Raw genomic sequence first — 136,845 nt, forward strand, 5'->3', positions numbered from 1 at the left:
ATATCATGCTCAAAATCACGGCTGTAGAGAATTGAAAATAGTAATGACTCAAAGAACAAAGGTTGGTCTGGTATCATCAGTTCCTGGAGGTTTTCTCTCCTCTCACCTTTGTACCTGGACCATATATCATCAGCCAGATCTTACCACTTAACTAGAGGACAACCAGGATGAGGCAGCTGCAAACACGCCCAAGCAAAGACGTTGAGCTAAGGTCCGGATCAAGGTCCCCAACAACTCAGAAAGAGACAGGAGAAATTTACTGAGCACTTATTACCAACCACATATACTTCAAAATGGATCACTTGTATGAATTCATGGACTCCTCCCAGGAACCCTATGAGATCCATACTGGTACTACCAACCACATTTGACAAATGAGGAAACTGAGACACCTGATGAGTGGCAGAGAAGAGATTCCATTCACCAATCTAATCACTCTGCCCTACCGTCTCCTGTAATAATGTGTTTCCCCCTCTAAAGCAAATAAAACTAGTAATCTGGGATTTCTTGGTATGACATGGACATCCATGGAAATGGAGGGGATCTGGACAGGATGAGAACCAGGCTTGGGCCTGGAAATAGAAAACCTGAGTTCAACCTTGGCCCTGACAATTCTCCTTGTGCCATCACGGATGAGGGTCTCTCTTGTTCTTGTTGTTGTTACTAACATATGACTGATACATCTTAGAGTGCACAGTTCAGTAATCTTCAGTATATTCACAAAGTTATGCAACCAGCACCATTATTAGCATTATTAGCATTATTCACCCCAAACAGAAACACTATACCTATTAGTACTCACTCCCCAGTCCCCTTCCCTGCAGGCAACTGCTAATCTACTTTCTGTCTCTATGGATTTGCCTATTCTGGACATTTCATATGAATAAAATCATACAACATGTGGCCTTTTGTTTCTGGCTTCTTCCACTTAACATCACGTTTTTGAGATTCATGCATATTATAGCATGTGTCTTTTTTCTTTTTTCCCAGTCACCCCAGCATGTGTCTTTTTTATAGCAGAATAATATTCCATTGTATGAATGGACCACATTTGATTTATCTGATCATCAGTTGATGGACATTTTGGGGTGTTTCTACTTTCTGGCTATTATGAACAAATTTGTTATGAACATTTGTGTGTAAGTTTTTGTGTGGACAATTCTCTGAGGTATATAACTAGAAATGGAATTGCTGGGTCATACAGTAACTCTATGTAAACATTTTAAGAACCTGCCAGACTGTTTTCCATAGCAGCTGCACTGTTTTACTTTGCCACCATCAATGCATGAGTGTTCCAATTTCTCCACATCCTTGCCAACACCTGGTATTATATGTCTTTTTTATGATAGCCATCCTCATGGGTGTAAAGTAGCATTCCATTGAGATATAATTCACATAGCATGAATTCACCCTTTTAAAGTGTACAATTTAGCATTTTGGAGATATTCACAAAGTTGTGCAACTATCACCACGATAGTTCTGAAATTCCAGAACATTTGCTTCACCCCCAAAAGAAACCCCATAGAAGTCACTCTCCATTTCCCTCTCCTGAAACTACTAGCCTACCTTCAAAGGGATAAATCTCTTAACCTCACCATCCATACAGGAAGGTAGATAATACCACATGCTTTTTGGACAGTAGTAAGGATAAGATGAGGTCATGTGTATGCGTAGAAACCTATAGTACAGAGACTGACATGTGTATGCTTTCAGATCTAATCTAGATACTGGGCTGATAGACTTCCCTCGTCTCTACTCGCCATCCTTAGGGCTGTGTCAAGAGAGATTCCAGCTCCAAAAAGACAAAACTCAGCAATGCAGGATATTGGTCGGCACTTTTGAATGAATAATCCTCACAATGAATGATCCTCCTGAGAAAAATTTTGTGGAGGTATACAAACCCTGCTTGATGAGTTCTAGACCACACACCCAGCAAAGCACTTAGATATGATCATTTCAAACTGGCCTGATCACAGTATTCCCTTTCTTAAGAACTTTCACCGTCTCCCCATTGCCCAAAGGTGAAAATGCATGAGTGACTCTCTCCATAATCTGGCCTCAAACTATCTCCTACAGTGATTGCTAAGTGTTGAAGAGATTCCAGTTAACTCTGGAGAAGTTCCTTTGAACTCAGACGTACCCGGTTCCTCCTCTTGCTGGCTGCAACCTTGAAAAATGACTACCGCTCTGAGCCTAAAGATCTTCATCTTTAAAGTAGGGGCAATAACGGCTCTCTTGCAGGGTCACTGTAATTACGGAACAGAAATATAACTAAAGAGCACTTAGGACCAACTTCTGGCATACACTAGACCAGGGATCCCCTATTTTTTTTAAGGGCCAAATAGTAAATACTTCAGGTCTGGGGGGCCATATGGCCTCTGTCATGATTACTCAAGGCTGCAGTCATAATGTCAAAGCAACCATACATCATATGTAAAAGAATGGGATTACACTGTTGGTGGGAATGCAAGCTGCTGCAGCCAATTTGGAAAACAGAGTGGAGATTCCTCAAAAAATGAAAAACACAGCTACCCTGTGACTCTCCAATTGCACTACTGGGTGTTTACCCCAAAGATACAGATGCAGTGAAAAAAAGAGCCATATGTACTCCAATGTTCATAGCAGCCATGTCCACAATGTCCACAATAGCCAAATTGTAGAAAGAGCCAAGAGACCCTTCAACAGACGAATAGATAAAGAAGATGTGGTCCATATATACAATGGAATATTATTCAGCCATCAGAAAGGATGATTACCCAACTTTTGTATCAACATGGACAGGACTGGAGATTATGCTGAGTGAACTAAGTCAAGCAGAGAAAGTTAATTATATGGTTTCACTTACTTGTGGAACATAAGGAATAACATGGAGGACATTAGGAGAAGGAAAGAAATAGTGAATTGGATCCGAGGGTGAGATGAACCATCCAAGGGGGAGATGAACCAGAGAGACTGTGGACTCTGAGAAATAAACTGAGGGTTTTAGAGGGGAGGGGAGTGGGGGGAGGATGGGTGAGCCTCGTGGTGGGTATTCAGGAGGGCACGGATTGCATGGAGCACTGGGTGTCGTACATAAACAGTGAATTTTGGAACACTGAAAAAATAAATAAATAAATACATACATAAATAGAAAGGGAGTGGCTGTGTTCCATAAAACTTTATATACAAAAGCAGGTGGTGGGCAAGTTTTGGCCCAAGGGCTGTAGTTTACCAATCCCTACACTCGTCAATAAAGATCTCTCACTTGCCTGTGATGTCTTATTCCTGAGCCACACCAGACTCTTCACAGATCCCTGCACAAATCCCTGCACCCCCCTCCATGCCTCCACTCAAACTAGGCTACCACCCCAAAATGTGCAGTCTGAACTTTACCACTTTTGTGGAGACTGTCCTGGATTCCCTATGCTCTGCTCTGCAGGCTCCCAAAGTCCAAACCCTTATCAACACATGGCCACATCATCTCATGGTGTGTAATTTACAATACTTTCTTCCAAACTGGACAGAGAACCCCTGTAGTCCTCATAACCTCAGGGCCTACCACAACACATCACAGGCAATGAGTAAACATTTATGGAAAAAAATCAGCAGTAATCATCACACACAACACAATGAAGAAATCTCACAGATATGATGCTGAGTGAAAGACGCCGGACACAGAAGAGCTCCTACTTCACGATTTCAGTTACACAAAGTTCAAGAATAGGCAAAACACACCAATGCTGGTAGAAATCAGAGCAGATGGTTAGCTCAGGTGGAGAAAGAGGTTATAATCTGGGAAGGGGCCCAAGGGAAACTTCTGGGTGCTCAATAGGTTCTGTATCCACATCTCAGTGGTGATCACATGGGTATATTCATTTGTTACGCTTCCATAACAAAGGACCAGGAAGTGGGGGGGCCTAATGTAATAGAAATTTGCTGTTCCACAGTTCTGGAGGCCAGAAGTCTGAGATATGGATGTGTCAGCATGGCCATGCTCTCTGATGGCTCTAGGAGAGAAATCCTTCCCGGCATCTCCCAGCTTCTGGTGGCGGGCAGCAATCCTTGCCTTCCTCAGTTTGTAGAGGCATCATTTCAATCTGTGCCTTCACCTTCACGTGGCCTTCTCACTGTGTGTGTGTCCATGTCCAAAGTTCCCTCTTCCTATAAAGACACCTGTGAGGAGTGCCAGGGTGGCTCAGTTTGTTAAGTGTCTGCCTTTGGCTCAGGTCCTGATCCCAGGGTTCTGGGATTGAGCCCCACATCGGACTCCCCGCTTGGTGGGGAGTCTGCTTCTCTCTCTACCCCTGCTAATGTGCATGCCTCTCAAATAGATTTTTAAAAATTTTAATTAAAAAAAAGACACCTGTCGTATTGGACTAAGAGCCCACCCCAATCCAGCATGATCTCACTCTAACTAATTACATCTGCAACAACCCTGTTTCCAAATCAAGTCACATTCTGTGGTCCTGGGGATCAAGACCTTCCACATATCTTTTGTGAGGACACAACTGAACCACAACAAAGGGTGTATAGGTATGTAAAAAATCATCAAATTGCAAATTTAAGATGAGCATGATCTCATTTTAACTAATTACATCTGCAACAACCCTGTTTCCAAACAAGTCACATTCTGAGGTCCTGGGGATCAAGACCTTCCACATATCTTTTGTGAGGAAACAACTGAACCACAACAAAGGGTGTATAGGTGTGTAAAAAATCATCAAATTGCAAATTTAAGATGAGTACACTTTTATGTATAAATATTGTGTCTCAATAAAACAAAATGGAAGGAAAACAACAAATAAGCAATAACCAACAAACCCCACCTCTCTGTCAGCATCTGAAACATAAAGCTGATAATGATACCCCCACTTCTGGAGAAGATGTTTTACTTTTTCCTCTCACTTGTGGCATTAGATATGCTCTCTCCCCATCAAATCTGCTCAGGCCCCTGGGATCTGCCTCTTCCAGAGGTCAGAGAGAGACTGATGGTGAAGCAACCATCATTTTCAGTGTAAAGCCTCCTCAAAATTAGCAGGACCAGCCAGCTGCTCACTTTCCACCCTCACGTGCCGCCCTTGGCAGACAAGAAGGAATTTTTAAAGACTGATTACACATTCTTTTTTATTGGTGCCATGTTTGTAGTATTTGCTGTCCCCAGCTGGTGCCACAGTAGGTGATATAAAAAGATGTATGAATAATGTATACAACAGCTCCAGAGTCATCAGAGAACCTCACTGCCAAAACAGGCAAGGGACATCGGGTCGAGAAAATGAATTTGAAGGGGAAGAAAAAGAAATGCATATTCCTGCTCAGTTGTCCCTGAAAACTGTGGGCTATGATCGGCTTGAAGATAAGCAAACAAGATCCACATCCAGGCCTGAAGAAAGCTTCCAACAGGAACATACAGGGTATTTGAACACAGCAACCTCACATCCCAAAATAAAATCATGGATGTACAAATATTTACGGACAAGCATGTTTGTTTCAGCATTGTCCTATGTGTGAGGAAAATAACTAAAGCTACTGATTTGAGAGGGTTGTCTGTCCATAGGTAGAGATCCCTCTACAGTTCCTTCTTTCTCTCTTGCCTCTGTCTACGGAGGTCAAACAAGAGATGCTTGCTTTCCCACCCTCCCTTGCGGCTAGGGTGGCCATGTGACCCAGTCTTGACCAAGGAGATGTAAAAGGAAGGTTTCCTAGGAAAGACATCTCCTCCTTCATAAGAAAACCTGTCTCTCTCCCCGCCATCACACACACACACACACACACACACACACACACACACACATGCACACAAGCACACAAGCACACGCACACACGCACACACACACATAACCCTGGCCATCCCCAGCACTCCCTCCCTCACATATATTTCACACCTTCGGATGGAGCTATGTAAAGATTTCCTGCTTGGCTCACAGAAGCCATCTTGTAACCAAGAGAGAAAACCCAAGAGAATTGCAGAAAACCAGCTCAGAGCCCTGATATCATAAAGCTGCTGAACCATGCCCAGAAAGACCAACCTCCGGGCTCCTTGTGGACCTTCGCATTCACCTGCTGAGACTTGCTTGCTGGTGAATAGTCCCTCCCTAACTGCTCCATACCTCGCCTGTGAGTGCCTGCTGCCACAATAACACCCATTCAGCCTCAGAAAAGCCCCAGCCTTTTGCCTAGGGCAACTGCAAGTATACCAGGACACTCACTGTAGCGAGTTAAATACTTTCCCTCTCCACCCCCAAATCCTGTCTATGCCAAGCCTTAGAATATGACCATATTTGGAAATAGGGTCTTTGCAAATATAATTAAGGTAAGACGAGGTCATTAGGGCAGGTCCTAATCTGATGAGAGTGTCCCTATAAGAGACAGAAAAAGACACACAGATATTCAGGAGAGAAGGCCATGTGAAGACAGAGGCAGAGACCGGGGGAAATGCAGTCACAAACCAAAGAACACCAGGAGCCACAAGAAGCTGGAAGAGGCAAGGAAGGATACCCCCCTCGAGCCTTAGCAGGAAGTGTGACACTGCCAGCACCTTGATTTCAGACTTCTGGCTGCCAGAACTGTGAAAGGAAAGAAGTTTCTGTTGTTCTAAGCCACCAAGGTTGAGGTGATTTGTTGTGGAAGCCTTAGGAAACCACAGCATTTGCTGAGTCTGTTCTGTGTTCTCCAAAGACCCACTGGTGAAACCACTGTGTCTCTCTGACCAGATGGCCTGACTCACACTCTTTGCGGGGTCTCTCAGGCTGTGAGGATGACCACCCCTTCCCCACCCCATGGCCAGCAAACTAAACTCCTTACTGCCTGGCCCAGAGACCCCTTCTTGCCTCCCCATTAGGTATGGAAGTGGCAGGAGGTAGCCATGAAGCATACTTTTGTTTTATTCAAGTCTGGGGGAGGGGGAGTTTCATTTAATTCCACAGTTACAACTAGAAAATGTGTCTTTACCTAGATTAAATATAGCTGAAATGCCCATCAATAGAAGACAGGAGAAATACACTATGGAATATTTGTCAATGGAATATTATACAGTAGTTAAAAAGGATTGTGGTCTACTGAGAAATTTATAAATGCAGTGATATAATGTTCGGGATTTTCTTCAAAATAATGTGGGAAGGGGAGGAACTGGATGGGGTCAATCAGATGAAATATGTTTAGCTAGAAGTTGATAATTGTTAAGGTGGGTGAAGGGGATTCATTTTATTATTCTCACAACTTTTGTATATGTTTGAAAGTTTCTATCAATCAATTTTTAAATGAGTCAGTCTTCAACAATTTTAATCTCACATTGTGTGTCAATTATACTTTGATAAGAAATTTTTTAAAATGAAGCAGCCCTTATGTACAGTCTTGGAAAGGGGTCCATGATATATTCTAAAGTAAAAAAACAGCTAGTTGGTGAATAATCCCACTTATGATATGAAGTTAAGTATGGAGAATAATCTATAATTTTTACTATAAATAATAATTACAAGATCTATAATGTTTTAATTATAAAATCTACAAATCCTATAATAATCAATACAACAAACCCAACAATGGTTTTAAAATTTGGCCTGCTGTTATTTTCTCTCATATCACTATTTCTTTTCCATAATATGCTTCCTCATGTTTGTCTTTACACGTTCACAGGCCTCCATGCATTAATCACTCCTTGGATATTTGTTGGGTGAGTGTTTGACTTCACTTCCTCACACCTGTGGAGCCTGAGAATTCAATGAATTCACCAAAAGAACAAGTAAGAGACTGGACCTAAGGAGGCTCTGGAAGTTATTACTATTCCAGAGCAGTTTATTATTTATTCTTTTAAAAATAGAAATTCTACTCTTGTCAGAATAGCCTGTAGGCTTCAAGTGCAAAATTATAACATGAAGGCAGACCTTGGGAACAACCCGGGCAGCTGCAAACAAGATCATAGGCTTGAAATTGATCAACACAAAAACGCTGGAAGGGTTTCCCACCAGGAAAAGTCTGTTTTGAAAGAAGCATTTCATTGGGACCCAGGGGTCGGCTCATGGGGGGACGTGGGGGGGCCTACTTAGGCCAGGGGCTGCGAGGATTGGGGAGCACTCCACAAGAAAGGATCTGTCTTGGCTGAAGTTCACTCTGCCAAGTTTAGTTCAAGTCCCTATCAAAAGGCTAGTACACAAGTTAGCCGGGCCTGAGGTGGGCACACTGGCTCAACAAGGAGTAGGGCAGCCACACCTGAGGTCAGATTCTCACCTTCTCAACCCATACTGTAAATTTAAAGAGAAGTACCATGATCCCCCTCTCAGCTAGGAGTGGGAAGCATGGCAAGAACAGATTGGAAGCCCAATCCAACAAGTGCCACACGCTACCCCCCAGTTACCCACAAGCTCCACAGTACAAAGTGCAGGCTCAGAACTGAACACTGGTGCCAGCAGACCTGGGCTCCAGTCCTGGCTCAGCTCCTAAGCTTGGCCAAGTGGCTTCCATTCTCCAAGCCTCATTTTCTTCACCTGTAAAATGGGGCTGATCATGGTTCCTACCAGGCAAGGATGGGGCAAAGATTAAATAAGATAATATGCTTAAGGCAGTCTAAGCACATGATGTCCCAGAAGCAGACCCCTTGAGATAAGGGTCTGGGTACAAATAGCTGATTTGGGAGGTGATCCTAAAAGACGCCCTGATAGGGGAGTGGGGACATAAGATACTGACAGGAAGAAGCCAATACTAGAAGTGTGATAAGCAGGCCCTGCTGTGGGCAAGTGGAGCTCAGTTGCACTGGGCAATTCAGGGAAACTATATACAGCATGTCTCTGAACCCTGTCTCCCGAAGGGGAAGGAAGCTGGAAGGCTGACAATGAACCCCTGCCGGTGGTTGGCTAAGGACTGCTCCTGGCACGGTAACTTCAGGTAATCTGCTCTATCCCAAGCACTGGCTGAGCAAGCAGGACACAGGTGCTTTAGAAAGAACCTCTGCATACAAAGGAATGTGAGTGCTGAACAAGTGGCAGGGCCCCCAGCAGTGTCTGTTACACAAGCCACAGTGAGTAAGACCACAGACTTTGAAGGCAGGCTGCCTGGGCTTGCATCCCGACTCCACTACCTAGCAGCTGTAGGACCTTGGGAGAGTAGAGGAGGCAAGAGTCCCCAGAGGATAACCAGGGCTGTTGATGGAACATGAGGAAATGAAGGTGAGCAGTGAATGTCACAACACTGGGCCACAGTGATCATTTAAAAACTCAGACCAGTAATCCCTGAGAAACACAAATACTTTGTAATATAAAATATATCACAAAGCAAGACAACCACCCAAAGATAAGTGGAAAGACCCAGCTGACATGCAGAAAGAACCTTCTAAGTCTCATCTTTGGCAGCGATTCTCCATATTCTTGTGCATCATGGTCACTGGCGTAGGTTGATAAAAAGGTAGATTCCTGGGCTCCAGTGCCAGGGAGTCTAATACAGCAGGTCCCTGGTAGGACCCGGGATTCTACATATTAGTGAGCTCTTCAGGTGATTAGACAAAGACAGGCAAAGGACCACATTTTGAGGAACGTGGTGCTCACAGAACCCAGGGCACTGGTTTTTCAGATCTCCTGGCAATACCAAGTGGATAAGAGACACCTCCAGGAAGAAGTCACTATTCAGCATTTCAAATGGGTTAGCCCAGTGATGGGTATTAAGGAGGGCACGCATTGCAATGAACACTGAGTGTTAATATGAAAACAATGAATCATGGAACACTACATCAAAAACCAACAAAGTACTGTGTGGTGACTAACATAATATAATATAAATAAATTACTTTTAAAAAATTTTTAAATGAGTGCATGCACATCAACACTCACACAATACACATGAATGCATATATCAACAATACAACAAATAGGGTTTGGAATACCAACTATATTTACTCAACAAAATAAATGACTCTGCTCCCCCAACATATTTCAGGAATTATCAAAGAATAATTCATAAGCTCTGTGACCATCACCACCATCACCCCCCACCCCCTACCCCCAAAACCTCTTGAGAACGAGAGCCAAGGTTAATGAGGCTGGTGGTTATCTGCTGAGTAAGTGCTGGCCATGCAAGTTAAACTGCCTGAAGGTGGATTCAATTTATGGGTCCAATTCTTCCAAGAGTACAAAGAAAAATGTTTGCATGGGAAAAGAGGCCATATGCTCCAGGCCTGGGTGAGACAGAGACAACAGGGTTCCAACAGGCCAAACTTGAAATTTGGTCCAGGGAAGGCAGCAGGCTCTCCAAATTCCTTTGTTTCCTCACTTTCAGACTTGCTCTTTTACCACTCCATCCACTGAGCCAAAGGCAGCACGAGGAACCTCCCCAAAACCTTTCTTTCTGGCACCTTGAGCAATGTTCCCTACTCCGTGCTTCCAAAAGGTGAAGGTACCCGTGGTTCCCACCTCTCCTCCTTAGGTCCCCATCCATCCCCAGATAGTGGGGAGATAGGCTAGGGACAGTGAGTGTCACAGCTGGGGAACTTCTCTTCTGATGTGTACAGTGGTAGCACAGGTCCTTGAAAACTTCATTGCTCAAAGTGAGGTTCTCAAACCAGTCGGCATTGACATTGGCACCAACTCAGCAGCTTGTCAGAAATGCCCAACCTCAGCCCCCCTCCCCAGATCTGCTGAATCAGAACGAGCATTTTATTAAGATCCCTAGGGGCACCCAGATGGCTTAGTTGGTTAGGCGTCTGACTCTTGGTTTTGACTCAGGTCATGATCTCACGGGTTGTGGGATCGACCCCTGTGTCAGGATCCATGCTGAGTGCAGAGTCCGCTTAAAGATTCTCTCTCCACCCCTCGCCCCACAAATAAATAAATAAATCTTTAAAAAAGAAAAAAGATCCCTATGTGACTTGTACATACAAATTAAAGTCTGAAGTCCCCAGTGTCTTCTGAATAGGGCCTCAAGTCCTCTCTATGTGTAGGGACATGGACCTTAGAAAGTTTGGGAGAAGGACAATTACAAACCTCAGCTGTCTCTGAGACAGTCATTCTAGGTCTCCTCAGACAACACTCAAAGTCTTTCTTCAGTGTATTTTTTCAATATTAATGGGAAGTTGGTCATTTTTATACTGTCCCTAAAAAAAATAATTGTGTGTGACTACGTGGATGATTTCTCATATTTTAAACTTCTCCCATGAGGCCTCAGACAGTTAGAACACTGTCCAAATCAGGGCTGCAGACCTGTTTAGGTTTGCCTGCACGGCATTTTTAAATTTTTATTGATTAGTTGCCAATATTCAAAAGTGAGGACTTTCTGCATTTTTTTTTAAAATCTCCTTTCTAGGGGCACCTGGGTTGTATAGTTGGTTAAGCATCCACTTTTGGGTTCAGCTCAGGTAGTGATCTCAGTGTTAAGAGATTAAGCCCCACATCAGGCTCTGTGCTCAGAATGGGGTCTACTTGAGATTCTCTCCTTCTGCCTCTGGCCCTCCCCCACCCCAACACTCTCAATCTCTCTTTCTCTCTCTCTCTCTCTCTAAAATAAATAAAATAAATCTTATAAAAGGCCGTTTCAAGGAATGGGGTATAATTTGGGAAAAAATAAGGGCCTTTTATGGGTGGTCAGGGGGCGGGGTAAGGCTTGGGTTGAGATTGAAAGAAGAGTAGGAATGGGGCAGGGCCAGGAGGAAGAATGCTAAAAAAGCATCCAGCAGGGGTGCCTGGTGGCTCAATGGGTTAAGCCTCTGCCTTCAGCTCAGGTCATGATCCCAGGGTCCTGGGATCAAGCCCTGCGTCAGGCTCCCCGCTGAGCAGGGAGCCTGCTTCATCCTCTCCCTCTACTTGCCACTCCCCCTGCTTGCGCTCTCTCTCTCTCTAATAAATAAATTCTTGAAAAAAAAAAAAAAGCATCAGGCAATGGCAAGGGGGGCAGAGTAGAATTTCTGAGGGTAGGGTATAGGCAGTTGGAATGGGCAGGGATTAAAAGGGGAGCTAGAAGTGAGTGGAGTTAACCACATGGTGTCCCCTTAAAAAGATACGCCCCAGGGACGCCTGGGTGGCTCAGTTGGTTAATCAGCTGCCTTCGGCTCAGGTTATGATCCCAGTGTCCTGGGATCGAGTCCCACATCAGGCTCCTTGCTCAGCAGGGAGCCTGCTTTGCCCTCAGCCTCTGCCTGCCACTCTGCCTGCCACTCTGCCTGCCACTCTGCCTGCCTGTGCTCGCTAGCTCTCTCTCTGACAAATAAATAAATAACATCTTAAAAAAAAAAAAAAAGATACGCCCCAGCCCCACCCCCACTCTCCCATCCTATCCCCCCCAACCCTCAGCTGTGAATGTGACCTTATTTGGAAATGGGATCTTTGTAGATGCCATTAGGTTAAGATTAGGTCATACTGGATTGGGTGAGGGGAGAGTTAATCCAATGGCTTGTGTCTTCACAAGAAAAAGAAGAGGAAGATTCAGACACAGAGACATGAAGGAGGCATGGGAGAAGACCATGTGTGATGGAGGCAGCTGGAGGGGTGCAGCTATACGCTGAGGGGGACACCAGAAGCTGGGAGAGAGGCAGGAGGGAGGCTTCTCTAGTGCCTTCCAAAGGAGCAGTGCCCTGCCGACACCTTCATTTTGGACTTCTGTCTCCAGAACTGTTGAGAGAATAAATTTCTGTGGTCTTAAGCCACCTGGTTTGTGGTACTTTGTTACAGCAGCCATGGGGGAAAGCAAACACAGAAAGGTAGAAAATGTGGGAGGGGCATACCTGCTCCTTCAATATCCACGCCCCCCCCCCAGGAGGAAAGCTACATAAACACTAGAATTACCGTGACAACTGGGGTTGTTGAATCAGTTGCCCAAGGGACTAGATGGGGACAAGGGCAAACTGAGTCCCCATGTAGAGAACAGGCAGCCCTCAGCTTTGGCTGACTGTGAAACATATTCTGAGCTTTCAGTAGAAGTTAGAAATCTGAATTTTTTTTAAAGATTTTACTTATTTATTTGAGAGAGAGAGAGTGAGAGAGAGCATGAGAGAGTGAGGAAAGGTCAGAGGGAGAAGCAGACTCCCCGTGGAGCTGGTAGCCTCATGTGGGACTCGATCCCAGGACTCCAGGATTATGACCTGAGCCGAAGGCAGTCACCCAACCAGCTGAGCCACCCAGGTGCCCCAAAATCAGAATTTTTTAAATACTTATTTATTTTAGAGAGAGACAGAGAACGAGGGGAAGGGACAGGGAGAGAAAGAATCCTCAAGCAGACTCCTCTCAGAACATAAAGTCCGACACAGGGCTCCATCTCCCATCCCTGAAATCACGACCAGAGCCAAAATGAGCTTAACCAACTAAGCCACCCAGCCACCGCCCCACTTGAAACTGCCTTTTAAAGCATCCCTCTTACCACTGTAGGTAAACTCCAAGGGAAACAACTCTGTCTATTTGCCCACCTTTGTAACTCTAGTACCTGGTGCTGTGTGGATATGTGGTAAGGACTCAAATATTTGTTGAATGAATGAATGAGCAACAATGAATGAAATAGAAAGAGTAGGGAGGAAGGGAAGGAGACAACAGCATACATCACACCCCAGATTTACAAGGATGTATGCTATGGCAAGAGATACTTTAAACAAAATGCAGTCATTGCCTGAGATTGTCAAGAACTACTTGGCGCATTTTATTTCCTCTCTTAATCAATACTGCCCAATCTCAGTGCTTGCTCCTGTCTCATTAACATTTATCAACAATGCTCAATGATATGCGGTCTTTTGCAATTGTTTTTCAACTCTGAATTTTAGTTCATCTTACAGGCAGCCCATTTAGCATCAGGCGAGGACAAAGGCTTCTTCTAATCTGTATCCCACTGAGCATCACCAGCTTTATCAATGTCATTCCAAACCCAGGCTGGCTGAGGCTCCCCCTCCCCCTTTGGAATTATATCAATTCTAAGAATCCTTCATAATCCAAACTGACACTCCATCTTACTCTATCATGCCACCTTTTTTGTTGACAGAGGAGGGTCCTTCTCCATCTTGCTTGGCAGTGATGTACAAGCAAGCAATTTCCATCCGTTTTGTAGGGCAGATGTTGACAAGTACTAAGAGCAATTTCAAAGTGCAGACAGAGCTGGATTTGCAGAGGGAGTGAAGGGGGCTCTCGGGCCAGCTCAACACCTCCCTGGGTATTCATTTGCTCTCCTGCAGTCCCATTAGGGAAACTGTGGGCATCTGTCGCAGGCCTTCTGAACGAGGTCTCAGAATGACCCTTTCAGCTCGCTCCCAGGGAGTGATCCTGCCACGCTCAAGGCTTTGCCAAGGGGAACTTAAAGACCTCAGGGTTAGTGGCTTTTTGTTTCTAGCTGACCTTGACTTGTATTTTGCTTGTTATCAAGTGTGCCCCATGGCCCCATGAGCAAAAAGAGACTATTTTCCTGCACAGGTGGCTGGCAGTTTGGTTCTCGGCACATCACATCAGCTCCTGCAGGCCTCCTTCTGCAGAACTGAGACAGCATTTGTTTTATTTCAAAGAGCCTCTGACATCTGGCAGATTTTGAAAAAACATCACCACTTAAAATTCGTTTTCTCTCTAGTTTTTTTTTTTTTTTTTCCACTTGAGGTTTGTTTTCCTTTGCCTTCAGTCTGCAAAGCCACTGGGAAGATGTCCTATGGGAATTTCTCTGTCCTGACTCCACCTATTGCTCACCTACATCTCTGACCACGGCACCTGGTGATTCTACCTCATAGCTGAAGGGTCTCAGGTTGGGAGCGGGCGATCTGGGAGAGTACAGGCCGCGCGTGGGGAGGAAAGAAGAAAAATCTAAACAACCTGGTCTTAACCTTGGTCTTGGCTTAGGAAGGCACAGCCTCAACAGAAGCAAAAATGGACAAAGTTTTACACACTTCCTCCTGGCCTCCACCATCTGAACTCAACATCAGGCTCTCTGGACCTCTGAATGTGATCCTCTGTGATAATTCCCCCTCCAACACCTGTTCTTCATAGAGGAAGGTAAGTGTGGTAGGCAAAACTCTAAGATGGTCCCAAGATCCCCATTCCCTGCTGTCCATGTGCTCTATAACCCCCCATCCTTGAGTGTGAACAGTGTTTGAGTTACATGGGATTACATGTAACATGAGTTACATGACTGTGATTGAGTTACACGGGAAAGGCAAAAAAGGCAAAGAGGTTTTCAAGTGTGATTAAGGTCCTTAATCAGTTGACCTGGAGTTAATCAAAAAGGAGATCATTCTGGGTGGGCATAACCTAACCATGTGAGCCCTTTAAAGAAGGTGAAGTTTCAGAGAGATTCATTTTCTGGCCTTCAAGAAGAAGCAACCATGCTATGAGTTGTCTGTGGAGAGGGGCAGCATCTAGGAGCTGAGGTCCTCAGCCCAACACCCACAAGAAACTGAATTCAGCCAACAAACTGGAAAAGCTTGGATGAAGACCCCAAGCCTCTGATGAGACTCCAACCCCATGTGACACCTTTGTTGCAGCCTTGTGAGACCCTGACCAGACTCATGACCCATGGAAAACACGGAATAATAAACTGGTGGTGTTTTAAGCCAGTAATAATTTGTTATAAAGCAATAGAAAATTAATATAGAAGTAAGCCACCACTTTTGATCACTGAGGGACGTTTCCATTCTCTTACATAATAATCTTTATCACACCTGAAAATTTGATGCTATTAATCCCATTTGCTACAGATGAGGTTGAAGCCCACAGAAACGATAGAATTTAGTGAAGTCAGTGAACAGAAATGATAGAACTTAGCAAAGGTGCACAAGCTAGAACTCAGCCCCAGGTGCATACAACTGAAATCCACAATCTAAAACACCCTTTAATTTTGCCCCCTCCCCCAGCCTTGCTCTTCAGAAATCACTTCCTTCAATGATGGATCTCAACCAAATAATCAAAGTTATTGAACTCCTGGTTTTGAGAAAATTTAGTATATACCTACCAAAATTAATAATAATAAATACTATTTTTGAACCCACATGTTTAAAATACTGAGCTTTCCCCATAGGGATAGATTATATCGATATTTTTAATAAAAAATATAATAATAATATCGTAATTATTTTAATTATTTCCTCCATTTTATTGATGAGGAAGCAGAAGCATGAAAAAGTAAAAAAAGCTGCCAGAGATCACACAGCCAAGAAGCAGTAGAAACAGCACCTGATAAATAAGTAAAACCTTAAAAAAAGAGAGAGAGAAGAGAAGAGAAGAAAAGAAATGGCACCTGATCGTATGCAAACCAGCATCAGAGGCCTGCATTTAACCATCACATCATACGGTCCTCTAACAAGAGTCTTAAGTCTGACATCCTGAAACCAAACAGTACCGAATAATAGCTTGGAAACGAACATATCTTCTGAAGGCTAATGGATTTCAATTTCAGGGCAATCACAAATAAGTACACTTAAATGAGGTCTTCTGTGTAACTGATGGGAGTAGTCAACAAGGCTGTTCACAGTTATTTGGTTCATGTTTCAGGCACACGGAAGTTAGGCATGACCATGTGATCTATTTTGTGCAGTGAAACATGAGAAGAAGTAACTTATGTCACCGCCAGGTGGAAGAATTAAGAGACTCTGATTCACACATTCCCTTCCCCCTACAACGGTTGTCAAGCAGACATATACAGATGGAGCTTTCCTCGGCCTAGATCCCTAAGCGACTAGAACAGAGAGACCACCCCACAGTCAGACACACATTGGACATGTGCGTGACCAAGAATAAACCTTGTTGCCCTGCACAGCTGAGATTTAGGGATTGTTGTTACAACAGCATAACCCAAACCATCCTGACTAATACACTTCCCTAACTAGGGCTTTTTACTGAAAGCAAAAGCATTTTTTAAGTTAATGACATTATAAATAAAAGAGCAAATACCAACATAATCTGCACTCTGTCAGGCAAACAGACCCAAAAAAGCCAACAGCCGTAAGTTAAAAGAAACAAATCATTAGGTTGAAAACAGAACTGTCAAAAGAGGCACAACTGACTAATTTAGTGATTGGTGATGAACATCAGGCAAGACACAGATGTTGTCCCATCATCATTCATTGTATGCCTAATTGCACACAAAATGTCTGACTAAGAAAAGCACGAAGTGTTCAAGCTTATTGTGTGTAGTTCAAAGAAGTAACTCTCTGTTTACTTAACTTTTCAAAATGGATTTATTTATTGAGCAGCCCTCATGTGTTGGGCACTGTGCTGGGGGCTGGCATCCAATGATGAAGAAGTTAGGCATGGTCCTGACCTTGAGGAACTCATGGGCTAGTGGGGAGATATAATAATAATAATAATAATAATAATAATAATAATAATAATAAAATATATATATATAATGAAAAATATGAAAATCCACAAAGGGAGAAGCAAGAGGCTGAGGTGGGAGAGTAACAGGAAGTCCACTTCGTAAAGGGGGTCAGAAAAGACCTCTCTGTGGAGACAACATTTAAGCTAAGACATAAAGGACAAGAGGTTAGTTCGGGGAGAAGCTGAGGGAAATCATTCCCAGAGAAGAACAGGTCCTAAGATGGGAAGGGGCTCACTGGGTTCAAAGACTGAAAGGAGGCTAGGGTGACAGGAGAAGAGGAAGCAAAGGGGAGGAAGGCAGGAAGGAGGTACAGAAGTGGGCAGGAGCCCACTGACTGACTCAATTGACTCAAGGACTCAATTTTATTCTCCACCCAATGAGAAGCCAAAGCAGGAGTCCTAGGATCACTTCAGCTCCTGCCAGGTGGGAAATGGATTGCTGAAGGCTGTGGCAAGAGCAGGAAGACCAGTTAGGAGCTGCCATAACCCAGCTGAGATATGGTGCTTTCCTGAGCTAAGATAGGAACCGTAAAGATGGAGAGAATAGACAACCTGAGATAAAGTTTAGAATCACAGGACTTAATGATGGGGGTAAAGGGCAAAGGAGGACAATGCCGAGCTTACTGCTTTGAACAGCTAGGTAGGGGCACCTGGGTGGCTCAGTGGGTTGGGCCTCTGTCTTCGGCTCAGGTTATGATTTCGGGGTCCTGGAATCGAGCCCCGCATCAGGCTCTCTGCTCACACAGAGCCTGGTGCCCGCCCCCACCTGCATCTCTGCCTACTTTTGATCTCTGTCTGTCGAATAAATAAATAAAATATTTTTTAAATCTTTTTAAAAAAATAAACAGTTGGGTAGATGGTGGTGCCACTTAAAGAATGGGAGAGGCTTGGGTTGGGGACAAGGAGGGAAGAGGATGAAAAGCAAGAGTTTGGCTTTGGTGGCTTTGAATGTGTTAAATGTGACATGTCAATTTTGTTGACAAGTGTAAAAAACAAGAAAAAGTACTGGATGTGTAAGTCTGGTGTTCAAAAGAGAAGTCTGAGCCCGAGACAGACATTCAGGATTCATCGACCCAGAAATGTCAGCTAAAGCTATGGGGATAGATGGGCTCACCTAGCGAGCAAGTCTAGAGAGAGCAGAGAAGTGTGTCAGGACTAGGTTATGAGAACAGCCAACATTTAAAAGGTAATATTGCTGGACAAGTGAAGACCTGATTGAATGACATCCTCCACTTCCCAATCCTTCCATGATGCTAAGAGGGGGTTCAGCTTCTGTGTACCTCCAAGGAACACCTATGTGTCTCTCTTTCTTCTGAGACCTTTTCCAAAATCCTCCTTCCATATTTAGTGAAAGGGGAAACTCAACATACTTGCTTCTTCTTCTCCCATCCAGCCTAAGCAAAAACTTTTGACTATAAGAGGAATAAAGAAGCCTTTAGTATCTGTTCTGCACTGCTAATTCCATCAAAGATTTCTCATTATTCATGCCTGGCAGTCTAATTTTCTTCTTTCGCCTCTCCCAACACGGTCATAGCCTTAATTATTGACCTTTTCACTCTCCTAACACCACCTCTTCTCCTCCTCTCCGTTCCCAGGGAGTTCTGCTCACAAGATTATCTTCTGGATCCTCGTATGGGCATAGAAGGTGTTTTCTGTGGACTAGTCTCCCCTTTAAATCTTTATCAGAAAAGTCAGAGATCTCTGTGCATCAAATGTTAAATTCAAGCTGGACAGATCATTCTTCCAGTTTCTTTCCTTCCACCTTGTGGATTAACAGTTTTACAACCTTCACTGAGAAGGTCACCATATGTTCACGAGGTTGGAGTTCCCAAGTTCTCTTTGTCCTGCTCAGAATGAGGCATGAGAGAGTATTACATTATAGCATTTGCAGAATGATGCATCTTGTTCTAGGGGCCATATTTTAAGAGACATGGACAAACTAACAGGCATTCAGGAAACAGTTACTACAATAGGGAAGAAAATCAAAGCCACACCAAGTAAACAATGGTGAAAAGATTTAGAGATGTTCAGGTTAAAGAGAATGGTGCAGGGGTCAGGGAACTATGGCTTGTGGGCCAAATCCAACTTGATGTGTGTTTTTGTAAATGAAGTTTTATTGGAACTCACCTACATCCATTTATTTATGTACTGTCTGGCTGTTTTTCATGTTTTTTATGCTAGTGGCAGAGTTAAATAGTTGTGACAGAGATGGTAAGGCCTGCAAGGTCTAAAATACTTATTCTCTGGCTCATTACAGAAAAAGTATGCCAACCCAGGTCTGGAAAATGAAGGGAGTGATAGAGGGAGGGAGAAAGGGAGAAAAGAGAATAAGTAGAAATACGGCCACATTCAAACACCGGCTACAAGAAATAGGAATTCAACTCGCTCAGTGTGGCGCACGGTGTCAAACAAGGGGCAGGAGACTGAAGGTACAGGATAAGGGATCGACTGAGTATAAGAACAAATTCTCCAACAGGCATAGAATTCACACCAGAATACCTGCCTGGAGTAGTGAAGATGATGTTGGTGGATGTCCATATGTGGTAAGTGGACAGTGCCCCCCAGGGGTATGCAGGTTTAGATGGAGATTTTGTTAAAGGAAGCATACAAGCTGAAGGTGTTTTGAAAGGCAGAATGAGGCTGGAGAAAGGGCTAGTGGCTAAGAGAGTGGAGAGGAGAAGTTATGGGGAGGAAGGAGAAAGTTATGTGGCCCTATAGCAAGGAGCTTTACAAAAGTTCAGTTCTTCAGTACAATCTTCAATTAAAGTAGTATTTCGTCAATGCTTCTGGGATTGTGTTTGTGGAGATTTATAGGAGATTTATGGAGATTTATAGGATTTATAGGAGGTAGCATTGTCTTAAAGAAATAGTACATAAGCCTCCAGAGACGAGGGTCCACTCCAGTTGAACCAACCCCTCCAGGTATGTCACAGATGTTAGGAGGCCATTCTGAAACCTGCTAATCCCAAGACCATGTGAGTCTTCGAGAACATGATCTAGAATAACACTAGCACTTATTTCAACACCTGATGTGAATCTTGCTGAAGTAAAGCCACAAGAATACGCTTGTAAAATTTTTCTTTTATGTCAGAGCCTTCTTAGGAATTCATAAGTCTCAAGCACATGGCGAGGGGCAAAATAATTTCTGAGCTTTGAGATTTCCCTGAGATGGTCCAAATCTGTGAAAATTTCATGGAAGTTGTCTAAACCCACAGAATGTACAACACCAAGGGTGACCTATAATATAAACTATGAACTTTGGGTGACTATGATGTGTTCATCAATTGTAACAAATATCCCACTCTGGTGGGGGATGTTGATTGGGGGGAGGCTGTGCATGTGTAGGGGCAGGGAATGTGTGGGAAATCTCTATACCTTCCTCTCAATTTTGCTGTGAATCTGAAACCACTCTAAAAATTTAAGTCTCTAAAAATTTTTCATAGAAGTTTCAAACAAGAGGACATTAAGGAAATAAGTCAGCTCTGGACTGAATTCTGTGAACTTATGGGTCTTCAGCAGATGGGAAATGCAGACCCCACAGGCTCACACCCTCGTGGGCTAGTCCTACTGCACCCAAAACTAAGTAGCTTTAAACCACATCAATTTATTATTTCTCATGAATCTGTGAGTTGGCTGGTCATTTCCTCTGCTGGTTTTACCTGGGCTCACTGCTGTGGCTGCCTGCACCTGGAGGCCCAGCTGCGCTAGAAGGTTGACAATGGCCTCACACACATGCCTGGCAAATGATGCTGGCTATTGGTTAGGGAACTTAGTTTTCCTCTACATGGCCTCTTTTCCTCCAGAGGCCCTTTCCACACGGCCTCTTGAGCAAGAGAGCCAGGGCTTCCAAGAGAGCAAAATCAAGGGAAGCTACAGGGACTTTCAAGGCCTAGAACCAAAAGTCAGAGACGATCACCTCAGCCACATTCTACTGGTCAAAGCAAGTTACAGGCCAGCCCAGGTTCAGGAGGAAGGAAATGACTGCACTTCTTAATGGAATGGTTCCCAATCACACTGCAAAAGAGCATTTGTGGGATGTTGCATTCATCTTTGGAAACCACCTACCACACACACATACACAAACATACACACACCCTTTTTTATGCAACCCTCCTTTGAGGTGCATAACTGCCAGCCAGACCTAAGCAATGGAAGAAAGAAATTAGAATTCCTACATGCCAATTCTCTTCTTACTTAACTTCGGCCCATCATAAGCAGTCCCTACTAGAGTTTACATCACTTGAGAATTCATTGATCTTTGGATCCCTCAATAAGGATTTGAATCCATAGCAACAACCTGTGCACAGGAAGTGTTTAGTTCATACAGGTTTTTCCTTTCTGCTGAGTCAACCTGAAAGAACTAAAAGGAAACTTTATATTTAAAAAGTTTCTTTAAGTCCCAATAATTACTAGGATGTATTCTAGATCCTTACATCCCAGACATCAGTTGTTTTCTCAGCCTACCACCCCTCCCTTCTACTGACTCTTGTACCTCTTCCTACTCCAGCCATGTGGCTCTAGTGAAGACTTCTGTGAGCTTCTATGACCCTGCCCTCTGGTCACAGTTGATTGGTCCAGAGATCTAAAAAGGCCAATCAGAGTTCTTTCCCTGGATTAATTTTCCTACCTGGAACCGGAAAATATAGTCATTCTTTGTGATGACAGGAACTCTGGAATGAGGAAAAACAGGAGCTTTTGTGGTCACGGTCCTCACCTTATGGAGAAAACCAGTCCCAAGTGAAAGAAATTTAAGGTGATATGCAAACAAAGGTAGACACAGAAATAGAGAGATCTGGTGGTATGTGAGTCCCTGCTTGAGGAACCCGGCTGCATCCCTGCCTTTCTGCAGAATGATTTCAGCAACATGGGAAATCATGCCCTAAAAACCCTGTAGCAGATGCCATGTCCATAGCCCATAGTACTCATCATTCTAGCACTCCATACACTCAAGACTGAAACATCCGTGTTGGCCTCCTTTCCTTCCTTGAATCACTTCCCCACCCCCCTATTGGTGCTCCCTGGGATCACCTCCCAATAAACTACCTGACCCCCATCCTTGTTTCAGGGTCTGCTTCAGGGCAAAACCAGTCTAAAACATGGTCCCTCTTTTTACCCAGACTAATAAGAAATGGCTTTTTGTCACTAGCAACCAAGAGTTCTACCTATTACCTCATTCTGAGATGATTCGCAAAATCTATTTGGAATTCTTCATCTCCACTCCAGTGACTATGTCTTAAATATACAGATTTCTCTAAAAAATTTAATGGTATTCTTTTCTTTTTTTTTTTTTTTAAGAGAGGGAGGAGGAAGGGACAGAGGAAGAGGAAGAGAATCTTAAGCAAGCTCCACACCCAGCAGGGAGCTCAACATGGGGCTCCATCTCACAAGTGCGAGACCACGACCTTAGCCAAAATCAAGAGTCAGATGATTAACCAACTGAGCCACCCAGGCACCCCAAAAAGTTTAATGGCATTCTTGAAAATTAACAAAGTTTAATAGTATCTTTAAGTTTGACACAACACACTGCAATTCTATAACAGTTCCCATAACTAATATATGAACCACACAAAAGAAGGTAAGAACCAGAGATGGGTGGGGGCACCTGGCTGGCTCAGTTGGTTAAACGACTGTCTTCACCTCAGGTCATGATCCTGGAGTCTTAGGATCGAGTCCCGCATCAGGCTCCCTGCTCATCGGGGAGCCTGCTTCTCCCTCTGACCTTTCCCCTCTCATGCTCTCTCTCTCATTCTCTCTCTCTCTCTCAAATAAATAAATAAAACTTTAAGAACCAGAGATGGCTGCACTTGCAAGAAAAAATGACAGTCAGGATGGCATGGCTGGAAGATGCTTATGGAACTGAGACATTCAAGCTTCATGTCCCACAGCTGAGTACTAGACAGCTTGAAAACACAGTGGCCGAAAGAGATTTAGTCTCTCCTCCATATTTCATCCTCCACTCCATCCAAAGTGCTCAATAAATATTTGATAAACAAATGATGGATTTATGCTTTCCAAACCAAAACTTAACAAAAAGAAACCAAGGCACACTACAATGCTGTGACCATAAGCATCACAGTGACCATAATGAGAATTTTCTGTAGCCAACCACCTCCACCAAATTCTGCTGACTACACCAAATATGGCACTTCAGGGATGTTTCAGTGGATGTGGCGTCAGACTGTTTGTTGCATGACTGCTAACTATTTTTTTCTGTGTTTCCAAAATATAGAGATATGTATAGATTGTCCCAAAAAGAGCCTACCTGATTATAATTACACAATTGTATATAATTCCCAAAGGGCCAAATCACTTAGTACAAGTATTCTAGTCACCTTGGAGAATCTATACACCAGGGACTCAAGATTCTCTCCTTGGGCAGTCCCAGTTCTGGGATCAACAGCAACTCTGCTCCAGGTCTGGCCTTCTCAAGGGTAGTATACATTGTTCATAGCCACCAAGGGTATGCAAGGACACAAACTATAGATAATAATGCCTTATTGCCCCTCAATTATCCATCCCTCCCACAAGGTGGAATGCCAAGAAGTCAAATTTGTCCAAGCACAAAATAGTACCATTGGCATCATCAGATCAAATAACAAAACTTTCAGGGGCAATTTATCATCACACTACAAGCAACCAACAACTGTTAAGCACTTATACTGCTAGGGACCAACGTAAATACTTTACCTGCTGCTTTAGCCAGGATAGACTGGGTTATGCCACAGTAACAAATGAACCCTAAAATCCAAATGGCTCAGCAACAAAGGTTGATTTCCAACACTCCACTCTACCATGGATTGGCTAAAGATTGTGCTCCATATGGTCACTCAGAGACCCAGAATGATGGAAAGCCTATCATCTTAACACAAGACTTCCAGTTAATGGGGTGGCAGGGGATGACAGAGTGAAATGGTTAGGTACCATCCCTAGACAGATGTAGGCTGAAAGTGATGCATGTGGCTTCCACTTACAGCACATAGGCTGTAGTTACAAGGGGGCTGGGAAATTAGGGGAGAACATGGATATCCCATTAGCAGTAAACATTCCTACCAATCAGTGTACAATATCTCATCGAAGTTTTACAACCTTAGGAAATATATCATTATTCCTTTTTACAGCAGAGAAAACAGAGACACAGAGGTTAAGGGACTTACGCCAAAGTGTCATAGATAATAAGTGGCAGAATCAAGATGTGAACCCAAGCTTCAAAACATGCTCAACCTGGAAAACTTCAAAACACACTCAACCACAATGCTGCATACTCATCACAAAATTCTATGCAAATCACTCAAATAGCAAAACATATGCTAATTAATAGGAGAAGCCAAGGTACACAGATAAAAAATAGAGCTCCCCTGACATACCACTTCTTCACCCCAAAGATTCAACCTAAGCAAAAACCTGGAACAGAATTCCAGGCAATTTCAGCAAGGGGGAAATAGGTTATCCACCTGGGTCTGATATCCAGCCTTCAGTACACCTACGTCAAGACAAAAATCTTCCAAAAACTTCCCCTGAATACCTAAGCAGACCTTCAACTCCTGTCCATTGATGACATCTTTATACAAGGCACAGATCTTTCTAAAAGTGCAAAGGTAAATGTCATCCATGTATCTGCAGGAAGAGGCCAGAGGCAGATGTTGTCATGTCCAGATCAGTGGCTGAGTGACAGTGCTTCCGAAAGGTTAATTCCTCCCAGCCTACAAAACTCAAGTCTAGCACCACCTCCTCCAAAAAACCCTCCCCTATCCAGCTTCTCCAGGTTGGGACCCTCTACCTCTGCTCCCACATCACTTCCCATGCACATCTCTAGCAGGGCCCTTCTAGTACATGTAACACTGACTTGTCTGCCTGTCCCCTGGACTCTGAGCCACCCAAAGGCAACCTCTTCACTTATATTTCTCCATCTCTTACACCTAGGACATAGTATGTGCTCAAAAAATGTGGGGTGAATGGGCAGATGCTTAAGAGTATTCAAAGCAATTTGTGTCTTTGGGGAATTTAACACACCCCTCCCATGCCCAGCAACCATGTGGCCAAGTGTAAAAACTACAGTTCTAGCTTCACATCTGCTCTGTGAACTTGAAGTGGTTCCATAGCCTCTCTGAGCTGTTTACTTAGCTACTAAGTAAACACCACCTCATAGATATGTTGCAAAGGTTAAGTGGAAAGCAGAGGGTATTCAAACAAATATTCATAGCAGCACTATTCACAACAGGCAAAAGACGGGAAAAAAATATATTGATCAGCTGGTGAATGGATATATGAAATGTGGCATATCCACCAGGTAGAATATTAACAAGCCATGAAAAGAATGAAAGGTTGATGTATACAACACGGATAAACCTTGAAAACATTATGCTCGGTGAAAGAGGCCAAACACAAAAGACTACATACTTTATGATTCCATGTATATGAAATGTCCAGAGGAGGTAAATCCAAGCAGACAAAAAGCATATTAGTTGTTACCAGAGACTAGGTAAGGGAGGGATGAGGAAGGACTGTTAACTGGTTATAGGGCTTCCTTTTGATGGGATGAAAAAGTTCTGGAACTAGATAGAGGTAAAAATTGCACAACATTGTAATGCACTAAATGTCACTGAATTTGTACACATCTGAAAGGTTAAGATGGTAATCTTATCTTATGTGCATCTAACCACAGTAACTATTTAAAATTCTTATGGAAAATTTCCAACCAATAACCTACCTTAGATTTTTTTAAAAATTAAATGGAATAGATAATGTGTATATAGTTCCTCGCCCTCCCAGGTCCTCAATCCATGGTGGCTGCTTTCAGAGTCATAATGAAAACAATAATTTGTTCTCCCCACAAAAACAGAATATACCGAGCAAAGGAAAACACCAGTCTTTTTCCTCAAATCTTCACAATAGTGGAATTGACATAAAAGTCCAAAGTATTTCACCTGGTTTGATTTCTATTACCATGGTGAAATATGCACAACATAAAATTTACCATTTTTACCATTTTACAGTGTATAGTTCAGGGGCATTAAAGGCATTCACAATGTTGTGCAGCCATCACCACCATCCATTTCTAGAACTTTTCATCACGTAAAACATGACATCTTGTTACACTCCAGGTGTTTTAATCCACAACAGAGCTCAGGCACAATTATCAATTTGGACTTTGTTCAACCACAGATAAAAAAGGGAGAAAATGGGAGCATGCCCATGAACTCTGTGATGTGTGGTGCTCGCGGCATGACAGGGCTTGGGGTCCTCACACTGCTGCTGTCTGTCCTGCTGGGCTGGGCCAGCTGCCACCCTGTCCCCGGGAGGAAGAACTTCAACAAGCTGCTGCTGATCTCCTTCGATGGCTTCCGCTGGAACTATGACCAGGATGTGGACACCCCCAACATGGACCGTCTGGCCCGGGAGGGCGTGAAGGCCAAGTACCTCACGCCACCCTTTGTGACAATGACCTCCCCATCCCACTTCACCACCATCTCTGGTAAGTTTCGATCTGTAGCCAGTCCACCAATGCTGGTGGAAGCCCCAGTATCTGTCATTCCCTGAAACAGAGCCCAATCTCAGTCAGCCCTTGGGAGACCGAGGCAATTCATGCAACTGGAAGAAGCACTAGCCTAGAATATTGTGGTTTCTAAAACCCTGCTGGCTACAGAGCACCAGCTTGCAGAGAGAATCAGGACCATAGCTGCAGCCTCTCCAGTCCCCGTTCCCTGCTCCCCAGGCCCACCCACCCTCCATCCACGGTGGCAAATGTTTTTTCCCAAAACTAAATCATTAAAAGAACTTTATAAAAATAATAAGAAATTAAACTTTAGAGAACTAGATTAGATTAAATGACTCCCCGGCTTATTATTGAAGAGTTGGAGCAACACCAGTGTTCTATGGGCCTTTTCTGGGGATTTGTTTGTTTGTTTTTGTTTTTGTTTTTTTTAAGATTTTATTTATTTATTTATTTGACAGAGAGAGATCACAAGTAGGCAGAAAGGCAGGCAGAGAGAGGGGGAAGCAGGCTCCCCGCTGAGCAGAGAGCCCGATGCAGGGCTCCATCCTAGGACCCTGGGATCATGACCTGAGCTGAAGGCAGAGGATTCAACCCACTGAGCCACCCAGGCATCCCTTTGTTTTTGTTTTTAAAGAATATATTTCTTTATTTGAGAGAGAGAGGGATGCATGCGTGGGATGGAGGGGCAGAGAAAAAGGGAGTGCAGACTCCCTGCTCAGCAGGGAGCCTGACATGGGACTTGATCTTAGGACCCCAGGATCATGACCTGAGCTAAAGGTAGACACAACCAACTGAGCCACCCAGGTGCCCCATCAATGTGATCTTTGAAGAGAATTCAAAATTATCTTTCTGTGGCCCAGAAAGTCCCATGACCTGGCCCCTGACCCACTCTCCTTTGGCCGCTCTCATCTCTCTTCCCTTCACTCGGTTCTCTCCAGAGCACAAAGGTAATTTGCCTATGTCTCCACCCAGCCCCCAACTGCCTCAGGGCCTCTGCCCTCACCAGTCTCCACAGAGCATGTAGTCCAAATGGGGGAGATAGACATTAGACAAGAAAATACACTAACAGATCTCATTACAACTAGGAGAGGCATTGAGAAGGGAGAGGAGAGTTTCTTCAGAAGGGAAAGGGAAACTGACTTGAAATTCGAGGCAGGAAAAGGCTGAGAAGGAACAGTTTGAACTGAGAACTGAAAGAGACCTCAGGAGACAAAGAGAAAGGAAAGGTTTTCCAGGCAGAGAGAAGGGCATGTTCAAGGTCTCTGTGAGAGGAAGGACTGTGGTTGTTCCAGAATCCCAGTTGCCAAAATGCAAAGGATTTCACTAAAGTAAGAATAGGAATAGTTTCTGTTCCTCCAACATGGGCCTGAAGCTGGGCTTGTGCTAGGTGCTTTGGCTTCTGTATCTCCAGTACAAAAGTACTGCAAAGCAAGTGTTGTCCCCATTCCACAGATGAGAAAACTAAAGCTCAGGCCGAAAAACTCATCAGTCACTTGGCCAAGAAGTGGGCAAGAGGGAAGCCAGGTCTGGAACGAGTGTGTCCCTAGCCACCCAGAACTAAGTTCTGTCCAGCTATGAGCCTGGGATCCACATGGATACTACCTCTCATGGGGAAGGGAATGGTGCCTGGCAGCATGAGCCTCATCCCTACCCAAAGAACCACTCCCTTGGGGTCCACGGGATCTCCAGGAGCCTCTGAAATGAGACAAAACTGCTGGTATGTTTTTCAGAAGAGGGTTTTATCACTTCCATCAGACTCTCAAAGGGGCCCTTGAATCAGAAACTTAAAAAATAAAGCTGAACAACCACTCAGAGGGATATTTGCTGAGAGAGATTTTCCTATATGTAAACTCTTTGAGAGGCAAGTCATTTGGGAACTATTAGTGCCAGGAAACAGGAACTAAATAGCCCTTTTCTGGAGAAAGTGAGTGCTACTTCCCAGTGGCATTAACTTCATAATACTTAAAAGATCTCCCATGGGCAGATTCTGGGTCCCTGAACACTGAGAATATGATGGGCACAAAATATTATAAGGCATGCCCACCTTTTATTTATTCCCAGAAGGTTTTCAATGAGAAGATATAAACAGTAGGAGCAAATTTTAAAAATTATAAAATCACTATAACTCCTCTCCTACACTCATTGCCAGTGGGGAATGGAAATGGGTACAGTTGCAATGCAGGGTAATTTGGCAACAACCAATACAATCAGGAACATACAAATTTTCTTATTTGGCAATTTCACTTGTAGGACTTTATCCTATAGATATGTATCTGCTGGGTAGAAAACGATGTACAGTGTACATACGGAGTTATTCATTGCATTGGCATTCGTAACCGCAGCAAAAATAGAAACAAGCTAACTAGCCACCCATCAGCGAATGGTTAAATAAAATACCAGACATCCATGGAATGGCAAAATCTGTTACCTTTAAAAGGGAAAATGAGGTAGTTCTTTGTGCCCTGATAGGAAGCTATCTCCAAAATGGATTAAGTGACAAAAGCAGGAGGCAAAGAATGTGTGTGTTTATATGTGTTCATATAATATAAATGTACACATATGTGCATATAATTACTTATAGATGTATAGGACCTCTGGATATACTGGTTCCTCCAGGAAGGGCAGGGGGTGGGAGACTTTGAACTGTAACCCCTGTGTACTTTTTAGATCTTGGACCATGTGAAATGTATTACCTACAAATAACAAAATGCTATACACCAAACAACCTTTTTAATTCGCCCAATGTGGAAAGAACATGTTCTCTTGAACCCTCTATTTATAAGCAGACTTGCCATTTATTGAGCAGGTGAACATTCACTCTGCTTCAACTTTAGAAAAGGTTTTTCAACCCCAGCACTATTGACATTTGGGACCAGATTTTTCTCTCGTGGGGTAGGGGGAACATCATGTGCACTGTGGAATGCCAAGCTCATCACTGGCCTGTAAACCCACTAGATAGATGCCAGGAGCACCCCCTCTTCCCAATGTGACAACCAAAAATGTCTCCAGACATCGCCCAATGTCTGCTCAGGGAGCAAACTGGCCTCCAGCTGAAAACCCCTGCCTTGAATGGTGGAACCTAATACCTGGCTTATGAAAATGCTAAGCAGGTACCATCATCACCAAATCCTTCAATTCTTATAATCGTGATTTGAAGTCAGGACAGTTACACTGAGGTTCAAAGACATACAAATCTTTTCTGGGACAGAGGTAAGATTCTTACCAACCTCTGGATGGTTACAGACACTGATTTCTCAATCGCTGCCCTCCAGCATGACTATGACTTTGATTCTAGTCACTGATTCCAGCGTCTTTGATTCTAATTATGTAATCATTCCAAACCCCTCTGAATATTGCCCATCCTCACAGCTTCCAGGAAAACAAGTATATATCTTGAGTATGTTGTTAATGAAACAAGAGGCCACCCCAGGCCCAATAAAATCCCCAGCATTTGTCTTCATGAGCTGGGCTCAAGCAGACCTTTGTATGACTCCAGCGTGGGAAAGAATCATCCATAATAGAAAAAAAAAAATGGATAAAACTCATGCTGTCAGCACCCAAAGACCTCATCAGATTCCGTGGTATAGGCCTGACACAAAATATGATAAAGGGGGCTCTCTTAGCTCAACAACTAATTAATTGGTATTCTTACGAACGCCTCCAGGCAGTTTAACAGGAAAGAGAGGTGATGAGGAGGAACCTGCCACACTGCTTCACATCTCAGCTGCAATACGACACACAGCTCCAACACAGACTCAGGTCCGAGAAGCCATGTGGCCACTCCTCTGAGCTTCCTAGACAGAGATCAAGGGGCAAGGGCCAGGTGGTCTCAGGCAAGGATCAAGGCCAGGAAAAGACAGGTCCTAGGCACAAGGACCCATGAGCAAGCCTCCCTAAGACAACTGACTTGGCTGCCCAGGGTCCGAACTCTGGGCCTCCTACAGCGTCTGCTGCCTTCATCTGGGCAGCAGGACTTCCTCATGGCTGGGTGCTGTCAGGTGTGTGGATATCTCAGCCCCCAGCCCAGAGCCAAGGTCACATGGCCCTCATCAGTTTTCCCTGATGCTGGTAAAGAAAGTCTTCCTGGAGAGTTTTTTTTTAAGGGTTTCCAACATATTCATTCCTTCATTCAACAATTATTGTTTGAGCATCCCCTTTGGGACTATAAGCTGGTACAGGGGCCAACTACACTTAAGTGTTTCCAAGGTCTTGCCACTTAACAGGGCTTGGCCCACGACACAGGCTCATGTCCCCTATGTTCCCAGATCCAACAGATCCCACAGATCTTTTGGGGGTTTTTTTCCTTTTCTCTGTGGCTCTGCCAGGGAGAAAGATGAAGAGCCCTTTCTTGTGGATCCTTCTGCCTTTTTGTTTCCTTTCTCTGGCAGTTCAGGGAATCCGACAGGCAAATGTGTTCTCACTCAGCTGTGTCCCCCAAAAAACTTTTTCTGCACCCCAGCTCCTCTATGGGACAGAGCTTAGGAGAAATACCCACAGTCCATGTTTTCTTCCATGGCATTCTCTCCTTTAAGCAGAGAGGACAAAAGTCCGAAGCAAAAAACTCAGGGAGGGAGGATTTCTTTAAAACTGGCTATTTATTCAAAATTCCTACCTTATCAACTCTCCACGTGGGACAATCTTTGCATCCTTACAAAGAATGTGCATTTTTCCTCCAAGTATCAGCCCTCGCAGCACCACCTGCAAGAGGTAGAAGTGCGGCACCCACCTAGGATCAAAGCTCCCAAGTGCAAAGCAAGCCCTGGCTCTGGGGGAAACATTTTCCCTCCAGCTCCTCCCCTACACTGGGCACTGGGCAGGCCTGCATGTTAATCAACTTCGTTCCCTCCCCCACGAAATGAGTCATTATAAGATAAGATAAGATGTTTTCTTCTCCCACCTGGCTTCATTACCCCCACCCCCAACACACACACACACACACACACACACACACACACACACACACACACGGGCTTGGCCACAGCTCCTGGAAGTTTCTTAAAATAGAATGATGTATTAGTTTTATATGGTTGCAGAACCAATTACCACAAACTTAACAGCTTAGAACAACACCCATGTATTATCCCTCAGTTTCCTCAGCCTGATGGGGCTTTTGATGTAGGGATGAGGGTGTTCAGTCCAGCAGTCCAGTACTCAGTCCCAACAAATCACACCTTCACCTGTGGGGTGGCTCATAGGGCACGGGCTCCCTGTGGATTCAGTAACCACACGTGCAAACAGCCACCTCCCAGCATGCCCCCCCTACTCTCCCTGAACTGTCCCAATTTCCTTCAGATCTCACCAAAGTGAAAAGCCATTCTCTGAGGGTTAGCGGCTCATTCTGCTAGTTTAAATTACCAGATTCCTTCTCCCTCTCCAGAAGCCTGTACTTACTGCTCCATCACTGGTAATGACAGTGAACATTTCTGCAATCTCAGTTTTTATTGCAAAGTGATTGAGGACCAGTGAGAATAACTTATGCTGCTGAAACTAAGGAAATCCCGCCAAGCAAGTAGTGGGTGGATAGGAAGTCTTATGGCAGCAGCATATATTTTTCTCCCCCAAGGAACCTACTGACAATAAGAAGCTATCACCACCATGATTCAGACAAAGGCTATGGAAAATGTAAGCTGTGATATTATAATTTGACAATCTTAAATCTAGTCAAATAGATATAGATCAGAGGTGAAAAGGGGACTCTGGTAATTGGAGGGTGGTTGAGAATAATAAAAGTGAGGTCCTCTCTGCTCAACATTTTCTCCTTTCTTGAAAGGGTACTCAATGATAGGATCATTTTCCCTACCAGGCAGAAATTAAGTCTCTCCTAATTCTAGAACCCCACCAGGGCAACCCCAAAACTAGAGCCATCATTTTGTAACTCTATAGACTGCGTACAGCACAATTCTAGGGAAGTTATTTTCATGAATGCTATGTGGGTGGTATCCCCTGGGGGTGCACAAGGCACAATTTACACAAATGATAAGTTGCTTACATTCTATCCCAAAATCAATTTGTAAGAGGTAAAAATTCCTCTTAGATGTTAAAACCCATCATGAATCCATGACTCTCCTTCCACCTGAGACAGGAGCAAAGGAAGCATGGCCAAATGTACTTAGATGATCTTTAAGACTAGGGTAGGGTTCTCAATGTCTCACCACTGACACTTTGGGCCAAATCATTCTTTGTCTTATGGGGGCTGTCCTATGCTTTACAGAATGTTTAGCAGCATTCTTGGCCTTTGCTCACTAGATGCCAGCAGCATCCCTTCCTCGGTTGTGACAACCAGGTGTCTCCAGACATAGCCAAATGTTCCTTGGGGGGCAAAATCACCCCCTAGTTGAGAAACCTTGGACTAGATATATAATATACAAATCACATGTTACAATCAGAGAGCCAAAGGTCACCCACATGACCAGTAAAAAAACACAGAGTTTGAAAAAGGTAAAAGAGGTAGGTAAAGGAAATTAAATTCCTGCCACTGGTAACAACACAAGCCCAGTAGATGTTGTTGGAAACCTAGTTAGAAGATGCTATAAACCTTAATCAGCTCCCATCCTGCTTCCCCAGAAATAACTCTCCACTGAAAAATTCCTGTGAGTCCCAAAACAGTTCCCCCCAAAACACAGATGAACAAAGCAAAGAAACTCACAGATGGAGACAGAAAAGATGTGCTTCCAACATCAGTCATTTCCACAAGAAGGGAAAAATGGAAGTCATGAAAATAATTGAAAAAAAGGAAGGCTGGAAAACTAGGATTATTTCCTAACTTGTCATGATGCTAATTTCCAACATGTAGAAAAATCAGATGCTGATGTTTCAGGACAATGAGAGACAGGACAGTTTCAGGACAAAGGAGAAAGTGTCAGCCCAAACACCACAGCAACTGAGAAAAAAATCGTGCCTGCTCCAAATCCCAAGGCCTTGAGTAAGAGAAGTTGGAAACACTTGAAACTGACAGCATGGGTATATTAGTTTCCCATTGCTGCTGTAACGAAGTACAATAAGCTGGGTGGCTTAAAACAACAGAAAGTCCAGAGGCTAGAAGGTCAAAATCAAGGTATCAGTGGGCCATGCTTCCTCCAGAGGTTCTAGGGGAGAATCTTTCCTTGCCTCTTCGGCCTCTGGTAGCTGCCAGCATTCCCTGATATGTGGCCACACTATTCCAGTATCTGCCTCCATTGTCACGCTGCTTCCTCCTTTTCTCTCTGTGTCCTCTCCTCTTCTGCCTCTTATAAAGGGGGTTTAGAGCCAACATGGATAATCTCTTCATGTAATGATTTTCAGGATGATCTCTTCATGTCAAGATCCTTAACTACATCCATGAAGACCTAGTTTCCAAATAAAGCAACATTCACAGATTCTGGGAATAAGAATATGGACATTTAATTTGGTTGGGGGGGGGGGTATCATTCAGCCCACTATAGTGGTAAGAGGAGAAAATGAAGTGAGGAAAAAAATGCAGGGGACAGATTCCATTTCTGTGACAGTGGTCAGTAAGGCAGGACAAGGGTAGAACTGTGTGTTAAAAGAGTTCCCAGTGGAACTTAAGCGCAGCCCGTGGATTCCAGCTACTCCAAGAGATAAAGATTCTGTTTTTGACAGCAGATTAAAGGAAGAGGTGGAGAGTGTGAAAGCCCACTCTCTGTTGGCCTAGTTCCTATAGAATCATGCCTCTGCCTTAGGGCCATTCTCAAGTCTTGTTCAAGGATAAAATGATTTATGGATAGGCATAATTAAAAAGCAATGTCAAAAAGAAGCAACAACAGCATTTTTTATTTGCACTTACACATGAGCAAGAGCAGTTTAGTAAAATGGGCATGCTAGGGTTTAATATTCTCTGTCCAAAAAAGGGCTGCCATCATGAGTGCTAGTGTTGGAGACAAGCCAATTCTATAGCAGGAATTGATAAGGTTTTAAATTTTGATTGGCTCACCTGTCCTCATTTCAAGTACTTTTGTTATTGGGTCCAGTGGATTATCAATGGGTGGCACTCTGGGTGTGTAAACTTGAGTAAGTGTGGTTTTGAGCATCAGTGAGGGCTGTTTCCCATTAGTGTCTTGGCTGTGGTTCTCAATGAGCTTGTCAGCTCAAGAATGAAACATTAGGATGTGGAGAAAGGGGAACCCTCTTACACTGTTGGTGGGAATGCAAACTGGTGCAGCCACTTTGGAGAACAGTGTGGAGATTCCTCAGGAAATTAAAAATAGATCTTCCCTATGACCCTGCAATTGCACTGCTGGGTATTTACCCCAAAGATACAGATGTAGTGAAAAGAAGGGCCATCTGTACCCCAATGTTTATAGCAGCAATGGCCACGGTCGCCAAACTGTGGAAAGAACCAAGATGCCCTTCAACGGATGAATGGATAAGGAAGATGTGGTCCATATACACTATGGAGTATTATGCCTCCATCAGAAAGGACGAATACCCAACTTTTGTAGCAACATGGACAGGACTGGAAGAGATTATGCTGAGTGAAATAAGTCAAACAGAGAAAGTCAAGTATCATATGGTTTCACTTATTGGTGGAGCATAACAAATAATATAGAGGACAAGGGTAGATGGAGAGGAGAAGGGAGTTGAGGGAAATTGGAAGGGGAGGTGAACCATGAGAGACTATGGACTCTGAAAAACAACCTGAGGGTTTTGAAGGGGCGGGGTGGGAGGGTAGGGGAACCAGGTGGTGGGTATTAGGGAGGGCACAGATTGCATGGAGCACTGGGTGTGGTGAAAAAACAATGAATACTGTTACGCTGAAAATAAATAAAAAATTAAAAAAAAAAAAAAGAATGAAACATTGGGTTGATTTAAGGTGGTTGGTTGACTTGATTTGGCAACTGTTCTTCCTCACTGATTTCATACTAGCTGGTTAACAAGCTATTTTCTTCTTTGGTTTTGGGAATGTGAAATTAATGAATTACAAATCAGAAGGAAAATGAAGATATGCTTATAGTTTATACGGTAGATTAATTTAAAGGAATTAGTGAATAACACATAGCAGTTCCTCAAATTATTGTTAAATAAATAGATGCATTAAAGTATATCTATACCCAAGTGGACAACCTGTAAATATACACTGTTACATCTGAAAATTAGGAACAGAGCAAATGTTTGGAAGAGAGGGGGAGGAATGCCCTTATTAAGTTATTAAGTTATGGCATGGTTTCTTTTAATCCCACTAAAATATCTTTTTTCCCAAAAATGACTTCGGACTAAATCAGGTTCTATCTCCTACTTGCTCAGATCATACCTAAACTGGGGCAGAGGTAAGAGGAAGTTTGTTCAATTAAATTCAACAAACATTTGTTGAATGCCTAGTAAGGGTAAATCCCTATGCTTTGTGCCAGGGAGATACCAGAATAAATGAGCCATAACCTTACTCTTAGGAAGCTTGTAAACTAATGGAAAAAACATATTTGTAGGCAATCATCTGAAATTCAAGAGGAAATGAGATGGATGCGAAGTGGAAAGTATAAGCAGGATGGAATGGCATGAGTGCCATGTGTGCCCAATTCCAATGACACTCCCTGACAGCCCACGTCAATGCTGCACAGGCACCCATTTCTCATACGATCTGAATGCCCATGAAGGTTTGCATCTAGACAGGTCTAATCTAGGTCTAGAGTGTAAGTCAGGTCAGTCCTAACCTTAGGATAAGGGAATAAAAGGAGTGGTTTTCATCTATCACAAGCCAAGGAATAGCCCAGAACAGTGGCAAAAACTGAAAACTTTGCAAGTTCTAGAGCAGGGCTTCTGGGCCAAGAATCCAGGACTGAGATGATGAGAAAAAGCAAGTCATGCACCATCTCAGCCATTTTTTTCATCATCATAATAAAAAAAGGAAAGACCTTCAGCAGTCTTATTGGGTAGATGCCAAACCCTATTTTAGTTCAAACTCTGGAACTAGCTCTCAAACCATCTAACAATGGCCAAACTGGTCATTTGTCCACAACAACATAACTGAACAATATTGTTCACTTATTTCCAAGTGTGTATCACAGGAGAAGTTTCGGTCATTAACAAAAAAGTACTAAGCAATCTCAGGCTACATAATCCTTTCAGCAGTGTAACTGACAATGGATACAACCAGGGTATTATAAAACAACCTCTATCTACTTCTACCCAAGCAGTGAACTGCTTAGTTTTAATAGTTAAAAATCATGGCAGATACAGGTGACATTTGAACAATATGGGGGTTAGTGGTGGTAACACAGTCGAATCCATGTATAACTTTTGACTCCCCAAAATTTAACTACTGATAGCCTACCATTGACCAGAAGCCTTACTGATAACACGGACGATTTTAACACATATTTTATATATTATATTCTATATTCTTACAATAAAGTAAGCTAGATGAAAGAAAATGTTATTAAGAAAATCGTAAGTAGGGGACGCCTGGGTGGCTCAGTTGGTTAAGCGGCTGCCTTCGGCTCAGGTCATGATCCCAGCGTCCTGGGATCGAGTCCCACATCGGGCTCCTTGCTCAGCAGGGAGCCTGCTTCTCCCTCTGCCTCTGCCTGCCTCTCTGTCTGCCTGTGCTCACTCTCTCTGACAAATAAATAAATAAAATCTTTAAAAAAAAAAAAAATCGTAAGTAGGGGGGAGGGGGGACGGGAGAGGGTGGTAGGGAAATGGACATTGGGGAGGGTATGTGCTATGATGAGTGCTGTGAAATGTGTAAACCTGGCAATTCACAGACCTGTACCCCTGGGGATAAAAATACATTATATGTTTATTAAAATAAAAAAATTTAAAAAAAATAAAATAAAACAGCTTTTATTGACATATAAAAAAAAAGAAAATCATAAGTAAGAGAAAATACACTAACAGCACTGTAGTGTATTTATCAAAAACAATCTGTTGTATAAGTGCACCCACACAATTCAAGCCCATGTTGTTCAAGGTTGGACTACATTTGCACTTGCCTTCTACGAGGCTCCAGTGTCACCTCCTCTGTGAAGCCTTCCCTGATCCCCTCTTTTCTGTGTTCTCACTGCACTTTATTCAGCATTGGAGCACTCATCACCAGCTATGTCAGGGAATAACAGCCATAAAACACAGAAATCCTTTCACACTAGCTCAAGGGAAAGGACTGTCCTGTAAGGCTCTACCAGGCAAAGTCAAGCAAGGGAACTAAATGAGAGACAATGGCAAATGTAGTTAGAGTTATGGAGTTAGAGAAACCAGACCTTATGTTTCTGGCTCTCGAAAGCCCAGTGTCCTTCCAGTCAGCCCCAGGAACTCTCCTTTCTCTGTTTCACTAGCTCGCAATCAGCTTTCTCTTTCTGCTCATGGCCCATCATGGTAGGCTTCTCAGAGCTCACCACCAGACGACTAGTCACTTCATCTCTTGGTTTGAGTCTTGAGAGAGAGAATTGGGTTTCTCGCCAACCAACTGAATGTAGGGAGGAGATGCCACATGGTACAAATACGGTGCCTAGACCTGCCTCTCAGCAAGGCCTATAAGTAGGGGAATCCTAAGAGAAGGTGCCTGTTAGTATTGCAGGCACTCCAGAACATGCTCTCTCCTTTTTTAACTCTCTCTCCCCTCTCCCCTAGGCTGTAAATGCCCTGGGACATCAAGGATAATACTTGGCTCAAATGTTTGAGAAAGAGGATTTGGATCCAACACTACACTTGTTGGTTTCCTAAATTCACCCCTGCAAGTATTTGGGAAATAAATAAATGTCAGTTTCTGAGAATCAAGAAAAGGGAGTCAAATCTAGCTGGGTTGGTTCCCACACCTGAAAGGCTCAGTTGGGTGAATTTACCCACACTTTGCCATGAATGGCATGGTGTGGGAGTAGCCATTGTACCCTGATTAAAGCATAATTAGCAAGCAGCAGGAATCACGTTCTCTAGGAGAGCTTAACCTACTTCCTTTTTAACTTCCACATCGCAGACATTGAAATGACATGGATGACAGACTCTCAGAATGGATAAAGCCAGAAAGGCCCTTGGAAATCATTAACTCTCTCATTTTACAGGGGGAAAACTAAGTCCTAGGGAGAGAGCAAGTGCTTACAAGAGCCAAAACCAAACCCAGATGTCCCGCCTCTGAGAGCAGTCCCCCTTCTGTAGCACTGTACTGTAGTAAGGACTATGTCATCTGACCCAAGTGAAACCAGTTCCTTTGCAGCTTCTGTAACCCCAGGCATGGCCAACAGTGTTGCCTTCACGCAGCTTTCCAGCCTGGTAACTGACTGTCTTCAGAGTTGAAAATGCAATTTTAGTAAAACTGATTGCCACTTCCTGCAGCTGTTCGTTTCTTAGCTTTTCCCCTCTTCTGTCTTATTCTACCCACATTCCAGAACTGGTCCTTAACCAGGATAAACAGCCTAGAGCAACAGGAAGGAGGAACCAAAGGGGCAGTGGAAATTTCTGCTGGGCCATTAGTGGTCCCCAGATGCTGGCTGGATTTAGAACATGCCTTTAAGTGTCAGGGTGAAAATAACCCAAACACCATGGAGACAGTTTCCTTTGTGCAATTACTGGGACTAACCATGCCACAGAATAGAAGGGTCATGCTCCCTGAACTCATTTTGGGTTAGGTATTTGAAACTTGGGTAACATCTCTTTGAGTAGAAAATGGATTCTGTGATTGGTTCCTAAGCTAGTCTACTTAACTGATATTGTAACTGACCTCTGGATCTCAGAACCTGGAAGCCAGAATCATTAAGGTCCAGGAGGGGGTAGTTTCTGTGTCCATGGCATCCTCTGCTTCCTCCAATCCCTCCTCCAAATTCTCCCAGTGGCTTTGCTTCTCCAAGATACTTGAGTACTCCAGGTTTTGACAGCTGCCTGCCCTCCCTTTGGTCCCTCAGGCGAACTACTGTCAACCCAGATTTTGAAGTAATGGGCAATCTGCTAGAACTAATCCACATGCATGTGTGAATGACTAACAGTTCCTAAAACAATGGTTCTGACATGTCAGTGGGGTATGTCAGGGGGCAATGGAACCACCTGGAGAGCTTATGAAATGTAGGCTCCCAGACCCCACTAAAAGGTGTGAATTCAGCAAGGGATAGAGTGGAGACCAGGGAATTTGTGAGGGTTTGTTTGGTTGCTTTTTGTTTTGTTTTGTTTTTGAGAGAGAGAGAGAGGGAGACCGAGTGCAGGCACGAACAGAGGGGAAGGGCAGAGGGAGAAGCAGACTCCCTGCTGAGCAGGGAGCCCCACTTGACTTAGGGCTCAATCCTAGGACTCTGAGACCATGACCTGAGCCGAAGGCAGACACCTAACCAACTGAGCCACTCAGGCTCCCCAGGAATTTGTGTTTTTTAACAAGCAGTTTAATTGATTCTAATGTTGGTGGTATAAAATACCATGGATAAATACTAGAATAGGTGAAGTGCAAGGTGTTTGTAAATTCCAGGGTGATTTGCTCTTTACTAGGCAGGAAGAGTCACAAAGAACAGAATCCAGGATTTGAAGGCAAAAAAACCAAAACAAAACCAAGGCAAAAGCAAGATACCCCTGGGTGAATTGTCTTTGTGCTTCCATTTCACCTACTATGATATGGCATGCATCAGCCATGAGAAAGCTCAGACACTATAACAAGGAAATATGCTACAACATGGATGAGCCTGGAAAACATAAAGCTAAGTAAAAGAAACCAGACACAAAAGGTCACATATTGTGAGATTTCACTTCTATGAAATGTCCAGAACAGGTAAAACTATAGAGGCAGAAAGAAGATTAGAGGCTAGTAGGAGACGGGGGAGTGACTACTTGGGTACAGTCTACTTCTGGGGTGATGAACATGCCCTGGAACTAGAAAGAGATGATTATTGCACAACACTATACTATACTAAATGCTATACTATACTATACTATACTATACTATACTAAATGACTATACTAAATGCTACTGAATTGTATACTTTAAAATGTTAATGGAGGGGTGCCTTGGTGGCTCAGTGGGTTAAAGCCTCTGCCTTCGGCTTAGGTCATGATCCCGGGGTCTTGGGATGGAGCCCTGCGTCAGGCTCTCTGCTCCGCAGGGAGCCTACTTCCTCCTCTCTCTCTCTGCCTGCCTCTCTGCCTACTTGTGATCTCTGTCTGTCAAATAAATAAATCAAATCTTTAAAAAAATAAATAAATAAATAAAATGTTAATGGTGAATTTTATGCTATGTGAATTTCACCTATTTAAAAAAAAAAAAAAAGCATGGGCTATAACCAAGCCTCCTGGGTTCAAAGGCCAGTTCTGCTACATGATCTTGAGCAAACTCTGTGCCTGTTTCCTTAAAGGGGGAAATCTCTAAAAGAGGGGTTATAATAGTAGCCACCTCACAGAGTTGTTGGGAGCATTAGATGAGTTAATCTCCCTATAAATTTAGGAAATGTGTTGGTTTATGACATGACAGTAAATATGTGCCATGCTTTCATCACACAAACCCTACCTGCTACTATTCAGGCAACCAAGGCCAGGCAGGTTAGGGGCTTATTTAAGTTCACACAGCATGTTCAAAAGCCAAGCTGTGGTTGGCACCCAGCTCTCTTGGACTCTAGGTCCATGCTTTTCCCCTGCTGACCATCCACTTTGATCCCTGACCAGGAATCTTGACCCCAAAGCCCCAATCTCTGACAGCAGCACAACTTCTCTTCAGTGCCCCTAAGCGTGATCTACCTACAAGGCAGAAACACTAAAGCAACAACTGTTTTTGCTTCTTCCCACCTGAAAGCCTTGACCATCCTAGGGGGACTTTACCCACCATCAGCCTGGCAATGACTCTGAGCTAATGGAGAGCTTTCCCTTCTTGGTTCCCGTGACCATCAAGTTCTAGTCACAGAATGTCCTGCATTGATTTAACTTGGAAATAGGAGAAATCGTCACTATCTTATTATAATCAGTAGGGTCACCCAGAGGATTCTGTCCCAGCAGGTAAGGAAGTGTACTCAGCTGTCCCCTTGATCTTTTGGTTCACTCTTTAGACTGTCCCCCAACATACACTTCTCTTTTCCCTGGTACAAATTAAGACCACAGGTTTTTTCTTTATTGGTTCAATTCTTAGGCTTTCAAGAATAATCTAGCTTAATCACATTCTCCAACATCTGCTTTCCTTAAGTAGAGAGAAGTAAGTCTATAGCCATTTATGTCTAGAAATCCTTCCTGATTCCATTGTTTTCCTCAAACAGTATGGGAGTCCTAGGAAAAACCCTGGGATGTTTGCCAAGAATTAGGTCCACTGGATATTCAATATTGAATCAGATCATCACAAGCAGAAGATAAGGAAAATCATCCCACAGGAAATATCCAAATTCTAGGTACCTTCTAGACACAGAACAACCCAAGTAACCTGGCCTCCCCTTGCCCTGCCTTCCCTCCCATAGCAGATTCCACAGCCAATCCCAGCTTCCTCCAGACTGTGAGGTCTGTTCCAGGAACAGATCCAATCTGGCAGTTGTGAGATACAATTAGCCCTTCCTTTATGCCCAACAACATTTGCACCTCCAGAAAACCAAGTCAGAAGCCCCAGGGTAGCCACCCCAAGCAAAAATCCCCCAGAAGAAGTAGGCCGACCAGAAGGGTATTGAGAGAGGTCTTAAGATCACTTTGATAGCCCTGGCAGTATCCATTCAATGAACTTACCAGCACCTTCCCTCTTTCATTCCCAAGGTCGCTGGATTGAAGATCACGGAGTCATTCACAACATGATGTTTAATACAGAGACACAATGGAAGTACTCCTTCAAAACTACACAGAACAAGACTGAGTGGTGGGACAATGGTGTTCTCCCACTCTGGATCACAGCCCAGAGACAGGTACTATGAGAAACCCTGGGTTGGCTTCCAGGGATATCGCCTCCCATTCCTAAGCATGTGGGATGAGGGTTGGAAGCTGTGACCTTGAGAAAGTGACTTAACTTCTCTAAACATGTTTCCCTAAATGTGTAATGGGAATAATGATGATGCGCTTATTTAATAGATTTGATGTAAGTATTTTTTTAATTTTTTTTAAGATTTTATTTATTTATTTGACAGACAGAGATCACAAGTAGGCAGAGAGGCAGGCAGAGAGAGAGAGGAGGAAGCAAGCTCCCCACTGAGCAGAGAGCCCGATGTGGGGCTCGATCCCAGGACCCTGGGATCATGACCTGAGCCGAAGGCAGAGGCTTTAACCCACTGAGCCACCCAGTCGCCCCAATTTGATGTAAGTATTAAATGAAATATGCATTTAACCATTATCGATGGATGAGTCTCTATGAGGGCAGAGTCTGGCTGAATCATGATTGTACCTCCAAGGCTCACCATAGGGTCTGAACTCAGCAGCCCTTTCATAAATATCTGTTTATACACTTGCCTCAGGGGCACCTGGGTGGCTCAGTGGGTTAAAGCCTCTGCCTTCAGCTCCGGTCATGATCCCAGGGTCCTGGGATCGAGCCCCACATCGGGCTCTCTGCTCAGCGGGGAGCCTGCTTCCTCCTCTCTCTCTGCCTGCCTCTCTGCCTACTTGTGATCTCTGTCTGTCAAGTAAATAAATAAAAAAAAAATCTTCAAAAAAGATTGCCTCAGACTTAAGCATAAAAGCTCTTAAGAATGAAGCTGACCATTTAATGACTCTTTAGACCATGAAAAGCTCTGAGAACATTCACTTGAAAGGATTCCAGTGGCCATTTACTATTGCTTCAAAAAGGCAGAAATCAGAGCTGCATGTTTAAGTCCCAGCCCCAAAACTGCTGTCAGCTTCATATTTTCTTAAACAGCTTCCGTGGTCATTGCTTCAGAGTAGAATCTCTCTCCCCAAGACACCAGCCTTTGCTCCAAAGATCCCCTTGCACTAGAGCTTCATCTCTGTGCTCCAGCATACTGAGTGTGTCCTGCTGCAAGGTGGTGCTGTTGTGGCTCAGAAGGCAGGCTGTGGACTTGGACTCCTGGAGCAGGATCTGGCCAGCTCCACCTTTCTCCAGCTGCGTGTCCTTGGGCAAAACCCTCCTTCCTGTCCTTGATTTGCCCCACCCATAAAATGAAGATTGTCAGAATCCCTGCTTCTTAAGCCCGTGAAGAAGGTTAACTGAGATAATGCATGTAACGTGCTGAAAACTAAATGTTCAAAAACTAGTAGTCATTAAAGGAGGCTGAATCATTTTAGCGCTTCAGCTGGCCACTACAGCTCTAAGCCAGAACTATCCAATGGAAATTTCTTTGATGATAGACATGTTCAACTGTGCACTGTCGAACATGGAAGCCACTAGCCACACGTGGTTATTGAGTCCTTGAAATGTGACTAGTGAGACTGAGGAACCAAATTTTTAATTGCATTTAATTTTTATTAATTTCAATTTAAATCTAAATACCACATGTGGTTAAGGACTACCGTACTGGACAGCATAGCTCTAAATGAATCAAAGGGGGTTGTCAGTGACTCTATCACAGCTTCATTTTTCCCTTAACTGTTATGCTCTAGATTCCTTCCTCTTCTGTCACATTTTTTCACTTTAAGGCAGAAACCATGCAAATAAATTCTGCCCCCTCAAGAAAATAACACTCATAACACCTTCTATGTGCCTAGTACTGATTTAAGTGCTTTACATTTATTAATTTATAACAGTTCTTTTTTTTAATCTTTTTTTTTAAGATTTTATTTATTTATTCAACAGACAGAGATTACAAGTAGGCAGAGGCGGGGAGAGAGGGAGAAGGGAAGCAGGCTCCCTGCAGAGCAGAGAGCCCGATGCGGGCCTTGATCCCAGGACCCTGGGATCATGACCTGAGCCGAAGGCAGAGGCTTTAACCCACTGAGCCACCCAGGTGCCCTAATTTATAACAGTTCTTAAGTAGGTGTTAGGATCATGCCCACTTAACAGGTGAGCAAACTTTTTTGTCACTTCTAAAGTTACAAAGCTAGCAAGAGGCAAAGCTAAGATTTTAACTCACTCAGGGTTCAGCAACTCTTAACTCTTAACTATAACATAGTATTACTTCCTTGGCTGAAACATTTAGCCATGGATTTTATAGTGAATCACCTATTTGTCTTGCTCCTAGGGAGGTCTGGGCGGTCTTCATTAATTTAGTGTTCAAAACCCAGGGCCTTTCCAGTCTCTTGCTATACTATTTATTCATTGGCATGAGGTTTCTGGTAGCATTCTTTCTTGTAGTTTTTCTTATTCATGGTTCTTGTCTCATTGCCACTTATTTTCAGGCCTTTGTTTCCTTCTGCTCAATTCATAATCAGAGTGTTCTTCCTCTTTGCTGAATTCATAAGTGGTTGTGCAAAAACAGGATCTGGTGCAGGGCCAGACGATTGACAACACGCCATGGGTTTGGCAAGTGAAAATCAAGCTGGTATATCTCATTCTACCACTGACATCTCCTGCCATTGGACAGGGCCACTGGCCAGCTCCCCGAGGAGTTGGCAGGAAAGCTGCTGCAATCAGAGCAAACCTGTGGCCCTAGGTCAGCCCCGCAGTAACGGCATACCAACTGGCCCTAAATGTCATTCAGGGGTCCATCTATATTACCAGGCAGAACTATAATGGAGTGGCCTAACCTCTAACCATCACTGGGAAAATCCATCCTTCTCCAGGTGGGCTTTGTGGAGATTGATGCATTTAATGCATTGATGTGGAGATTGATGCATTCACCTTTAATAGGACTAAAATGTTTTCCTTCCATGACATTAATGCTGCCAGAGTCTAACAAAATACATAAGAACTGACATGCATTGTGGATGATGCCTAAAAGATAGGATTCCTGGCCACCTTTGAGTCCATTATTCACAGTCCAAGAACATATCCACACTCCAGCAGGACTTCAGTAATGGTCAGGGTATGAACGGAGAGGGTCCATTCAAAGCAAGCTCAGATTTTAAATGAGTATGCCTGATAACTGAATATAATTAATGGCTGAAGTGGTTCACCAAGTTCAGAAGTCCTAATCCTCAGAGAAAGGCAGGTAGCCATGACTTTAAAACCCAGGAAAACCATAAAAATCTAGGGGCATGTATCACCTTTCTGTGGAGGAGCTATAGAGCATATTAAGGAATGAAATGGCAGGGGATAATATGAGTGAGATCCCCATGGCTTCCAAAAGTCTGTATCAGGACCATGGTAGGCTACAACAAGGAGGGGATTTGGAGAGAAGGTGGGGAGGGCAGCTATGATTTTCACTGTAAGCCAAGTCTCATAGACAACAGCTTCCAAACTTGGAAGAGCTGTGAGCAGGATGGTGCCAGCTGCTTCTGCCTACAGCATTAATAACAAGATAATTCATTCCAATATTGGCCCAAACCATGTCTTTATTATGCATCATAAAGGTTCTAAGAATAACGATCTGACCTGTGAAAGGGTGTGGGAGGGGGAGAAAATAGAATCTTGGCCGTCTGGCTCCTTCTGTTCAGTGACTCCTCTAGAGCCCAGAAAAGCAATGAAAACAACTCAGATCAACCTTGACTTCTGAATTTCACATACACAGAGCCCATGTCTTTCCACCCAGTCACTTCCTAGAAGGAGGAACTCCTTTCCCTAAACCATACATACTACCCACCAAAGCACAACCATGATGAAATGTTCAGGGGCCTTCCTAAAACACGTGTACCTTGTGACTATTCACTCTGTCCTAAAGGAAAAGACAAGACAAAACGCAAAACCAAACTGAAACTTCTGTTCTAATGATTAGTTCTGAGGAGTTTGGTGGACTCTCTACAAAACCAAAGGATTTTGCCTATAGGAAGTACCAACTCTTGTTTTAAAAAGCCAACTTAAGAGTAATAGCCACATTGATGCAACACTACACTAAGGGAGAATAATGAACCTAATAAAACCAGCGATTTTCCAATTGCTATTGCTACTGGAAACACTGATTATGCTAATTAAAGGGTAGAATAGTAAATACCCACTCTTTTGCATCCAATTAAATGCTCAGATTATTTCTCAGAAGTATTTGTTGAAAATAGCACTTTTGATTATCCCAGGTCCCAAATAAATAGAGTCGTGTGTGTGTGTGTGTGTGTGTGTGTGTGTGTGTACACACACTCAAACATACATTTCTTTCTGGATCTTCTTTTATGAAACAGTTTAACTCTTAAAATCCCTAGTGGGCAAAGTGAAAAAAAAATCACAGTTTCCTAAGATTACAGCTTGAGATATCTTTAAAGGTGTGTGTTGAGGGCGCCTAGGAGGCTCAGTTGGTTAAGCGACTCCCTTCAGCTCAGGTCATGATCCTGGAGTCCCAGGATCGAGTCCCACATCGGGCTTCCTGCTTAGCAGGGAGTCTGCTTCTCCCTCTGACCCTCCCCTTTCTTATGCTCTCTCTCTCTCTCATTCTCTCTATCTCTCAAATAAATAAATAAAATCTTAAAAAAAAAAAAGGAAAGAAAAAGAAGGTGTGTGTTGAGAACATAGTACAAGAAAACAATTTCAAGTTAGGAACATCTGAGATTTAATATGCAAACATTAAGAAGTCAACTGGATATGCAGAGCTGCCTAAGTCCCTCATAATGCCAATGTCAGCTTATTCTAGATAATAAAATAGCCAGTCAAACTGTGTTCTACAAAATGTTGAAAGTTTTATCCTTCCAGTCAATTCCATACTGCAGAGCAAAGTCAATTTATATTAAGTTAAACAAAGTACCACCGTTAAAAACTGAGAATTATGAGTAATGCCAATCAGAAATGCAATAAATAAATATTAGAGGATTTGCAAGTTAAAGCAACCATAGAAATTCTATTATCAAAAATGAAAATGTGTTGCCTGAAGAGATTACAAATAAGATGCTAGAACCCAAAAAAGAAAGAGCTTCTGTAACTCTTTACATAAGTTAATCAGGAGTGAGAATAGGATGGGTTTTGCACCCACAAAAGGAGATGTGATTCATGCATTCATTCAAAATCCACTTAACCAACAATTACCACCTACTCTGAGCCAGGCCTGTTTTATGTCCCAGAAAAAGAGTGGTCAATAAAATCAACATGGCCCCTGATCTCATGGAACTCACATTCTAAGGGAGGGAAATAGATGGTAAACAAGAAACACATTAAGATAATTTCAGATTGGGTAAAGTACTTTAAAGAAAATAAAATTAAATCACATGATAGAAAATGAACGCTGGAGGCCAGAGGGTACAATGTTTCACCTATAGCAATGGATAGAAGAGCTTCTGGAGCCTTGAAAAGTACTAAGTATTAAAACTTCTATCTTGGGGCACCTAGGTGGCTCAGTAATTAAGCATCTACCTTTGGCTCAGGTCATGATCCCAGGGTCCCAGGATCAAGCCCCTCATCAGGCTCCCTGCTCAGTGGGAAGCCTGCTTCTCCTTCCCCCACTCCCCCTGCTTATGTTTTCTCTCCCGCCGTGTTTTTCTCTGTCAAATAAAGTCTTTAAAAAAAAAACAAACAACTTCTATCTTGGGGTGCAGCGGCTCCATCGGTTGAGCGTCTGCCTTCAGCTCCATTCTGATCCCAGGGTCTTGGGATTGAACTCCGCGTCAGACTCCCTGCTCAACAGGAAGTTGGTTTCCCCCTCTTCCTCTGCTCCACTGCTTCCTTGTGCTCACACTCTCTCTCTAATAAATAAATAAAAATCTTTAAAAAAACTTTTCTATCTTATTTCAAGCTTCCTAAAAGCAGAGCCTGAGGCAGGGATTTGGTGAATATAAGGCATTAAGGGAGAGTTCTCAGGAGATGGGAGTGAGGGAAACTGACAGGGCAGGATTTGAAAGAAGAGAAGGGAGCTGTGGTTGCAGTTAGAGACCAGCTTCAGCCTAATCCCACAGAGCTCTGGAGCATAAATTGCAGCCCCATACTATCCCATCCTGAGGCAAGGAAGCTGGTCTTTGGTCCTCCTATCAGTCAGTCACTGGCCATAGGCAGCTGGGAGTGAAGAAGCAGTATGGAACACCTTACCAGGTGAAGCAAGATTTGGCCACTTAGCCGAAGGTAATTTTCCAGAACATGGAACAGCTAAAGTGAATGTGAGTGCACTGGCCCAACAATGGGATCTGGGTAGAAAACCAACAGCATCCCTCACAACTTCCAAATTGCTTTCCTGCTTCTCTCTCTCAAACAGTACATTGTAAGTTTTGTCATTACTCGTGGATATAATTTCTGCTCATTTGTCAACCAAATAGCCACAACCCAGGTGCCATTATCCCAAAAATCTTCCTGGTCATTTATGCTCTATACCAAATCAATATAGTGACACCACCAATCATCCTTGGTTCTACTAAAATCAATGAACTTTTGTGTTTTTCAGAACATCCAAATATTGGGTGGTAGAGGAAGTGTCACAGTACAGCCTTCAAGTTAATAGCTTTACTGAGACAAAGAAAAGTACTTGCTCCCCAAATAAACAGGACATTCATTCATTAAACCAAAAATCCACTGAGCCCCTACTATGTGCCATGTCCTGGTCAATGAGCTGCTTTACAACAACAGGACTTAGTGAGATGTGCCCATCTCATTGTTAATTCATTGGTGAGCACACATAAAATTCTTTTTTCTTCTTAACAATTTTACCAAACTTTGTCAACAGCCACCTTTCTGCTTGGGGGATCACTTAAGAATATTTTCATTACTTTGAAATCTTGTGTGTCTGATTGCTGGTCCAAAGCTTTCCTCTAGCCCTTACTCCTCCTCTTCAGAAGTCCCAAGATCAAATCTCTTTGGCTCTGACTGGGACATGGACCCAAGGCTGAACCAGCTGCTGTGGCCAGTGGAAGTAATGTCCTCTGACTGGCCAGGCCACAACCAAATTCCACCTCTGGAGCCTGATGTGGAAACAACACATCCCAAATCAGCCACGAAGCAAGGGCAGAGTCTCTAGGGGAAGTCAGGGTTCTCTGAACCAGTGGAGGGGGAGTGGGTGCTGGGCCGGCAAACATATTAAGTGTTTACACACGTTGGGGAAGGATTTGCGGTGGTTTGCTATACCTGGAGGCAAAGAAAAGAGTGCCTACCACATGCCAAAACACAATCCCTACCACTTTATCTTAAAGTTATCTGACTTAATCCTCACAAAAATAACATCAACTTTTTGGCATTTTACATGTGGAAACACGAAGTATAAGAGATTAAAGAATTCACTTACCATCACCAATACAGAATGTACCATTTTTCCTCCATTCCAAGGAACTTCTTTTCGTTTTGCCATCTCTGAAGTTGGAGTACATCTTACAATCAGTGGGGTGTCATGGTTTAACTGGCAGCACTTTTTTTCTAGTAGCACATAAAATAATAGCATGTCTTGCAATGGTGTTATAGATGAGATCCTGGTAAAGCCAGGAATGAAGTCCAACACCATCTGATTCCAAGGCTCGCATGTTCTCTATGTCTCTGGACTAGGGCAGGGACATCAACAAGCCACGCTTTACTTGTTATGAAAAAGATATGAGAAACAGTCCTGATGGAATTTTCTTCTTATCCTTGCAGGGGAGGAAGACAGCATCATTCCACTATCCTGGAGGAGGTGCGAAGTACAAAGGAGAGGCTGTCCAGCGGTCCCTGGTGGAGTCTTACACTCACCCAGACAGCAACGAGACAGAGTGGAGGGAGAACATCGACATTGTCATGAACTGGTTCACTAAGGAAGATTTTGACTTTGTGACTCTGTACTATGGAGAGCCAGATAACGTGGGACACAAATTTGGCCCTGAGACAGAGAACAGAAGGGTGATTATTCAGCAAATCGACAGAACCATCGGGTACCTGGTGGAAGCCATTGAGAGGCACAGCTTGACCAAGAACCTCAATGTCATCATCACATCAGACCACGGCATGACCACAGTAAAAAAGAAGCCCAATGTCACTGAGATCCTCTTGACTAACTACATCAAGTTCAGGGACTTAGTCAAGTTTGATATCGTAGACTATGGTGGCTTTGGGATGCTCCTGCCCAAACCAGGGCAAGAGGAAGCCGTTTACCAAGCGCTAAAGAATGCACACCCTCACCTCAATGTGTACAAGAAGGAGGAATTCCCAGAACGCTTCCATTTTGCTAAACACCAGCGGGTCCTGCCAATCGTGATGTATGCTGACTCTGGTTATAACATCAATGGGGTGAGTTGATTCTAAAATGAATAAAGTCATCTTGGGTCTTGGAGACAGCCTCTAGAGAGAAACAGGTCTGAAAAAAATTAAAATATAAGTTGTAATCCACTGTTTCCTACGTGTTCCCCATCCCCAACCCCACATCCTACCCAACCAACCCTGTCCCGTGTTACCACTATGTAATAATAATGACAAACATCCCTCCCTGACCAAGGCCCTGTTCAGCACTGTACTAAAATTTTAACATGAATTATTTCATTTTTGTTTTCCCAGCCCCTAAAGATACTCTTATCTCCCCCATTTTAATGAAGAATAAACCAAAGCTAGAGAGAAGTGATTTGGGATTAAAAGTATAAGGCTGAATTCGGCTCAGGTTATGATCCCAGAGTCCTGGGATCAAGCCCCGCATGAGCCTCTCTGCTCTGCAGGGAGCCTGCTTCCTCCTCTCTCTCTGCCTGCCTCTCTGTCTACTTGTGATGTCTGTCAAATAAATAAATAAAATATTTTTTAAAAAAGTATAAGGCTGAAGTTTGAACCCAAGCCTGTGTGCTTGATCATTATTCACAGATCAACAGTAGATCCACCAAAAAACCCACCTGCTGGTTCCCCTTTGCACATATCAAAAATAATAATGAAAATAATAAGCAACCCCATTCACAAAATTATACACAAATGCTCATAGCAGCATCATTCATAATGACCAAGAAGTGAAAACAACCCAACTGCCCATCAGTTGATAAGTAGATAAATGAAATATGGTATATCCATACAATGGGATATTATGTTGCCATTAAAAGGAACAAAGTACTGATACACATTATAACTTGAATGAACTGTGAGAATACTATGATGACGGAAAGAAATTGGATACAAAGGACTACATACTGTATGATTCTATTTAAATGAAATGTTTAGAATAGGCAAATATGTAGAGAGAAATCACAAATTGGTGGTTGTCTAGAATAGGGGGGGAGATGTCAGGAGAAAATGGGGAGTGACTGCTGAAGGGTACAGGGTTTCTTTTTGGGGTGATGAATATTCCAAAATTGATTGTGGTGAGAGTTCCACACCTCTGAGAAAAATTTAAAAATCTTCAAATTGTACATATGGTATACAAATCATATCTCAACAAAGCTGTTATGAAAAATAAGCAAATCTAAAGAAGAAAATACCAAAATCAAGGCTAATTGTGAGACGTAAGTGAGGTGGTCTGGTTTTTGTAAACTACCAACTAATAATTCATGGCAGAACAAAGTTTAGGTGATATTTAAACATCACATGACAAAAGACCATTCCAGGTATAGCTTGGAGAATGCTTGTCCTAGGCTACGGACAGGAGTTAAGTGTTAAAATCATGTGTGCAATCTGTATACTCCCATATTACTACAAATTCAGAGTATAACAGGTATGAGAAAACTCATAAGGTTATTGTTTAATATTGGTGGAAACAGTCACAGTAAAATCCAACAATTTATTGATATTCTGCAATCTCTCACACGGCCCAGAACACTGACAATATGTGCCCAAAGCTAAGGTCTTGCCAAGAAGAGATTCTACAGTCACTGGCCTCTTTGTAAGCCTGGTTCATGATGTAACAAGCGGAGAGTGAGGTAAAGGGATTTAACGCAATAGTCACATTCCCAACAGAACCAACCAGGTTTGAGGGAATAGGGAACCTTCTGAACTGGCCGTTAGGCAGAAAAGTCTTTGAATCTCGGTTCCTCTCACTGAATACACTTCTCAGATCCCCACCACCTGCCTGCTTTGGTGTGCACAGTGAAGTAGGTGTTACTCTTCTCTCTTTAGGTTTGAGGAGCTTGCAAAACACATGAGGCCATCACCAGAGATACTGTGTTTGAGCTTATTATTATTATTATTGTCAGTATTATCTTCTTGCTGTGTCTAATGGGTATGCTTTCTTTATTCTCTTTCTTAAAGATCTTTCATTCCTTCCTCTTTTCTTTGGCACTGCAGTGTCCTTCCTTGTCATTTAAATTTTCAAAGATCTCATGGATCTGACATGCATGACATAAGGATAGTTTTCTTTCAGGGGATTGGAATCTAAAATGGCTTTTTTGTTATTATTTTTCAGCGACTTATAATATATTTCAACAAGGGAGATCATGGCTTTGATAATGTCCACATGGACATGAAGACCATATTCAGAGCTTTTGGGCCAGATTTCAAGAAGAATCACGTAGCTGAGCCTTTTGACAGCATCCACATCTACCCACTCATGTGTAAGCTTCTGGGGGTTACCCCTGAACCCCACAATGGCTCCCTGGCCATCACCCAGGAAATGCTTGTGGACTCATATGACCAGCAGCCAGGTGAGATACAAAACAACCAACAGAAAATTGATAGTGTGTTCTGTCCTGAGAAAAGAATCAAAAGGTTGGGGGGGTGGGGGTTACTGGCAGAATCAAGCAGAATAATCCCGTTTCCCTGATAGCTTCAGTGCCCCCAGGGCAAGACAGCTGCAGCTCTAAACAGATAGAGGAGGAAGTAGGGAATCCCTCCACATGTTGGTGGCATTTCACATAGTGCCTTTGGGGCAAAAGGAAGCCTCTGTATAGAAAATGTCAAGCAATAATCCTTGTCCTCAGAAATCACATGCAGTCTGTACTCTGACACCCCTTCTAGATACAGAAAAGCAGCCTTCATTCAGCAACTCAGTCCTTGATGGTGCCCGAAAGAAGGCTGCTCAAAGGGGAGGAATGAAGCCTTACCATTCCACTCACTGCTGAGAAAAGGGGGAAGGAGGTGGTTCCTGTAAATAAGGTTGCTAGTTCTTAAGACTTCAAAATCTTAAATGTGAATTATATAAAGGAAGAATGGAATCATCTCTGAGAATTCAGTTGTTTGCAAACACTGGCCAGCTTTTCTTCTGCGGAGAGAAACTTAGACGCTGCTCGGTGATTTTTCTTTTTTTTAAAAGATTTTATTTATTTATTCGACAGACAGAGACCACAAGTAGGCGAAGAGGCAGGCAGAGAGAGAGGGGGAAGCAGTCTCCCCATCAAGCAGAGAGCCCCATGCGGGGCCCAATCCCAGGACGCTGGGATCACGACCTGAGCTGAAGGCAGAGGCTTTAACCCACTGAGCCACCCAGGTGCCCCATCGGTGATTTATTATACTTAAAACAACTATGCTCAATTAGAACAGAGTACAAAGGACACCCTTTTCACTCTAAGCCACTGCCCATGATCTTCTTGTAAATTTACAGGAAGCAGGCCATTTTGTAGGAATCTAATTAAATGAATGACAATTCACCAAATTATTGAGGATTTTTTCTTTTAAGTTTTAGAGTGTTGCTAGAACTATTTGGCCCCTACCACTGTCTCATAGCCCACTGGGAGCCTGCGGTAAGGTCTTTGGCTATTGTCGGTTATTGATAAGCAAAATGTCCCACCAACTGATTCTCAGCAAATTGGCTTTTAGCAAATTGGTCACTTGGCAAAGTGGTCATTAGGAAAATGGGTCATTTGGTGAATAGGTCGTTTAGTAAATCGGCTTTCAAAGACTTGCCCTACAAGGTTTCTTTACAGTGAGCACTTTCTTGGGTTAAATATACATTTCATTTCCATAATTAATATTCACCAGAGCCTGGATGGAAAACTTCCCACGGATCCAGGAGCAGCCAGAACAGCCTCTTAATAATCAGACAATTAAAAACCATCTGATATTTTATCAGGAGCTGAGACACAGAAGACATTGGCTCTCCAAAAGGCAGTGCTTGGTCTCGCGATTGTCACAGGAGTTCTTGCAGTTCTGTTTGTTGCTAGCGTGACATACACAGCCATTCGTCGGAAAAAGAAGTGAGTATTCTTTGGGTTTCCTGTGGTTAATCAGGGCACATTGTAATAATCCACTTCAACCACTTCCTGCATGCCGAAGGGGATCCAGCACTTTGAGAATCCAGCAACAAGGCCAGGTTTATGATTTGCGACCTGAGCAATCACTCAAGGCCCAAGGCTCAGAAGAGCCCGCAACCTGGTTTAATAATCTACTGTCACCATTTCAGAATTCTTGATTTTTTTAACAAGGACCCTGCATTTTCATTTTGTACTGGGCCTCCCAAATGACATACCAGTTGTATTAGTTTTCCACGGCTGCCATAACAAATTACCCCAAACGAGCTGGCTTAAAACAACAGATATTGTCTCACAGACTTGGAGGGTAAAAGGCCAAAATCAAGGTGTCAGCAGGGCCAGGCTCCCTCTAAAACATATAGGGGAGAATCCTTCCTTGCCTCTTCTAGCTTTTGGTGGTTGCTGGCAATCCTTGGTATTCCTCAGTTTAGAGATGCATCATTCCAGTCTCTGCCTCCATCACCACATGGCCATCTTCTCCCTGTGTCTGTCTTTACATGGTGTTCTCTTCTCTTACATGGACACCAGTCATGATATTTAGGGCCCTCTATAGCCAGGATGACCTCATTTTAATTATATCTGCAGACTCTACTTCCAAATAAGGTCACCAGTACCATAAGGTCCTAAGTACTAAGGATTAGGGCTTCCAACATACTTTCTGGGGGAGTGGGGGAACACAATCCAACTTGTAACACTGGTTCCGCCACCAACCAAAGCATTATAGAGCCCTGATGCACCTCTTTCTATATCTCAATAATTACATCATTAGACTGAGCCACCTACATTCCTTATTATACCCAACCCTGACCATTCTTCTGCTTTAACATAGCTCTTATGTCAATAGAGCGGGAGCCTCCTGAACACTATAAACAACCTAAGGAAAGTCAGAACTTTACTTAACCTTAACTCCATTACAAAGCCTACATTTAACGTAATTTATATTTGAACTATAAAAATTTCCTATAAGTTGAAACATGACCTATAAAGGTCTCTACACCCTGAAGCAACATTTTAAAAAGAAATCAATTGGTCCTTTTCTACAGAAACCATTAGCTATAGGACAGATAAAGGAAAAACTTCAAGGTACTGATTAAACTGCCATGCCCACAGCATAATTTCTAAAAAGCAACCATTCCATACAACTAAAATGTATTAGAGGGTTGTGGTTGTTGATGTTGTTGTTATTGTTGTTGTTGTTGTTGTTATTAAAAGCCTCAAATCCTTATTATTAAAAGCCTCAAATCCAGAAGCCAAATCTGTAATATAGAGTGTGCACTTACATATCCCCTCGATGCTGGCAGGACTGTGGGATGTGTCCTAAAGCTTCTCTTCATATAAACACTCCCTAGAATTTTTAGTTTTTGTGTTAAACGGCAATCCTAATCTTCACTTATACCTGAACGCACACCTATGAGGTCCCTGGGATGTTGAAAATGACTTCAGTGCCTTAATTCTTCTAGATTCAGATCTGAAATTTGTAACTTTATGACCTTCGTCCCTCCCAAGAGCCCACACACCAAAATAAATACTTCTGTGTGCAAATCACTGCTATGGCTCACTTGGGATCCTTTCCCAATCTACCTCCCATCTATGGCATCAGAAAGGCTGAACCAGCCTAGATTTATTAATATCTTAGTATAACATCATACAGTATTACTTATTATGGCATTGACTGTACATGCCCTTTTGCTCCTCAGAAGAAAGGCAATTAATAGTGGCTGTATGTGTTAACAGAACAAGCCTAGTATTTATGAGTCTGACCCTTTCCATTGGTTTTCATTGTCTACTGCAGGCAGAGAGCTGATCAAAAGAGCAGAAGTGGACCAATCCACCTGTCCCAGTTCTGAAGCATCATTCCCTTAGGACCAAGACTCAGCCCTGGTGGAGATATTGTCATATTTCAGGTGATTCTACCTCAGGATATTGTGACTGAGAGGATTTCTGCAACATCAGTCCCAGAAACCATTAATTCTGGGTAAAGACAGCAATAATCACAGTCCACCCTCTTTATTTAAATCAACAGTGTTGGGCGCCTGGGTGGCTCAGTGGGTTAAAACCTCTGCCTTCAGCTCGGGTCATGATCTCGGGGTTCTGGGATCGAGCCCGGCATCGGGCTCTCTGCTCAGCAGGGAGCCTGCTTCTCCCCCTCACCCTGCCCCTGCCTGCCTCTCTACCTACTTGTGATCTTTCTCTCTGTGTCAAATAAATAAATAAAATCTCTTAAAAAAAAAAATCAACAGTGTCAAGGGAATAAAAGACATCATTCTTATGTCAGATCCTGTGCTCACTGGGTGCTGGTGTTAGAACAACAGATAGGAGAATAAATGCATTCAATTAGAATTAATTCTCCTCTCTTGTTCTCATAGCTGAGCAGGGCTCAGTGTTTTTCATCTGAAAGGGGTAATAAGATTGAATCTGCCCCCTCATCTACCTTCTGCAAGTATATTTAGCAAATTAGCTCTGGACTCTTCCAAATGGAGTTTTATGAGAGATGCGCTAAAGTGAACGTGCTAGACTTTGAACGCAGCTCAGACTCCGCAGGCAGCACCCGTGGGCTGCCGTCTACCCTGCCTTTCACTCCAGACACAATAGTGCCTAATGGAAATAATTTTTTTTTCTTTTCTTCCCCATCCCCACCATCCCCAGCAGCCCTCTTAACTCTCCTTTCACACTCCCTTCCCTACAAAGTCAAACTTCTACTCTAAGTCCTCCTACTTCCGGGAGCTCACCTGCACGACAGGTATTGCCAAGCCCGTCCACACGCATTTGTGTGGTAATTAGTGCGGTGCCTACTTCCGCGCGAGCTCCTGAGCCCCTGAAGGGCAGGGACCACTCCCGGTTTGCCTCACGGTTGCATCCCCTGACAGCACTGGGTACGCAGTAGGTGCTTAATAAGTGTCTGGTGAAGACACTTAGGGGCAGACCCAAAGGCCGGAGGAGTGGGGGAGGGGGGGATCCTGCCTGGTGTTGAGGAGGTCATGGAGAGGACGTGACCTCAGGCTGACCCTGCCAAGCTCCTCGCCCCCTCCCGACCCTGGAGAGCACCTCAGCGCATGGCTCCCACCACGGGGGCCGCTCGAGGTCGCCGCCGCCGGGACAGGGCACCGCGCTGTGGAGAGCACGCGGACCGCGCAGAGGACTAAACCCCGCACGGCTTCCAGGGGGAGGTTTAAGATTCTGGCAGAGGGGCGCACCTCACAGCCCTCCACTCCTCTTGCGGCGCCCTGGTGGGTCCGGTCTGAGAACCTACGTTCCCTCGCCCATTAACCGCGCCACCCACCCAGCCGGAGCGGCAAACCCGCACCTTGTCTCGAAGGGGCGGCCAAGGCCTGAGGCCGCCAACCACCGGACTGAGGAGGCAGCCTTGGAACGTTTGGGCCGTCAGGCTCCTTCGCTCCCAGGAGCGCAACTGGGAGAGGGCTACGCGTCCGTCCACTCAGCCAAAAAGACCCTCGTGAAGGCGCGGGAACAGCGAGAACGTTACCTTGCCCTTCCCCTGACTGGAAGCTACCAGAGAGCCGTCGCCTCCCGCCTGCCCTCTCTTGGCGCCAAAGCCCTGACTCCTCCCCTCAAGCCTCAGTCCCCGCCCCGAACCGACCCTGGCCCCGCCTCCGCACCGCCCACACCCCCGGCGGCTCCTGGCTCCGCCCCCGGCCCCGTGCAACGCCTCAGTCCCGCCCCTCTGCCGCCCGGTCTCCCGGGCAACGCCGCGGACCCGCCCCGCCCCGCCATGGCGCCGGAGGAGAGCGCGGAGGCCGCGCGCCTGCTGCCGAGTTTCGAGCGCCACTTCCTGGCAGCGCGCACACTGCGCTCCTTCCCCTGGCAGGTGGGCGGGGGGGCGCGCGGAGGGAGGGCGAGGGGCGGCAGTGGAGGGGTGAGGGCTGGGCGGGCTCCGGCGCCGGACCCGTTCCCCCCGCCACGTGATGTTCTCGGCTCCCTCTCTGGACCCGGCCGCGCGTCCGGTTCTTGTCCCCCGGGCTCCGCCGGGGGCGCGGGCTGCCGGTGGGCAGCAGGAGGCACACCTGCGCGAGTTTGGGGGGCCCAGCCTGCACTCTGCCTTGTGCTCCCTCTTCCCCTGGCCCTTCCCGCCCTTGGCTGCCTTTGCACAGAGTCCACGAATTCAAGAAGTGCGGGGTTTTCTCCCACCTCCCTTTGTCACTCTGGGGTTAGGTCGGACAATTCACGATAAATTTCGTTCCTTTTTTTGTTTAGCCAGTTGTTATTCTGGCCATTGCTGCTGCCCATTTAAACAGTCAACGTCCTCAGGACACCGGGAGACCAGTTGTAATGAGCACAATGACCAAGTCACAGACGCGACACCTCCCGCCCTTGCCAGGACTCGGTGTTCTCATCTGTACCATCAGCATTGGACAAAACCCTCACAGAGGCAGTTGGAGGCTCTTATGCTTGTGATGGAAGATTGGGGGGGGGGGGCGGGTGTTGTTTCAAAACAGGCCAGAAGAGAGACGAAAGAAGTCTCACCTCCCCTGCTCTGGAGACCTGTCCTTCTTGCACATGGAAATGACCATGGCAGCAGCCTCCTTCTGCCAGTGTAGGGGCTCTAATGATGCTGCCTCCTTCATAATTCATGTGCGATGAGCTCACTGGGATGACTCAGATTGGGTACATATTCCTCCCCCAAGTCTGCCCCATCTTAAGGGGTGATGGTTAGTCATTTGTGCCTCATTGACCTAACCCATTTAGCATTCTGAGAGATCTTTCAGATCAGAAAGGAATAGGTTCATTTTTTTAACCCAAAATGTAAACCTTCATTACAGCATCTATGGGTCCGAATTCAATATCAGCTATAATTACTCACAGGAAATGAGTGCTTACTCTGAATCAGGCCCATGATAAATGCTTACTTAGACTGGCCCACAACAGTCATGCAGTGGGTACTATTACTACCATTCACATTTGACCAGAAAGATTGCTTGATTCGTAAAGAAGCAGAGTGCAGTAGTGGGGAGCTCAGGCCTGGGATCCAGCCTGCCTGTTTTGAATCCTGGCCAAACCTCATACAAGCTGTGTGACCTTGGGCAAGTGACTGCATCTCTCCTATACCTTAGTTTTCTTATTAAGTGGGAGATACAGTGATGGTGCTGGTGTCAGAATTACAGGAGATTGAAGCACCTGAATCAATGTCCAGGTCTTGGTGAGGTAGGTGTTAGCTAATATTTCTATTCCACCACCAAATATTTACTGAATGCCTTCCATGAGCCAGGCACCAAGAACCAACAGTACGTATTACAGATGAGGCCCTGCTTGGATGGGAGAGCCAGAGAATAAACAAGTAAATGAAAAAGCAAAAAGACACCAGGAGATGACAGTGGCTGTAAAGTCAATAAAACAGGGAAATGTATCATCAAAGTAGGGGGAGTCAGGAAGGCCTCTCCCAAGAGGCGACATTTGAGCCAGAACCTGAACAGTAAAGCAGCCCGCTGTGGGAAGGCGCTGCCAGTGAGGACAGGATGCTGCACTCGAGGAATGGCAAGGAGGCCAGCGCTGGTGGCAGATAAGGTCAGAGAGAGGGGCAAGGGCCAGGCTTATAGGCCTTTTAGAGCCTAACTCACTCTGGAGAAGTGAAGTGATTTGCCTGATGTCACATACCAGCCAGGACCAGTCTGTTTGCTTCTAGCACCTGACCTCACTGCTGGGCTGGAGTTCCCTGTCAGAGAGGACAGCGTAAACCGGCCATTGTAACTCAGATGTCAAGTCCAAGGTGAGCCCATCAGGTGTCAATGTCATTGCTCCTCCTGTAATTCCCAGTTGGCCATGTCATCCACGGAGCTGCTCTGTGACCTAAGCGAGCCTAAGGAGCCAGGGCTAATGCAGACCCAAGAGTCTGTCTTCTGATGTTTTTCTTTGACTCATCCAGGTGTAACCCAGGACTTCTCAAGTTCAGGCTTTCAGCCAGTCTGTGGCTTTCACTTGCAACTGGCCCCAGGTCCCTGGGGAGAGATCACTTAGCACTTTGCTAACATGTCCTATTGCATGTTTAATGTTCCTGTGAAAATGCCCTTGAGATTTCTCTCTCCCCCCTCCACTCTCTCTCTGAATAGAGCCTGGAAGAGAAATTAAGGGACTCATCAGGTCCTGAGCTGCTGCTGAATATTTTGCAAAAGGTAAGAATCAGAATCACCAGCCTCCTGACTTGCCCATGAAGACGTGACAGAAACACAGTGGGTGCACTTGTATCCTTTAAAAAGAAAGACACTACATTTAGGTGGCAGCACCTCAGGCAGCTCTGCCTCTGTTGTTTTGCTAGATGAAGACATTAGAATATATAAAAATCTGCATGAGAGGAGAGAATTTGGGAGTTGTTTTAGAAATCATCCACAATGAAAACCAAGATGACAGCTATGGGAAGATCTTCTAGCAGTTCGTAGCTGCTCAAAGACTTTCTTCTTTACATTTACATAAGGAAAAAATAAGGAGGCAAGTCTTGCCCACTCATGTGTCTTCTAGATGTAGCTATGCTCTTCTTTTCCGAGGTAGAGTTTGAATTCTGAGGTACCTCTGGGCGAGGGTACCATGAGACCGCCGCTCTGCTGGCCTTGCCCCACCCTGACCCTAGCCATGTGGATCAAGTGGCGATCACACTGCATTCTGGCTATGAACTCTCTCTCTTTTTTTTTTTTTTTTTACGATTTTATTTATTTATTTGAGAGAAAGACAGTGAGACAGAGCATGAGAGGAGAGAAGGTCAGAGGGAGCAGACTCCCCATGGAGTAGGGAGCCCAATGCAGGACTCGATCCCAGGACTCCGGGATCATGACCCGAGCCGAAGGCAGTCGCTCAACCAACTGAGCCACCCAGGCGCCCCTGGCTATGAACTCTCTTAAGGATCATGAACCCTTCTGAAAAGCCAAAGCTATGGACTCTCCTGTTCTAATCTCAACCCCATAAAAAAAAAAAAATAGGACCATTTTATGTACAAATTCCTAGGAGTTAGAGACACTCCTCCACCCATCAAGCCCATCCAAGAAGCCTAGGTTAAGAAGTCCTGTGTGGAGGGTGAACCAAGATTGTCCGGGGAAGACGTTGCCATGGCTAGAGGAGGCTTGAGGGCAACCCTGTCGTTCAGGACTCTGAGGTCCTTGTGGGGCAGCCCACTCTTGATTTTCACCCTGAGGCTAAAACCTAACACCAGCCAACCAGAAAGCCCCTGAAGCGTTGTGTGAGTATTTTGTTGCCCTTGAGTAAAATCGTGTCCCTCCACGTGACCTGTCCCCTGCTCTCACTGCCCCTGTTGCTCTGCTCTCCTTCCCAAAATGCCAGGCCATGCCTGCCTCAGAGCCTCCACAAACTGTCCCCTCTGCCTGGAACTTGCTCCTCCTGCTCTTTGCTTCTCTAGACGTCAGCTGAAGTGTCATCCCTGAGAGCCCCCTTCCCCTCCACCACACCGCCCGCAGAGTCCCTATCTTCCTCTGTCCCAGCCGTCGTAGCAGTCATCCTCAGCCTGCCGTGGTAGCTCCAGGAGAGCAAGTGCCAGGTCTGCCTGTTCCCGCTGTTTGGGCTCTCACCTTTTCCACAGAGCCGGACAGTCCCACAATCACCCCCACTAAAAACAAATTCATGCTGCCTGTGCTGGGCAGGGGTGGCATAGACCATTCAAGCTGCTATAACAGAACGCCCTTGACTGAGTGACTTGTAAACAAGAGCAATTTGTTTCTCATGGTTCTAGAGGCTGGGAAGGCCAAGATCAAGGTGCCCGAAGACTTAGTGTCTGGTGGGGAACCCACTTCTTCGTTCATAGACAGCTGAGTCCTCACTGTGGAAGGGCCAAGGGAACTCTCTGGAATCTCTTATAAGGGCACTAATCCCATTCATGGGAGCTTCACCTTCATGACTTAATCACTCCCGAAGGCCCTGCCTTCTAATACCATCACATTGGGACTTAGACTTCAAACTGTGAACTGGGGGGGGGGGGGACACAAACATACGGTCTATAGCAGGGTGTTAGCTTAGGTCCATGTGCTCCATGTTCGGCCCAGAATATTCTGTCAACCTACACCACTGCAGTGGAGAAATTTTTTTGGAACGGGAATTGTATCTGAAGACTTACTGTTTCAGATTCATGAGGGTCACCTGAACCCAGACCCTTGTGTCTATTCACATCTTTTCTGAGGGCTTGAGTAATGGGGGTTGCCCTGTATTCACTTGAAGTTCGTGGGAGACTTACAACGGGGTCTGTCTAGCAACTCACGTTGTGTCCTTTGTCACAGACTGTGAAACATCCTCTGTGTGTGAAGCATCCGCTGTCAGTGAAGTATGCCCGGTGCTTTCTCTCGGAGCTCATCAGAAAGGTCAGTAATGGGCGCTATCTGGTAGCCAGACAGCACCTGGGACTTGCCTGACTCTCCAGAAGTGGACTCTGCCTGGCTTTGCCTGTTGGAACTCAGATTTGTCCCATGCCCTTTGCCTGCTCTGCAAACCCCAGTATGTCAGAGGGGCTCCCTGTGTAACTGTTCCTAGCTGGGTTTGACCTGTCAGAGGCTATGGGGGGCAGGAGGAAGAGAGGCCAGGGTATCTCTGCCTCTCTGCTTCAAGAGGTCTCCAGCAGCAGCTGCATTTCCTCTGTGGTCCCAGCTCCCCGCTCCTTTCTCCCCCAGGCCGCCAGCCCACAGTTCTTGACCTATTCCTGCTGTTGCCGAGATCTGGGTTGCCATACTGCCCTCTATTGGGTGTTTTAGGTCTTGCAATACCCTCTTCTCCCCAATGAACTACTTGATGTGGGCTCTTTTCCTGACTGATACAGGATGTATTTTATTTATTTATTTATTTATTTATTTATTTATTTTATTTGACAGAGAGAGACACAGAGAGAGAGGGAGCACAGCAGGGGGAGTGGGAAAGGGAGAAGCAGGCTCCCCACAGAGGAGGGAGCCCGATGTGGGCCTCTATCCCAGGATTCTGGGATCATGACCTGAGCCGAAGGCAGATACTTAACAACTGAGCCACCCAGGAGCCCCTACAGGATGTATTTTAAAAATGAGCCCAAAGTTGCTGGGTTTCACATTAGACCGGACCTCGATGAGGTGATTCCTTAGTGATCAGCATCAGACCTGCTATCTTCAGCAACTGAATGCATGGGCCATGTCTCACCCAAGCTTAGCGCATGAAACAATCCTGGCTTCTCTGTTGCCTCCCCACCTGATTCTTACCAACATGCGCGTCTAGTCGTGGCCCACAGGTCTCCCCAGAACCACCAGAAGCATGGTGGTCCCGCTGCTGCCCCTGTGAGGTGCACAGCAGAGGCTAGCCCATTGATGAAGCCAGCCACACCACATAGAGTGCCTGTCTTTGTGGCTTTTGCCCAGGCTCACTTAAAAGCACCAGTTGTTTGATCCATCCACAACATCATGATGGAAGGGCAGAGCTCATCACACGGCAGCTCATGCAGTGTGATGTTTCTGTTGCCCTGGACTACACCTCACCCTCACCCTCTCTATACCTGAGATACCATCCAGCTCCCCCACCACATGAACTTTTCACATGCCAGGTGGCTTGTATTAAGTTAATCCATCCCAAACCTCCCATCCAAATTTGGTAAAAATCCTCCAGCCATTTTTTGCAAGTCAGAGAAAAACAAAAAAAAAGTGAACTCATGGAACCTTTGTTTGATTCATGAGGGCCGACTTAACCTCTTGCCTGAAGCTCTTGCTCTGCCTACCCCCAGCACGAGGCTGTCCACACGGAGCCTTTGGACGAGCTGTACGAGGCGTTGGCAGAGGTCCTGATGGCCGAGGAGCCCACCCAGTCCCACCGGAGCTATCTGCTGGTAGGAGACGGGCTCCCTCCCGCATGATCCACACACCCACTCCTGCACACAGAGTTGAAATTCAGACTCCAGTCCGCATCAAGTGGGTGCAAATCCTGACCTGTCAGCTCTGAGGTCTTAGAGGAGGTCAGTTAAGCGCTCTGAGCCTTGTTTTCCCCGTCAGCAAACCAAGCATTTCAGTACACAATAGTACCTATTTTATGGGGTAGCTGGGGGTTAAGTCAGGTCGTGCACATAATTGCATAGTAGAGACCTGGTGCTCAGTCCTCAGTAAATACTTGATGGTGTCACAGGAGATCAGTCTCTCTCCATTGCTCACCGGCACCATCCTCGCTGGCCTGGCAAATACCACAGCCCTTGGACTGGTGTTACACCTTCTTGGCCCACAGAAGTCCATTCTGCACACAACAATTAGAGGGGTCTTGGGTTTTGTTTTGGGCCTTTTATTATAAAATAAAACACAGATGTAGGAAACCACATAAAGTAAATGTACAGCTTACCGAATTGTTGCAAGGCAGCCACCATGGTGACCACTACTCCAGTCAAGGGACAGAACTTTGGCAGCCAGCCCACAAGCCCTCCGTCACTGCAAAGTGACCCCCAGGGCCTTTGGAGGAGTCACTCTGTGGTTTCCTCCCGCCCATGTGCACCTCTGGACACGAGCCTTTACTGTTGCCCACCAGCTCCGTCTAGTTTGAAGTCTCCCTTCACGTGCAGGTCCCCCTCCAGCTGTTTCTTCCCTGGCAGCGTCTATGTTGCTTTCCACAGGCTGGATTTACTCGCCTGTGCGTGGTGCTGTTTGGCTGTTTCTTCCATCCACTGTTTCCCACTAACTGGCTGGTTTCGGAGGCCCGGTCAGACTTACATCCGCTTAATCCCTTTGGCAAGAACACAACATGGGGCTCTAGGAGACACACATCGTACCTGTTATGATACCAGTTATGAATGCTCAAAGCTTATTCTTTAATTCATTGGAGAATATGAAAAGGTGGTTTTCTAATTCTGTCACTTTGTTTTCATTCATTGGCTAGAGAAGTTTTACGAGATGTCTCCCTTTATCCACTGTTTGGTTACCCACTGATAGAGCCCATAGAGGAGAGGCAGGATACAGACTTGATTCTTTGTCAACACAGTGAATTGGTTTCTTACCATACCCATACCCAGAAAGAATACAGCCCATTGCAAACTGTGTCCTTAGTGAAGCTCAAAGTGTGCTCTTTTCTCTCTTCTTGAGTTTCTTAAATATGTTCCTCCATCTTCCTTGGTATGAAGTGCTGCTGTGGAAAAGCCTGGTAATAACCTAATATTCTTTCCTGTGTATGCCCCATGCCCTTCACTCTTTTTTTTTTTTCCCATGCCCTTCACTCTTAAATGACCAAAGGACTTTTCCCTTTAAAGTCCAGAATTTTAGTAGAATATATCTTGAGGTTGGTCGTTCTGGTTCAGTGATCTTGGATGCGTCGTGGACTCCTTCAGTGTTTATGTTTTGTTTTTTAGGAATGTTTTCTTGAATTAAAATGTTTAGTATTTGTTCTTTGCTTTCATTTTCCGTGACAAAGTACCTGAAAATGGGTATCTTAAACAACAGAAATTTGTTGTCTCACAGTTCAGGAGGCCGGAAGTCCAAGATCAAGTTATTGGCGGGGTTGGTTCCTTCTGAGGGCCGTGAGGAAAGGATGTACTCCCAGCCTCTCTCCTCAGCCTGCCGACAGCTGTCTTCTCATCATCTCCCCTCTATGCCTTCTGTGTCCTAATATCTTCTTACAAGGACACCAGTCTTATTGGGTTAGGGCCCACCTAATGACCTCATCTTAACTTCAGAGAGAGAATCCTCTCTGCAAAGACCCTTTCTCCAAATAAGGTCCCAGTCCAGAAGTGCTGGGGATTAGGACTTTAACATATGAGTTTGTGAGGAGGGCACATTCAGCCCCTAATAATCTCTTTCTTAATTTCTTTTTGATGTTTAAAATTTCACTATTTTCACCTTCCATTTCTCTAACGGGCCGATCTGTTTTTATGTTTTGTTTTCTTTCTCACCTTCTTCTCATGTACCTTGATGTCTGAAGTGTTTTCTGTTCTTCTCACACATTTCTCAGTGTTTGTAGTTGCCATTAGGCCTTACCCCCAGTCCCTCATACCCCCGATGACTAGAGCAGCAAGTTCTCTTCTTCATGGGCTGTGGTTCACAGCTGGCACCTGCATTTCCAGTGAACACTTGGCTACTGGGCTTCTGTCCTCAGGCCTGTTGTGCACCCCATTGCTCAGACACACACACACACACACACACACACACACACACACACGTGTCTTATGTCTGTTGGTGGTTTGCCCCCACTTGTTGATATTTTAGCTTCACCTAGTTTTCTTGAATGTTGTCCATATTCACTACTCTGTTTATATGTGGGGATTCAGGAAGATTCAGAACCACACTCCCAGAACCCTCAAAGTGCTCCCCTTGATTTAAGAGGTAAATCAGAGCATGTCACTCGACCACCCAGAGCCTGCCAGCAGCTGCCCTTCATACTCAGACTCAAATCCTAGTTTCTCACGTGGCCTGTCAAGCCCTGCATGCCCTGCTGCAGCCTTCCTTCTCATCTAGTTCCTCCTGCTCTCCCTCTGCTCCAGACCCCTGGCATTCTTTGCCTTCCTTGAACTCGCCAACTGAAATGCTGCCTCAGGGCCTTTGCACCTCCTCTGTCTGGAATGCTCTCCTCCTAGAACCTCACGTGCCTCACTTCTCCTTTATACTCACATCCCAGGTCACATGACACATCCTCAAAGGGGCTGTTTCTGACCAGTCTATCTGAAATAGACCCCTCCCCCAGTCTCTGTTATCATGTAGTCCTTTTTGTCTTCTTCATAGCACTGAAAACCTGAGAAATTACTTTGTTTATTATGGTTTTAACCCCCATTGGCATGGAAGTTCCATAAGAACAGGGAATGACTTCATCTTGTCACATGTGAATCCCTAGCACCATAATAGATGCTCAGGAAAAATGCGTGGATGGATGAATGAACAAATAACTGCTCACAGTACTCCAGAGACCGGAGTCTCCTCTATGAGTTTGTGAGCTCAGAGATAGCCAGAAACCTACCCCAGGTGACTGCATGTCGGAAGTGCCATGCTCAGATGCCCCACTTTGGAGAACACATTTCAGGACTGCATGTTCCAAGAAACATTGGTTTGAGGGTGACAGAAAAGTTCAAGGGCCGGAGAATTCCCAAGCCCCAGATGTCGGGTTGAATTGAGGAAGGCCCCACACACTAAGACTTTTCACGTGTAGCTCATGATGCCAGAGAGTTGTGACTTTTTGTTGTTGTTAATAATTACAGATTCATAGACATTGCAAAAACAGTACAAAGAGGTGCCCTTTCCCCATATTCCCCCGTTGGAAACATGGGCCCTAACTTATACGGCTTCACTACCAGGACCCTGATGTACACACCATGCATGTGTAGGTGTACCTCACTTACCACACGTGCAGGTCCGTGTGGGCACCACTACAATCAAGATACCGACCTACTGTCACCACAAAGACCTTCTTCGGGCCTCCCCTGTCCCTAGTACCCACCAACCCCACCCTGGCAGCCACTGATCTGTTCTCCCTCTCCATAGTCCTGTCATTTTGAGAAGGTGAGATGGATGGAATCCCACAATGTGTGACCTTCTGAGACTGGCTTTCTTTGTGCACCATTAACGTCCTCGAGACCCATGCAGGTGGCACGTACAGTGATAACCTGTTCCTTTCCATTGCTGTGTAGTATTCTGTGGCAGAATGTTCCACAGTCTTATCTAGCCATGCACCTGTTGTGATGTTTTTCTTTTTAAAATCAGCTCCTTGTCTCCCGATAGCTGGATTAATCCTTTCCCTGTCTCGGCCCAGCCTTCCGGAGACTCAGTCACACTCTCTGAGAGCACAGCCATCATTTCCCATGGCACCACCGGCCTGGTCACGTGGGACGCCGCACTCTACCTTGCAGAATGGGCCATAGAGAACCCGGCTGCCTTTGCTCACAGGTGACCTCGGGGTGCAGGGCAGGGCAGGAAGGCCAGTTTTCTCAGCACAGTTTCAGACACAGGCCCCCTTCTTCCACCCAGGATTGTCTTAGAGCTCGGCAGTGGAGCTGGCCTCACGGGCCTGGCCATTTGCAAGACATGCTGTCCCAGCACGTACATCTTCAGCGACTGTCACCCCTGTGTCCTCGAGCAGCTCCGAGGAAACATCCTTCTCAATGGCCTCTCATTGGAACCAGATACCACTGACCCTGCAAGGCACCCAGGACATAATGCCTACAACTCAGAGAGCCCCAGGGTGACGGTGGCCCATTTGGACTGGGACGTTGTGACGGCCCCTGAGCTCGCTGCCTTCCAGCCGGACGTAATCATAGCAGCAGGTACTGCTTCCTGCCCCACCGCAACTGGAGAAGCTCTACCCAGCTCTCAGCTCTGGGAAGGGGACAGTGTACCCTGCCAGGCAGAGGAATGATGAGACTCGTAGAAGTGCCGCTGTGGGCCTTCAGGGAGACATCCAACTACAGGGCATGGCTCTTGGATGCCCTAAAGCCACAGTCCTCCCACTTGACACAGTGGTCACTGTACTCCTGTTAAAATGGTTCCTTCAGATAAATGAACCCAGCTTTTCTCAGCAAAGCCTGAGATGGAGTGCACAGGCCCCAGGGCACCAAAGCCATCTGACCTATTAGCCAGGCTGCAGCTGAGCAGAGATATTTTTATGTCCCTCCCTAGAATCTGAATGAAATGGCCAGAGCAGCCCCATGAAGCAGGGGAGCTGAACAGCAGCCCCGCCTCCGCCACCCCCCAGTCTTCTGATGTGGGGCCAAAATGGCCATGGCAGCCCTATCTTTTCAGGGCTGCAAGGGACAAGCGTGATTCTCCCAGGACCATGTCTGATTCCTATACATGTCACAGACACCCAGCCCCGGGGCAGACCTAGGGTCGAACCACAGTGGTTTCAGAGTCAGGGAACAAGCTCTGAGTGCCCCACCCTGGTAAGCACTTGCTTCTATCTCTACACAGCTCTGTTGCCTGATATTTGCACATCTGACCCCACGGGCTCTGTCTGCATGTCTCTGTCCTAGATCAGGCCCCCATGTCTTTCAGAGACAAGCCCCACATCTCATCTCCGAGGGGATGAGCAGGGGAGGGAAGAGCCCAGCCACTTCAGGCGCAAGGACAGGGTCCTTGACACAAGGGGTGTTTGGCCAACAGCCCCCTTGTCCTCCACTGAGTTCATCCAGTCCCCAGGCCAGCTGACAGTGCTGTGGCTCTGATCCTGGCCTACAGCCCTGAGACATCCAGGCCCACAGTAGCCAGAACACAGAGCCTGAGCGGCACCTTCCCAAGTAAGGGTGCCGACAGGGAGTGAGTTTACCCCCCACCCCCCAGTGCAGCCAACAAAACAGCAGGCCCCTGCAAACAAGAAATCTGAGACAGAGAGCTGCTTGGGGGGTATTTCATTAAGCATCTTCTAAATAGACCATAGTCAAAGAACTGATTTTTTTTTTAAAGGAACACCAGTGAGTCCTGGATATTTTCCATTTCATGCAGGGTTTTTCAGCAGTTTTTTTCTCTCTGAAGAGTTTTCCTTTTTATGTCATCTTCTTTGGTCCGATGTCATGATTCTAATAAAGCTGCTGATTTCCAGGCCCCAGCCCTGCTGCTAATGTCAGCACAACCAGGCACCCTCTTTTCTGGATCCTGAATCCTAGAGTGAACCCCTTTCAGTAACCTGAGGTATTTCATTACAGATGTGCTGTATTGCCCAGAAACTGTCCTCTCCCTGGTCAGAGTCCTACAGAGGCTCTCTGCTTGCCTGAAGAACCAGCGGGCTCCTGAGGCCTACATTGCCTTCACCATCCGCAACCCAGAGACCTGCCAGCTGTTCACTAGCGAGCTGGGTGAGCCCTGGCCCCTGGGAGGGGCTGCTGTCTCTAAGAAGCCACCTGGGCCCCCACATAGGACTCCAGCGAGGCAGAAATCAGCAGAGTAAAAGAATGGGGCCCCGAAAACAAACAGACAGGCTGGGCCATCGACCCACTACCCCCTCCCCGGGTGCTCAGTGGAGGAGGCCTGGTCAGCAGAGACAGGGCCTGGGAGCTGTGCTCTGAAGGGGAAGAGGCTGTTTATGCAGCAGTCCTAGAGGTCAGACCAGCAGTCCTACTATGTGTTTAGAGCAGGTCTGTGGAATGGAGAAGGGAGGATGGTGAATGCCAGTGGGTGTCAGGGTAGATGAGTTCTGGCCACACAGCAGTGGGGTGTAGGCTCTGGAACTGCGCCTGGTGAACTGGGCTGCCACTCACCTCCCTGTCTTCATCTGTGTGGTAGGAACATCCACCTGGGAGGTGACACGGCCTGGCATTGGGGAGCACTTGGGAACATGGTAGCTGCTGCTATCACTGTATTAAGCACCCAGTAAATGGAAGAAAAGCAGGAAGGACTCTGGAAGAGGGGGGGCCTCTGCAATTTACACCCCAAACTGGCCCTGCTGTGGCCAGGTACTGTCCTCAGACCGGTCAGCCCCCCAGCACCACGGAGGGTGCTGTCATCCTCCAGTCTCACCCATGGAAATTCTGGGGTGCATGGGGGCTAGTGACTGCCTGAGCTCCAGAGTGGAGCCAGGCAGCCGACTCCTGCCCTCCACTCTCCCACCCCACAACCACCGGCCACTGTCCTGCAATCCCTGTCACGTGCCAGGCCCAACCGGGGCTTTCTTCACACAGCCTGGCTGCAGTGTGGTACCACGTGGGCCCCAACCCGCCCCTCCCCAGCACAGCCCCCACAACAGCTGCCTCTATAGGCAAACACCCCCCATGTGTGCCCGTGTCCCATGGACAGAGTGCCCTGTAGCTTTGAAAAAGAATGAAGTCCTCCTTCAGACGCTACATGAAAAATCTCTATACTATAGTTTAAGTGAAGAAAGCAAAGTACCAAACACCATATATATATATAAGCCCATTTTTTTTTAAGAGAGGAAGAGGGAGAACCCTTTTTTTTTTCTTTTTTTCTTTTGTTTTTGTTTTTGAGAGGGAGAATCTTAAGCAAGCTCCATGCCCAGTGGGGAGCCCAACATGCAGCTTGATCTCACAACCCTGAGATCATGACCTGAGCTGAAATCAAGAGACGGATACTTAACAAACTGAGCGATCCAGGTGCCCCAACTCCTTCTATTTTTAAAAATAATCCTCTCCATGTTCATATGTATATAGGGGAAAATCTGAAAGACCATAGACCAATTAACAGTTGTTATACTTGGTGGCAGGATTATAGACAGACAGACACACACACACACACACATACACACACACGTATATTTTTTTTTAAATAAGCTCTAGGCCTGGTGTGGCACTTGAACTCATGAACCCAAGATCAAGAGTCCCAAGTTCCACCGACTGAGCCAGCCGGGAACGCTGACACTTGTGTACTTTTAGTATTTCATTTTTATAATTATTTTCATTCATAAAAAACTGATGACAAAATGATCCTTGCCAAGGGCTCGTCAGACATCTGTGCTTATGAGGAGGATGTAAGCCCTTCTAGCGTATATCTAGCCTCTGCCAACAGGCACCAGGCTGAGTGGTCAGGAAACCCGGACACGTCTGTGACCTTCTAGGCAAAGTATGGCCCAGAAGACAGGGGTGGCAAATGTGGCTGCCATGCACCATTTAAAAACTCAATTCTTGGTCCTATCCCTGAAGGCTGATTCTAGGTGTCTGGATGGGGCCCAGAAGTCTGTGGTTTGTATATACCCCCTAGCCTGTCCTGCAGCCCCATATTATATAGGTGGTGTCATGTCCCCAGACCCCACCATCCTGAGACACATGTTGTATTTCCAGGCCGGGCTGGGATCCCATGGGAAGCAGTGCCTCATCACCACCAGAAGCTGTTTCCCTACGAAGAGCACTCAGACATGAAAATTTTGAAACTAATGCTGTAGGTTTACAAACGTTTTTAAAGATTAACATGAAAATTAAATCACCATCCTGGAAAGAATTTTCATGTGGCAAAACTGATAAAATTTTCACTGGACCTGAATGCTTGAAGAATGTTAAATTCAGAATCAGGATTGCAAACTGTGTTCTAATAAAATATAAACTATTCAAGTGGGTGCCTCTTTCCATCACTAGTTCTAGTTCTGAAGTAACTCTCTATAAATCAAAAATGACAATTTTTGCTCAGAAATAAGCATTTCATTTATGCAAAAAAAAACATGTATCACGTATGTCTCCCCATCCCACCCCCAAGCCTGCACCCACGTCCCTCACGAAGCCAAGCTGCTTCAAACCCACTGTAGACGTTACAGTGCAGCAGGCTGGGGTACCTGTCCTTACAGCAGGAATGAAATACTAGGGACACAATGGGACAGATGCTGGGAGAGGCAGACACCATAAGACAAAAACAGGTCAAAGAGATGTAGAAGATACCACACGCAAATAACAGGAAAGTAATACAGTGAGGAGAAAGAAACACTCGGGTCATGAGTCTCTCACATTCAGAACCTCCAGGGAGGAAACCAGGCTGAACCAGCTTCCTGGTCCACAAACTCCCAAGTCATTAAAAAATTTCACTCCACAGCCGTCCTTCCAGCTGCTGTCCACGGGGAGGCGCTGTTCTAAAGCGTTTGCCCAGGGCTAAGAGGAACTGGGCCGCACTCAGGAGCACTCAGTCTTTGGCTCAAGCAGTCACCGGTCCATAAGCAAAGGCAGCACCGTCTGCTTCCAGCTCTCATCCCAACGAAGCTGCTCTGACTCTCGGAGGTTCTTCCGGAACTGGTTTAGTTTGCCAGCAGGATCAGGAAACTTTGAGAAAAGCATCTAGAAGAATAACGACCAGAACTTACTTCATCACTGCTTCCCAGCCCTGTCCCAGGTCCCACCCTAGAGCTGTCCCTCCTTCTCAGCAAACTAGACTCCTGTCCCCCTCCAAACACGGGCTGCCAGACCAGTGATCCTACCGAAACCCTCTGTCACTGCACTTCAAGAACCACTACCAGTGTCCTGGAGCCCCCAGAGCTCCCGCTCTGGCCCAGCTTTCACGGCAACCTTGGCTAAGCTTGACACAACTCTGACCCCGATATCGTAGACCCAGCAAGCCCGTTCCTCACGGGGCATAGGCGACCCCTCCAGTCCCAGCCATGCTCCATCCCCTACTCTGCTCCTCCTTGACAGTGTGGCCCGGACTGCAGCGTTTTCCATCCACGCCATCCACATACCATGCCCTGCGGCAGCCCTTGGCCACTGCTGTGCTGTCCACCCTCAGCCTCTGCCCACCACTGTCCAGCCCACGTGCTAGAACTCGGCATCTGTGTTCTTTCCAGCTAAACTACATGTTGCTAAACTACATCAGGTGTCTGCAAAGTAAGCCCAGGGGCCAACTTCGGCCCCCACCTGTCTCTGCAAGTAGTTTTACTGGAACACAGCCCCATCCCTGTGAGCCCCCACTCACAGACTGTGGCTGCTTTCATGTTACAGCAGAGCTGAGTACTTCTGAGACTATGGCAAAGCAAAAACATTTTCCATCTGGGCCTTTCCAGAAAGTTTGCTGTCCCTGGTCTCAATTGCCAAGAATGATGAACCCATCTTTTGTAATAAGTGTGAGCACCCTTTGAAGACTCCCACCCCCACCCCTGCAAAACTGCTTCATGAAGCTCCCTTCACTCACTCCCTAGTCGCTCACTCCCTAGACAGAGCACATGGTCCACCAGCTCCAGCATCACCGTGTGGTATAAGCTCCACAAACCCAGAGGGCAGTCAGGGCCGCACCCACACGGAGCTCACGGAGGCCCAGCCTCTGAGACCACTGCTCCCTGCCTCAGCTGTCACCCAGACCCAGCACAGGCCTGCCCAGACACAGGAGCAAAGAATCAGGGCAGAGCTCAGCCTGGCGTGGGGGCAGACGTGGCTACCTGCAGCTGGGCTGCCAGCTCCTTAGAGTCCTCGAAGACCAGACCATTTTCCTCGTGTTTCACAAGCTCGTGTAAGCTGCAGAGAGAATCACAGACCTGAGAGCCTGGAAAATCCCCGCGGTGCCCGCGGTGCCCGCGGTGCCCACCTGGACTCCCACCCCACCCCTCCCACGGTCAGTCTGCTTGCAGTGAGTCTGTTCCTAGATTTGGCATCTGAATAGAAAAAAAAGGCCTCGAGGGACAGATACACATTAAAAATCCAAACTGATTCCAAGAAGGAGGAACAGTGAGCACATACTTTGACCTTTTCTGCTACGGGCTCTTTTCTCTGAGAACGTGCTCAATGAGCTCTCCATCTTTTTTTCTTAATTGCACAGCAGAGAAACAAGGTAAAAGGCAACCACACTAGAGGGAGACTTGGCACATTAAGGATGACTTTTCTGGGTCAACAGGGAGTTAATCCCAAGTGCCCGGAGCTCAGGGTCGAACATCCTGTATTTCCCATTCAGCGGCTGACTCCTGAGCCAGTGCTGGGGCTACTATTTCTAGAACCTCTCCTAACACCGCCCTCTCCAAACACCCATCTTTGCCAGGAACAGTGGAGACAGAATCACACTCATTTAACTGATTCCAATTCAACTCTATGAGCCCAGACAAAAGGGACACAGAAATGAAACCATGTCAGCTGTGCGGGCAATTCCATCCACCACTCTATCCATGAGCACAGGCTCCCCAAATGGAATATTTAAGACTCATATTTTTTACTCAACATCAGCTCTAAGTGGAAGTCCACTCCTTCAACAGGGTACAGCCCCCCCACAGAAAGCCCACGGGCCCTGCTCCCGAGGACCACCTGGCAATGCTGCATGATTTTCCGGGAGAATTCCTTGAGCAATTCCGACCTCACTGACAAACCCCGCCCCCCCGCCCCCACAGCTGATCTGAGAACCTAACTCCATGAACACCCGGTTTCTGCTCCTACCACTGGAAGTTCACGGCGCACACGGGCAGACAGCACCCGAACATGTCCACCACCTTCATGGGCAGGTCCAGGCCGCTGGAGGACTTGTGCAGGCACACACCCAGGTCTGCCGAGCCTGCAGGGTTGGGGCGAGGGGGGCAGTCAGAGAGCAGGCCCCTAGAACACAAATCCTGAAAGGACTGTGGATCATCACCTCAGGGTAGGGAATGGAAAGCAGGGTAACAATGCCCCCAGCCCCACATACAACCGGCTGAGTTGGCCAAGCAGCCTGGAGAAGGGCAGACACACAGCGGTGCTCCCCAACAGCCATTCCCGGCCACTCGGCCCTGTTTGAAAATGACCTGCCCATCACGCGTAGTTTCAGTCAAACAGACTCCCTTTGTCTACGTAACCACAATGTATTTTGAAAGAACCAGTAGCAGTTATTGTTTAAGGGGTTCAGAATTTCTGCTTGGGGTGATGAAAATGTTTTGGAAATAGACAGGGGTGACAATTGTACAACACTTTGTATGTAAATAATGCTACCAAGTTGTACGTATACTTAGAAATGGAAAAATAGTTAAAATAGCAAATTTTTACTGTATGTTTTACCACAATATTAGGGGAAAAAAAAAAAACCGCATAGCAGATCCAACAGAAAACCAGCTGTCACTGTGGAAATAAAGCCAAATAAACAACTTCGCATCACTAAATACTGCCTGGGAACTCCTGCCAACCAAAGGCTTTCCACTCGACTCTGCCGGAAGATGAGGCCTTCGAGACATGTCAGCATGAGGCCAGCAGCCCCTCCCGGAGAAAGGAAGATGGAGGAGGACGGAGGGGCCTAGGGGAGTCAATGGTGCTTAACACATTATTTCGGCATCTCCCAAGACACTGCCCTCCCAGACCTGGGGAACGGGAAACCCCAACCCAAGGCCGGGCCCAGCCCTTCTGCCCAGATGGAAGAGCAGAACTGAATGGAGGGCTTGGAGGTTGAGAAGACCGAACCCTGATAAACAGGTCTAGAGCCCCGCAGGTGGGAGAAGCGGCTCATCAGGAAGCAGCCTGGTCTCCTGGAGGACAGCCAAGAGCGCCTCTGACAGGTTCCTGGCAGGTGGCATCTTCCAGCCCCACGCAGCCCCTAAGCGGGGCCTAATCCAGCCTGAGGCCTGTGTGTCTATGGCCCTGGAGCTAAGAATGGCTTTTCATTTTTAAAGGATTACAAAAACAAAGACATGCAATAGAAGCAAATGAGACATTCACTATCTGACCCTTTCCAGAAAAACTCTGTCCCCGCCGTGTCCTAGAATATTCCCTTTTAAACCCCAGCTCTCTCCCTGTAAGCTGCCGGCTGGACGCCCTTACCTAGAAGCAGGGGATAGTCCTCAGCCTCCAGCCATGGCGTACAGACCTGGATGTGCTGGAAGCGCTTCTGGCTGATGAGGCCGCTGTAATACTCCTTCAGAGGCCCTTTGCCTTGCAAAGAAGATCTCAGTCACTGCACTGGCCCCATCTCTGGCCCCATCCCACGGCCTCAAGCCTCAGAACCCTGCAGAGGTGTGAGCGGAAGGCCCACACTCTGAAGATGTGATCAGGTCCCCATTTGGCCCCTTCCAGACCGCCAAGGGGAATGCACCCTGACCACTAAAGCCATGGTCCTTCCCCCCAAGCAACCTGCATTAAGAGGGCCTCAGCCTGGGAAGGTGGCCAGGATAAACTCTGGCCAGGCACCAGAGTGCCAACCGGATACAACTTCTCACCCAGACTGGTCTGTGTCTTCCCTGATGCCCCGGTGACACAGTGTATACAGTGGGCTCCTAGCTGTTCCAGAGTTCCTCCCTGGGAACTCTGGCCAGGAGGAGGGGAGTATACAAGGTGGGACAGCTTGCCAGGACTCTGCTCTAACCACAGCTCTCTGCTTCTCTCTCTCCCCGCTGGCCTACTCAGGAAGTAATTTTATGTTGAGCTCTTTAAAGTGGACTCTTTCATTAAAAAAAAAAAAAAATGCCTGGAAACCACTGCACACAAGTAAAACTCAGTATCTATGAGGCTATGCTATCCAAGATTCAACCAGAAGCCACAATCCTGCTGTCAGACCCCTATGAGCCTCAGTTTCCTCCTCTATCAAGCTAGTATAGAAAATCCTACATCAGAGAGCTGTGGTCAGGACTGACAAGACAACCAACACCACATGCCTGGTGTGAGGAAGGCACCCAATAAAGACAGATGCCTTCTGCACGCCCTCCCCGCAACCGCCCCATTTCATAAGGGATCATGGACGGTCCCTGGCAATACCTGTTATCACACAGACCAGAGAAGGAAGGCTCTCTCCGTCTAGGATCAGCTGTTCAAACTCTGTGTTTAAAAAAATAAAATGATAACCAGGATTACTATCTAATCAGGTGAGTTCAGGCTGGGGGACGGGATGGTGCAGGGGAGGGAGCTCTCCCAACCACAAGATCACTCTCCCAGAGCTGGCATTTCAGATCTAGGGCCTGGTTAGTCAGTGACCCAAATGGGGACTCAAGAGTCACCACCTCCACCACCCATGTCCTTAGGCTGACCAACTCAGTGGCCCTGGGGGCAGGAACATGCTGCAGGAGACACCATGCAAGGCCAGGTGAGCACCTTACAGCTCAACAGCCCCTGACAAGCTCCTGCTCACAGCCACACACCTACTTTCTAATGCCGCCAGCAAGATGGAGAAGTCTTCATCCTCTGTAAGAAAAGAGACCTAAGTGTCATTGGCTGAATTCTAGATGCCTCCCATCCCAGCTCAAGACCACCCCCCTTCTCATCGGGTCCCTAGTGTCCTCAAATACACATGGGGCGCAGGCTCAGCCAGGCGCTCATACAAGCCCCGAGTGCCCAGAGCAGTCCTAGACCTGTCCAGCTGGTGCTGCTGATCAACAGGGCAGGCCGCCCACGAAGATACGTCACCACCCCATTCCGAGAGTCCCGCTCTGTGAAGGCCGACCTCTCTGTTGCTGGGTCCAGGGGTTCGGAGCTGAAGGAACAGAAACAGAGCCCATGAGATGTCCCAGAGCAAGGCCTCGGGCCCCAGGACGGTGATCTCCTGCCAGAATGAGGAGTGAGGCCCACAGACTCCCAGTGGTCAGGATGCGGCCATGTCAGCACTGCCCTCCAGTCTCTGTTGCAAAACTCAGCTCTACTGTTGCTGAACAAAAGCAGCCATGCACGGTGCATTACTGGGTGAGTGTACTGCAGGGCCATAAAACTTTATTTACCAAAAGAGGCGGCAGGCCTATGGTCACAGTCTGCCAACCCCTGGATTAGGGGATTCCCAGGTCTGCAGCCAGAGACAAGAGAGGCCACAGCAGCAGTGAGGAGCCAGGGGAGAGACGGGACAGCTATGAGGAGGTGGGGGAGAGGTGGGACAGCAGGAAACACAAGAGAAGACAGATAAAGACTGAAGATGGGACACCTACCGGGCCTTAAATGCAGAGTAGGTGCCGCCCAGCTTCATAAACAGCTGGTGTTGCAGGTCCAAGGGTGTCTCTTTAAAGAAAGATGCTGGCTTGTCATAGACGGTCACAGCTCTGCAATGAGATCACTGGCGGCTCTAGAGAGAGCCAGAGAAAGGGCTAAGGCATACAAGATGCAGGGGGATCCAAAAAATAAGGGCATTCAGAGGATCCAAGTCTCGGACAAGGACATTAAGAAGCTTCAGAATTACTTGGGAAGCTCAGAGACATGTTCTAAGACCAAAACCACATGGGCAGTCTGGTCTCCTCCCCCCTCGGCTTCCCAAAACCAGTAATCATCTCCCCAGACCCCTGGGCATTTGTGGCTGCCTCGCCAACATGACACAGCAGGCACCGCAGCTGGGACCAACCATGCCTGGGACCCCTCGCCTCCCCAGGCCCCTACTTGATGCCCCAGTTCTCTGCCAGATCTTCCCGCATTGACTTGGTCACACACAGGTTCAGGTGGGACAGGCGCCCGCAGAGCTTCTCGTACCTGAAAAGACGTATCACCATTCAGCCAGGAGCCCTGGGACCCACCACTACCGCCACCACCCCAACAGACTTGATACCTTCTGGTACACAAGAGCACAGGGCTGGGGGTTTCCCAAATCGAGTTGCTGGTGAGGTGCCTCCCCAGAGTCTGCGCTGAGTTCTGTCTGTACTGTTTCTTTTTTTTTTTTTTTTAAGATTTTATTTATTTGACAGAGATCACAAGTAGGCCGAGAGGCAGGCAGAGAGAGAGAAAGGAGGCAGCAGGCTCCCTGCCAAGCAGAGAGCCCGATGCGGGGCTCCATCCCAGGACCCTGAGATCATGACCTGAGCCGAAGGCAGAGGCCTTAACCCACTGAGCCACCCAGGCACCCCTGTACTATTTCTTTTACACCTTTAAGTCACATCGCTTTTCAGCTTAAATACAGTTAGAAACATTATCTCAGGGTGCCTGGGCAGCTTAGTAGTTAAGCATCTGCCTTTGGCTCAGGTCATGATCCCAGGGCCCTGGGACAGAGCTCCACATCAGGCTCCCTGCTCAGCAGGAAGCCCACTCTCCCACTCCCCCTGCTTGTGTTCCCTCTCCTGCTATCTCTCTCTGTGTCAAATAAATAAAATCTTTAAAAAGAAAGAAAGAAAGAAAGAAAAAGAAAGAAAGAAAGAAAGAAAGAAAGAAAGAAAGAAAGAAAGAAAGAAAGAAAGAAAGAAAAAAACCTTATCTCTACAGAAGGGAAAATCCAGGCTCTCCTGCCACCAGAGGAAGAAATGTAACAAAGGCTTCATTATTAAATCTTACCCACACTGTACTCTTGCTGTAGAGGCTGTGGGGCTGGGCTTGTGGGTTACCAAGGGATGGTTTTAAAAATTTGAGAGGTGTTAGCAGCAGATTAGCCCCCAGTGGAGACCTGAGCCCTGATCCTGCGGCAGAAGCGAAAGAGGACCAGAAAGGGGAAGAAGCACTCAAGGTTGCTGAATGCCACTGGGTGTACCACAGCCCATTCCTCTCTCAGGATGCGGAGAAGGCAAGAGAGCTGGACAGCTTGGGACTGAACTGTGGTCCTCACATTTATTACCTGTGTGGCAAGCAGCAAAGTGGTGCTGGACCTTGGTTTCCTGGCTTGTAAAAGGAGAGTGACCAGAGGACATCCTCACCAGGGGCAGTGTAGACTGAATGGGATAAAGGGCCTGGCATGCAGCAAGTACTCCACGATCACTTGCTGCTGCTGCTGCCACAGCTATTATGACCCTCGGTGAATGACCCATCAGGGCCAGATACTGCCCACTCGGGCTCAGAACACGACTCTTCCTGCTCTGCATCCAATCTGCTCCTGCAGGCCCTTCTCTCTCGCTGTCCCACTGGTTGCAGCAGACTGTGGCCTGTGTCCCCATCCCCCAACAGCACCCCCAGTTTTTATTTGGGGATCTAATCTGGGGGCACCTGGGACCCCAGGTCTGAGTGGAGCACTACCCCTAAGCCTGAGGCATCGGGGTACTGCAGCCCCCCCACCCCAGTGGGATGTCAGAGCCTGACAATCAGAGAGGTTCCCTTTCTCTACTGAGCCTGTCAGGGTGGGGACAAGTGCCAGGGGAGCTCCCAGCACATGAGAAACACCTCCAGGAGGAAGTGTGGAGAAATGAGAGCGGGTCCTGATGACACTTTTTGAGTCAAAGTCAGCCATGTCTCTGGACTTTGCAGTTTCAGGACCAGCAAAAGTCTGCCTCGGCTTAGGCCCGTCTCTATTACTTGTAACCAAAGTCAGCCTAATTCCCCAGCCTTGCCCTTACTCCACAGAGCACATGGGGGACCAGCTTCACCAGGTCTCTGCACCGGCCCTTCTTCCTACCCGGTTCAGGAAAGGTGTCTGTACCCTCTTCCCAGGCACTCACCATTTGGCCAGCAGGACAAGGCGGTGACTGGGGCCATGCACCAGACCCATAATGGAGTAGCCATAGTTGTGCCAGTCAATGACGAGCTTGCTCCCACAGAGGCAGCCCACAAACCAGCAGACAGCGATGGCAGGTAAGCCCGGGGGGTTCTGGGAAAGAGATACGTGAATGAAGAGAAGCAAACCCAGACCACAGTCAACAATAAACTGACTGAAAACAGTGGCAACATACACGGCAAAGAGTCAATGATCTTTACAAAGCTCTTGGTAACTAATAAGCAGAAGAAAGACCCTCTTTCTCACCAAAAAAGGTATAAAAACTCATGAAGGAGGGGCACCTGGGTGGCTCAGTGGGTTGAGCCTCTGCCTTCGGCTCGGGTCATGATCTCGGGGTCCTGGGATCGAGCCCCATGTTGGGCTCTCTGCTTGGAGGGGAGCCTGCTTCCCCCTCTCTCTCTGCCTGTCTCCCTGCCTACTTGTGATCCCTCTGTCAAATAAATAAATAAAAATCTTTAAAAAAAAAAACTCATAAAGGAATAAAATTGACCATCCTGAAAAGTCCAAGGCCACCAATAATCAAGGAGATAAAAAATGGCCAAAGAGGTGCATTTTTCACCTAGCAGAATGTGACCTCTAAGACACCTAACAATAGATAAGGGTGGTGAGGACATGGGAGAAGAGGTATCCCCACTGGATGGGGGATAAACTGGCCCAACCTTATTCTAGGACTATCTAGTAACACACCACAACATTTTAAAAGCGCATGAACTCTGGAGTGCCTAACTGCTATGTCAATAGAGCATGTGACCCTTCTTTTTTTTTTTTTTTAGACTTTATTATTTATCTAAGAGACAGAGAGAGAGCGCGCAAGTGGGAAGGAGGGGCAGAGGGAGAGGGGCTCTGCTCTCCCCACTGAGCAGGGAGCCCAACACGGGGCTCAATCCCAGGACCCCAAGATCACGACCTGAGCAAAAGCCAGACACTTAACTGACTGAGCCACCCAGGCACCCCCAGAGCATGTGACTCTTAATCTCAAGGTTGTGAGTTCAAGACCCATGTTGTACATGAAGCCTACTTTAAAAAAAAAAGGAAAAAAAGTTTAAAAAGAGCATGAACTCTGATTAAGCACAGGAATTTACCCCACGAAGAAACTGCAAAAAACATATGGTCACTCTTTGCTGTGACAGCTCTTTGCTGTGCTATTTGTAAAAGTAAAAAATCTAGAAGTATCTGAATGTCTGTTAAAATGAAACTAAATAAAAAAATAAAATAAAATAAAATTTTTTTAATTAAAAAAAAACTAAATAAGTATGTTAAGAGCATATCATATACTGGAGTCCAGTGCAGCTAATTAAAAGAAGTTGTTTTTATATGTTAAAAAACAGTGAATGGAAGAGTCTGAGGGCCTAATTCCAGAACCAGACCAACTACTTGGTTCAAATCTTTACTCCAGTATTTCCTAGATGTGTGATGATGGGGCTATTTACAGAACCTCTCTAGACCTAAGTTTCTTCATCTCTAAAACATAGGTCATACAAGACTCTACTTATTAGAATTGTGAGGAATTGGATGAATTAATACAGACATACAGATATGTAATAAGTACAGTCTAAGACTCTATAATGACAGAATAACAGAATGAATGAGTACCATTAATACAATGGACACACACGGTAAGCTCCTACTCATGTTTTTATAAGTCTATACACACACAAATATGCAATTTATTCACCAATTAGCATTTTTTTTCAAAAGTTTTATTTATTTATCTGACAGAGAAAGAGAGAGAGAGAGACAAAGAGTGCACGCACAAGGGCGCCTGGGTGGCTCACTGGGTTGAACCTCTGCCTTTGGCTCAGGTCATAACCTCAGGGTCCTGGGATCAAGTCCCGCATCAGGCTCTCTGCTCAGCAGGAGCCCTGCTTTCATCTCTCTCTCTCTCTCTCTTTCTCTCTGCCTGCCTCTCTGCCTGCTTGTGATCTCTGTCAAATAAATAAATGAAATCTTTAAAAAAAAAAAAAAAAGAGTGCACACACAAGCAGGGAGAGTGGCAAAGGGACAGGGAGAAGCAGGCTCCCCGCTGAGCAGGGAGCCCCATATGGGGCTCGATCCCAGGACCCTGAGATCATGGCCTGAGCTGAAGGCAGATGCTCAAATGACTAAGCCAACCAGGTGCTTCACAATTTGCACATTTTAAAAGGCTGGGAAGTAAAGGAAGCTTAACAGTGGTTCTCATAGAACGACGCAAGGCTGAGGTTTACCTGGAGAAAGATGTAAGCTGCTGGCTCCCTGCATATCAACTTCCACAGCAAGTGCACGGACTGAAATACAACTTTGACTCCATACTGGAAAATGTAGGGCCCAACTACAAGTCAAAAAATCAGTTGTTACTCCCAAAGGAATTCTTGGCAATGTGTAGATCCCCCCCCCACCCGCCCAACACAGACACAGACACAGACACAGACCAATCTGGAGTTCACTGCATCCTACCTGGAAGTTTCTGAAGTTCTGTCAGACTCACAATCTGAATTCTGTTGTTCTGCAACAGCTCATCATAGGGTCTGGAGTCTGAAAAGAATGTCCCCTTTAATGCAGTGGACAGGACAACATAAAGTCAGATGATCCAGAAGCTCAGGCTGAATAGTGAAGAATGTTTTGGAAAATAAGACTTTTCTCTCTGTTCCTCCCCCAGAATAGGGCATGAGGACACTTCCTGTCCAGACTCTCCCCACAGAGCGAGGGCCTGAATCTTACCCACTTTTATTTACTAAACACAATGCCCGGCACACCGTAGGTACTCCAGACAATCTAGAGCTCCCTGGATGGTGAAATCATCCCACAACAGGCAGACCCCTAGGAAGTTCCACTCCACTCCACTTTCTGATGACACCTTCAAAACAGGGCCAGAGGCAACCAGTGCTACTTCCCCTTTTCCCTGATACACGACTGAGGTACCCCCTAAAGATGTCATCCTGCTTCTGCATACTGAGAGTAAAAGCTGGACATGCAGCACAAATGAAACCTCTCCTGCCTGCAGAACTCTGCACTGAGGGTGTGGAATGGAGAGGAGACAAGTCCTCTGAGACACAGCCTGACAAAGCAGCCACAAGGAAGTATGGTTATCGTCACTGGCCCTCGAGTCACACACACCTGGGTTCCAATCCGTCTTTCGATTCACCAGGAAGATGATGTGAGTCTATGCAATGAGTTCACTTAACTTAACAAAGTCCTGACATATGGCAGGCACTCCATTAACGCTGGCTGTCCCTAGATACCCATCCAGCAAAGGCTGGGCAGAAACCTGGCCGTCTGCGCCACTACCGAGGACATCCAATTTCAGAAAGCTGTCCGAAGTAGGAGGGAGGAAGGGGCGTCCCCGCCCCAGTTCTGAGAGTGCAGCCTCCCTCCCAGTCTCCCGGGCACTCACTGCAAAAGCCCAGAAGGGTCACGGAGAAGCCGCTCTTGGCAAACGACAGCGCGTGGTACTGCATGCGTGGACTGCGGCCCACGTCCCCCAGCACCACAATGATCACGTGCCATTTCGCGCGCCCCTGACGCCAGCGCTTCCATGAGACCAGCAGCAGAAGCAGCAGAGACGTGGCCACCGCCAGCAGGGCCACACAGGAAGCCGCCATTTTGGCGGGCCGACAGCAGTCACGTGACCGCCCTCCCCGCGCCAGCTACGCACTGCGCAGCCTCAGACACAGCCTCTCGGAGATGGGCCGAGAGAAACGGGGTGAGGAGGTGGTTCCCTAGGGAGAGGCCCGAGGAAATTCGAAGGAGTCACTGCTGGCCAAAAATTGGTAATGCTATGGTAAAGATCCTGCCAAGGATCTAGGAACGCTTTTTCTCAAAATTCAAAGATGACTTCAAAATACAGTGAAACGGGCGCCTGGGTGGCTCAATGGGTTAAAGCCTCTGCCTTCGGCTCAGGTCATGATGTCAGGGTCCTGGGATCGAGCCCCGCATCGGGCTCTCTGCTCGGCAGGGAGCCTGCTTCCCCCCCACCTCCTCTCTCTGCCTGCCTCTCTGCGTACTTGTGATCTCTGTCTGTCAAATAAATAAAATCTTTTTAAAAAAAAATATAGTGAAACAATTCATATTGGCCGGTTCCATTTATATACAATCAAAACTACCCTTTGGGGGCTCTTGGATAACTTAGTCCAGGCCCTTAAGCGTGGACTCTTGATTTTGGGCGTGGTCATGATCTCAGGGTGGGGAGATGGAGCCTGGGGCGGGGGTGGGGGCATGGTGTCCAAGCTCAGCAGGGAGTCTGCTTGAGATTCTCAACCTGTCCCTCTGCCTGTCTCCCCACTTGGTGCATTCAGTCTCTCTCTATCTATCTAATAAATAAATCTTAAAAAACAAAAAAACTCCCCTTTACTGTTAGAAGTCAGGAGAATGACCTGCCTTGGAGGACGGGGTGTGAGTGGGAGGGGGCCAATACGGAGCTGGTGAAATCGGGCTCCTCAAGTTGTCTTTCTGGATCTGGGTGGGAGTGGTCCTTCTGAAAAAATTCTTTTAGCTGCAAACTTGTTCATCTTCCAGGATGTATGTTGTACTTGAATAAAATGTTTACAAAGAGGAAGGGAAAAGGACAAAGAAGGAAGTAAAAAACACAATGATTTCAAGTGTGTGTGGTTAAGAAGGAGAGTTTTTTCCACTGACAGTCTCATTTTACCCCATAAAGTAGTCACACTAAAGAGTTTAGTGTGTGTACATGTGATAGCCTTTTAACTTTGAACAGGGTCCTCTTGCTGAGAAACACTGAGAACATTTAGGTGAAGCCTCCTCACTGCGCTCAAGCTTCTCTCACTCATGCACTGGAAACAAACAAACAAACCTCCTTTGATAAGAGCCTAGACAGGGCAGCACCTTGCAGATGTGGTTCCAGTGTCCCTAGAGTCCAGCTCAAGACTTAGCGTGTGTGTCTCATTTGCCTCTCACAATAGCCTTGTGACTCCTTTTTTACCAAAAAGGATGTTGAAGATCACACCATTAATGAGTAAGTGACAGAGATAGGGCTTAAAAATTTAGCTAAAGAGGGAAAGGAAAGATGAGTAAATATGTAGAGATGGGAGGGATAGGCAGACAGACATGGAGGGCAGTCTCCTTAGTCCCTCAGTTGCAGGTGCGGGGGCTGTAAGGCTGGAGGATACACCCTGCCCACTCTGTCCACCCTCTTGTGGTGGGATGTGGCTGGGATCTGGAGACCTCAGCCTGGTGGCTTTCATAATCTTGGGCAAATCACTCTCCATCGCTTGGCTTTCCTGACCTGTAATTTAAGGAGGGGACTTCCCATCTCAAATGGGCCCTTCTGCCCTGATGATCTAGGAGGATATGGACCAGGTCCCATCGTTATGACAAACCAAGAGTAAATGCCGTGCTCTAGAAGATAAAACCCTGGCTGGCAAAGGAGTCAGGATTGCTTCCGCAGGGAGAAAGGAGCAAGATGCATCACCAGCCAGAGGTGTTTCAGAGCTCATCCAGCTCTGCTTGTTCTGCCTACCCATTTGTTATACATCACATATGAAATTCAGTCCTTCCAAAGGTCAGGAGGGTTTGTTTCCCCTTTAGAGACTGGAGATTGAACTCCAGCAGGATCACCTGATTCTTAAGATGCGGACTCAGGTGTTGGAATTCCTGCACCACTTCATACTAGCTGTGAGAGAGTAGGTCACAAGAAATCACTTACCTTGTCCCCTAGAGCCTCAGATTTTAAGTTATAAAAGGGAATAAGAATAGGACCCACTTGGGTGCCTGGGACATGATCAAGGGTCCTGGGACCGAGCCCTACATTGGGTGCCTAGAACATGATCAAGGGTTCTGGGACCAAGTCCCACATTGAGCTCCCTGCTCAGTGGGGTCTCCGGTACTTCCTCTCCCCCAACCCTCTGCGCCCTCTCTCTCCCTTCCTTTCTCTCAAGTAAATAAATAAAATATTTTTTAAAAAAGAACAGGACCCACTTCAGAGGCTGTTGTAAGGATTAACTGAAGTGAAGATAGTGATGAGCTTCTCCTAGAACATTCATTCTCGATGGCACACCCAAAGGAATAAAAAAATGGTTGTTTGAGAGGGAAAAAAACTTAACTCTCCCTATATGTAAGACACAGATATAGACACAGTGCACAAACAAATACATGGTATAACTGCAATATTAAAATGTCACGGTGTGGGGCGCCTGGGTGGCTCAGTGGGTTAAGCCTCTGCCTTCGACTCAGGTCATGATCCCAGGGTGCTGGGATCGAGCTCTCTACTTGCCAGAGAGCCTGCTTCCCCCTCTCTCTCTGCCTGCCTCTCTGCCTGCTTGTGATCTCTGTCTCTCTGCCAAATAAATGAATAAAATCTTTTAAAAAATAAATAAATAAAATGTCATGGGGTCACCACACAAAAACGTATGCATGAGGAACCCTCTTATATCATTGGTAGGAATATAAGATGATGCAGCCCCTGTGGAAAATATTTTGGTGGTTCCTCAATAAGTTAAACATAGACTCACCTCAGGATCCAACACCTGCCTCATAGGTATATGGCCAAGAAAACTGAAGACAGGTTTTGGAAACAAAAACTTGTAAGCAGATGTTTATTTCAGCATTATTCACAGTAGCAGAAAGGTGGAAATAACTCATGTGTCCATCAACAGTTGAATGGCTAGGATATAATGGGATCTAACCCCACAGTGGGATGTTATTCAGCCATAAAAAGGAATCAAGTCCTGAATCATGCTACAATATGGATGAACCTGGAAAGCGTCACGCTGAAGGAAGGCAGTCAGACACAAAAGGTCATATACTGAATAGTTCCCCCAATTTTAAGAAATGTCTAGAATGGGCAAATCCATAGACATTGAAAGTAGATTCATGGTTGCCAGGGGCTGGGCAGTTGAGGAGGCGGGGTGGGAGTGGGGAGTGACTGGTAATTGGGACGGGTTTCTTTTGGGGCAAACGAAAATGTTTCAGAATCAGAAAGTGTTGGTGGTTGAGCAACCTTGTGAATCTACTTTAAAAGACACTGCTGAATTGTACACTTTAAAAGGGCGAATTTTATGGTATGTGAATTATATCTCAATAAAGCTGTCATTCTTAAATGTTCGGGAAAAAATGTATAAAAAGGCTGGCAGGGGTGGGGGAGGGAGGGACAAGAATGAAATTAAATGGTTGACCTACAGCATGCCCACAAGGACCGTCAAGATGAAAGTTTTGGTGGCGGTATTTTTATTATTTTTTTTACAGATCTATAATCTGTTAACTGAAGCCCTGGGAGCCAGATATGTTTCTGCATTCAGAACTTTTTGGATTTTAGAAAGACAATATGGCGCACGTGCATATAACCATCCAGCAAGGTTCAGGACAGGACCCAGTAAACCAACATTAAAAAATTTCTGCAGGGGGCGCACCTGGGAGGCTGAGTTGGTTAAGCATCCAGCTCTTGGTTTGGGCTGAGGTTGTGATCTCGGGGTCATGGAATCGAGCCCTACGTAGGACTCTCCACTCACTGGGGAGTCTGCTTCTTTCTCAGTCTCTCTCTCTCTCTCTCTCACTATCTCTCTCTCTCCTCCTCTCCCTCTGCTCCTACCCCCACCTGAGTTCTCTCTGAAATAAAGGCATAAATGTTTTCTAAAAATTTCTGCAGGGAAACATATGCGTTCACACTGAACAAGCCAAAGAAGGGCTCTAAGTCTTCAGTGTACAATACAGCAGCCACATGGGATTGTTGGGCTCTTGAAATGAGCCCAGCCCCTGTTGAAATGCACCTCAAGTATAAAATGCCACATTTCAAAGACTTCATTTGAGAAAACTGATATTTAAAAAGTTACAAAGTTAATCATTTTATATTGATTCCATGTTGAATGTTTTGGATCCATTGGTTCAAGTAAGATAGATCATTAAAATTCATTTCGCCTGGGTGCCTGGGTGACTCACTAGATAAGGCATCTGACTCACGATTTCAGCTCAGGCCTTGACCTCAGGGTTGTGAGTTGGGCTCCATGCTGGGTGTGGAGCCTTCTTTAAAAAAAAATTAATTTCACTTGCTTTTCTTTACTTTTTAAAATGTGGCCACTGGATGATTTTTAAGTGCCCACGTGGCCCGCCCTTTACAGTTAATATCCTGTTTCAAACAAGCTCGTTCCACACTTATTTCAAACAACAAAAAAGGAAAAACCTTTACGTTTCCGTGTTTTTAGATCTGGAGCATAATTGCAATTGGTAGGTCCAAGACTTAGCCCAAGGGCCTGGAGAATCAGAAATGAGAAGGAAAGGCTGGGAGCTTGCAGCCAGCTGGCTCCAGTCCTGGGTTGGCCTGACTGCTGCCCACCCCGCCCACCCCACCCCCCCACCCCCCTGCGGTAAGCAGACCCCTCCAGCTGCCCTTCCCATGGCCCTCTGCCCAGGCTACCCCAGGCTGCTGGGTCAGCCCTGCCCGCCAATTGTCTCCAGCTCTGCAGGGGAGGAGCTAGGAGGAAGGGACAGGAGGAGTGTATATGGGGGCGGGCTGCCTGGGACTGAAACACTCCACCAGCCTCAGGCAGAGGGCCAGCCATGTCCAGCCCACGGCTCCCGCTCCTGCTCTTGCTGCTGGTACCACCACCCCCTCTGCAGCCCTCCTCACTGGCACCACCGGACACCCCAGCGGGCAAGGCCACCATCACGGGCATTATCCTCTCGGCGCTGGAGAGAGCCACCTCCTTCCTGAAGAAGAGGCTGCCTGAAATCAACCTGGACGGCGTGGTGGGGTTCCGGGTGCTGGAAGGTGGGTGCACTCTTGTTCCCCTGGACGGGCCACCAGAAAAACAGTTCTCAGCCAGTCACCTCCCTGCTCTGCTAGAAGGCTTGCTCCTTTTGGAGCACTCTTGGGGCCCTGCTGTACTCAATTATTTTAGAAGCAAAAAGGATTCAGACACTACATGGGAAAGATTTGGAAATTATTCTTTTCCTGGGAGGGAATGATTCATTTGACAGGGCTGGTCCTGATCTGTCACAAACAAGATGGACAGAGGGTGTATGCCCTTTCAAGGGGCCTTAATGGGAGCGTGGCTATGGAAAAAACAGAAACCCTTACGATCAGGCTGCAGTGCACTCCCTCCACTTCTAGCCAAAGCCACCTGAAGGCTCCAAGAGCCAAGTGTTTGTTCAGCTTTCAGGGATATAAGATCCTCTAGAAGGAGCTGGCAATAGGCCAAGGCAAACAAGGAACCACCCCACACACATTTCCAGTTACAGGAGCCCCTCTCCAAAGGCCACCTTGACCTAAGTGACAAAGAGCTGACTTAGTATCAGCCTGGGTCTCTGGCTGGGCCCCCCTTCCCCATCACCCCCTCTGGATGGCCAAGGCAGCTTGCCACCTCCACCCACCTGGACTCCAGGTCCCAGCAAGAGGAGGGGCTCTGGGACAGGTCTGCTTCCATGCCTGGCCTCCCAGTGTCCTCCCCACACTCCTGAGCCCCCAGGTGCCATCCTGGAGACCCCCAAGATCCAAGATCCTCTCAGGCTAGGACCAGGGTCTCCATTTAATCCCAGCCCTGTCCTATAATACCTCTAGAAATGAATAATAGTAATAAACCACAGGGCTGGCTTCCCCATGAGGCACAAGATACTTTCAGAGGCCCACGAAAATGTTTTGATCTCTCTCTCTCTCTCTCTTTTTTTAAATTTCATTTATTTGAGAGAGAGCGTGTGCACGAGAGAGAACATGAGCAGGGGAGAGGGGCAGAGGCAGAGGGAGAAGCAGACTCCCCACTGAGCAGGGAGCCTGATGCAGGACTCAATCCCAGGGCCCCGGGATCATGACCTGAGCCGAAGGCAGACACTTTACCGACTAACCCACCCAGGCACCCTGTTTTGATTTCTGTTAAAGTCAGAAGGAATAAAAATAAACTTTTAGGTCAAAGAGAATGCTCTAATAGATAATGTCAACATATCCATATTTACACTTATACAGTCTTAAGACGTCCTCTTTGATCTATTTTTTTAATAAAGAAAGGGCCCCACAAAGCCACAGCATGTGGCCTGGCAAATGTACCTTTGGATGCTAGTAATCTCCAAACAGCCCAGAGGGGGAAATGTTCTGTTTTGCTCTCCCTGCAAGTGGGGACTCTGAGGCACAGAGAGGTCCAGTAACCTCCCTATGCTTCACAGCTGATCATATTCAAATCGACCTCCAACAGCCCTTGAGGGGAGGGTGGACATTGCATTGACTTTTCTGACCACCCTAGATGTCAGGCACAGCACTGGGCTCCGTCCAAGCAGCCGTTGTTGCTCCTGGAACAAGGCAACAGGTTTTGTCAGCAGCCATCCCATGGGTCTGTCGTTGCCTTATGGAGAGAGAAGGAAGGGCAGGTGGTCCCCTTGGCCGTGTGCTTTCTGGGGTCCATGAGATAATAAAACATAAAGTTTGCTAAGTACCCAGTAAGTGCTGGCACAAGGTAAATGCTCGTGTGTGGTATTTTGCTGACTTCTCCCCACAATCCTTGAAGTAAGTTCATTATGATTATCCCCTTTTATCAATGCAGGGACAGGCTTTAGAGAATGTCCGGGGTCACATAGCAACCAAGTGTAGGCAGTGGGCTTAGAACCCTGCTCTGTCTGACTCAGCGCCCACCGTCTGAATCATCACGGGGTTGAGGTGGCTGGGAAGGAGGGAAATGGAGGCCCAACCCAATACCATACAACAGCCTCAGACCAGGGCCACCCCCTCCTCTCCTCTCCTCTCCTCTCCTCTCCGCTCCTCTCCTCTCCACAGCTCTCCCCTATCCCTTTGCCATAACCTATAAATGCATCACAAAATATCCCCAAACAGCTGCATAAAACAGCAAAACAGTTACCATCTCACCATGACTGTTTGTCAGGAATCTAGGAAGAGCTGGGCTAGGGTTCTGGCTCAGGGTCTCACATGAGATTGGAGTCAAGATGTCGGCCAGGGCTGTGATCATCCGAAGGCTTGACTGGGGCTGGGGGAGCCACCCCGTTCACTCCCAGGCCTGACAAATTAGTGCTGGCAGGTGCCTCACCATGTGACCTCGCCATATGGCTACTTGTGTGCCCTGGCACATGGCAGCCGGCTTTCCCAGAGCAAGTGACCTCAGAGAAGCAGGGCAGGAACCTCAATGTCTTTTAGAACCAAGCCTTGGAGGTCACACAGCATCACTTCCCCAATTTCTTATTTGTTTCGAGGGTCAGCTCCATGTGATGCAGGAAGGCCTTGAAAGGGTATGGAAACTGGCAGGTTGCCGCAGCACTCCTTGTGAAGGTCCTGTCTTCATTCTCAGCCTCCCAGGACAGAGATAAGGGGTTCACATTCGGCGGGGGGGGTGGAGGCGGTCCAGTTACAACAAGATACCCATTGGTCTCCTGAATCCTTTCTGCTTGGGGCTAGACAAGTGGACATTGACCCTCCCTAAGAGAGAAAAGGGTCCCTCCAGCTGCCTCTGCCAGCCAGGACGGTGATCCAAAGGTGGCAGCAGCAGCCACCCAGGCAGGGAGAAATACCACCATGAAGCCAGGTTGGGTGCACCTCATTGCTACAGAGCCAGGCAGTCTGGAACAAGGCTTCAGAAGCAGACAGCCTAGGTTCAAGTGCAGGGAGAGAGCCAAAACTGGAGAATAGTGTTATAGAGCCCATCACCCCCCACAAGACTTGCTTAACACACTCTTAAACCACATCCTCCCTCCCCATCAAAGTTCTTATCTGGACTCAGGCCATCTCTCATCCTCTCAGCCCTGTGCTGAAGCTTTCCCTCACGACTCCTCTCTCGACCACCTCTTACCTCCCCACCATCACCATTTTCTCCCACCCTTGCAGAACCACTGCTAGTCGAAATGTGAAATTTGAAATGTGAATTCTAATGTGAAAATTAGAAAAAGGTGTCTCTTTCCTCAAGTCGCTTGCCTGCCATCTGCTGGAAAATTGTCTTAATACAAATACAAACCCATGATAGGAATATATGCTGCCCTTGTGCAGTATACAACCTGCTCAACTGTACACCGCAGCTCTCCACCCAGCATCTGAATCCCTTCCTCATTCTTGTACAGCAAACCTTAGATCTCCCTAATTAATACTTACAGCTAAACTTTATTAAGTGCCTACTTTGCACTGTGGACAATTCTAAGTCTTCTCTATGCATTAGTTCATTTAATCCTTACAACTCCCCACTCTAAGAAGTAAGGACCATCATTTCCCCCATTTTATAGATGAAGAAAGTAAAATGGAAAGAAATTAAATATCTGTCTCTGGTCATCCAACAAGAAAATACTAGAGTCAGGATCTAAACTCAGGCCCACCTCCTGAAACCAAATTCTTAGCTGCCAACTTCCAGCCCACTGGCCCCACCCCCATCACCCAGCTGAGCCCCACAGGTCTAATTTCCAATAAGCTCAGCCAATTCTTTCCTCTCAGGAACTGGAGGAGAAAAAGAGGTTCAATAAGCATTATAAGTTGGGGCACCTGGGTGGCTCAGTGGGTTAAAGCCACTGCGTTCTGCTCAGGTTCATGATCCCAGGGTCCTGGGATCGAGCCCCGCATCGGGCTCTCTGCTCAGCGGGGAGACTGCTTCCTCCTCTATCTCTGTCTGCTTCTCTGCCTATTTGTGATCTCCATCTGTCAAATAAATAAATAAAATCTTTTAAAAAATAAAAATAAATAAAAATTTAAAAAAATAAGCATTATAAGTTTGGATAATCTTTTCTATTCAAATTGTTTGTCAAATGATGGAATGAATGAGGTCTTTTCCTTTCCAGTGCAGCTAAAAGGTGTTCAGGAAAAGTGGGCCCGGGACCCCCAGATGCAGCAGCTGAGCCTGCGTGTGGGGAAGCTGGTGGAAAAGCTAGAACCTCTCCTTCACAGATCCATCTCCTACCTCAAGCTGAGTGATCCCAAGTATCTAAGAGGTAAAAGCAGGGGCTAGAGTCCCGTTACTTCAGGAACACAGCATCTGGGGCACTCCTCCTGGTGTAATGGAGAATCTGGGAGAATCTGTAACCAACTGATTGCTATGGGTCAGGCACACAGGCTGAACCTGGGGAATGTTTGGCCATCCCTGGCCAGCTTGTGATGACCTCTCCCACTCATATGGGGAGTGATGAGACGGGGAGGGGTTGAATGGTGGGGCAGAGTGGCTGGGAGTAGGGACCATGCCTCCCCTCGTTCAGCTCACCCCAGGCTTGAGAGCCTTCATCCTAGACAAGAGGGGAGGGTCTGGTCTGTCCCAGAGAGTAAGATATCTCAAAAATCATTCAGCCCTTTGCACACCAGATATTAGCATTCTGCTAGTATCTCTCTGGTGTGAATCATTCCCGGGGTGATAGAGGGGGGTGATGTATAAAACCAGCCCCTCATGCTTGTTCGGCCACCTAGACTCCCAGCTCCCAGTCAGGTGTGTGGGAATGAACAAGGAGATGGTTAGCCAGTACACCCTTCCTTCTCACACATCAGCCCAGCTGCACTACCTCTGATCTCCACGTGCCCCATCCTGGCCCTTAAGACCATCCCAACCTGTGTTACCCTAAAGAAGTCCCTCAGCATCTTTCTTCCTTTTTTTTTTAAGACTTTATTTATTGGGGCACCTGGGTGGCCCAGTGGGTTAAAGCCTCCGCCTTCAGCTCAGGTCATGATCTCAGGGTCCTGGGATCAAGCCCCGCATCGGGCTCTCTGCTCAGCAGGGAGCCTGCTTCCCCCTCTGTCTCTCTGCCTACTTGTGATCTCTGTCTGTCAAATAAATGGATAAAATCTTTAAAAAAAAAAAAAAAAGACTTTATTTATTTATTTATTTGAGAGAGAGCACAAGCTATGGGGAGGGGCAGAGGCAGAGGGAGAAGCAGACTCCCTGCTGAGCAGGGAGCCTGACTAGGGGCTCGATCCCCAGACCTGAGATCATGACCTGAGCTGAAAGCAGAAGTTTAACTGACTGAGCCACCCAGGCACCCCAATTCCTATTGATTTAAAAAAATTTTTTTAGAGGAGGAGCTTCCTGAATGTTTCAAACATAACGTGCAAGCAGCAGGCAAGGCTCAGAGCCTTGGTCAGGCTTGTGTGCAGTCAGGGCTACCTGGGCAGGGACACCCAATTCCTGGGCTTGGGCTGTAGGAGCCTGGATGCAATTAAGCAAGGCATGGTGCACTGCCCCTGGGTGTTTTCTCCTCGCCCCGCCTTTCTGCCAGAGTTCCAGCCGACCATCCAGCCTGGGTTTTGGAAGCTTCCGCACGCCTGGACCAGCACAGATGCCTCCATGGTCTACCCCACGTTTGAGCCACAGGACTCCTTCTCCGAGGAACACAGTGACTCCTGTCTGGTTCAGCTGCTGGGAACAGGGTGGGCCCCCTACACTTGCCCTCACTTTCCAAAAACCCAAATCACTTGCTCTCTGCTAGTCCTCCTGTCTCCACAGTCCAGGGATCTGTGCAGAACCAGGCAGAGCCTCCCCACCTCCCAGCCACCCTGACAACCAACCTCTCTCACCCCCATTGCACCTAAGCTGCCTCCCCCGCCGCCCCGCTCTCCACTGGAGACTTCCAGCCGGGTCCAAACATCCACCCCACTCCCTGCACGCCCCGCCCCCCACCCCCCACCCCACTGGTCTCTCACACCAGAGTGATCCTTTCAAAAACCACATCTGAACATTCCGCCCCCAGTATGAAGCTACCTGTTGTTCCCAGAACAAAGCCCCAGCTCCTGCCGCCCTTACAGGTCTCCAGTCCCCTCTAGTCCAGCCCTGGGGCTCTTGTCAGACCCTCAAAAGGACCTACTCTGTCCCACTTCTAAACCTTTGCCTGTGCCCCGCTGGCATCTGTGGTCCTCCTCCAACGCTGCCCCACCCCAACCCCCTGCCTAAGTAACCCTGCTTACACCTCAGGGCCACTCCAGCATCCTTCTTCCAGAACCTTCCCCGCCCTCCCATAGTAGGCTGACTCTCCTAGCACCACCGGTAGCCATAGATAGAATTTACATTGGTCGAGGGTTCTAGCCTCCTCACTGGGCTGTAGGTCTCTGCAAGCAGGAGTAGAGCCTAGTGAAGCTCACAGTTTCATCCTGCTGTGCAGGGGGCTTGGAACCAGCCCTGAATCAGCTCTAGGTTCATAGAACGGCTGGGTAGGGTAGTGGGTAGTCCCCCAAGGACTGTACTTGGGGGTCCCACGGAGCAAGTCACAGTCCCTTGGAGCTTGTGCAATCCAGGATAACTCCAGGGTCGCCTCCCCTTGCTGGGGTAGCACAGCTGGGTCCCTGGAACATACTGGGGTTCTAATAACTAGTGGGGGACCGGGGGCCGGGGCAGGCTTCACGTCCTCAGGCTTCCTTCAGGGCACCCTTCTCTAGGACCCGCACCACTTCTTCCGCAGGACAGACAGCAGCCAGCCCTGCAGGCTCTCAGACTTGTGCAGGACCCTCATGACCAAACCCGGCTGCTCGGGCTACAGCCTCTCCCACCAGCTGCTGTTCTTCCTCTCGGCCAGAATGGTAAGTGCCCCGCATGGGCCAGCCACACGCACAGAGGAGAGCCAAAGATTAGAAGGGGCTTGTGGCAGTGCGGTTTTGCATGCTACACACCAGGAAAATAAGCGGGGTTTGGGGCTTGTGCTTTGGACATCAGGAGGGAGAAGTAAGAGGGGCCTGCCATCTGTCTGCTGTAACATTGAACCAAACTAGGGGAAAGGTGGGGGAGGCAGGATTTGGGATTCTAGTTGGGCAGATCGCACTGCATGCAAAACTGGATTGTAGGCGTCGGGAAAACAAAGAGAAAGAGTAAAAGAGAAGCAGCAGAGAGAACTCAGTAAACGATAACAAATGGAAAAGGATTTCGAATATTTGGTCCATAGGAGCTTCCAGAAAAACAAACCAAGACAAACCAGCCCCACCCCGACCTCTGCAACCCCCAATGCTCTTCCAAGCCCAGGAGCTCAAACTTCACTAAATAATGATAATAATTCTTATTTTTATAAAATTATTTTTATAATTTTATTTTTTAAACATTTTATTTATTTATCTGAGAGAGAGAGAGAGAGAGACATCACAAGTATGGGGAGGGGTAGAGAGAGAAGCAGTCCCCCTCACTGAGTAGGGAGCCCAATGCGGGACTGATACTGGGACCCTGGGATCATGACCTGAGCCGAAAGCAGACGCTTAACCCACTGAGCCACCCAGGCGCCCTAAATAAGGATAATAATTTTTAAGCATATATATTTCCCCATATAGAAAGGTAAGGCTCATTATCTCCGTTGAAAGAGGTTATTTCTTGTGCAGAAATTCTTAGCTGAGGGGCGCATGGGTGGCTCAGTAGGTTAAAGCCTCTGTCTTCGGCTCAGGTCATGATCTCAGGGTCCTGGGATCGAGCCCCGCATCGGGCTCTCTGCTCAGCGGGGAGCCTGCTTCCCACTCTCTCTGCCTGCCTCTCTCCCTCTTGTGATCTCTGTCTATCAAATAAATAAATAAATAAATCTTTAAAAAAAAGAAAAAAGAAAGAAATTCTTAGCTGAGAAGGTACTTAATGTTTTAGTTAGGCAGGTTTTTTAAAAAGTTATTTTTATTTGTTTGCAAGCTGTCCCTATCCAGTATTTCTGTAAATACAATAACAATCAAATTACGAGGAAAATTATTTTGCTTATTAGATTGGACAGGTAGAAAGCTACTCTGATACAGTGTTACGGAAACTGGCAAATCCACCTCTCGTCTCCTGTCGTGTCCCTGAGACCAATCCGTGGCCCACACTTTGAGCAGCACTGAAGCTAGCCAGCTGGGTTAACCTGGAATGGGAATGTGGCAGCAGGGAATGGTTACATCGCTCCAGTATCAGGCTGTGTCGGGTACTTCCCACCTATGGTACCACCCATCCAAGCGAGCACCTCTGGTGCAGTCCCAGACACATCGCCCTTCCCCTGTGGCTGAGACCCTCGAGGTTCAGAAAGGTTAATATGGCCGGCTAAGGTCACACCATTCCTGAGTGGCCGAGCTGGGACTCAAAATTAGCTCTTTCTGATCTGCGCCCCACCCCACCCCCCACTCCACCCGGAGATGGAGCCCCCAGCAGTCCAGGGGTATAGATGGGGAAGAAATTCTGGGAAAAGAGGAAAGACCTGCCTCAAAGGCAGCCTCCTTCCAGATCATCTCAGAACTACCAAGTTTCCCCGGTAGCAGAGTGGGGGTGTGTCATCCCCCCTTCTGGTTGTTTCTTCCCCTCAGAAGGGATGCACAGAGGGGCTGTTCCGCCAGAGTCAACGCTACATGAATCTCTTTTGTGCCAACATGATGGACCTGAACCGGAGAGCCGAGGCCATTGGATATGCCTACCCGACCCGGGACATCTTCATGGAGAACAGTGAGCCCTGGCACTCCTCTCTACTGACAGAGTGGAGGGGTGTGCGTGATCCAGGGGGCGCACGCGTGCGCGCACACACACGCACACACACACACACGCATGCACACGCGCGCATGCACACACACACGCACACACACGCACGCACGGCCTGCCGTGTGTGTATTTTCTTTAGCAAAAGAAATACAAATGCCCCAAGTAACTTTAAACTTCAGATAAACCGAATATATTTTTAGTACAAGTATATCCTGAACATTCCCTGGGATACTCTTGTGCTTTAACATTCGCGTTTGTGTTTCTCGGACACTCGGCTTTAACTGGGCGTCCTGTATTTTACCTGCCACAACATGACTGCTTCCTGCCCCCCAAGGCTGACACGGTGATGGAACTCTGGACTGACTGACCAGCTCAGAGATGAGGCAGGAAAGGCATCTCTTAGTGGCTGCTCCTTGGCGTGGGGGTCTGGATCCCTCTACTGACACTAACTCTTGAGTGACTCCCGTCAAGACCCTCCGTGGGAGGCAGGACCTAGTCTGGGAGTTGCTTTATTCCAGCCACTGCACTGAGCCCCTACCTGCTGGCAGGAGGAGGCCCGTGGCCCTGTGCAGCCTTGGACGGTGGAAACCAGTGGGCCTGGGGGCAGGGCTGTAGAGGATCCTCTGTCTTTGCTTCCAGTCATGTTCTGTGGAATCGGTGGCTTCTTGGACTTCTACAAGCTCCAGTGGCTGGAGGCCATTCTCAACTGGCAGAAGCCACAGGAAGGATGCTTCGGGAGGCCCGGTGAGGTGCACGTCCACCCTGGCTGAAAGCGGGAGGCTGGTGGGGGCCTGGGTTTCTAGGCCAAGTGAAGAAAGGTGATACAGCGGTCCTAGTGGCTCAGAGAGAGATTTGCAACACATATTTACATGCAAACACACAGGCGAACACACACACACGTGGAAATGGGCTTGGATCTTTGGAAGCCAAAACTTTGCAGAATGGGAGACAGTCTTGTTGGAAGGTGTTGGCCCCCTGCACCTGCAGGAACAAATGCATTGCTTTGGTGACTATTTCCTAAGCACCTGCTTTGGGCCAGACCCTTTCTAGGCTGCAGGGAATACTAGGGCCCTGAAGAAAAGAGGCAGAAGCCACCTAAATTAACTAATAAGTGAATTAATTGTGAGTTCTGATAAGAGCTGAGAAGGGGAAACAGGCTGAGAAAGAAAAGAATATGGAAGGTTTCTTTGGGCGGGAATATTAGGGAGCCGTCTGGAGCAAGTGGCATAGAAGAGGAGGCAGAGAGGACACAGCCCCTTTCCAGCTGTGTGACACTGGGCAGCTGGTCCTCTTTACCTCGCTGAGCCTTGACTTTCTCATCTGTAGATAAATGGGTATAATAATTTCCTTCCTGAGCTATGAGGAGTAGACATAATACATGGGAAACCATTTGTCCTGTGTATGGCACAGAGGAGGTTCCCAGTACATGCTGAAGCCTGGGATGCTCAAGGAGGCAAAGCTTTTGAAATAAGATAGTCTATTTTTAGAATAGAAGAGGTGATAAAATGAAGATTCTGAGGTCCTCAGACCTTCCGATTGAGCAGACAGAGGGTGGGCCTGTGGAATTGCGTATTTAAGAAGTTCCTCCACATCAGCTGTCCTGATATGTGGTTGGGGGACCACAACGGGAGAAACATCAGCAGAGGACAAATTTAGGCAGTGTGTAAGGATCTGCAGACAGATGCTCCAGGAACCTTCTGGAAGGACCTCCAGAGGCAAGTCCTGAGTTTCTTGAGGTATTGTGACGGGGGTGGGGGGTAGGTTTGGTGAGTAAGGTGTGAAAATCCATCTTGAGAAGGTCACCTGTCAACTCTTCTCCCAGCTGCTGAAGATGAAGAATTATCGAAAGCCATTCAACGCCAAGAGCATGTTTTGAGGAGAGTGAAGAGGCGAGAAAAACAATTTACAGGTAATGAAAATACCCAGGGGCGTTCTGGGCATGAAACCAAGACACACCCCAGAAAGGCTGCAGACAGATTGACCTCAGTGGAAATGTGCCTTATTCCCTCAGGGCAGGGTAGGAAGCGGGAGTCCAGAGATCTTGTCTCCAGGAAAGGAACATAAAAGAAGTTTCAGCATGTTACTGAAAATCACAACAGAGAGCACCCCCTCTCTGTCTAGGTCAAGTCAGGAAAACGGAACCAGTACCGGGAACTTGAGGCAGGGGGAATTTAATGCAGGGAACTCTTCTCAGAGGTGTTGCAGGAGATGAACCCAGAAAAGTGAGAAAACCCAGAGACTAACCACTGCAGGAAGCCTCGACCCTCACCGGAAGCAGAGCTGGAGGGACTGTGGAGCAGGGCGGGGTTAGGAGAGTCTGCAGGGGCTGGACATGGAGGACGCAAAGATGGGGAGGAATACCCCGCCTTCTCCCCTCTTTCAGCTTGTGTCTGCTACTGCTCAAACCTAGCCAGAAGCTGATGGGCAGGGCATCCTGGGAGATGTAGTTTGGAAGGGTCAGTGCACTGTGGTTTGGAGCCCTAAAAGGGCAGGAGGGAATCTTTGAGCCAACAGGCAAGTGACCAAAGCAATCCCCGTGGCCACATGTCCAGATGTCCCCAGCTTACACCTCTTGTCCTGGAGCCATTAGAAATAGTACCCCCTTTCCTCCCCGAAGTGTCCCTGGTTGAGATGATAAATTACGTGGTAGTCCACCAGTGTAGAGAAACCGAGAATCAGATATAGTTATATTGGGAAGGGAAGAAAGGCAAGATTTAATATGGGAGGGAGGGAGGAAGAAGGAAGGGAATAACTGATTCCTTTTTTTTATTATTATTAAAAAATAAATATCTGCAAGACACAAGCAGGAAAGGAGGTGTGATAGCCAGCCCCCAGAGCAGATGCCCAGCTTAGGTTGGTGGATGATTCCAGTAACTAAATGTCTCCCCGTGAGCCCCACTGTAGCCTCGTCATCTGCCTGCAGGTGGGCAAGGGAAGGGAGTGGAAGCACAAATCCAAAGTCTGGGCTCGGGGAGGGAGAGAAGTTCTCAGGAGACTTCAAGAGGCCCCTGACACAGGGGGCTGTGGCTACCCACGGCCAGGTGGTAGGGGTTCTGCTGTGCACACACTGGAGAGCTGGCTGCTCCCTAGAGGCACACAGCTGGACCGTAGGACGGAGCTGGGGCTGGAGAGGGAGCTGCAGAAAGGGCCGAGGTCCTTCCGGGGTCCCTACAGATTGATGGCAGTGGAGAGAACTGCCCAGGAGGGAGCAGCGCTTCCTTTCCTTCTGGAGCACAGCCCCCGCACACCCGTGAAGCAGGGGGCAGCCAGCGTGGAGATTTAGGGCACAGGATTTGAAATCACGCTGTCAGATGGAATCTGCTTCCGCTTCTTCCTCACTGTGGGGGTCACTCAACCTTTCCAAGCCTCCGTTTCTTTATAAAATCGGGACCTACCAGTGCCTCCTTCATAGAGCTGCTGGGGGTTAGTATCAGATCACCAAGCAGAGCACTCCCCATGGCATTTGGCATATGACAGTGTGAGCTGCTGGCCTGCATAATTAGGCTCCTTGGAACCTGCATTCTCCCTCCCTCCAAAGGCCCTAGCTGGGGTCCTTCCCATCTCCAAGACCGTGAGGGGTGAGGAAAGTCCTGGCTCCCTCCCCACCTGCTCAGAAACAGAGGTGGGTGGCCCACTTGGGGGTTAGAGAACATAGAAACCTCTAAGAGGTTCTTGTCTCTGGCAGGTGTCAGGCAGGTGCTCAGGGTCACCTGGGACTGGACAAGATTAAGGCAGGAATGAGAGAGGCTATCAGGGTAAAGAAATGAGCCCTGGGGACTCCAGGGCTGGGGAGCTCAGCCCTGCTACCAAGCTTTGGTTTCCCTATCTGCAGAAGTGGGCAATAGGGTGCTATCCTAGAAGGTCTCATGCAGGCCCTGAGAGCAAGGGGAGGCGGGAAGGAGCTGGACAAGGGTGTGGCCTCGGGTCAGATCCCAGGGGAGGGGGCTCTGGAGTGGAAATTGCACCTGAGTCACCCCCACCCCCCCCCGAGATGGAAGGCTGGTCTTTTGTGTCCTGTATTAGTAAGTCACTGGGAGGAGGCATAACCTTGTTGATGAGGAGGCTCCAACCGGATGGGGTCATTTCTCTGGAGAAGGGGGCCATTAGTGGCCAGCACTCATGGCAGCTGGTGGATGGGTGACTGGCCCGGGACCTGGCTGGCTGGGGAAGTATCCGAAAAGCACTCATGACAGAACTGTGGCCAGTATACACAACAGGATTCACAGGGAGGATTCTCTCTCCCCAGATGGCTGTTCCTCCCACAACACAGCCACGGCTGTGGCCGCCCTGGGGGGCTTCCTCTACGTCCTGGCGGAATATCCCCCAGCAAGTGGAGAGCTGGGGCAGTCCTCACAGGCACCAGCCGTAGTCGCTGAGACAAATGTTTCCACGCCTGCCACTGGAAGGTGAAAACAGATGCCGTTCGTCAGTCCTTCCTCCCTTAAATCCCGGTTCCCCGGGCCATGCCCCGACAAGGAGACAGCAGAAGAAACAACCAGCAAAGCAACCCAGCTCCGTCCCCTCGGGGAGCAGGGCCAGGGAGGGTGATGTGGGGCCGGAGCCAGGCGTGGGAGCCAGGCGTGGAAGCAGATGAATAAATTGAGAGAGCAGTCGAGTCATGTTTCTCAGCCGTGGGGACAACTTCTAGGGCTCTGTTTCAAGTCACGACACAAATTCCAAAGAGACCCATAACGTGAGCGTTAAAGGCAGTTTGTTCAGATGTCAACGGTTGCATCTTTCCCAGCGGGAGAAATAAGGGTCTCTGAACGTAACAGTTCGAGGCATGACCGAACTTGAGATATGGTCACAAAAGGCAGAACATAAAATGTTTACATCCGTGCAAGGAACTCTACAGTGCCATGTCGTGTCCTGCCACAGCCGTGTCATTTGACAAAAGGCAGTGTGGCATCGTGGTTAATGGTGCATCTGTGCTTAGGCTGCGTGAGTCCAAATCCCAGCTGTCCCACTGATGAGCTGTGGGTCCTCGGCAAGGTCATTCAACATCTCTGTGACTTTGTTTCCTCATCAGTACAACTGGGATAATTACAGCACCTGCCCGAAGATTACTTGCAGTGCTGTGACCATCATCTTTGTAGGGTACCGAGAACCATTCCTATAACACAGTAGGTGCCAGGTGAGTGTTACCTCCTGCAGCAGCAGGGATGATGTCACATTACCTGGGGAGCTTGTCCCAAAGCAGTGGGTATGGAGAGCTGACTTGTCAGCCCTTTTCTTATTCCCAGCACGTGCTTCCTCCCTGGTGTTCTGCTTCAGTGTGAGTATATCTGAGCATGTCAGCTACAGTTCTGTTTTGTTTTGTTTTCCTGATGTACAGCTGACATACAATTCCTTGGAACTCTGACACAAATCTAGTGTTGGAGGAAAGACCTTCTGGAATGTTATCATGGGTCCAGCCACTGTCTGTGGTACAGATATCAGGCTATGTACAGAGGCATGTCAAAAGAAGACTGGGGTCGAAAAATCATCTAAAAACCCAGTCCTTTGGACTTGAAGTTTCTTTTTTTTTCCTTCAAAGATTTTATTTATTTATTTGACAGACAGAGATCACAAGTAGGCAGAGAGAGAGGGGGAAGCAGTCTCCCTGCTGAGCAGAAAGCCCGACATGGGGCTCAATCCCAGGACACGGGGCTTGATCCCAGGACATGGGGCTCGATCCCAGCATCCTGGGATCATGACCTGAGCCAAAGGCAGAGGCTCTAACCCACTGAGCTACCCAGGCACCCCTGGACTTGAAGGTTCTTTAAGTCCATAACCTTGCTCTGCTTCGGAGTGAAAAGCAGTTGCTGTGTGAGTACTGAGTTGTACTGGAGAATCTGAATTCAAATGCCCGTGCTCCTTCTGTGCTCAGCTGAATAATCCTGCGGGGGCCAGTGGTTCTTCTAAATCTTTCTCTTGGGAGTTAGTCTCCTCTGTCTAATCCTCTTCTGGTGCCTCTGAATGCTTTCCTGAAAGTGCTCTTAAGTTGTCAGGCACAGAGAAATGGTCCTGGATTTCGCTGACAAGTTTGACTTGCTTCTGGGTTGCTAGTTTTCTTGAGGAACCAAGGGCTGGAATTTAATACCTACTTGGCGCTCCATAGGCTTCAAGGATTTCTTCCACACACTGCATCACAAAGCAAAGTTTACCAAGACAGGCACACAGCCTAGAGAGGGTGGGCAGCCCATTACCGGATTAGGGGGATTATGTCTCACCCCGTGTCCTTCCTGCATTCTAGATGGATTAGTCACTGGAGCCTGACACTGATACATTTTTAGAAGGCTTAATTAACACAACAAGGGTGGGGATGAGGCGGGCAATGACTCTAGCAGAAATCTGGGTTTATAAGCCACTTTCAGCAAAAGGGAATCCTAAAGCAAACTGGAACATGGGAAGAAAAATTTGCAAGATGAACCCCACTTGAACTGTCATGTCTTTGGGTTATGAGGGGTGTAGGGCACTGAGAAGAAGTAAAAACACCAATGATGAGTCTCTTTACCACTCCCCCACCCCAGACCTCAGCCTCTCACTGGAGATGAATCCCATGGGCATTTAACATAATGTGGAGGTGGGCCTTCGCTTCCCATATTCTAAACACCCAGCACTGGCTTGCTACCTTCCTAGAGGAGTTTCTCCAAGTGTGGCCTGTGGCCGCTGGCATCAGGACCAGCTTGGGGAAATCTTGTTAAACATGTAGATTCTCAGGCGCTTGGGTGACTCAGTCAGTTAAGTGTCTGCCTTCAGCTCAAGTCATGATCCCAGGAGTTCCAGGATCTGGATTGAGTCTGGACTCCCCACTCAGTGGGGAGTCGGCTTCTCCGTCTGACCCTCCCCCCTCTTGTGCTCTCTCTCTCTCTCTTTCTCAAATACATAAAATCTTTAAAAAACAAACAAACAAACATGCAGACTCTCTAGCTCTGTCCCTAGAGATTCTCATTCAGCCCCCAGGAGGGGTCCTGGGGACATGTCTCCTTGACAAAATCCCAAGGGATGTTGATGTTCACCAAGGCCTGGACCTGTACGACATCAGGTGGTAGATAAAGGGAATATCTACGGTTGACACTGGGGCACTGACCTCAATACGTCAATATGTCATATCCAGAGGTATAAGTAAGGTTCCTCCATCACGTCCTCCTCTACCCTGCAAGATTCTTTTGGCTGGTCTGGAAATTAAGTTGACATGAGACAAATTAACAGGAGAAAAACAAAAAAGAAGTGTAATAAATGTGCATACTGCCTGTCTACATGAGAGAGACCCAGGAAAACTGAGTAAGTCCCTGCAGTGGCCTAAGTGGTCACCCTAAATACCATTCCCAGCTAAAGACAGAGAAGATGTTGGGGCTGGTGAGGGTCCCTTATGGGAGGTTACCAGGGAAAGCACAGTAAACAAGAGTAGACTGAAGTCCGTGCTTTCTCATAAGTTTCTAGAAATTTAGGATCATCCATCCACTCTTCCTGGTAATGAGATGAAAACACACTTACAAAAGGGTAAATTCTGTTTTCAGAACTTCCCTTGTGTTTGCAGTTTCTTAAAAATAACCAGCTTAAGATGATCAGTATGCCAAAGAGGCATATCTTGGGATGGCAAAATTTGCTTTCCTACACTACCTCCTCGGTGCTCACACTCACCCCACTGTGATTTTAGGTGCTCCAACAATGTTACTGTCAAAAGCATGTTCCCAATAGGTCCCTCACTCAAGATAAAAATGTCTGCTGTAAATGAGGATTTGTGTTAAACAAATCATTGTGTTTTTAAAGTATTTCCCTTTAAGATGTAAACACGTACAGGAAAAGTTGTGAGCTCAAACTTCAGAACCACCTGCCACCTCTGCTAACAACTGTGTGACCCTAGGTCAGTAGCTTGCCCTCTCTGTGCCTCCATTTCCTTTTCTGTATAATGGGTAGCGCAATATCCCCCAGTCCAAGTGGATATGAGCCAGGGGAAAGACCTCTACTAAGAAAGTGAGAAAGCAAACAAAGAAAGGAGATTGATTGCCTATAGCTTTATGTCTAGTTGGCTGTTAGTTAAAGCTGTTTGTGGGGCACCTGGGTGGCTCAGAGGGTTGGGCGTCTGCCTTAGGCTCAGGTCATGATCTCCAGGTCCTGGGATTGAGCCCAGCATCAGCAGGCTCCCAGCTCAGCGGAGAGTCTGTTTCTCCCTCTCTCTTCCTCTCCCCCAGCTTATACTCTCTCTCTCTCTCTCAAAGGAAAAAGAATTTTTCTAAAAAGCTGTTTGCAATTGGTCATCCTTAACATTTTGATCTCATAACCTTGAGGTATTTACAGGCTTAGGTTTTGGTTTGCTTCTTTTTAAAAAATTTTTAATTATTTTAATTCAATTTAGTTAATATATACTGTATTAGTTTCAGGGATAGAATTTAATGATTCATAATTTTCATACAACACCCAATGCTCATTACATCAAGTGTCCTCCTTAATGCCCATCTTGGTTTGCTTCTGTAGGCAGTGTTAAAGAAAAAAAAAAAAAATGGGTGCCTGACAGACTTAGCCATAGAGCATACAACTTTTTTTTCTAAGATTTTATTTATTTATTTGACAGACAGAGATCACAAGTTGGCAGAGAGGCAGGCAGAGAGAGAGGAGGGGAGGCAGGCTCCCTGTCAAGAAGAGAGAGGGCCTGCTGGGATCATGACCTGAGCCAAAGGGAGAGGCTTTAACCCACTGAGCCACCCAGCCCCTCCCCCGCCACCCCCCCCCCCCCAGCATACAACTTTTGACCTCAGGGTCGTTGAGTTCCAGCCCCACACTGTGTGGAGAGATTAGCTTTTAAAAGAGTAAAAAAGGGACAACAGCTCCCCAGTGGAGTAACATATTCCAAGCCCCATGTCAGCCAACCAAGACTTAATATCTGACTTAAATTACAGTTTAAGCCTCTTCCAGGAATGAAACCTTTAACCAGTCAATTACCTGGTCAGCACTAGTGAAGTCATCTGTACTATAGGCCCTTGTCCTTCCCTCAAAGGAAGATGACCTTGCCTGAAACAATCCACTCTTTCTTTGTCTCACTCCCCTTCTGCCTATAAAAGCCTTTCATTTTGTACAGCTCTTTGGAGCTTCTTTCTATTTGCTGGATGGGATGCTGCCTTATTCTTGAGTCATTGAATAAAGTCTATTTGATCTTTAAATTTACTCAGTTGACTTTTTTAAAAAGATTTTATTTATTTATTTGACAGACAGAGATCACAAGTAGGCAGAGAGGCAGGCAGAGAGAGAGGAGGAGGCAGGCCCCCCGCTGAGCAGAGAGCCTGATGCGGGGCTCGATCCCAGGACCCTGGGATCATGACCTGAGCTGAAGGCAGAGGCTTTAACCCACTGAGCCACCCAGGTGCCCCTGACTTTTGTTTTGTTTTGTTTTGTTTTTTAAGATTTTATTATTTATTTGACAGACAGAGATCACAAGTAGGCAGAGAGGCAGGCAGAGAGAGAGAAAGAAGCAGGCTCCCTGATGAGCAGAGGGCCTGACGCGGGGCTCGATCCCAGGACCCCGGGACCACGACCCGAGCCGAAGGCAGAGGCTTTAAACCACTGAGCCACCCAGGCGCCCCCTGACTTTTGTTTTTTGACAGCAGACATGGCATAAAGCCATATCAATCTAATGGCCTCCTTGTTTAATTAATGTAATAGGCTGCTCAGCAAACGGAGACTTTCCATGGGACTTACATGCTTAGGTATTATGTGCTTGTTATGTGTTTGTCAAAGGAGTGACACAGTGGGGAGGAGACTGCCTGTACCTACATCTTCCAGTCGACATAGAGAAAAGCAGACTTCCGGGGACAGGGAAACTGGTAGCAGGTCTGGGCTTGTTTGCTAAAGACTTTTTGCAGCTTGGATGTAAAGATTAGAAAGGCACATCCCTTCACGTCGATATGATGAGGAAGCAGGAGGTAAGCTTCCTTACCATGTCAGCTTCTGCTCTCAGAAGCTGACAACCCACAACCACCCCTCCCACCTCCCATTCTTCTCCTCCCCTTACTCCTTGTAGGAAGAATGACCTTACTCCAGAAACTCTCAACCATCCTAATTTGCTACAGGGCGGGGGGGCGGGGGGGGGGAATGACACAACCTTAGCTTGACAATAGCAAGGCCTCCAGTAGCCTCAAAGTCTTCTTTAGCATATGAAAGTGCTTTTGGACACCTCCCTTTGTCCTTACCTCCCCAAACCCTATAGTATGTCATCAGCCATTTCTCACAACCCCAGTGCAGCTGCTGTTTCTACCTGTGGATCCTGACCCCATGCTTTAATAAAACCACCTTTTTGCACCAAAGAAGTTTCAAGAATTCTTTCTTGGCCCTCGGCTCCAAAACTCACCTACAATCTGTAAGGGCCTATTCAGCCAGAGCGGCCCCACCCCGGTTGAACTGCCATTTTGTTGTTTATGCAGTAAAACTTAAATTAACCCTGCACACACACACACCCCGCCCCCCGCCCCCCCCCGCCCCCCCTTCCCCCCCGAGCCCCAGGGGAACTTTCTTAAAACCAAGTCCGGAAACGAGTCCTAGGTAACAAAGCCCATATAGAAGGGTGGGTCAGGTCAGGTGGAGACATTCAATCAGTGGGGGCACAGACTGTCTCCTAGCTACCAAGGAGTATGGACCCCGCCTTGGGGTGCCTTTTGGGCACCCATTCTGACTAAAGCGATAGGCTAGTTCAAATAGCTACTATGGGGTGAATTTTAGTTCAATTGGCCACCCGTGTGTGACCTAGCATGACAGTGCAGCTTTCTCTGTGTATTGCAATCTCATTGGCCACCTGTGTGTGGCCAAGCTCAACCGCGTGGCCTTTGCTCTATAAAAGTTAGTCCGTGAGGCAGGGAGGGGTCGCGCTCTCTGTAAGAGGTGTGGACCCAGCCCATCGGTTTGATTCTCAATGCTTGGCGCGATAATAAAGCTTTGCTAGACCTTCGCTTTCTATCCGTCTCGCTCCTTTAATCACGGACCCATTATTGGGGGACCCAGCATTGGAGACCCAACAAATCAAAACTACATCAAAGGTCATAAGAGACCAAGGCTGAGAAACTGGTCCAGAATCAGGGAGACCACAGTGACATGACAAGAAATGTAACTCCCGGATTGGACCCTAGATGTGGGGAAAATAGCTCTAAAGGACATCATACAGAAAACTGGCAAATTTTGCGTATGAACTGCGGATTAGTTAATAAACTATTAATGTAAAATGTCTTAATTTTACTTAGCCTGTGGTTATGTAGGAAAATGTCCTTATCCCTAAAAGATACATAAAGTATCAAGGTGAAGGATCCTGAAGTCTGCAGCTTGGTTGCAAATGGTTGGGGTGGGGAGTGGCATACACGAACGAAGTTGAAATGAAAAACTAAACGGGACAAAAGTTAACTAGCAAATATAGGTAGAAGGTATATGGGAGCTCTTTACGTTACTCTTAGAACCTCCAGTATGCTAAGTTACATTAACACGAAACGTTCCCACCAACAACCCAATGCCACGCGCCTTCTGAACAAAAAACAAAACAGTAAACTTTAGGAGAAGATCTCGCGATATCCAAAGGAGCCTAAGCCACTCTGTCCAGGTTGAAATCGGCCACCAAAAATCTTGAGTCACGTGGGGCAGTCCCACGTGATCGCAGGCCCGGCTCCAACATGGCGGCCTCCATGGGTCGCTGGCTTCTCTTCCTCGTTGAGCTGCTCGGCTTCCTCACGGAGGCGACCAGCGGCCTCGACTGGGGGTGAGTAAAGGTCTGGAGGCGTGAGCCTGGTTGGGGGTACTCCGCCCGGGAGACAGCCCTCCGAGCTCACGGCCGCCCTGTCCCCTCAGGGCCTCCCGAGACGACGACTTGCTGCTGCCCTACTCCCGCGCGCGCGCGCGCTCCGCCCGGGACTGCTCAAGGGTACGCGCCGGAAGTCGCGACCACGAGAGCTGGCCACCTACCTCGGCGACCCCCGGCACCCGCGGCCCGGCGGTGCGCACCTTCGTTTCGCACTTCGCAGACCGCGCGGTGTCTGGCCACCTGACGCGGGTGGCAGAGCCCCTGCGCACCTTCTCGGTGCTGGAGCCCGGCGGGTCCGGCGGCTGCGCTTCGAGGCGTCGCGCCACCGTGGAGGAGACGGCGCGGGCGGCGGGCTGCAGAGTCGCCCAGAACGGCGGCTTCTTCCGCATGAGCACGGGCGAGTGCCTGGGGAACGTGGTGAGCGACGGGCGCCGGGTGAGCAGCGCCGGGGGGCTGCAGAACGCGCAGTTCGGGATCCGCCGCGACGGGACCCTGGTCACCGGGTGAGAAGGCAGGGAGCCTCGTGACTGTCGAGGGCAGAGGACTTGAGATTTGGGTTGTAGCCGTGGTGCTGGGTTCAAGTCACCTGACAAAGCTGAGCGTCCGTTTGCGTTCTGCAGAATGGGGCTAGTAATACTTTTCTTGCCGCGTTTGTTCATCTCCCAGTATCACTGAGTGCTTGCTTTGTGTCAGGCAGTGTGCTGCGCGCTGGGGATATAGCAGTGAACAAGCAGAGAGCCTTTGTCTTCAGGGAACTCTCCCATTACTAGGAAAAATAAATAAAAGCCGGGGAAATGATTAAGATAAATTCAGATTGCATGCGTGTAAAGAAGCAAGGAACAGGGTGAACCAATGTAAATGGAGTGTGGATTTTAGGGACGGTGGATTTTAGGGAAGGTGACCTCTGGGTTGAGACCTGAAGATTAATGACAAGTTAGCCAAGGTCAGAACTGGAGGAAGAGAACTACAGTCAGAAGGAACAGCAAGTCTAAGCCTCAGAGATGCACTGGGGTTTGGTGTGTGTGTGACTGAAGGAGGGACCAGAGTATCAGAGAATGACAGGACTGACTTTGGTTATTTAAAAACATGCTCGGGGTGGGGGGGTGGTGCCTGGGTGGCTCAGTGGGTTAAAGCCTCTGCCTTCAGCCCAGGTCATGATCCAGGGTCCTGGGATCCAGCCCCGAATCTGGCTCTCTGCTCAGCAGGGAGCCTGCTTCCCCTCTGTCTCTGCCTGCCTCTCTGCCTACTTGTGATCTCTCTCTCTCTCTCTCTCTCTATCAAATAAATAAATAAATAAAATCTTTTTTAAAATGCTCTAGGGACATCTGGGTGGCTCAGTTGGTGAAGAGTCTGTCTGCCTTTGGCTCGCGTGGTGATCTCAGGGTCCTGGGATTGGGCCCTCCATCGGGCATCGAGCTTCCTGCTCAGCAGGGGAGGCTGCTTCTCCCCCTCCCTCTATCCCTGCTCATGCTCTCCCTCAATCTCACTCTGTCTCTCTCAAATAAAGAAATAAAATCTTTTTAAAAAAATAAAAATACAAACCTGCTCTAATCCTGGCTGGAGGCTGGGTTGGAGGGACCAGAGTAGAAGCAAGGAGACCAGTTACAAGTTGTCAGTAGGCATCAGGTGGTCGTTTGACTAGAGTCATGGCCTAGGAGGTTGGAGGCCAGAGATGAACTTGAAATCTGTTGAGAATCATTGTTTACGTTAGATGAAGTATTAACTGGGATGCGTAGACTGTTTACAAAGGCTGCACTCAGGACAGGTTGGTTCCTGGGACACCAGGAGGAATCAAGCAGCCAGTCTGAGGAGGGGAGGTAGGAGGGAGCTCTGCTACCTGCAGTTGTCCCTGCTGGTGAGAGAATCACACACCTTTTCTGTGTCCAGGTACCTGTCTGAAGAGGAGGTGCTGGAAACCGAGAATCCATTTGTGCAGCTGCTGAGTGGGGTCGTGTGGCTGATCCGAAACGGAAGTGTGTACATCAACGAAAGCCAGGCAACCGAGTGTGATGAGACGCAGGAGACAGGTTTGGCAACAGGGTGTGGCACAGTCCTGTTGAGAACCAGGACCTCTGGGCTGGTGGGGGAGGCTATTCTTAAGTCTTTGAGCAAGTACGTTTCAAGGTACAGGGGATCTATGGGGATTATGACAAATAAGGTCCCTGCTCTTGGGACCTTACAGAAGAAAGAAAATAGATGTGTAATTTGCTGAAAGGAAGTGGTAAGTGCTAAGAAGGAAAAATAAAGTTGGGGCAGAGCGGACAGGTAGAGGACAGGAGCTGTGAATCAGAATCCCGAATCCCTGGGGGTAAGGCCCAGACCTGTGTGTTTTAACAAACCCCTTGGGTAATTCAGTTTGAGAACCTCTGGGATGTAGAATACTGGGGTGGGAAGGGATGCTATGGCCCTGTTGTGGAAATGGCTGTTTTAGACCGAGCAGTCAAGGGAGGCCTCACTGAGGAGGTGCCCTAGATTGGAAAGAGCAGATCGCAGGAAGAAGGAGGAGAAGCACAGTCCAGCCAGAGGGAACAGAAGGTGCAGAAGCCCTAAAGTGGAAAGTGGCTGCAGGATGGTGAGGGGGGAGCCCCCAGAAATGAGGAAGGAGAAGCAGGCCGGAGTGGCCATGTCGGGCCTCGGGTTTTGTGCTGAGAACAGTGGAAGTCATTAGAGGGTTTCCCCCCGGAGGCTGATGTCACTTCATTTACACCTGAGAAGGGCCATCCAGCGGCTCTGTGGAGACTGAGTGGGATGGCGCAGAGGGGAGGCAGGACAATGCATGTCTAAGTGAAACACTGGATGGCGCGGACCGGGAGGTGGAGAGCAGCGTTGGACTGGCCCAGAATAACAGGCAGAGCCCAGGAGGTTCCCGGAGAGCCAGGTGATCAGCCAGGCTTCTTCTGTTTTAGGTTCCTTTAGCAAATTTGTGAATGTGATGTCAGCCAGGACAGCTGTGGGACATGACCGGAAAGGGCAGCTGGTGCTCTTCCACGCAGATGGGCAGACGGAGCAGCGGGGGTGAGTGCCAGGAACTGGGACCGCCAGGCCTGGGCCGAGTCCTGCTTTGGGGAACTTCAGCCCACTGACAGCTGGCCGTCGGAATCCCAGCAGGGGATGTTCACATCCATCTGTCCCCTGCCTTCCCACACAAAACAGCTCCTAGATCTGTCTCACTTCTGGGAACTCATCGCCCTCTACACACTTCCTCTCAGTCTCCCCAACTTAGGCCTCTGCCCTGCTGAGCCCCAGATAGGGTGATGGGAAGTAAATACAAAGTTAGTAGGGAGAAGACCTCTGTTCGAATCCCAGCTCTGCCACCTGCTAGCTCTGTGGCCACAGACAAGTCTCTCAACCTCTCTGAGCCACAGTTTCTTCCTCTGTGAAGAGAGTGTGTTGGTTTGCTATTGCTCTGTAACAGACAAGCACAAACCTCACCCATCTGGTATATCACGGTTCTGTAGGTCAGAAGTCTGGAGGGCTCAACTGGGTTCCATGTTGGAGGTATCCCACGGAGGTAACTTAAAAATCAAGCCATTTGCCGGGGAGGCTTTCATCTGGAGCGTCAGAGCAAGAATCCTCTTAGATCATTCGAGTTGTTGGCCGGATATGCTTCCTCGTGGTTGTAGGACTGCAGTCTGTGTTTTCTTGCTGTTTGTTGGCCGTGGGATCCTCTGCTCCTTCAGGCTGCCCACATTCCTTCCTGTGCATGTTACACACCCCATCTTCAAGCCAGCAAACATGCGTCCAGTCCCTTCTTCCCCTTTGTATTTGCAGTCTCTCTCACTCCACATTCTGCCAGCAGCCAGGGAAAGGTCTGCTTTTAAGGGCTTTTGTGATTCCACTGGGCCCCCCAGATAATCCAGGAGAGTGTCCCCACTTGTGGACAGCTGAGCCGTGTAAAATAACACAGTCATGGGGGTGATCTCTCGTTATAGTCACAGTTTCCAGGGATTAAGATGGGACATTTGGGGGGGAATCCCATTTAGGAATTTGCCTGCCACAGTGGGGGTGATACTGTCCACCATGGAAAGGAAAGCCAGTTAAACTGGAAAGGCAGTGGACGCAGTCAGCGTTAATGCTCTTGTGCTTCAGCATTAACCTGTGGGAGATGGCGGAGTTCTTGCTGAAACAGGACGTGGTCAATGCCATCAACCTGGATGGAGGGGGCTCCGCCACGTTTGTGCTCAACGGGACCTTGGCCAGTTACCCATCAGATCACTGGTAAGCATGTCAGAGCCCCCTTCTTGAGGTCTGTGTCCAGGCCTGTCCTCAGCTGTCTCATTCAACAAAGATTGAGTACCTGCTGCGTGCCAGACACTGGGGATTCAGCTGTGAGCAGGAAGAGCCGAGATCCCTGCCTCTCACGGCTTCCAGGAAGACAGTCAAATTATACATACTGTGCCAGTGTCCCCGATTCCAATGAAAGGGGTTTTATAGGTCGGGAAAGACCTCTTTGAGTGTAATGGAACCTCAGCTGGGCTCTGAGGGTTGAAGAGGTGGCGAGGCAGGGCCGGGAGAACCTTCCGGGCAACAAGAACAGCATGTGCAAAGGCCCTGGAGTTGGAAGAGATTGTCAGGGTGGGAAGAACCTATAAAAGGTTGGAGAACAGGCAGTGGGGAGAGAGACCGCCCTCGGGAGCTATGGTAGCGGGGAGGCGGGGTCCACTGGGGGATGGTCAGTGCCTTGGCCTCTTCACACGCTGTGTCCCCCCCTCCCGCAGCCAGGACAACATGTGGCGCTGTCCACGCCGCGTGTCTACCGTGGTGTGTGTGCACGAGCCCCGCTGCCAGCCACCTGACTGCAGCGGCCACGGGACCTGTGTGGAGGGGCGCTGCCAGTGCACGGGACGCTTCTGGCGGGGCGCGGCCTGCGACAGGCTGGACTGTGGCCCCTCCAACTGCAGCCAGCATGGCCTTTGCACAGAGAGTGAGTAGGATCTCCGGGGTGGCAGCTGTGACTGGGGCTCCCAGCCCTCCCTGCCCTGGCCTTGCCTGGGCCCTCACCTGGCCTCCTTGGTCTTGTCTTGGCAGCTGGCTGCCGCTGTGAAGCTGGGTGGACGGGCTCCAACTGCAGTGAAGGTAAAAGCCGCCAGGCCAGGTGCTCCGCGCCCCTGGCCCCTTGGGGAGAGGGTGAGCGTGGCAGCTGCCTCTATCCTCCTCCTGCTTCTTGCTCTCGCCTGACTGTAAATCACTGCATTAGTTTCCCACGGCGGCCACAACAAATTCCACAAACTGCGTGGCTTGAAATAGCACTTACGCTGTCTCAGTTCCAGAGGGCAGAACTGCAAAATCAAGGTGTCTGCAGGGCCCTCACTCCCTGTCTGAGGTCTAGGGGAGGCTCCTTCCTGCCCCTTCCAACTCCCGGTGGCTCCAGGCATTCCTTGCCTTGTGGCCACATCCCTCCAGTCTCTGCCCATGTCTGTCTCTCCATTCCCTTACACAGACCCCAGGTCATTGGATTTAGGGCCCACTCTAAATCCAGGCACCCTCATCTTCTACGGTCTTCCCTTAATTGTATCTGCAAAGACTGTGTGTCCAGATGAGGTCATGTTCACAGATTCTGAGGATTAGGATACAATATCTTTTTTTTTTTTTTTAAGATTTTATTTATTTATTTGACAGATCGCAAGTAGGCAGAGAGGCAGGCAGAGAGAGAGGGGGAAGGAGGCTCCCCACATAACAGAGAGCCCGATGTGGGGCTCATTCCCAGGACCCTGAGATCATGACCCGAGCCGAAAGCAGAGGCTTTACCCACTGAGCCACCCAGGTGCCCCAGGACACAGTATCTTTTGGGGGGACACAGTTCAACCCACCGCAGCCATCCACAGTTTCAGATCCTTCCGGGCTTTCTTTTGAGGACGTGGAAGGAAGGAAGCCCTTAGCCTGACCTGCCAGGTGCTGCAGCCCCTCCCCAACTCACTGACTCAGCTCCGCTCCTCCAGACCCCAGCCCAATTGCCCTGTCCCCCGAAGCCTGCCCGCCCTACCCCCTCCAGCGGTCTGCTGCTGCTGCTGCGCTTGTCCCCACCTGCACACCCGTGTCTGCTTCCTGGCTCCCTGGCCACCTGTCCATCTCGACAGGAAGCTCCAGGAAGGCTCCGTGTCACGGCCTGCCTTGAAGTGTGTTCTCCTTAACGTTCTGTTGGAAGCATGTGTGGACCTACAGGCCGCTTAGGGTGACTGACATCTGTTTGCAGTCTTCTTGGCCCTCACCTGGGTTTTGAAATGACTCCCCTTTCCCCGGGCCAGCTTGCGGCAATGGCTCCTTCGGGGCAGACTGTGCCATGAAGTGCAGATGTCAGAACGGAGCTGCCTGTGACCCCATCCAGGGGACCTGCACCTGTCCTCCTGGCTTCACCGGAGATACCTGTGAGCAGGGTAAGCTACACGGGCCTCAAGTCAGCTGGGAGGAAGTGCCACCTAGGGGCACCTCCAGGGTCTAGCCTGGGGGAGCCCCGGGGTCACTTCTGCTTCAGCCCAGCTCTGCACACACCTGGGGCCCATCCTGTCTGTGCAGAGAGAGGCCCTGCTACCGAGGCCTCCACTTCTGCCTCCTCTCCACAGAGTGTCCCCTCGGCTGGCACGGGCCAGGCTGCCAGATGCCTTGCAAGTGTGAGCACCAGTGTCCCTGTGACCCCCAGACTGGCAACTGCAGCCTGGCCCAGGCACCAGCCCTTAACAGCATCTTCTCCCAAGGTATGGCTCCTCTCAGGCTCCTGGGGGGCAAATGGGGCACACCCCTCCCCTCCCAGCATGTCAGCCCCTCTCTGCTGTCTTACAGTGAAACAATGTCTCCGGCCATCCGAGACCACCCCGAGAACAGGAGAACTCTCCCTTCTCACCGGGTAGGAGATTTGGTGGTACTTGGGGCCGGGATGGGAGGAAATCCCCCTCTCCCTCCACCCATGAGGTATGGCCTCTGCTCAGGGACTGGGCAAGGCTGGGAGGTGACATCAGCCACCCACGTGATGTTTCTTCAGTGTAAGCACAGAGAGAGTCACAGCTGATGCTCACAGCCACCCAAGTGGGCCTGGGAGATGGTGAGAAGGACCCTGGTCACCACCCCAGTGGGAGTCGAAGGGGCAGGACATCGGGGCTCCTTTCCCTGTAAGACTCGTGACTTATTTTCTCGGGTCCTGGTGTGTGGTACAGAAGTGCCAACCTCCGAGGAACTCAAACCATTTCTCGACCACCACTCTGTGGTGGGCTTTCTGTTTGCTAGTGCAAACCTCGGGGAGGGGGTGCTGCAATAGATCGCTGGGTCCCTTCTCTGGAGTTTCTGCTTCAGTAGGTCTGGGGTGGAGGCTGAGAATCTGCATTTCCAGGGTGATCCCAGGGAATGGTAATGCCGCTGGCATGGAGACCCCACTCTGAGAACTTCTTTTCTTGTAGCTCTCAGCTCATGGCCCAGCCCCACCCCCACTGGAGGTGGGAATCAGGTGTGGGTATGAATGAAAAGCTCCTGGCGCTGTCCTGGAGGACAGTCTTATCATTAACAATGCAGATCCCAGGTCCCTCCTGGATGTCCTGACTCAGTGAGCCTGGGGTGAGGCTCTGAAGGCCCAGAACCGCACCTGAAGAGAACCCCTGGAGACATGCTTTGAAAATGCTCCCAGAACGGGGACAGTGGCTCCCGGGAGCGCCTGGCCCCTGGTCTTCTTAAGTTCAGGCTCCTCAGGTGTGAGACTTTGAGCCCCTCCTCCCCAGTGCAGACCTGGATCCCGCTGACAGCTGCGGGCAAGGGAAGGGGAGCCCTGGGGGCTGAGGAGCACGTCCCCGCCCCCAGCAATGTGCTCGTGTCTGCTTTTGCATTGAGGGCCTCAGCCGCAGATTTCAGATGAAGGAGGAAAACAAAGACCCCGCCAGCTCCCCAGGAGGGAGGAAGGGGCGCAGTTCTCCCTGTTCTGTCTCCTTGGGGGTTTCTGGAACATCCCCCAGAGCACAGGAGGCAAACTGATGCCTCTTGGGGCATCATCGTGAGATCCCCAACTGTATTGTATTTGCCCTGCATAATTTTAAAAATGTAAGGTTTATTAGCAGCATCTGAAAATCAGCAACATTCACAATTTTTTTTTTCTTTTCATGGTTTCTCTTAAATATCAGGAGATGTGGCAGGGCTGGCCTGCATGACACACAGGGACTGTCACTACTGCTCCCTGAACGTGTGTCTGGAGGGTGCCCCCTGGCCCCGCCAGCCCCATTTCGCTCCCGAACAGTTGTTGTGTTCTCCCTGGAGGCTCCCGACTCTGCCTCTGTTGTGGTGGAGGGGAAACCCCTCCAGCACTGCCCAACAACCCCCTGTTGAGGCTCTCTCTTCTGCACCCAGGACCGCCTGGCTGGCCCTCACCCTGGCCCTAGTTTTCCTTCTGCTGATCAGCACGGTGGCGAACGTGTCCTTGCTGCTTGGCTCAAGAGCAGAGCGGAGCCGGCACCTGGATGGGGCCTACGTTTACCACCCACTGCAGGAGATGAACGGGGAGCTCCTGGGCGCGGAGAAGGAACAGCAGGGTGATGCCCACAACCCCTTTAAGGACTGAAGCCTGCAGCCGCCCGCCATGGCCTGCTCTCAAGGCTCATTTCGACACGGCCTCGTTTCTGCAAGGGGAACCTCAAGGCCGCTGATCGTCTGGGTGCTCTCAGCCCCGGGGCCAAGCCAAGCTTCTGAGAGCACGTGTGCCTCAGCCCCTCACCCAGGCCCTCCCCTGGTCGCCTGCCATGACACGCGCAACCCTAGCAATACCGTGCTCCCCAGAGAGAGAGGCTGCCTCCTTCCCTGCCTGCCTGTGTCTGCTGCCTGGGTGGCCTTTCCCCCGCGGGCCTGCTGTGCTGCCAAAGAGCCTCTGGCCTCCTGGGGCAGAGGCCGCTAGTGACGGGACGCCCCGTGACCGCACCATGACTGAGGGGCAGGGGACCAGCCAGGCCCCCTGGACAGGGATGGATTACAGTGACGATGGCCACGCCACGGGACCCTTCTCCACGGACCTCATTGCAGAATTTGCCAATTAGAATTCTACTTTCTGTCACAGGGAGCTCCTTCGAAGGCGCGGGAGATGGAATCATGTTTACAAGCTTTCTATTTTGGTATCCTGCCGCCAAGAGAGGGTTTTTTTTTTTAATCACTTGAATAAATTGATGTAATAAAAGGAGCCCCCCCAGGTGGCAACTAAAGCCTGAATTGTGGATTTCTGGAAGTACCTAGGTCTTAAGGGTGGGGTTGTGTCACCTGAATCCAGGGTCGTAAACGGGCAGCCCAGAGCACGTCCAGCTCCCTGATCTGTTCGTTTGATCCAGGGCTTCTGACTTTGTGGTGCACATAAGTCACCTGGAGATCTTGTTAAAATGCAGCTTCTGGCCCAGGATGCGGTACAAGAGTCTGAGTCTCACGAGCTCCCAGGTGACGCCAAGACTTGGGGTGGGGGGGCGGTCTGGACCATGTTTTGAAAGAAGGAAAAAGTGTAGTCTGCACCATGACTTAACGGGATTTAAATTAGTTACCAGTGTTTAAACGTCAAGAGATAAACAATTTAAGATTTCTGATCTTTTTAGAAGAGGGCGAGCCTGCAGCCCCTACCAACACCCTTCCAGGGCAATGTCAGAGATGAGAATCCTCAGTCCCTCGGTGGGCCTGCCTTCTCCAGGTCATCGCAGCCCCCGGCAGTCTGTGGCCTGCCAGCCCCGGGAATATCTGAATTTGGAACCCGTGGCCATGGAGGGTCTTCAAGAAGTATCTGGCAGTCCCCCCCACCCCCCCGACGAATGGATATTACCCTTTGCTCAGCAGATCTTTGGGGATGAGAGATGAGGGAGGTCCTGTAGCTCCCACCAGATATTCAAAGAGACTCACGTACATTATGAACTGAAAATACCCTCCCACAGTGATTCCTGTGTTGAAGCCCGAACCCTCTTCCCCTTCCCCCCAACCCATATGGTAGTATTAGGAGGTGGGGCCTTTGGTTTAATTAGTTTTTGATGAGGTCACAGCAGTGGTCCCCTCAGGGTGGGATTAGCGTTCTTGCAAGGAGAAGAGACAGGAGTACACCGTCTCCACACAGGCACAGAGAAGAGGCCATGTGCAAGCTGGCAGCTGTCCACAAACCAAGATGGGGGCCCTCACCAGAACTGAATTTGCTGGCACCTTGATCTTGGATTCCAGCCTCCAGAACTATGGGAAATAAACGTCTGTTATTTGTAAGCCGCCCAGTGTATGGTATTAGTCAAAGCTTGAGCAGGCTGAGACACCGTTTAACTGGTAGCTATCTAGTGCTGTGTAACCAGTCCAAAACTTGGTGGCTTAAAACAACAAGCAGTTACTGCTTCTTTTGAAAAATAATTATTTTTCATGATTCTAGGGTCAACTATGCGATTCTGTTGATGGGAGCTGGGGACGGTGATCTCAGCCGGGCTCACTGGTATGTCTGCCACAGCTGATGGGCCCACTGGGCTGGTCTGGGATGGCCACAGCTGATGACGCAGCTCCACCCGGTGCCTCGTCCCCCAGGAGGCTGGCTTAGGCTTGGGATCCGGGTGGGGGCAGGGATCGTGGAAGAGAAGCACACAAGGCTTTTTGAAGCTTCAGCTCAGAACTGGCATGACCTCATTTCCACCGTGTTCTGTGAGCTGGTCCAAAGACACCCAGATTCCACCCCCAAGATAGACTCCACCCCCTAGTGAGAGGAGCTGCAAAGAGACCTGGGTCCAGGAGGCTAATCGAGCCCATCCTGCAGTCCATCTACTGTTCTGCTGGTCTAGTTTCACTTCAGAAAGGAAGAATTTGGTTCCGAGAAGTAAAATATCACAGGCCAATTTCCCAGGCTCCAAGTTCCCGCAGGAATGTGTCTGTGGGTCTGCATGTCTTTTTGTTTGTCCCCTTGAAGTTGAGACCCGCTGAGCCAGCCTGTGATACTTCCTCCAGGATGCTGTGTTTGGGTCCTGCAGTGGGAACCAGAGGCCAGGTTGTCGATATCCCTGGGCATAGTTGATCCTACACCTAGTGAACCATCACCCAAAGCCCACACTACCCACAGCCAGGCAGCTGTCATTTCTACCTCCTAATTCAGCCCCTTTTCTGGGCTTGTGACCCAGGTTGGAGGGAAGGGAGGAGCGGAGTTCACAGCACGTCCAGGAACTGAGGGCAGCTGCTCATCTAAGGAACTGGGCAAATTCTTCACATTGTAAGTCCTCCTTTCAGAAATGGAAACAACCAAGTTCACATGTTCCTCTGGGGACCTTGGGTTTCAACACCACCTGGAAGTCTTTTTCTGTGATTTGCTCTTTTCCAGGGCACAACTGGTCCCTGGGCTGCTTGGACGTTTTGCTCCCAGTGTTCAGGGGTAGGAAGTACTGACAAGAACTTGGAGAAGTTCCCAGACACCTTTGAATCACGTTGGCATGTTCCTGAGACACAGTTCCAGAGCCCAGTGGCAGGTCAGAGTGTTTTCCCCGGGAATGTTGTATGATTGCAGATGTCCAGATCCCATCCCAGACCCATCGAGTCAAAATCTCAGGGGCAGGGGGACGGGGAATCTACAGGGAGCACCTTCAGAGGTTCTGAGGCAACAAGCTGTAGAAACCCTTGACCTGAAAGCTCTGACCTCCGCAGAGGGCATCGCTCTCTGTCCTTGGCTGGGCTGGCAGCTGAGCTGGGAAGGTACAGTGCTGTGCACGGGCTTGTTGGATTTCAGACCAGAGGGAGCTGAAGAGGGTCCATCCCGATGTGCTGGAGGGGTCCCTGGTTCAGCAAAGAGGATATGTTCACCCTCCCTGTTTGTATAGGGGTCTGTCATGCCTGTCCAACACCCGGTCCGTCTTCTTCGCCTGGATCCCTCCCAGCCCATGAACCTGAGATAAAGAGGTGAGGGCAAGTAGTTTATTTGGGAGGTGACCCCAAGAAGCCCTGGTGGGGGACAGAGAAGTGAGGTGGGGAAGGAAAGGCAGCCAGTACACAGTGCATTAGTGAGCAGCTCCCCACTCTGGGCAGCCAGGAGAATACAGAGAACATCTTGGGGTTGAGCCTCTGGTGGGGTGTTTGTCGGCCAACACGCTCTCATTGTGGGATGGGGGCTTCTCCTGGGGGTTAACTCCTTGGCACGTCCAGCCTGCCCTACACAGGGGCTGAGTGTGCTTCACCAACCAGAAGTAGCCATCAGAACTTGCAGTTTCTTGCATCCAGACACCTCCCGGTGATAATCAGAATGCCCGGTGAAGGTAGGACTCTGAGAGCTAAGGCTGTGAGCCTCCCTACCATTGCCTTTGGGGTGCTACCTCTCCCCCATTCTGCTACCATCCCATCAAGTCCCAGATGGCATGAATTAGGGGTCATAGGTAGTCCCCAGTCCCAGTTGGCTCACTAGAGCCCACCCTGGAACTTCTGCTAGAATTTGGGGAAAAACACTTTGCTGAGAGTGTCCACCTGCCACAGTGTGGGCCACATGGAGAAGGAGACTGAAGTGAACGTGGAGAAGAACCAAATCAAGAGAAAAGGGGGACATAATTTAAGCACCTAGATCCAGCTATACCTGAAGTCACTATCATTCTTGGACCAATTACATGGACCAGTAAATCCCCGTTTTTGCTTGAGGCACTTCGTGTTGGATTTGGGGGTCTCTGGCAACCCACAGAGTCTAACATTCATATTGTTCAAGGAGAGACACATTTTGGATTCGGGCATCTTTCGGAGCTCAGATGATGCATGGAGCAGAGGCAGAAAGGTGTTTTTTTAGATTCAAACACTTAACCTCTAGTGGTGGGTAGGAACACGTGCTGACATAAATGTACAAGAGCTCGTCATCAAGCTTTGGGATTGGTAGTTGGGGATTAACATGGACTAGTTATGGTGGCGCAAGGATCCCCTCCCCACCTCATGGTAGTGATGGAAGACCCCTGGGCACAGAATGTGGACCAGATGTCTTGGTGGCCTGACCACCAAGAGCCCTGTTGCCATGGTAACACATGGCTGCTGGGATGCTCTTCATAAAACTTGAGCATCAGGAAAGTCTCCAGAAAAAGGTTCAATCCTGGGCTTAATGGATGGGCTTTCCAAGACTCTTAGGAGCCCTGATACGGGAACAATTCAAGTGTGATGCCCAAAGCTTTTCCTGGCTTTTACAAAGGGGTGTGTATCTCAGAAAACTTGGGCTCCAGGAAACTCTTAGGTCAGTGGTTTCAAGTTGCACTTTTGGGGACCCACGTTCCTCGGAAATGCCTTGACGGGGGCAGGGAGGCACTGAAGTGAGGAGAGGGGAAAATGGACTGAAGAGAAGTCTGAAAGCCACAGCTGCCTTTCCTGTCCCTGAGAGCTGCCGGGCACTTTTCCTTCCGGCTCTTTCCAGGCCCTGCGCAAACTCCGACAGCTGCTAGTGCCCTGAGACCCTGCGTCCACAGAGGCCCCAGCAGCCTGCTCTGGACCTGGCCCCTGGCCTCTGAGGAAGAATTGGTCCCAGAAGCGACCTCTGGGCCCCAAGGGAGCCCTAGTGTGTCCTCCCCTCTCTGGGCCCCGCAAACCTCAGGACGCTTCTGAGGAGGCAGTTCTGCCCGGGACAGACGTCAGCAGTGACTCATGGCTCAGAGCTGATTCCAGCTGGCCTACCCCCGGGACCTCTGTCTTTCTCAACACCCACCACATGCAGGAGTCAGCTGGCTGGTCCTTGGAGAGCTCTTAACCACAGTCGCAGAGAAATCCATGGCAAAGTCCCGGAGAATGAATGTATGCGCTGTACCAAAGCAGGCAAGGGCTGCTTCCTCTCCCTCAGGTGGATGTACTGGGTGGGGCTGAGTAACCAAACCCGCTATAGACAGGGGGCCCCAGAGCAGTCCCACAAGAGAACCACACCTCCTCTGCTCCCCCAAGTGACAGTCCTTGGCCTCCTGCTCCAAAACAGGAGAGCCTTTTCAGAACCCCATGATGTGTGTGGCAGCCAGCAGCCCTGCTCTGTGTCCCAAGGAAGCTCACAAGGAGGACAGCTGGTGCCCCGGACAAGGCCCCACCCAACCCCCAACCCCAGGACTATGGCTGTTCTTGAACATCACACTAGGACTTAGGTCAGACCCCAGGGAACCAGGCAGAGTGGCCCAGAAAGATGGATGGCAGGGCCCTCCCCCTCACCTGGGTACCTGGCAAAGAGAATCCAGAAACGCACCCTCAAGATTCCAAGTCAGCAGTGCTGAGTGGGCCCAGGGAATCTGCATTTAATTCCACTGAAAAACTATGCGTGTATCTCTGTAGGCACCCTGTGCTTGTGCAATGGTTTGAACACCTTTTTTCCCCTGCCCCCCCCCCCGGAATTAGCGTCCACACAGAACCTTAGAATGTGATTTTCTTTGAAAGTAGTTTTTGCAGATGGAATTAGTTAAGGATCTGAAGCTGAAATCATACTAGATTTACAGTAAACCCTAAATCCAGTGCCTGGTGTCCTTACAAGACAGGAAACACAGAGAAGAAGCCATGTGAAGACAAGCACGGAGCGATGCAGCCACAAGCCAAGGCGTTCCCAGTGACTCCAGAAGCTCCAAGAGGTGGGAAGGATCCTCCCCGAGTGTTAGGAGGGACACCTGCAAATGCCTTGATCTCAGACTTCTGGCCCCCAGAACGGTGAGGGAATCCGTTCCTGTTGTTTTAGGCGAACCAAGTGTGTGGGAATTTGTTACAGCAGCCCCAGGGAACTACTACTGTATGTCTGCGCTTTATATATAAAATATTATATTTTTTATGTGTCCCCTTTCCTCCAAGAACCAGCTCGCAACCCCTTGAGGGTGATACCACCCCTGCTGAAAATGCTTTTGCATCTTATAAACAGCAGTGGAGTAACTCCTGAATAAGCCCAGGGAAACCCGCAGGGTTTTAGGAGGTAGACAATTGAGGTATATCCGAATCAAAAACGTTTAATGCTTTCGGTTGGAGCAAATGATCAGGCAAACGAGAAACATCGTGTTTTATTGGCTGAAATAGAGTGTTTGGAACAGAATTATTGTATTCTCATCAAACAATTCGTTTTACAGGAGGAGCAATTCCAGAGTGCAGGGTGGGGCAGGGGGAGTTCTCAGAAGCCCCGTATTTCAGCCTGTAGAGAACATTGTCTAGCCAGTCGGGGACTCCGAATGATGCTCTTCCAGATTTAGTGGATTTGCTCAGAAAATGCAAGCAGTTGCTAAACGGGAGAGTAAGAGGGAAATTATATCCCGACACTCACTTTCCTCCGGATGCTCGAGGTGCTGAGCCTTCTGTCCCAGGAGAAACAGTGACAGGCGGGCCTCCTCCGGAAGGAGTCTGGAGTGTTTGGTTGAGAAGCCTTAAATCATCAGGGTAACCTCTGACGTTTATCGTGTGCTTTCTGTGTGCTGGGCACTGGGCTTGTGGACTCTACAGCTCCTCTCACTTGTCCCACGACAACCCAGTGAATGAGGTAGGCACATCCCCATTTTACAGATGAGGAAACTGAGGCACAAGGGGGTTAAGTCACCTGCTGAAGGTTACACAGCTAGTGAAAAGAAGGCTGGGGTTTGAACCCCGCCCCGTCTAAATTTTAAGACCCAAGCTCCTAATAAACACAGTGCGTGGGCAGGATCCTTTTGCTAGTGGGTTGTTTCTGTCCTGGTCCCAACAGGTTAATGAAAAAGAGGGAGAAAGAAACCAAGCCAAGGAGCTTCCAACCCTGAGGTTTAGGGAAATACAGAAGCCAGGAACTTGGCAGCCCTTGGATTTTTAATTTCATGCCTCCCAAAGGTAGGAAAGACCTACTGATTGATGAAGCTCCAGCTTGGGCCCCGGAGACCTCCAACAAGGGAGGGGGACTGCAGCAGATGCCATCGTGGCTGTCTGCTGCTTCTGTGGCCCAGCTTCCCTTGCCCTGGGGTGATCTGCTCTCTTCTATCCCACTGCTGCTTCTGGAGGAAATGGCAATCACAGGACCCGCAGCCCCTTGGCCCGTACATCTGTAGGAGTGAGCACTTTACTCAAACAGGGCCAGGCAGAGGCTTCTTTGGGATTTGACATAGAGAATTCTCTCAGCCTTAGAGATTGTGAACCCTGTGCTTGTAGGCTTGGGGCTGCTGGCAGCCACCTTTCCCACTAGGCAGAGGAGAGGATGAGACCAGCCTGAAAAGAGATAGAGAGCTAGGAGGCCTGGGTGAGGTTGAGAGGATGAGCATATGAGCCTGAGGACGCTACGCTCCTGGATCCAGCCATACCTGAAACAAGAACGCCCTTAGCCATAGTTACAGGACCCAGGGAATTCCCTTTGTTTGCTTAAGCCAGTTTGAGCTGGAGCCTTCTCATGGGAGAACGAATGAGCTCTCGGGAGCACTGAAAGGGCCTGTGGCTCATCCCTTTTGTCCGGGCTGGAGAGGTCACAGCGGATCCAGGTTCCAGTTCTCAAGCCAAGTATAACCCCAAGTCAAGGAAAGGCTTCTCCATCCTTCCCTGGTGCTAGTCCTAGACAATTAATGTATGGGGAATGCTAGGGCAGCTTAGCCCAGAATGCTTCTAGGGCACACCTGGGTTTTAGAGGCAGGTGAGAAACTCTTCTAAAGACTGGTGCAAATATCTCAGATTCCTCAGTGATTAATGCCTGGTGACATGGGAGCAACCAGCTTTGAGAACGTCCCCTGTCTCCCCCTACCACTCTCCCTCATGTGCACACACACCTTGATGCAGGATGCAGTTTTGGATTTTGTTCCTGTACCTGAGGAGCAAACAGAGGTGAGTGAGACTCCCTCCCTGGAGGGAGAAGGAGGTCTCTGAGAAGGTAGCTCCTCCTCTCTGCTCCAGGTTTGGGGGTGAGGCTGGTATGCCAGGAAGTCCTTGCTCTCCTTGTTCCATCAGGCTGAGACTGCAAGGAAGCATCAAGCCCACGGTTGCAAGCCTACCCCTTGGGCAAGGGCCAGTGACTCTGGGTGTTGACCAGAGATGACCCCCAGCTGTAAGGAAGGCTACAAGGCTACAAGGGAAGAGCCATCTGGGCCCAGATTGGCCCCCCAGCTGTTGATGGAGCCATATTTGTGAGGTCCCTCCCAGGCAAATAATGTGAGTGAGTGACAGTCCCTAGAGGGGTAGGCACTGGGGTAGCCCCATCAAGGAGCACAGTTGTATTGCCTTTACGTGGTTAATAATGGCCCCTGTTTTGCCAACAGTCCCAAATCCCTAAGAGAAGCTGGACAGTTGGATTTCTGTGTGAAATGCCCGCAATTTTTAAATCCCTCTATAGGTAAAACAAAAGTCAGATCAGTCTGCAGGCTGCCAGTTGGTAATCTCTGACTTGTTGCCTTTTTGGAAGCCCAGGAAAGGAAAGGAGATGTGTCCTCAAGCCTCAAGGATACCCAAAACTTTTCCATGTGAGAACTCAGGGAAAGTCTGTCAATATTGAAGCTGGTTTCAGGGGTCAGGTTTGCCCTAGGGTGGACACAACAAAGTCACAACCTCCTCCTCCCCACAGGGGAGTCCTGGTGCCATGCTGAGATCCTAGATCCAGCCTTACCTGAAACAAGGACTCCTGGACTGGCCAGTTGCACGTGATCATGACTGGTTACCCTTTTGAGTGGGTCTCTGTGACTTACAACCAAAAAAGTCATAATTAAATAGCTCCAAGGAAAGAAAAGGGCCTCCAGAGGAGTTTAAAGACAGCCAGAGACACTTCATCCCTGCCTGGGCCTCCCCACCCTCCTCAAGTCAGTGGTGGTCAGGCTGCCTTCCTAGCCAAGTGCTGGGAAGATGGGTTTCAGGCCCGGGTGGGCTACTCCCCACAGAAAGTGACCCTGTAACTCATCTATCTGCTCAGCACGCGTGTCTTGGGACACAGGGCATTGCTCTGGAGTCAGTTGTGAAAGTCATTTCTGCCGACCCAGCATCCTTTCCCTCTTCTTCCTTTGGGGCACCCCAGTATTCCTAGAGGCAACTTCCTTATGCTTTTCAAACCAGGTGGTTGCCTTCAGGAACAGGCATTGGTCCAGGTAGACCAATCGCTGAAACCCCATCTCGGTATGGTAACTGGCCCAGACCGGACACAGGACCCTGTCAGCCAATCAGTGTTCTCTGGTCCCCTGGCAACTGTGATTGGTTCAGGGACCAGTGTGGGACCCAGGCAGGCTGATTAGACTCCATCGTGGGAGCTTGGATGGAACTTTGGGAGACAGAGGTTCTCATCTGCAGCTGAGCTGGGGGGAGGGAGAGACCCTAGTGGTGGTGGGGTCCCCTGCATGGGGAGGGCACCTGAGAAGGAAGCTGCCCCCAGGGAAAGCAGAGCCAGGGATGGAGAGGGGATGCTAAGCCCGATGGCATCCCTGAGCTCCCGGACCAGGCAGACCCAAAGGTGGCCCACCCACTCCTTGGCTTTTCCTTACGTGAAGCCCAAAGAAGATCATTCCGTCCTTGCATCCTTGAGAATGCTTGAGCTGGATCATTGCCATTGGTTCCAGATGCCCCAACTTAGTCAGTGTCCAGACCCAGGGCTGGACATGGTCCCAGACACCCATGGACAGCGGGCTGCCCCACAGGGCTCAGTCCCAACTATCTGGAGACCAGGGGGCTGCTGTGGGACTGGCCAGACGAGGAGGAGGTGGTGGCGCTGAGCTGGGAGAAGCCGCTGGTGCAGGATTCCAGGCTGGACATGGAGCCCCTGGGGAGGAAGGGCATCGCACGCACATTACCTTCTGGTGGAGACACAGCCTTGGGGCCCCCACACAGCAGTGCAAAAGCTGGTGATGCTGCAAATGAGGCCCCAGGGCCCTTTCCACGAGGCTGGTAACCACCCCAGGCACAGAGGGCAAGTGCAGAGGGAAAAGCAAGTGAAGTCGTGGTGAGAAACAAGGCTCCGCCCATTTTCCTGCCCCACCCCCAAAGATCCCAGCCTGCCGCACACCATTCGGGGGCTTCCATGAGCTGGGGATCTAGCATGGCCCAGAGGGAGCCGCACGGCCTGGGCAGTCCCCAGCCCTATCGCTAGCCTCCGCCAGGCCCTTCCTCCCAGGCTCTCACAACAACCCTATGCTGAGACCTCCAGCACCTCCCAGCTGTGTGACCTTGGACAAGGACCCAGGCTGGAACACCTGCATGGCATCCACTGCTGTTCATAGTTACATGCAGGTGTGATCGTGTGGCCCCCTGCTCCACGCTCCTGTGTGTCTGGTCCCCCAGGGCCCTGCCCAACGCCTGCCTACTGAGGACGGCCAGGAGCTAGTCCTTGACCTGGTTCTCTGTGAGCTGTTGAAGGTCAGGGCTGCAGGCTTCCCCGACACGGACCAGACCAGGCAGGCTGGCAAGCAGCATCTGGCCCACCCTTCAGCCGCCACCTGCCCTCCTGGAGGCAGCAGCCCCTGGATGTTCGTGTCTACGGTGTCTGTCCCCTGCACTGGCTGGTGCCCAGTGCCCCAAACAAGCTGCTTCTCAAAGAGGAAATCACCAGCCCTCCCATGCTGTGGGGCTCTCTGTGGAGTAAGGACACCGGCCCAGTATCTCTCACACTGGGCTGCACATGTCCTTAGGGTACGTGGACCTGCACCTGGCATATGGATACAGATGTACACCCTCCTGGAGCCTCGATTTGACCCCACGGTAAAGAATATAAAGCATTAATTTTAGAAGGAAACTAACGGAGGGACTTGGTGGCTCAGTCAGTCGAGTGTCTGACTCTGGATCTCAGCTCAGGTCTGGATCTCAGGGTCATGAGTTCAAGTCTCATGTCAGCCTCCACGCTGGGTATGGAGCCTACTTTTTAAAAAAAAAAGAAAAAAAAAGTAGGAAACTAACAGAGCTATGTCATGAAGCAGGAAGCAAAATGACATTTGTTGTTTTTTGTTTTTTTTTTTATGACATTTGTTTTTAAAAGATAAACTGTAAAGCCGTGAAGAAACTGCCAGCTCTATCTCGTCACCCTCTGCTTCATTTTTGCCATCAAGTGCTTTCTGTATGCCTCAGGGAAGGGCAGGCTTCCGCCAACCACTTCTTCCTGATGACAACCCCGGATGCGGGGGTTTCAGCGGTGGGGAGGCTGAGGCTCAGACGGCTGAAGTGACTAGCTTGAGGTCACACAGCAATAAGGAAGCGCTGGAGGTCTTAACCATTACTCTCTCGGAAAGCAACACTTGGGGACAGGTGTCTGCGAGACACCATTCTAGAATGTTCTAGAACAATCCAGATCCTGTTTTATGGGTTCCTAGGAGTGAGAGGAGCTCCCCTTCCCCCAGCCATCAATCTGGTATGTTGGGGTTCTGTCCAGAGTTTCAGTTGAAGTGGGGGTTCTGCAGCTGAAGCAGGATTTGGACGTAGCGTTAGATCCGATGCTCACACGGGTGCTGAACCACTGGCAAATTTTAACAATACCCATGCTGGGGCCCCTTCCCTGGATAAGCTCAAAGGCAAGTGGGGGAGATGAGTCCAATGTCCCCTAGCCCAGAAGGAAGGAGACTCAGAAGTACTACGGGCCTGGCCTGGAGGAGAGCGGGGGACCCCTTCCTGCCCAGGATCCCCGTCCAGCCCCTCCTACCTGAAGTCCTCAGACGCCAGCACCTCGTAGTAGTAGAGGAGTTTGCACTTGGGGCCGGGGCTGTGCAGGGCCGTCAGGACGTCCTCCACACCCGGGAGGCTGCAAGCCGCATTACCAGGGGGACTGTGCATTTGCCACTGGAGCAAATAGATGCCAGGCCACCGGGTCACATGGGAGCCCTGAAACACAGCAGCCCTCCCTGAGGCTCTGGTCCACGTGGGGACGGACAGGAGCCCCTTGCCGAACCAATCCAGGGCCTCCTGAGGTATCCTTGACTCCTCTGCCTTTACCCCCCTATCTGTAGGGGCTGAGAGCCTCCCTCTGATCTAGTGGGGGTGGAGGCCGGGGGTTGGAGCTGCGGTTGCAGGAGAACAGGTGCAGGTGGTTGAACACCTGGATTTTGTTGGGCTTTTGTTCTGCTGCCCCAGGAGGGATCTGGGCAGGGAGCTGGCAGTTTGGTTAGGGTTAGTGGAGGGCCCAGATGGTGAGAATGGAGGTGTTGTTATAACTTCAGGGATTATAGAGGTGCTATATAGGGTGCTAGGGGTGCTGGTGTGTGAGGTGCAGGACAGCCTGCTGCTCAGGGACCCTGGGTGAGACCTGCCGTGCTCACTGGAGCCTGTTTGTGCAGGGTGGGTGAGTGAGCAGGGATGGTGGTCTAAGACTTGCAAACACTGGCCTCCAGCAGCATGTGAGTAGCGGCGGGACGGGGTGGTTCATGTTCCAAGACACATCTGAGTTCTGTCGCCAGTCTTAGAGCGTCTCTAATGCTCTAGGTTCTGAAACTAATACATCAGAAATCACTGGGAGAGGGTGAGGGATGCCGAGTCCAGGCCTTGTGCCTAGAGGTTCTGAGTTATGCTCCTGGCATGGGGCCTGGCAGTCTGAGGCTTTGACAAGAGTCCCCGGGGGATTCTGAGAATGGGGTCCTGGGGTCCCCAAAGTCCTCAATCTGCCCAGTTCTTTCTCCCTGACTGTCCTACAGGGTCCCTGAGGTCAAGGGCCAGAACCCCGGTATACGGTGAACACTCAATCCTGTACGATGAATGAATAAATGAACAAAGGAGCTCAAACCTGGATGCTCTCCCCTTCCCGGCAGACAAGAGGGGCTTCGACACGGCTGTAATCCACACCTAGGACCCAGGCTTTGTCCATCAGCTGCCCGCCGGCCCTGGCCCCGGGCTCCTGGCGGCCAGGCTGGGGCATCTGCTTGCTGTGGTACAGGCTGAAGACCACGTCCCCTCTCAGGATGTCAAAGTCCCAGGTGATGACCGATTCCCCCTCCAGAATCTCCACCGCAACCTGCATGGAGGGTGGGGGCAGAGTCTGAGAGTCCCATCTGGAATCCCAGCAGGAGTGGGGAGCTGGGATGGGCAGGTCAGCTGTAGTAAGTGCTGTGGGCTGCCCACCTGCGTCTCCAGTCCCCACTGTGACTGTGGGGAAGACAGGCTGCTGAAGCCCTCCGGCTTCTACTAAGAACTGCTCTGGGGAGATGCACCTGCCTCTGTCTGAAACGGCTGGGAGGTCCCACCCTGTCGCGGGGTGGGTAACCCACAGCCGAGGACTGGGAAGATAGAATGCAAAAGTCCAGTCCATCTGTCGTGCTGTGCACAGCCCAGTGCTCCCCTCGGGTCAGGCTGGGTGAGACTCGGCAGCACCGCCCTGTGCTTCCATCCGCCCCCACGCCCACCCTGCCCCACCTCTCCTTACAGGTTTCTGCGGAGAGCTCATCCTGAACACATCGCTGGCCCAAGAACCCTGGCCTCAGTCTCTGCTTCAGGGGACCCTGGCCTAAGACAACACCCCAGCCCAGCCTGCCCTCCCAGGCCAGGTCCCAGCACCTCATGGGGGGCCCCTCGGAGCACGCTGGCCGACTGGTAGGTCTCTCTCCACTGCCGCAGCTGGTCCGTGTGCTCCTGCTCCTCCTCCGTCAGATAGAGGGACTTGGGGACCAGCCCTCCTTCAGGGACATTACACTGGGGGACAAAGACAAAGGTGGCAGGCCTGGCTGACCCACAGAAGGGTGCTCTGTGACCCCTGAAATTGCACTTGTCACAGTGACCCTTTAGTGAGTAGGGTACAGGGCTCCCATGACCTCATTTACTCTCCAGGAACCACAATGCAGTAGGAGCTATTATTCTTCCCATTCACAGAGGAGGAAAAGGGAAGCTCAGAGAAGGCAGGCCACTTGTCCAAGATCACACAGCAGAATGTGGCTGAGCCTGGGCACAAACCCATGTTTATCAATACCCCCGCTGGGCTCATGTCTCTTATTACCATGCTGGACTTACAGGCCCATTTGCTAAACATAAATCATGCATACGTATCTCAACAAGTGGAAAAAATGGGCAAGCTTGGCAGAATTCCTAGGAAATGCCTTTTTTAAACTCAAAAATCAGGTAAACTTGGAGTCTGGTATTCTGTTAGAGAAGGAAGAGGGGCCTGCCTTCCCATAGCCAGATGAGATAAGACTGTCCTGACCCAGGGTCACCCCTTTCTGTGTCACCTCACCCCCAGGGGGAGGCAGTAGAAGGGGTCTGTGGCTGCCTCCCCTTAAAGCAGTTGGCCGATCTTCCCACTCCGTGGAGCTGTGGTTTGGAAATAAATCCCTTTGGGTACACCAGCTGCGGGGGCCAGACCACTGGGCTGGGAGTCCCCTCTCCCAGCAGCAGAGGGCGCAAAGTCAGCAGGTAAACTGATTGCTGCCTAGCAACATACTGAATGGGGAATACCAAGATAAACCTTTGACTGGCCTGGTCTCTGGGCTTCCGGAAACTTCCATCTGGGTCACTATGTTTGAAAAAACCAAGGTAAGGTCCCTCCTTGGGAGAAGACTCACCTCTCTTGGGGGCAGCTTTGAAAACAAGGCCGGCCACCAAAAAGAGAAAGCGTGACCTCTCCAGGTGTCAGCACCCACACACACAAGGGCGGGGCCCCACTGCAGCCTCCGTGGACCTCTGCAGCCCCACCCCAGGGCCTGCAGCCGCACACTCACCACACACTCTCCCCCGAGGAAGTCGGGGATCACTTCTTTATCCAGGTAGTCCACAAGGCCTCCGGGGCCCTGGTAATTGCTGCCGCTGTAGATGAGAAACTTCTGCCTGGTGTTCTCATTGATGAAGGGGCTGATCTGAAGTGGGGGAGAGGAGACAAGATGGAACGGGGTTTTTGTTTGTGATGTGGAGATGTAACACATCACAAAGAATTAACCACTTTATTTTACTGGTTTTTTAAGTTTTAATTTATTTAAGCAATACACACAGTGTGGGACTTGAACTTGTGACCCTGAGATCAAGCATCACATGCTCTTCCGTTCTTTTTTTTTTTTTTTAAGGTTTTATTTATTTATTTGAGAGAGAAAACAAGAGTACACGTGCATGACCCGGGGGCAGGGCAGAGGGAGAAGGAGAAGCAGACTCCCCAGTGAGCAGGGAGCCCAACACCCGGCTCGATCTCAGGACCCTGAGATCATGACCCAGGCCAAAGTCAGATGCTCAACAACTAAGCCACCCAGGAGCTCCAACGTCACACGCTCTTCTGACTGAGCCAGCCAGGTACCCCAGAATTAACCATTTTATTTTATTTATTTTATTTAATTTATTTTTTTGGACAGACAGAGATCACAAGTAGGCAGAGAGGCAGGCAGAGAGAGAGGAGGAAGCAGGCTCCCCGCTGAGCAGACAGCCCGATATGGGGCTCGATCCCAGGACCCTAGGATCATGACCCGAGCCGAAAGCAGAGGCCTTAACCCACTGAGCCACCCAGGCGCCCCAGAATTAACTATTTTAAAGCAAACAGTTCAGTTGCTTTTAGTTCATCAACTATGTTGTATAACTACCACTTTCCTGCAATTCCAAGACTTCTCATCACCCCAAAAGGAAACCCCATTCCTTTTACACATTCATACACATCAGCAGTCCCTCGCCGTGCCCCTTGCCCAAACCCTGGCAACCATTGATCTGCTTTCTCTCTCTATGGATTTGCGTGTTCTGGACCCTTCGTAGAAATGGACGCACATGACACGTGGCCTTTTGTGTCTGGCTTCTCTCACTCAGCGTCATGGTTCCCTGGTTCATCCACATTGGAGCCCGGGTCACGCCTCATTTCTTTTTATGACTGAGTAATACCGCACTGTATGGATGACGCTGTTTCGTTGACCCCCAGGTGGAAAGTATTTCAACACTGAACTCAGTCAGTTGTTTCTCACGGCACCCCCCACCCAGGGCTGGTGTGGTACGTGACGAGATCTGTAGTTGCGGCAGGAAGGAAGGACTTGATACCGTCGGGGCACAGGCCAGTTCAGCAAGGAATGCTACAGGTGAAAGGTCCACAGGGCGCTGGGAATGCCACCTGTGTGCTCACTGTCCTTCAGCCTCCATCCTGGGAAGCGGCCCCCTGCGGGCCTCGACAACCTGGCTCCATGCCATTGACTTCCGTCTGGTGTGGCCCCTGGGCGGGGGTGGGGGCCAGTGGCAGGAGATGGGGGTTGGGAACAGAGAAAGAGGCCAGGGTACTTCTTCCCCCGCTCCCTCTCAGTGCCCCGGACACCCCCACCCCCCACTCTGTTTCAGGTCTCGTGGGGTTTGGTAACATTGTCATCCCCTCTGCTTGTCCCTCCAGCCCCCGGGGGGGGGGGTCAGGGCTCACTGCAGGGGCGAGCTCGTGGGGCCTCTCCATCCTCCCCATACCTCTGCAAGGAGTTCTTTCATGTTACGTCCCCATTAAGCCACTGGGGTGAATCCCACTTCTGGCCAGAACCCTAAATGGCTCCCACCAGCACCCAGTATCCAAACAGCAAGAGAACTTCATTTTCACAAAGATCAGGATATTTCAAGATAAAAAGCTTTAGGAGCAGGTCCTGCCCTTTCCTCCCACAGCTCCTGCTCCCTGGCCCAGCCCCAGCAGAGTCTTGAAGTAGCCACAGGAGCCAGAGAATGTTCTGCCCCAGAAGTCTGCTCACATCCCCTCTTGTTGAGAATCCTCCACGGCTCCCTAGTGCCCTAGGACAAAGCCCACCTTCACCACAGCCTGGACTCGGCAGGCACTGGTCTGAGCATTTCCCCAGCCTCTGCCAGGGCCACCAGCCCTTTTTGTTTTTGCTCCAACCACTCCAGACTGGGTTTTCAGGTTCTCAAAGGCATCAAGCACAATCCTGCCTCCAGGCCTTTGCCCGTGCTGTGTGGGTTGCCCGTCCTTCCTCCCCACCATTCCCTGCATGACTCTTGCTCCTTCCGAGGGTCTCAGTCACAGGTCACCTCCTCTGAGGGACCTTCCTCAGTTCTCCAATCTAAATTACCTCCCTGCATCACCCGCTGCCTGACTTAGCCTCTCCAAGAACTCTGGCCATCCTCACGCCCTTGTCACAGGGAACCACGAAGCGTTGGCTCGTGCAGGGTTATCTGCTTTATCTCTCCCCACCCCGTGACAGTGGTGGGGAGACACAGAGGCTGGCTTGTTTACGCCGAATCTCCAGGGCCTGGAAGGTGTCTGGCACATAGTAGGTGCTTAGTGAAACACTGAATCCACTTAACTCTCGAATGTCTGTCTGATTGAACCTCAATTTGTAGTAGCGGTTCTCTGGTCTTCTGGTACGCTGAATCCTTGGAGGGGCCTGCGGACCAGCAGCAAGGCCCCAGTGGTTTCCAACTGCCAGTGACAACCTGCTCATGGTGGTGAGATAGAATCAACGCATTGTGACTAGCCTATTTTTTTTTTAAGATTTTATTTAATTATTTGACAGACAGAGATCACAAGTAGGCAGAGAGGCAGGCAGAGAGAGAGGAGGAAGCAGGCTCCCCGCTGAGCAGAGAGCCTGATGCGGGGCTTGATCCCAGGATCCTGGGATCATGACCTGAGCCAAAGGCAGAGGCTTTAACCCATTGAGCCACCCAAGTGCCCCGACTAGCCTATTTTTAACGGAATGGAATAGAAGAGTGAAGAGGGTAAAACCATCACGTGCAGATCTGTTTCAGGGGTGTGTGTGTGTGTGTTGGGCTGTAACATAACGTATATTTCTTACTGTGGGTCTTGGATAAAATGTTTTAAAATCCCTACAGCAGGGGTGCCTGGGTGGCTCAGTAGGTTAAGCCTCTGCCTTTGGTTCAGGTCATGATCTCAGGGTCCTGCGATCGAGCCCCACATTGGGCTCTCTGCTCAGCGGGGAACCTGCTT

At 48.3% G+C, this 136,845-nt stretch overlaps 6 protein-coding genes across 7 annotated transcripts in view; 4 read left to right on the top strand and 2 right to left on the bottom strand.

Moving 5' to 3' along the window:
* Nucleotides 1-26,412: 26,412 nt before the first annotated feature.
* Nucleotides 26,413-56,855, top strand: LOC308359257 (ectonucleotide pyrophosphatase/phosphodiesterase family member 7-like). The gene is made up of 6 exons (XM_080830151.1): nucleotides 26,413-26,703; nucleotides 42,346-42,491; nucleotides 50,093-50,719; nucleotides 52,803-53,040; nucleotides 54,405-54,528; nucleotides 56,375-56,855. Exons 1-6 carry the CDS (start codon nucleotides 26,418-26,420, stop codon nucleotides 56,427-56,429), a joined length of 1,476 nt encoding a protein of 491 aa, XP_080686277.1. The 5' UTR covers nucleotides 26,413-26,417; the 3' UTR covers nucleotides 56,430-56,855.
* Nucleotides 56,856-58,287: 1,432 nt separating this feature from the next.
* EEF2KMT (eukaryotic elongation factor 2 lysine methyltransferase) lies at nucleotides 58,288-72,492 on the top strand. The gene is made up of 8 exons (XM_080830361.1): nucleotides 58,288-58,408; nucleotides 60,645-60,707; nucleotides 62,811-62,891; nucleotides 64,265-64,366; nucleotides 68,251-68,384; nucleotides 68,466-68,761; nucleotides 70,136-70,285; nucleotides 72,221-72,492. Exons 1-8 carry the CDS (start codon nucleotides 58,313-58,315, stop codon nucleotides 72,319-72,321), a joined length of 1,023 nt encoding a protein of 340 aa, XP_080686487.1. The 5' UTR covers nucleotides 58,288-58,312; the 3' UTR covers nucleotides 72,322-72,492.
* A 64-nt stretch (nucleotides 72,493-72,556) lies between these two features.
* Nucleotides 72,557-84,770, bottom strand: ALG1 (ALG1 chitobiosyldiphosphodolichol beta-mannosyltransferase). The gene is made up of 13 exons (XM_080830362.1): nucleotides 84,541-84,770; nucleotides 83,604-83,681; nucleotides 83,375-83,478; nucleotides 81,115-81,263; nucleotides 79,142-79,231; nucleotides 78,700-78,810; nucleotides 78,136-78,257; nucleotides 77,930-77,968; nucleotides 77,546-77,605; nucleotides 76,616-76,726; nucleotides 75,272-75,386; nucleotides 74,290-74,365; nucleotides 72,557-73,198 (listed from the first exon to the last, which is right to left on the bottom strand). The coding sequence occupies exons 1-13, from the start codon at nucleotides 84,746-84,748 to the stop codon at nucleotides 73,067-73,069; spliced, it is 1,395 nt and encodes a 464-aa protein (XP_080686488.1). The 5' UTR covers nucleotides 84,749-84,770; the 3' UTR covers nucleotides 72,557-73,066.
* Nucleotides 84,771-89,654: 4,884 nt separating this feature from the next.
* On the top strand, nucleotides 89,655-102,859 carry LOC308359432 (UPF0764 protein C16orf89 homolog; the record flags this gene model as incomplete). Its single annotated transcript, XM_080830469.1, has 8 exons — nucleotides 89,655-89,865; nucleotides 93,849-93,998; nucleotides 95,268-95,418; nucleotides 96,444-96,561; nucleotides 98,281-98,416; nucleotides 99,089-99,193; nucleotides 100,272-100,358; nucleotides 102,696-102,859. The coding sequence occupies 8 exons, from the start codon at nucleotides 89,655-89,657 to the stop codon at nucleotides 102,857-102,859; spliced, it is 1,122 nt and encodes a 373-aa protein (XP_080686595.1).
* A 7,186-nt stretch (nucleotides 102,860-110,045) lies between these two features.
* NAGPA (N-acetylglucosamine-1-phosphodiester alpha-N-acetylglucosaminidase) lies at nucleotides 110,046-119,376 on the top strand. 2 transcript variants are annotated; one of them, XM_080830200.1, is made up of 11 exons: nucleotides 110,046-110,165; nucleotides 110,255-110,710; nucleotides 112,095-112,234; nucleotides 113,114-113,222; nucleotides 114,297-114,425; nucleotides 114,926-115,131; nucleotides 115,236-115,283; nucleotides 116,453-116,581; nucleotides 116,768-116,899; nucleotides 116,985-117,048; nucleotides 118,530-119,376. In XM_080830200.1, exons 1-11 carry the CDS (start codon nucleotides 110,080-110,082, stop codon nucleotides 118,738-118,740), a joined length of 1,710 nt encoding a protein of 569 aa, XP_080686326.1. In that variant the 5' UTR covers nucleotides 110,046-110,079; the 3' UTR covers nucleotides 118,741-119,376. The 2 variants fall into 2 exon arrangements, with proteins under 2 accessions (XP_080686326.1, XP_080686327.1); XM_080830201.1 differs by lacking the exon at nucleotides 116,768-116,899 and having other exon boundaries at nucleotides 110,068-110,165.
* A 5,725-nt stretch (nucleotides 119,377-125,101) lies between these two features.
* The window catches only part of SEC14L5 (SEC14 like lipid binding 5), a gene marked incomplete at its 5' end in the record, with an annotated part of 40,807 nt that continues 29,063 nt past the window's right edge, over nucleotides 125,102-136,845 (bottom strand). The window contains 7 exons of the mRNA XM_080830541.1: nucleotides 125,102-126,879; nucleotides 127,672-127,745; nucleotides 128,534-128,808; nucleotides 130,675-130,853; nucleotides 131,749-131,976; nucleotides 132,516-132,650; nucleotides 133,670-133,804. Of these exons, the coding sequence (XP_080686667.1) occupies nucleotides 128,700-128,808; nucleotides 130,675-130,853; nucleotides 131,749-131,976; nucleotides 132,516-132,650; nucleotides 133,670-133,804 (786 nt within the window). The 3' untranslated portion in view covers nucleotides 125,102-126,879; nucleotides 127,672-127,745; nucleotides 128,534-128,699. The remainder of the gene's footprint in view (nucleotides 126,880-127,671; nucleotides 127,746-128,533; nucleotides 128,809-130,674; nucleotides 130,854-131,748; nucleotides 131,977-132,515; nucleotides 132,651-133,669; nucleotides 133,805-136,845) is intronic.

The sequence above is a fragment of the Martes martes genome (genome assembly GCF_963455335.1).
Source record: "Martes martes genome assembly, chromosome: 18".
In the NCBI taxonomy this organism is placed as follows: domain Eukaryota; kingdom Metazoa; phylum Chordata; class Mammalia; order Carnivora; family Mustelidae; genus Martes; species Martes martes.

Excerpts from the sequence above, each read along its gene's own strand:
- NAGPA (XM_080830200.1), top strand. The coding sequence starts at position 110,080 with ATGGCGGCCTCCATGGGTCGCTGGCTTCTCTTCCTCGTTGAGCTGCTC. Across the intron at positions 112,235-113,113 it reads TGATGAGACGCAGGAGACAG|GTTCCTTTAGCAAATTTGTG; the intron begins GTTTGGCAACAG and ends CTTCTGTTTTAG. Across the intron at positions 116,900-116,984 it reads TAACAGCATCTTCTCCCAAG|TGAAACAATGTCTCCGGCCA; the intron begins GTATGGCTCCTC and ends GCTGTCTTACAG.
- EEF2KMT (XM_080830361.1), top strand. The coding sequence starts at position 58,313 with ATGGCGCCGGAGGAGAGCGCGGAGGCCGCGCGCCTGCTGCCGAGTTTC. Across the intron at positions 62,892-64,264 it reads TCTCGGAGCTCATCAGAAAG|CACGAGGCTGTCCACACGGA; the intron begins GTCAGTAATGGG and ends GCCTACCCCCAG. Across the intron at positions 64,367-68,250 it reads CCCACCGGAGCTATCTGCTG|CCTTCCGGAGACTCAGTCAC; the intron begins GTAGGAGACGGG and ends GTCTCGGCCCAG.
- LOC308359257 (XM_080830151.1), top strand. The coding sequence starts at position 26,418 with ATGCCCATGAACTCTGTGATGTGTGGTGCTCGCGGCATGACAGGGCTT. Across the intron at positions 50,720-52,802 it reads CTGGTTATAACATCAATGGG|CGACTTATAATATATTTCAA; the intron begins GTGAGTTGATTC and ends ATTATTTTTCAG. Across the intron at positions 54,529-56,374 it reads GCCATTCGTCGGAAAAAGAA|GCAGAGAGCTGATCAAAAGA; the intron begins GTGAGTATTCTT and ends TGTCTACTGCAG.
- ALG1 (XM_080830362.1), bottom strand. The coding sequence starts at position 84,748 with ATGGCGGCTTCCTGTGTGGCCCTGCTGGCGGTGGCCACGTCTCTGCTG. Across the intron at positions 81,264-83,374 it reads CAGCTTACATCTTTCTCCAG|AACCCCCCGGGCTTACCTGC; the intron begins GTAAACCTCAGC and ends TCTCTTTCCCAG. Across the intron at positions 77,969-78,135 it reads CAGCAGCACCAGCTGGACAG|AGGATGAAGACTTCTCCATC; the intron begins GTCTAGGACTGC and ends CTTTTCTTACAG.